This window comes from Salmo trutta, chromosome 33 (genome assembly GCF_901001165.1).
Source record: "Salmo trutta chromosome 33, fSalTru1.1, whole genome shotgun sequence".
NCBI classification, from domain to species: Eukaryota; Metazoa; Chordata; class Actinopteri; order Salmoniformes; family Salmonidae; genus Salmo; species Salmo trutta.
Window position 1 is genome coordinate 44,047,243 of NC_042989.1, and position 132,334 is coordinate 44,179,576.

General features: G+C 44.6%; 1 protein-coding gene and 1 long non-coding RNA gene across 2 annotated transcripts; both read left to right on the forward strand.

The window, feature by feature from the left end:
* Window positions 1–35,757: 35,757 nt before the first annotated feature.
* On the forward strand, window positions 35,758–50,885 carry LOC115173050 (uncharacterized). Its single transcript, XR_003871554.1, has 3 exons — window positions 35,758–35,839; window positions 50,014–50,070; window positions 50,457–50,885. It is a non-coding gene; the product is annotated as an uncharacterized LOC115173050 (long non-coding RNA).
* Window positions 50,886–58,614: 7,729 nt separating this feature from the next.
* LOC115172181 (GDNF family receptor alpha-4-like) lies at window positions 58,615–121,585 on the forward strand. Its single transcript, XM_029729337.1, has 3 exons — window positions 58,615–59,149; window positions 118,796–119,077; window positions 121,482–121,585. The coding sequence occupies exons 1-3, from the start codon at window positions 59,095–59,097 to the stop codon at window positions 121,583–121,585; spliced, it is 441 nt and encodes a 146-aa protein (XP_029585197.1). The 5' UTR covers window positions 58,615–59,094.
* The last annotated feature ends 10,749 nt before the right edge of the window (window positions 121,586–132,334 follow it).

Here is a 132,334-nt window from a genome sequence, read left to right on the forward strand (position 1 = left end):
AAAAAAAATGTAATGTAACATTTAAAGAGGAACTGGGTTGGAGAGGCCTATGCTTCCACCTACTGTAGTAGCAGCAGAGGTGTAGGCATCCTGATAAATAAGAATACACCATTTTCCCTTGAATCTCAGCACATGGACCAAAGAAGGCCATTTTCTAATGTTGAATTGTTGCTTACATGGTGAAAAAATATACAATGATTTCGCCAGGGGCTCGATCAAATCTAGACAGGAACTATTATTTTAGCAGGCAACCTAAATCATACATTCGATCAGATTAACAGACGTAGTAATACAAAGGCACATGTAGGGAGCCTCCAAAATGTAATCTCTACAAATAATTTACAGGATACCTGGAGATTACTATTCCCAACTACAAAAGACTATTCCTTTTTTTTCTCAAAATAAGAAAAGCTATTCAATAATTGACTACAGTTTTATTTCAAAGAATGCACTCAACCATTTACTGGATTCAAAAATTCATGATAGAGTGATATCGGATCATTCTCCGGTAATCATGCTTAATTACACCAATAGAAAATACACTCAGAATTTGGAGAAGGATGCAAAATTAAATATGTAGGGGCCTCCCGAGTGGCGCAGTGGTCTAAGGCACTGCATCGCAGTGCTAGCTGTGCCACCAGAGATTCTGGGTTTGAGTCCAGGCTCTGTCGCAGCCGGCCGCGACTGGGAAGGCCCATGGGGCGGCACACAATTGGCCCAGCGTCGTCCAGGTTAGGGAGGGTTTGGCCGGCAGGGATGTCCTTGTCTTATCGTGCACTAGTGACTCCTGTGGCGGGCCGGGCGCAGTGCACGCTGACACGGTCGCCAGGTGTACGGCGTTTCCTCTGAAACATTGGTGCGGCTGGCTTCCGGGTTAAGCGAGCAATGTGTCTAGAAGCAGTGCGGCTGGGTTGGGTTGTGTTTCAGAGGACGCATGGCTCTCGACCTTCGCCTCTCCAGAGTCCGTACAGGAGTCGCAGCGATGAGACAAGAATGTAACTACCAATTGGATACCACCAAATTGGGGAGAAAAAAGAGGTGAAAAATACATTTAAAAAAATGAAATATGTAAACAAAAAAATAAAAACCTTTACCATTGCAAATGTAGACATAAAGGAGAAAAGATGACCCCAATATAATCTGGGATGCTATTAGGCGAATCATAATCTCTTCATAGGCAACAGTTTTATCTGATTTACAAATTAAAAGAAAAGAAAAGAAATCACTATTTTAGAAAAAGTCCCTAAAAAAATCTAAGCTATATGAAATTGTTTTAGGTAGGTCATACCAAGGATTATTTAGCTGCTTGAATTGGAATTTTAAGACCCCTTGAAGTACCCCAAAAAACATTGAATTTGTCCTCACTGCTATTAGCACATAGAAACACATTGAATAACAGATTACTGCTATTAGCCCATAGAAACACATTGAATAACAGATTACTGCTATTAGCCCATAGAAACACATTGAATAACAGATAGTCCTTACTGCTATTAGCCCATAGAAACACACTGAATAACAGATAGTCCTTACTGCTATTAGCCCATACAAACACATTGAATAACAGATAGTCCTTGCTGCTATTAGCCCATAGAAACACACTGAATAACAGATTACTGCTATTAGCCCATAGAAACACATTGAATAACATATAGTCCTTACTGCTATTAGCCCAAACAAACACATTGAATAACAGATAGTCCTTACTGCTATTAGCCTATAGAAACACATTGAATAACAGATTACTGCTATTAGCCCATAGAAACACATTGAATAACAGATAGTCATTACTGCTATTAGCCATAGAAACACATTGAATAACAGATGTACTACATGGAACAACAGTCCCCCCAAAACATCTGAAGGAAGTTTATTCTGAAGTGTATATCGGAGAGATAAAAGAAATCTCAGGAACCTATTTATTTAACGGAGAACAACATCGTGGTCATGAAAGAGAGTCTCATGTTTCCACAGAGGGGCGTTCGGACGCTGCAGACGTTTTTGTGAGAATACCAATTTTTCAGGATGTCTCCTGGTTCGACAAACACCTTCACCACAGATGGGATGTCTCCTGGTCCAACAAACACCTTCACAGCAGATGGGATGTCTCCTGGTCTAACAAACACCTTCACCACAGATGGGATGTCTCCTGGTTCGACAAACACCTTCACCACAGATGGGATGTCTCCTGGTCCAACAAACACCTTCACCACAGATGGGATGTCTCCTGGTTCGACAAACACCTTCACCACAGATGGGATGTCTCCTGGTCCAACAAACACCTTCACCTCAGATGGGATGTCTCCTGGTTCGACAAACACCTTCACCACAGATGGGATGTCTCCTGGTCCAACAAACACCTTCACCACAGATGGGATGTCTCCTGGTCCAACAAACACCTTCACCACAGATGGGATGTCTCCTGGTCCAACAAACACCTTCACCACAGATGGGATGTCTCCTGGTCCAACAAACACCTTCACCACAGATGGGATGTCTCCTGGTCCGACAAACACCTTCACCACAGATGGGATGTCTCCTGGTTCGACAAACACCTTCACCACAGATGGGATGTCTCCTGGTTCGACAAACACCTTCACCACAGACGGGATGTCTCCTGGTTCGACAAACACCTTCACCACAGATGGGATGTCTCCTGGTTCGACAAACACCTTCACCACAGATGGGATGTCTCCTGGTTCGACAAACACCTTCACCACAGATGGGATGTCTCCTGGTTCGACAAACACCTTCACCACAGACGGGATGTCTCCTGGTTCGACAAACACCTTCACCACAGATGGGATGTCTCCTGGTTCGACAAACACCTTCACCACAGATGGGATGTCTCCTGGTTCGACAAACACCTTCACCACAGATGGGATGTCTCCTGGTTCGACAAACACCTTCACCACAGATGGGATGTCTCCTGGTCTAACAAACACCTTCACCACAGATGGGATGTCTCCTGGTTCGACAAACACCTTCACCACAGATGGGATGTCTCCTGGTTCGACAAACACCTTCACCACAGATGGGATGTCTCCTGGTTCGACAAACACCTTCACCACAGATGGGATGTCTCCTGGTTCGACAAACACCTTCACCACAGATGGGATGTCTCCTGGTTCGACAAACACCTTCACCACAGATGGGATGTCTCCTGGTCCAACAAACACCTTCACCACAGATGGGATGTCTCCTGGTCTGACAAACACCTTCACCACAGATGGGATGTCTCCTGGTTCGACAAACACCTTCACCACAGATGGGATGTCTCCTGGTCTGACAAACACCTTCACCACAGATGGGATGTCTCCTGGTCTGACAAACACCTTCACCACAGATGGGATGTCTCCTGGTCTGACAAACACCTTCACCACAGATGGGATGTCTCCTGGTCCGACAAACACCTTCACCACAGATGGGATGTCTCCTGGTCCGACAAACACCTTCACCACAGATGCGGAAGTGTGACATCAGAAGATGAGGTGGATTGAGATGCATCCAATGTAAAAAACTGATATCTATAGAAACAACAACATCATTAATGACAATTACAAAAATAAAAAAATATATATATTTGTCAGATGTGCCGAATACAACAGAGGAGCGGCCATCTCTCTGTCAATTGGAGACCAAACTACTGATTACAGTCTGATTCTAGAGGAGCGGCCGTCTCTCTGTCTACTGGAGACCAAACTACTGATTACAGTCTGATTCTAGAGGAGCGGCCGTCTCTCTGTCTACTGGAGACCAAACTACTGATTACAGTCTGATTCTAGAGGAGCGGCCGTCTCTCTGTCGACTGGAGAACAAACTACTGATTACAGTCTGATTCTAGAGGAGCGGCCGTCTCTCTGTCAACTGGAGACCAAACTACTGATTACAGTCTGATTCTAGAGGAGCGGCCGTCTCTCTGTCTACTGGAGACCAAACTACTGATTACAGTCTGATTCTAGAGGAGCGGCCGTCTCTCTGTCTACTGGAGACCAAACTACTGACTACAGTCTGATTCTAGAGGAGCGGCCGTCTCTCTGTCTACTGGAGACCAAACTACTGATTACAGTCTGATTCTAGAGGAGCGGCCGTCTCTCTGTCTACTGGAGACCAAACTACTGATTACAGTCTGATTCTAGAGGAGCGGCCGTCTCTCTGTCTACTGAGACCAAACTACTGATTACAGTCTGATTCTAGAGGAGCGGCCGTCTCTCTGTCAACTGGAGACCAAACTACTGATTACAGTCTGATTCTAGAGGAGCGGCCGTCTCTATGTCTACTGGAGACCAAACTACTGATAACAGTCTTATTCTAGAGGAGCGGCCGTCTCTCTGTCGACTGGAGACCAAACTACTGATTACAGTCTGATTCTAGAGGAGCGGCCGTCTCTCTGTCGACTGGAGACCAAACTACTGATTACAGTCTGATTCTAGAGGAGCGGCCGTCTCTCTGTCGACTGGAGACCAAACTACTGATTACAGTCTGATTCTAGAGGAGCGGCCGTCTCTCTGTCGACTGGAGACCAAACTACTGATTACAGTCTGATTCTAGAGGAGCGGCCGTCTCTCTGTCTACTGGAGACCAAACTACTGATTACAGTCTGATTCTAGAGGAGCGGCTGTCTCTCTCGGTACCCTGAGATATCACAGCAACCTTAAAGAATGAGAAAAGGTACCAGCTTGGTATATCGTCCCAGGCCCTTGCCGCTCCCCAAATAATATACATGTATATTAGCCAAAACTAGGACAGGGCTGAATCAGCATTTCAATAGAATGCATTTTTGTTTAGACACACAATACTGGCAGTAACCACGTCCAGAATATCAATCAGAGGATGAGGATGCTGATGTGGTGAAGGGAGAGGGAGAGAGAGAGAGAGAGAGAGAGAGAGAGAGAGAGAGAGAGAGAGAGAGAGAGAGAGAGATGGAGAGAGAGAGAGAGATGGAGAGAGAGAGGAGAGAGAGACTGGCGAGAGAGAGAGAGATGGAGAGAGAGAGAGAGAGAGAAGAGAGAGAGATGGGCGAGATAGAGAGAGAGAGAGGGAGAGAGAGAGAGAGATGGGAGGAGAGAGGAGAGAGAGATGGCGAGAGAGAGAGAGATGGAGAGAGAGAGAGAGAGAGGAGAGAGAGATGGCGAGAGAGAGAGAGAGAGAGAGAGAGAGAGAGAGAGAGAGAGATGGAGAGAGAGAGGAGAGGACAGAGAGAGATGAGAGAGAGACGAGAGAGGGACAGAGAGAGGGAGAGAGAGGAGAGCGAGACACAGACAGACAGACAGACAGACAGACAGACAGACAGACAGACAGACAGACAGACAGACAGACAGACAGACAGACAGACAGACAGACAGACAGACAGACAGACAGAGCGGATTCTTACTGCCAAGGTCTATCCAGCGAACTTTCTGACAAACCAGCAACCAGCAAAAGAAGCACAAGAGAAACCAAAAAATATCATCCATCCTGGAACTGAGTAAGTAATGTTCAGTCTGAAGCTACTTCTAAAGCCTAAAAAGGAAAATAACATTACAATAATCTCTAGATGTTTCACTTTATAAAGACTGAATGCTAAGTTAAAAGGCTACCGAGCTTGCAGACCTGGCTGCAACATTAATTAGCAATGAAGTGTTCCGGGTTGCCTCTGAGAATAACACTGAGGAATACACTGACATGGGGACTGAGTTCATCAGGAAGTGTATAGGGGATGTTGTTCCCACTGTCGTGTATTCGACATCATTAGAAGTAAAGACTGTTATTTTATCAAATCAATTCTCTGTAATTATTATTACGTGATTAAACTAATCATGTAAATGTTATTAACCAGGAAGTTGGGGCACCAAGTAAAATTTTCAGATTACAAAGTTATTCTTTTCCTAATATAACTCTTCAGATATTTTAATATCTAATCAATTAGTCTTCTATTAATGACTTATACATTACCTCACGTCAGTCTCATTCCAAACGTCGTAAATTGTTGGTTATCTACATGAACCCAGCCTTCACTATGAATCATCCATACACCAATTATCTTAATCATTTATTGACTAACTAACTAAATAATCACAGAAATACATAAACAAACAAACAGTAGATCTGGTTACAAGGAAATGATAGGGGAGGTTCCCTAGTGGGCAAAGCCGATATGACGGCTTGGTGGACAAAGGGAAGTGGGTGTGGACTGAGAGAGATCGGGTAAGACCAGAGGGATCACTACACACAGTACTACTATAATTATATTAATTGAAATGCTAATCCTTTGCACATGAACGCTCACTCATTCGGGAATAATTGCAATCAATATATATTTACGCCCAGTGTGTCGTTGTGGTCTTCTCTGTTGGAATCCGGTCTGTCTGCTGGAGAGTTCATCCGAGTATCTCTCTCTCTCTCTTTCTGCTTCCCTGAAGATCAAAGTCTATCGTGGTTAGATGGGTACTTCAGAGTACCATTCAGAAATGTTTTTGATAGAAGAGATGTTTCGGCAGTTGTCGGTCTTCGCATCTCAGGTTTACATCATTTCTAGCTGCAGACTAGTAATTAGTATCTAAGATTTGCTCGTATTCTGTCTCAGAGTTTAACCATTTCCACCCGTGTAGCCAATGTTCCACCTGGTATGGTTAGGAATTCAACAACCATTGTAACCTTAGCTGACACTGAGGTTTTTGTGGTCTGAAGAGGATTTCCTCAGGATGGGGTTTTATTCGTAACAGTAGAAAAGGGCTGTTCCATGACACCAGATCAAAATCAAATCAAATCAAATTTATTTATATAGCCCTTCGTACATCAGCTGAAATCTCAAAGTGCTGTACAGAAGCCTAGCCTAAAACCCCAAACAGCAAGCAATGCATGTGAAAGAAGCACGGTGGCTGGGAAAAACTCCCTAGGAAAAACTCCTGAGAAAGGCCAAAAACAGCTGCTCCAGTTGAAACTGGAGCAGCAGCATGGCCAGGTGGACTGGGGACAGCAAGGAGTCATCATGCCAGGTAGTCCTGAGGCATGGTCCTAGGGCTCAGGTCCTCCGAGAGAAAGAAAGAAAGAGAGAAAGAGAGAATTAGAGAGAGCATATTTACATTCACACAGGACACCGGATAAGACAAGAGAATACTCCAGATGTAACAGACTGACCCTAGCCCCCCGACACATAAACTACTGCAGCATAAATACTGGAGGCTGAGACAGGAGGGATCAGAAGACACTGTGGCCCCATCCGATGATACCCCCGGACAGGGCCAAACAGGCAGGATATAACCCAGATCATGTCTGTGGTCACTGGGAACGGGCCAATGACTTAGTTAAACTTTAAAGGGAATACAATTCCCTCACATTAAAGGTTTAACATCACATGACATCGTTGCACAAATAGTTTCATCTTTACTCATTCATTTTATACAAAAATTAGATTCAAACCTCATAATGGAGGCTCCTGTATGAACAGAGTTATGGTAATGTGGCTGTATTGTCTTCCATGAGGTCACAAACATGAAACAAAACGGACCGGGTCGTAGCTGGCTTCTCCACCGACTGTTTACACATTCTCCAAAACGTGGATATTGTTCAGTTCTCAAGTTCTGTGATGTAGAAGAAGTTCCTTTGTTCTACTGTGAAACTCTCTCTCCATACTGCACGGCCAGCGGGAGAGAGTCTCTGCCAGGAATTTACGACCTGAGATAACAGAACCTGGGTGTAGGAGAGAGAGAGGGGGAAGCCACAATCTATACCAAGAAAGAGCCACGTCATGACACCACTGTGACTATTAAAACCTACCCAAACCAAAAAACATTGATAGATGATATCATTTGCGCAAAACTGAAAGTGCAACCCTCCGCATTTACAGTGAGGGAAAAAAGTATTTGATCCCCTGCTGATTTTGTACGTTTGCCCACTGACAAAGAAATTATCAGTCTATAATTTTAATGGTAGGTTTATTTGAACAATGAGAGACAGAATAACAACAAAAAAATCCAGAAAAACGCATGTCAAAAAAGTAAGTCATCTCGCCAGAGAACGGGTTTATACTGCTGCAGAGTCCAGTGGCAGTGAGCTTTACACCCCTCCAGCCAACGCTTAGCATTGCGCATGGTGATCTTAGGCTTGTGTGCGGCTGCTCGGCCATGGAAACCCATTTCATGAAGCTCCCGATGAACAGTTCTTGTGCTGACGTTGCTTCCAGAGGCAGTTTGGAACTCGGTAGTGAGTGTTGCAACCGATGACAGACGATTTTTATGTGTTATGCGCTTCAGCACTCGGCAGTCCCGTTCTGTGAGCTTGTGTGGCCTACCACTTCACGGCTCAGCCATTGTTGCTCCTAGACATTTCCACGTCACAATAACAGCACTTACAGTTGACCGGGGCAGCTCTAGCAGGGCAGAAATTTGACGAACTGACTTGTTGGAAAGGTGGTATCCTATGACAGTGCCATGTTGAATGTCACTGAGCTCTTCAGTTATTGTTATTTATTATTGTCGACTGACAATGTTTATCTATGAAGATACACCTGTCAGCAATGGTGTATACAATTTAAAGGAGTGTCCACATACTTCTGTATATTGTCACGTCCTGACCAGTATAGGGGTTATTTGTTATTGTAGTTTGGTCAGGACTTGGCAGGGGGTATTTGTTTTATGTGGTTCGGGGTGGTGGTTTGTTTAGAAGGGTGTTTGATTTATTATTTCCGGGTTATGTTTTTTGTATTTCTATGTTCTCTCTAGTTTAGTATTTCTATGTTAGGTAATTGGGTGTTGGACTCTCAATTGGAGGCAGGTGTTTGTAGTTGCCTTTGATTGAGAGTCCTATATATAGGAATGTGTTTTGTTTGTGTTTTGTGGGAGATTGTTCTGTGTATAGCCTTGTGCCTTACCGGACTGTTATTCGTTGTTGTGTCTTTTGTGTACGTTTTTATTTTGGTTTCCCTTCTTTTCTTTAATAAAGAAGATGAGTGCACATTTCCCCGCTGCGTCTTGGTCTGCTTTATCCGACAACAACCGTTACATATATCGTGAATCTCCTGTAAATTTAAAAAAAAAAGAGAGATATGATTTTTTGGCCATATTGCCCAGCCCACATTAAACCCTTTCAAACTACCACAAACCTTGTTATTATTCATTCTGAATCTGATATCTAAAGAGTCAGAGACAACAACTTCATGGACAACATATCAATCAAATTTATTTATGTCGCCCTTCTTACATCAGCTGATGTCACAAAGTGCTATACAGAAACCCAGCCTAAAACCCCAAACAGCAAGCAATGCAGATGTAGAAGCACGGTGGCTAGGAAAAACTCCCTAGAAAGGCCAGAACCTAGGAAGAAACCTAGAGAGGAACCAGGCTATGAGGGGTGGCCAGTCCTCTTCTGGCTGTGCCGGGTGGAGATTATAACAGAACATGGCCAAGATGTGAAAATGTTCATAGATGACCAGCAGGGTCAAATAATAATAATCACAGTGGTTGTCGAGGGTGCAACAGGTCAGCACCTCAAGAGTAAATGTCAGTTGGCTTTTCATAGCCGATCATTCAGAGTATCTCTACCGCTCCTGCTGTCTCTAGAGAGTTGAAAACAGCAGGTCTGGGACAGGTAGCACGTCTAGTGAACAGGTCAGGGTTCCATAGCCGCAGGCAGAACAGTTAAAAATGGAGCAGCAGCATGGCCAGGTATTCCTGAGGCATGGTCCTAGGTCCACACACACACAGAGAGACAGAGACAGAGACACAGAGAGAGAGAGGAGAAAAATAATTAGAGAGAATATACTTACATTCACACAGGACACCGGATAAGACAGGAGAAATACTCCAGATATAACAGACTGACCCTAGCCCCCTGTGTCACGGTTGTCGTAAGGATTTGACCAAAATGCAGCAGGAATGTGTATACTATTTTGAAGAAGGAGAAACAAATGAATACGTATACAAAAAAAAGAACAAAACGAAACAGTCAGGTGCACAAACACTAAGCAAGGAACAACTACCCACAAATCCCATAGAAAAACACCCCTCTTAAAATAGGACCTTCAATTAGAAGCAACTAGGAGCAGCGGCTTACCATTGAAGGTCAACCCCATTAACTAAACATAGAACTAGATATACTAGATAAACATAGAAATATACTAACATAGAACATAGTCCAACAAACCCCGAAACACTCTAAACAAACACCCCTCTTAAAACAGAACATAGCCCAACAAACCCCGAAACACTCTAAACAAACACACCCCTGCCACGTCCTGACCAAACTACAATAACAAATAACCCCTTATACTGGTCAGGACGTGACACCCTGACACATAAACTACTGCAGCATAACTACTGGAGGCTGAGACAGGAGGGGTTGGGAGACACTGTGGCCCTGTCCGGACAGGGCCAAACAGGCAGGATATAACCCCACCCACTTTGCAAAAGCACAGCCCCCACACCACTAGAGGGATATCTTCAACCACCGAATTACCATCCTGAGACAAGGCCGAGTATAGCCCACAAAGATCTCCGCCACGGCACAACCCAAGGCGGGGCGCCAACCCGGACAGGAAGATCACGTCAGTGACTCAACACACTCAAGTGACGTACCCTTCCTAGGGACGGCATGGAAGAGCACCAGTAAGCCAGTGATTCAGCCCCTGTAATAGGGGTAGAGGCAGAGAATCCCAGTGGAGAGAGGGGAACCGGCTAGGCAGAGACAGCAAGGGCGGTTCTTTGCTCCAGTGCCTTTCCGTTCACCTTCACACTCCTGGGCCAGACTACACTTAATCATAGGACCTACTGAAGAGAGGAGTCTTCAATAAAGACTTAAAGGTCGAGACCGAGTCTGCGTCTCTCACATGGATAGACATACCATTCCATAAAAATTGAGCTCTATATGAGAAAGCCCTGCCTCCTGCTGATTGCTTAGAAATTCTAGGGACAGAAAGGAGGCCTGAATCTTGTGACCGTAGTGTACGTGTAGGTATGTACGACAGGACCAATACAGAAAGATAGGTAGGAGCAAGTCCATGTAATTCTTTGTAGGTTAGCAATAAAACCTTGAAATCAGCCCTTGCCTTAACAGGAAGCCAGTGTAGAGAGGTTAGCACTGGAGAAGTATGATCAAATGTTTTGGTTCTCGTCAAGATTCTAGCAGCCGTATTTAGCACTAACTGAAGTTTATTTAGTGCTTTATCTGGGTATCCGGAAAGTAGAGCACTGCAGTAGTCTAATGTAGAAGTGACAAAAGCATGGATTCATTTTTCTGCATAATCTTTGGACAGAAAGTTTTTGATTTTTTGCAATGTTACATAAATGGAAAAAAGCTGTCCTTGAAACAGTCTTGATATGTTCGTCAAAAGAGAGATCAGGGTCCAGAGTAACGCCGAGGTCCTTCAGTTTTATTTGAAACAACTGTACAACCATCAATATTAATTGTCAGATTCAACATAAGATCTCTTTGTTTCATCAAAATGTACAGCTGTGTGTCATCCGCATAGCAGTGAAAGTTAACATTATGTTTCTGAATTACATTACCAAGAGGTAAAATATATAGTGAAAACAATAGTGGTCCTAAAACGGAGCCTTTGAGGAACACCAAAATTTACAGTTGATTTGTCAGAGGACAAACCATTCACAGAGACAAACTGACATCTTTCCGACAGATAAGATCTAAACCAGGCCAGAACCTGTCCCTGTAGACCAATTTGGCTCCAAAAGAATGTGGTGATCGATGGTACCAAAAGCAGCACTAAGGTCTAGGAGCAGGAGAACAGATGCAGAGCCTCGGTCTGACGCCATTAAAAGGTAATTTACCACCTTCACAAGTGCAGTCTCAGTGCTATGATGGAGTCTAAAACCAGACGGAAGCGTTAAGTATGCATTGTTTGTCTTCAGGAAGGCAGTGAGTTGCTGCGCAACAGCTTTTTCTAAAATGTTTGAGAGGAATGGGTGATATGATATGGGCCAATAGTTTTTTATATTTTCTGGGTCAACTATACTCTGTAGTTTAGTACTACAGCAACCAGGGAGAAGCATTATGCAACTAATGGTTATGTCTCGTAAATATTAATTTCACTACTACAAACACAATGTGGACTTTAAAAGATAAAACCGGTTTCAATGTAAAATGTATTTTAATTTAGTCAAAAATTATTATTAGTTCATCTGATTACAGTGCTCTTCCACAAATATTTACATTATAATATATATATATATGTATATATGTATATTATATTTACAGGTTTTTTTTACCACTATAGACAGTAGACTGTAACAAGGCAGGGTTACATTTAACACTATAGACAGTAGACTGGAACAAGACAGGGTTACATTAGACACTATAGACAGTAGACTGGAACAAGACAGGGTTACATTAAACACTATAGACAGTAGACTGGAACAAGGCAGGGTTACATTAAACACTATAGACAGTAGACTGGAACAAGGCAGGGTTACATTAGACACTATAGACAGTAGACTGTAACAAGGCAGGGTTACATGTATCACTATACACGGTGGACATGGTTAAACCACTAACCTTGTCCTGGTCACCATCTGGCCCAGCAGAGGTTGTGCAAGGTTCCCAATCAAAAACACATATTTTCACCAATTGAGTAGAGTAATTATGTAGATAATCCTCCAAGAAAACCAATGGTCCAATCCTCATGTCTCTATCATAAGCCGTTAAGGTGACTAAGTCAGTAGATGCCAGAGAAGAAGTGGTTAAAAATCTGGAAAATTGAACAGCATGGTGTCACCTAGGCTGGACGCTGTACGGGAATGAAGACTACCTGACTCACTCATCTTTCTTATTCTTTGTTCTATGCGCTTTTCATGTAAATGCAAAATGTTTGTAAGTTTTTTCCGAAGATTTCTAACAAAAACAAGCTGTCTCTGTGTAATGTCGGCGGAGAGCTGATCGTATGCCAAGCTTTTCATTTTCAAAGCCTTTTACATTTAATTCAGCTCATGTCATGTTAATTTAGTTCTTTATGACCCGCGGAACCAACTCTGAAGACAACCGCCACAACGGGTCAAATCCTCCAAAATCGCTGCAAGAAAGCTGCATCGCTCGGTGCTTATTATCGGATATGTTAGGTTACCAAATCCGACTATTTAGATGTACTGTTAATCAGGGGCACAACGTTTGTTTTAGAAGTGGGGGGGACCTTTATTTAATTTTTTATACAGTCGGATAAACACTCCAAAAACCTCGGAGGCGTACGCATGGTCCTAAAGAATATCCGTTGCTTTGTTTTGGGCGGGTACAAAAATGCAATTTCAGAATGTGGGGGGGGGGACATGTCCCCCATCCCCAGCCAAAGTTGCGCCCCTGCTGTTAATGAAATGTTAGAGAAAGACCAATTCAGCACATGAATACTCATATTTGTCTTGGTAAAATTTATTTTATAACGTAAGGAACTGAATTTTCATCACCAAAGTGCATTTTCACCAACTCTGGGCAATTTTTTAAATTACTTTTGAAACAGTGAAATTTGCACCACAAACATTTGTGAATAATCAACAGCAGTGAAAATAAATGAATATGCCAGCGAACATTACTGGACGAACAAACTGACCAACCTTTTAAGGAGCTTCTGTATCCCTTCTGTAGCAGCAGCAGATCGTTTCATCATCTTTATCCTGTGCCAAACATATTAATTCAGTGAGTCTAAATTATTAACGTCAGCTGCTGACTGCATTTGAGTTTGAGTTTATTTTATTTTTACAGGGACAGTGCACATTAATCAACGTTTCAGTAAAAGTGCCGGTTTTAGCCAGCCGGCTAATTTTCAACCGCAGTCCCTGGGCAGGTTATTAAAAACAATTAGATTGCATCAACCAAACTAGCTAATGTTAGCTAGCTATCTAGCTAGGCTACTCTAAAGCTAATGTTCGTAGTTTTGTTAGCTAGCAATAGATTGGGTCATTCTATATAGTTTTAGGTGACAACTAAACTACATAACTTATTTTATTAATACATACCTTGTTTTCAATTAAAATGTGTGTTCTTTCTCTCATAAAGCAGGCTGCCAGGCAGGCAGGAGAGGAGCGTGAGCGAAGAAAGCAACTAAGTGCAGAGTGCAGAGTCAAACATCGAGGTGCTGGTGCAACCAAACATAGTTGTTGACAGGCATGGTTGATGAGACTCTGTAGGCTGTAGCTAGGAGACCACTGTGACTGACAAGTGAATCCACCTGTCATCTGTTACCGCGTGAAATCCCAGGAACAGGGTTGTATTCATTAGACAAAAAATAGGCAAACAGTCTGAAATTTTGGAAGGTACTATGTCAAATTGTCCAATAAGAAATGCCTGTTTTCTTTTCTGTTACAAAATGTTTTTCTATGACGTTAACTAATGAATATGTCTGGTAAACGCATTAGGTGCTGCTGCTTTAAAAGTGTTGTGGCAGCGCCACCAGATTGAAAAGTACTGGGGCAACTGCTGTCCGGCCACTCGTTTTCCAGCGGCTCTGTCACATCCACAAGCAGATATCACTTCTCTGATCAGAGCAGCGCTAGCTCCAATTAAACCTCTGATCAGAGCAGCGCTAGCTCCAATTAAACCTCTGATCAGAGCAGCGCTAGCTCCAATTAAACCTCTGATCAGAGCAGCACTAGCTCCATTTAAACCTCTGATCAGAGCAGCGCTAGCTCCAATTAAACCTCTGATCAGAGCAGCGCTAGCTCCAATTAAACCTCTGATCAGAGCAGAGCAGCGCTAGCTCCAATTAAACCTCTGATCAGAGCAGAGCAGCGCTAGCTCCAATTAAACCTCTGATCAGAGCAGCGCTAGCTCCAATTAAACCTCTGATCAGAGCAGCACTAGCTCCATTTAAACCTCTGATCAGAGCAGCGCTAGCTCCAATTAAACCTCTGATCAGAGCAGCGCTAGCTCCAATTAAACCTCTGATCAGAGCAGAGCAGCGCTAGCTCCAATTAAACCTCTGATCAGAGCAGAGCAGCGCTAGCTCCAATTAAACCTCTGATCAGAGCAGCGCAGCGCTAGCTCCAATTAAACCTCTGATCAGAGTAGAGCAGCGCTAGCTCCAATTAAACCTCTGATCAGAGCAGAGCAGCGCTAGCTCCAATTAAACCTCTGATCAGAGTAGAGCAGCGCTAGCTCCAATTAACCCTCTGATCAGAGCAGCGCTAGCTCCAATTAAACCTCTGATCAGAGCAGCGCTAGCTCCAATATTAGATACTAATTTCAGAAAAAGTTACCTTCTAAAATAGATATCATTAATATGGTTCATATGTCCACCAGTGGAGGCTCCTAAGAGGAGGAAAGAGAGGACCATCTTACTCAGTGAATTTCATAAAAATCTAAATAGTTAAACATTAAAAAAGTAATCCTTTTTTAGATAAAACCACACTAAATACACTGAGTGTACAAAACATCAGGGAAACCTGCTCTTTCCATGACATAGACTGAACAGGTGAATCCGGGTGAAAGCTTTGAGAAAACTACTATCCGTTATTGACGTCACCTGTTAAATCCACTTCAATCAGTGTAGTTGAAGAGGAGGAGACCCGGTTAAAGAAGGATTTTTAAGCGTTTAGACAGTTGAGACATGGATTGTGTAGATGTGCCATTCAGCGGGTGACTGGACAAGACAACAGTGCCTTTGAACAGGGTATGGTTGTAAATTTTGGGAAAGACAAAATATTTAACTGCCTTTGAACAAAATGTGCATATTGTCGATAGAGGTCTGTATTTTCACTGTCAGTATGGTCTGTATTTTCACTGTCAGTATGGTCTGCACTATCACTGTCAGTATGGTCTGCACTATCACTGTCAGTATGGTCTGTACTATCACTGTCAGTATGGTCTGTACTATCACTGTCAGTATGGTCTGTACTATCACTGTCAGTATGGTCTGTATATCACTGTCAGTATGGTCTGGACTATCACTGTCAGTATGGTCTGTATTTTCACTGTCAGTATGGTCTGCACTATCACTGTCAGTATGGTCTGCACTATCACTGTCAGTATGGTCTGTACTATCACTGTCAGTATGGTCTGGACTATTACTGTCAGTATGGTCTGCACTATCACTGTCAGTATGGTCTGTACTATCACTGTCAGTATGGTCTGCACTATCACTGTCAGTATGGTCTGCACTATCACTGTCAGTATGGTCTGTACTATCACTGTCAGTATGGTCTGGACTATTACTGTCAGTATGGTCTGCACTATCACTGTCAGTATGGTCTGGACTATTACTGTCAGTATGGTCTGACAGTGATAGTGCAGACCATACTGACAGTGATAGTACAGACCATACTGGTAAATCGGCAGACCTGCTTTCTACTGTAGCGTACTGCTCCACGTTCCTGCCTGATAGATATACCAATCCTATTGTTCCACCCGGACGGGTCCTCCACTCTTCAGAAACACTTTTAGCTGAGTCTGGCTGAGCCTCATTAGTGAGTTCAGAGGGGACGGCAGAGAGAGAGAGGGGCAGAATTGCAGAGGAGGGAAGGAGGAGAGGAGCGGTCGAGAGATGGGCTCCACAGAGCGTGAAGGCCAGAGACATATTAACACAGCTCCATGTGACAGACCCATGGCTGCGCTACCTACACAGTGCACTACTTTTGACCAGGGCCCATATGGTGGACTATAGGGCTCTGGTCAAAAGTCGTGCACTATATAAAGGGGTGAGGTGCCGTTTTGGACACACCCTACAGAAACACAGCTCCCTTTTGCAGAATCAAGGAGATGGTGTGTTCTCATGGAAACATCAAGGAAAAACCTTATCTACTCTGCTTCTCCTAATGGGTTGTTTCTGTTCTGACTGTGTTGTTGCTGTCCAGTGGGTTGTTTATAACACTGAGACTTTGTTCCAAATCACATCCTATTCTATATGTGATGCACTACTTTATTAACCAGGGCCCATAGGGTGTCCTTTAGGATGCACCGTAGACCGCTCAAAATGAGACCTCTTCTTCCCACAGGTTCTGACACCTTCCCAATAACAATCATTCATGTTTTAACAGTCACACGTTCTGCTTTAACACATGCACGCACACAGGCACACACACACAACATGTCCATGCTTTTTTAGTAAATAAATAACATTAGAGACTCTAATTTGCTCAGTAATTGTTTTGCTGAGCACAACGTGGAATGCTAACCATGCAATCAATAGTTATTAAAGTTAATAGAAATATTATAAATGTTACTCTTTCCCTACTTATGTATTTCTGTCAAACATTATAAAGTATTTTGTCTGCTTTTCACCTAGGACTGTAAGTCACCGTCCTTCTGTTGTTAATAGTTTGGCTCCAAGCAGAAGTGACACCACAGGGCCCATAGTGGTGTGGTCAAATGAGAACCAGGGCCTGTAGTTTTTCCTGTTCTGGTAACCAGGTAAAACTCTGGACCTTATACAATATGACGGGATTCATCTGTTGTAAAAAGGTTTAAAATGGGCTATGATTTAACCAGTTTTTCTAATCAGGTCACATGGTTTAAAAAAACTTCTGGGAAACTTCTGTCCTTGGGGAGGATGAAAAGCCTGTCAAACTGCAGCAACCTTGTACTTGTTCATATGAATTATATTTTAAAGAAGGACTACGAGGGTTTCCTACACACAGACAGAGAAAGCAACACGATTGGACAATAAAACTCACAGGGCTGAGCTTGCTTTTAGGTTTGCCTTCATGTAGTCCTGCCCTATGCAACTGTAGGCCTAATTACAAATGGACTCACAGTCTATGTCAGCTATTGTGCTTGTTGATTCATTATTAATTGTGGATTGAAAAAGTCTAGGTAGTCTAGTCCGCCCTAGTTTTCTCACAATCAAAATGGGCTATAAGTGTCACGGCTGTCTGAAGAATGGGACCAAGGCGCAGCGTGTGTACCGTTCCACATTTTATTATAAATGTGAAACTATGCAAGACATACAAATAAACTAATGAACAAAACAACAAACCGCGACGAAGAGGTGCAACATACACTTACTCAAAATACAATCTCCCACAAACCCAGGTGGGAAAAACAACTACTTAAGTATGATCTCCAATTAGAGACAACGATGACCAGCTGCCTCTAATTGGAGATCACCCCCCCCCCAAAAAAACAACATAGAAATACAGAAACAAGAACATGACAACATAGAAAATCTAAACTAGACACAACCCGTCACGCCCTGACCTACTCTACCATAGAAAATTAAAGCTTCTATGGTCAGGACGTGACAATAAGTACACAATGTTACCGCTTCGTTTACCCTGGCCAGAGGGACAGGGTGCATCGTAGGCTAGACAGCTGCTGTTGTTAGTAACCTGCAGTTGATCAGACTGAAAAATAGTCTAGTTTCCATGAATACACCATGTCAGATCGCTAATGTTTAGGGGTATAGGCTGCTACAAGAGTTTTTGCTTTAGTCTGTCGGGAGTGATGTGTTTCATGCTTGTGTCTGTCTGGAGTGATGTGTTTCAGGCTTGTGTCTGTCTGGAGTGATGTGTTTCAGGCTTGTGTCTGTCGGGTGCGATGTGTTTCAGGCTTGGTAAATAGATAGCAGAGGAAAGTAGAGGTGCTTTGAGCTTTGTGCCAGGCCCGCACGACCTGCAATTTCCATAAATCTGATTTTGAAGACATGCAAAGTAGCTGCAGCAGCACAAACTGTGTTGTTGCTGTCCAGACTGTGTTGTTGCTGTCTAGACTGTGTTGTTGCCGTCCAGACTGTGTTGTTGCCGTCCAGACTGTGTTGTTGCCGTCCAGACTGTGTTGTTGCCGTCCAGACTGTGTTGTTGCCGTCCAGACTGTGTTGTTTCTGTCCAGACTGTGTTGTTGCCGTCCAGACTGTGTTGTTGCCGTCCAGACTCTGTTGTTGCCGTCCAGACTGTGTTGTTTCCGTCCAGACTGTGTTGTTGCCGTCCAGACTGTGTTGTTGCCGTCCAGACTGTGTTGTTGCCGTCCAGACTGTGTTGTTGCCGTCCAGACTGTGTTGTTGCCATCCAGACTGTGTTGTTGCCGTCCAGACTGTTTTGTTGCCGTCCAGACTGTGTTGTTGCCGTCCAGACTGTGTTGTTGCCGTCCAGACTGTGTTGTTGCAGTCCAGACTCTGTTGTTGCCGTCCAGACTGTGTTGTTGCCGTCCTGACTGTGTTGTTGCCGTCCAGACTGTGTTGTTGCCGTCCAGACTGTGTTGTTGCCATCCAGACTCTGTTGTTGCTGTCCTGACTGTGTTGTTGCTGTCCTGACTGGGTTGTTGCTGTCCAGACTCTGTTGTTGCCGTCCAGACTGTGTTGTTGCCGTCCTGACTGTGTTGTTGCCGTCCAGACTGTGTTGTTGCCGTCCAGACTGTGTTGTTGCCGTCCAGACTGTGTTGTTGCCGTCCAGACTGTGTTGTTGCCGTCCAGACTGTGTTGTTGCCGTCCAGACTGTGTTGTTGCTGTCCAGACACTGTTGTTGCTGTCCAGACTGTGTTGTTGCTGTCCAGACTGTGTTGTTGCTGTCCAGACTGTGTTGTTGCTGTCCTGACTGTGTTGTTTCTGTCCTGACTGTGTTGTTGCCATCCAGACTCTGTTGTTGCTGTCCTGACTGTGTTGTTGCTGTCCTGACTGGGTTGTTTCTGTCCTGACTGTGTTGTTGCCGTCCAGACTCTGTTGTTGCTGTCCTGACTGTGTTGTTGCTGTCCTGACTGTGTTGTTGCTGTGACTGTGTTGTGCTGTCCAGACTGTGTTGTTGCTTTCCTGACTGTGTTGTGCTGTCCAGACTGTGTTGTTGCTGTCCAGTGGGTTGTTTCGGTCCAGACTGTGCTGTTGCTGTCCTGACTGTGTTGTTGCTGTCCAGACTGTGTTGTTGCTGTCCAGACTGTGTTGTTGCTATCCAGACTGTGTTGTTGCTGTCCAGACTGTGTTGTTGCTGTCCAGACTCTGTTGTTGCCGTCCAGACTGTGTTGTTGCCGTCCAGACTGTGTTGTTGCCGTCCAGACTGTGTTGTTGCCGTCCAGACTGTGTTGTTGCTGTCCTGACTGTGTTGTTGCTGTCCAGACTGTGTTGTTGCTGTCCTGACTGTGTTGTTGCTGTCCTCACTGTGTTGTGCTGTCCAGACTGTGTTGTTGCTGTCCAGTGGGTTGTTTCTGTCCAGACTGTGTTGTTTCTGTCCAGACTGTGTTGTTTCTGTCCTGACTGTGTTGTTTCTGTCCTGACTGTGTTGTTTCTGTCCAGACTGTGTTGTTGCTGTCCAGACTGTGTTGTTGCTGTCCAGACTGTGTTGTTGCTGTCCAGTGTGTTGTTTCTGTCCAGACTGTTGTTGCTGTCCTGACTGTGTTGTGCTGTCCAGACTGTGTTGTTGCTGTCTAGTGGGTTGTTTCTGTCCAGACTGTGTTGTTGCTGTCCAGTGGGTTGTTGCTGTCCTGACTGTGTTGTTGCTGTCCAGTGGGTTGTTTCTGTCCAGACTGTGTTGTTGCTGTCCAGACTGTGTTGTTGCTGTCCAGACTGTGTTGTTGCTGTCCAGACTGTGTTGTTGCTGTCCTGACTGTGTTGTGCTGTCCAGACTGTGTTGTTGCTGTCCTGATTGTGTTGTGCTGTCCTGACTGTTTTGTTGCCGTCCAGACTGTGTTGTTGCTGTCCAGACTGTGTTGTTGCTGTCCAGACTGTGTTGTTGCTGTCCAGACTGTGTTGTTGCTGTCCAGACTGTGTTGTTGCTGTCCAGACTGTGTTGTTGCTGTCCTGACTGTGTTGTTTCTGTCCTGACTGTGTTGTTGCCATCCAGACTCTGTTGTTGCTGTCCAGACTGTGTTGTTGCTGTCCAGACTGTGTTGTTGCTGTCCAGACTGTGTTGTTGCTGTCCAGACTGTGTTGTTGCTGTCCTGACTGTGTTGTTGCTGTCCTGACTGTGTTGTTGTTGTCCTGACTGTGTTGTGCTGTCCAGACTGTGTTGTGCTGTCCAGACTGTGTTGTTGCTGTTCAGTGGGTTGTTTCTGTCCAGACTGTGTTGTTGCTGTCCAGACTGTGTTGTTGCTGTCCTGACTGTGTTGTTGCTGTCCAGACTGTGTTGTTGCTGTCCAGACTGTGTTGTTGCTGTCCAGACTGTCTTGTTGCTGTCCAGACTGTGTTGTTGCTGTCCAGACTGTGTTGTTGCTGTCCAGACTGTGTTGTTGCTGTCCTGACTGTGTTGTTGCTGTCCTGACTGTGTTGTTTCTGTCCAGACTGTGGGGGATAGAGGGGTAGGTAGGGTGTGTTTAAGTGATCATGCAGCAGGGTTTCATGTCTCTCATACAATCTCTCTCTCTCTCTTGAAATGTAAATTTGAATCAGTTGAAAGCAGCTTTTTAATGACCAGTTTGTTTATTATCTGGTTTCAACAAGGACACTGAGTAGAATGACCTCGTAAAGAGACAGTATGATGGAAGCTAGTGTAGCGGCTGCAGTCAAGCGAACACACACCCACCCACCCACCCACCCACACACACAAACGCACGCACACACACACATACACACACACACAGCCTCATCAGCCAAGAGGACAATTAGTTATAACTCCTAGTTGGAGAACATAGAACATAGTTTCCTCATCTTTGGCCACATTTTGTACTCATTAGAGAGAAAGAAAGAAAGCGAGAGAGAGATAGAGAGAGCAAGAGAGAGAGCAAGCGAAAGAGAGAGTGTTATGACCAATGAAGGAGATGAGAAGCAGGTACAGGGAGTGAACCATTTAATATAGACGGACATGCAACGGGACAATTACTACGTCTGGACATCAACACGACAAGCAATGTTACTACAGGGAACAACACAGAGGGGCAGACATATATGACTTGGGCAATCAACAAATTGAGGGAGTCCAGGTGAGTCCAATGAGTGCAGCTGCGCATAATGATGGTAACAGCGCCAGGGAGGGGGAGTTGGAGCAGGCATGACATGGACGCTGGATGCTGGACAAACCGGCTAAGGCGTAGAAGCCTGACGACCTGGCTGAGGCGTGACTGCCTGACGATCCCGCTGCGGCGTAGAAGCCCCATGGGCCGGCTGAAGCATGACATAGGATGGGAACCTGCCGAGGCAAGGAAACCTCTCGATCCAGCTAGGCCGTGACAGCCCAACGAGCCAGCTTAGGCACCCCCGGTTCCATCGGCTGGCGGAATCCAACCCCGACGTCACCAACAAAACAAAAAAAACTCATGGGCCGGCTGAGGCATAGGAGCCCGGCGAGCCGGCTGAAGCATGACGTGGGATGGGGATGGGAACCTACCGAGCCATCCGGGGCAAGGAAACCTCTCGAGCCAGCTATGGCATGACAGCCCGACTAGCCAGCTTCGGCGGTGTCCCCCAGGTCTGACGTCACCAACAAAACTAAAAAACACCCCGATGCTTCTTGTAATGTTAGTAGCATTCTGTAAGACCCAACGCAGGAGATGAGAAGCAGGTAGTGAACCATATAATACAGACGACATGCAACGGAACAGGGACAGCGTCTGGACATCAACACTACAAACAGTGCTACTACAGAGAACAACCCAGAGGAGCAGACATACAGTGGGGGAAAAAAGTATCTGATCCCCTGCTGATTTTGTACGTTTGCCCACTGACAAAGAAATGATCAGTCCATAATTTTAATGGTAGGTTTATTTGAACAGTGAGAGACAGAATAACAACAAAAAAATCCAGAAAAACGCATGTCAAAAATGTTGTAAAATGATTTGCATTTTAATGAGGGAAATAAGTATTTGACCCCCTCTCAATCAGAAAGATTTCTGGCTCCCAGGTGTCTTTTGTACAGGTAACGAGCTGAGATGGATTCACTCCTGGACTCCCTCCCACCTCTCCGGGTTTCTCCTCCCTTCTGGTTCCCTCGATTCCCCACGTCTCCGGACATACTGGTCCACAGTTGGTGGAACATCAAGAAATCCCTTCCGATAAGGACCGGCACTGGCAGGTTCGGGATGACTCCCACTGGCCCTTTGTGTTGTCCCTTTGTGGTCTGTAGGTGGAGGAGTGTGGTAGGGTAGTCCTTGGTTTCACCGTGTATGCATGTGATGGCCACGGTGTCAGTCAGGTTTGGGGACTGGGCGAAGTCAGGTCGGATCAGGGTCACCATACTCCCGGAGTCCAAAAGTTCTGTGGTGTCCTTTTCGTTGGCTCTTACCAGGGTGACAGGGGAAGGACCACTCTCCTTAGCCCAGAATGTCATCAGCAAGCTGCAGGGACGCCCAGTTGCTACATCACTGGCTGAGGCCGAAGGCATCGGGATATCTCGGTTTGGACAGTTCCAGGCAATGTGTCCCGGCTCGCCACACTCGTAGTATTTCCTGCTGTCCATGTTCAGAATGGGGCGTCATCTCGGGGATCTGGCTGTTAGTGTCCCTCCATCCTTGGCCAGACGGGGTCCTCCGTCCTTTTTCGCTCCTTCGGGTGAGTGGAGGGTTCAGCCTTCCATGGTTGTCCACTGCACAGGACCTCCAAAGCCATATGTTGACCTTCCACCAGTTCCACCAGCTGATCCACACTCTGCAGGTTAGCTTGGCTTGCTAACATTTTAGCTTAGAACGGGAGAGAGCATAGATTGGGCGTGACCGTCAGTGGTTCAGCAGTTAGCCAACTCTTAGCCAGCCTAATCAGATCATGCATTTGCGATCGGGGTCGCTGTGGCATCATACACCCAATCATGGAATCTTTGCACCCTGCTAATCAGGGTGTAACCATACTGGCACAGGATTTCCTTTTTCAGCTGCCCGTAATGCATTGCCTGGTCACCCGTCAGATCCAGATAGGTCTTCTGTGCCACGCCTGACAGGAAGGGTGCTAGCAGGCTGGCCCATTGCTCATGGGGCCATTTCTCCCTAGCAGCCGTCCTCTCGAAGGCTTGAAGGTAAACCTCGATATTATCAGCCTCTATCAGTTTCAGTAAAAACATACTGGGCTTGGGACGAGAGACTGCTGCACCTGCAGCCACGTTTCCATGAAACAGAGTATGTTACAATCCCTGATGTCTCTCTGGAAGGAAATCCACGCCATGAGCTCATCACTTTATTATCCAGAGACTGAACAGTAGCGAGTAATGTAATCGGAAGCGATGGGTGATGTGTGTGCCTCCGGAGTGTAACTAAAAGTCCACCCCGAGTACCACTTTTATGCCGGCGGTGTTTTGGAACAGCCTCTGGAATCAGTTAAATTGCCCTGGGGGATACGAACAAAGCATCCGATTCAGGAACGCCATATTCCTGGTGGTAATGATGGTAATTATGGTGAGTTACCGCTGCTCTGATATCCAAAAGTTCTTCACGGCTGTCTGTAATAACACAACAACAAAAAATTCCTGGGCTAGTAATGTAAGAAATAACACATAAAAAAAACGAAATATCACAGATTAAAAAAAAAGCTGCAAACTGTCCAGTGACACGAGCTTACCAGATGAGATAAATGCCTTCAATGCTCGCTTCGCTTCGAGCAACACTGAACAATGCATGAGAGCACCAGCTGTTCCAGATGACTGTAATCACACTCTCCGTATCCGAAGTGAGTAAGACCTTTAAACAGGTTAACATTCACAAGGCCCAGGGCCAGAAGGATTACCAGGACGGGTACTCAAAGCATCCGCTGATCAGCTGGTAAATGTCTTCACTGTCTTCATTTTAAACCTCTCCCTGACCCAGTCTATAATACTTACATGTGTCAAGCCGACCACCATAGTCCCTGAGCACAAGAATGCCAAGGTAACCAGTCTAAATGACTATCACCCTTTAGCTCTCACATATGTAGCAATACATGCTTTGAAAGGCTGGTCATGGTTCATATGGTTCATATCAACACCATCATCCCAGACATCCTGAACCCACTCCAATTCGCATACCTCCCCAGCAGATCCCCAGATGGCTCAATCGCCATTGCACTCCACAATTCCTCCTCCTACCTGGACAGGAGGAACACCTATATAAAGCTGTTCATTGGCTACAGCTCAACACCCTAATGCCCTCTAAGCTCATCACTAAGCTAAGGACTCCCTCTGCAATTGGATCCTGGACCCTCAGGGATGCTTAGTCCCCTCCTGTACTCAATGTTCACTCACAACTGCGTGACGAAGCACAATTCCAACACCATCATTAAGGCTGACGATACGACGGGTGGTGGCCTGATCAATGACGACAATGAGACAGCCTATAGGTAGGTCAGTGAACTAGCAGTGTGGTGTCAGAGGAAGGCCCTAAAAATTGTTAAAGACTCCAGCCATCCTGAGGCCTCCTGAGAGGCGCAGCAGTCCAAGGCACTGCATCGCGTAGCTGTGTCTCTACAGATCCTGGTTCGATCCCAGGCTGTGTCGCAGCCGTCCATGACCAGGAGACCCATGAGGTCGGCGCACAATTGGCTCAGAGTTGTCAGTGGAGGGTTTGGCCAGAAGGGTTGTCCTTGTTCCATCGCACTCTTGCAACTCTTGTCACGTTGATATGGTCGCCAGATGTATGGTGTTTCCTCCGACACATTGGTGCAGCTGGGTTAAGCGAGCATTGTGTCAAGAAGCAGGGCAGGGTCGTGTTTCGGAGGATACATGCCTCTCAACCTTCTCCTCTCCCGAGTCTGTATGGGAGTTGCAGCGATGGGAACAGACTGTAACTACCAATTGGATAACACGAAAAAGGCGATGGAGAAAAAAAAAAAAATCACAAATAAAAATACGAAATAAATTACAAATGTTAACTTTTTTTTTTAAAGACTCCTGCCACCCAAGTCATAAACTGTGCAGTAGCAGAGATGTACCAAGTCTGGAACCAACAGGTTCTGTACAGGTTCTACCCCCAAGCCTTAAGACTGCTAAATCATTAGCAAAATATCTACCTGGATTATCTGCATTGACCCTTTTTGCACTAACTCTTTTGACTCATCACATACGCTGCTGCTACTGTTTATTATGTATCCTGTTACCTAGTAATTTTACCCCTACCTATACACTAAATGACCAAAAGTATGTGAACATCTCATTCCAAAAATCATGGGCATTAATATGGAGTTGTTCCTCCCTTTGCTGCTATAATAGCCTCCACTCTTCTGGGAAGGCTTTCCACTAGACGTTGGAACATTGCTGCATGGACTTGCTTCCATTCAGCCACAAGAGCATTAGTGAGGTCGGGCACTGATGTTGGGCGATTAGGCCTGGCTCACAGTCAGCATTCATATTCATCCCAAAGGTGTTCCATGGGGTTGAGGTCAGGTCTCTGTGCAGGTCAGTCAAGTTCTTCCACATCAATCTCAGACAAACCATTTCTGTAAGAACCCCGCTTTGTGCACTGGGGCATTGTCATGCTGGAACAGGAAAGGGTCTTCCCAAAACTGTTGCTACAAAGTTGGAAGCACAGAATCGTATAAAATGTCATTGTATGCTGAAGCATTAAGATTTCCCTTCACTGGAACTAAGGGGTCTGAACCATGAAAAACAGCCCCAGACCATTATTCCTCCTCCACCAAACATTACAGTTGGCACTATACATTCAGGCAGGTAGCGTTCTCCCGGCATCCCCCAAACCCAGATTCGTCCGTCAGACTGCCAGATGGTGAAGCATGATACATCACTCCAGAGAACGCGTTTCCACTGCCTCAGAGTCCAATGGCGGCGAGCTTTACACCACTCCAGCCAACGCTTGGCATTGCGCATGGTGATCTTAGGCTTGTGTGCGGCTGCCTGGCCATGGAAACCCATTTCATGAAGCTCCCGACGAACAGTTCTTGAGCTGACGTTGCTTCCAAAGGCAGTTTGGAACTTGGTAGTGAGTGTTGCAACCAAGGACTATTTTTACGTGCTATGCGCTTCAGCACTCGGCGGTCCATTTTGTGAGCTTGTGTGGCCTACCTCTTCGCAGCTGAGCAGCTGTTGCTCCTAGACATTTCTACTTCACAATAACAGCACTTACATTTGACTGGGGCAGATGTAGCAAGGCAGAAATTCGACAAACTGACTTGTTGGAAAGGTGGCATCCAATGACGGTGCAACGTTGAAAGTCACTGAGCTCTTCAGTAAGGCCATTCTACTGCCAATGTTTGTCTATGGAGATCGCATGGATGTGTGCTCAATTTTATACACCTGTCAGCAACGGTGTGGGTGAAATAGCCAAATCCCCTAATTTGAAGGGGTGTCCACATACTTTTATATGATGGGTGTCCACATACTTTTATATGTGACCGACCAGCTCGATTTGGTCTTGTGTAGCAAAATTTTACATTTTGTTTTTTAACATTGAATAAAAGTCGAGAGTCAGAGCTAGAAAATGGTATAACAGACATTACAGTTGAGGATCAATGGGAAAGTGATTCTGTTTTGAAAGTTGATAAACTTGCAACCCCACTTTTGAGAAAATGTCCCTTGAATGTTTTGGTACTACTAATGGGGTGCTCTTCTTTGTCTACACCCATTCAGCATTGTTCACACCCTCTTAAGCTCCACCCATCTATTTAAGGGTTCACATGTGAGGCCATGAGCTAAACAGAGTGAGTATGGTAGTGTACTAAACAACCAAAGATTTCAAGACTAAAGGCTGGTTTATATTACGTTGTCGCAATGACATCATTAACTTTCTATTGTCGTCCGTTAACAAACTTGTCGTTGTCATTCTGAAAAAGTATAAATACAAAAAACGACAGGCTGCTTGACATCAGCAGCCTGGTGGTCCAAAATAGCATAACTGGTGTATTTTAACACCAATAAACCCATCCACTTAAACATGTATTTAGTAGATGTCAATCTAGCAAACCAGGCAACTAAAAGCAACTTTGTAAACAATGTTTTGGTTAGTTTCTAGCTTCTTAGCTAGCTGGCTAACGTTAAGTTAGCTGGCTAGCCAGTTCCTATAATGACCATCTCATATAGGTGACAACGTCTTCACTTTAGCTCATTTGTATTCATTATTACAGGAAAACAAACTCACAACAAGATCCTTATTTACAAGTTAACCTCACTAGGGGGTGTGGGACGCTAGCGTCCCACCTGGCCGACATCCAGTGAAATTGCAGAGCGCCAAATTCAAAAACAGAAATACTCATTATAAAAATGAATGAAAACATACAAGTGTTATACATCGGTTTAAAGATGAACTTCTTGTTAATCCAACCGCGGTGTCAGATTTCAAAAAGGCTTTACGTCGAAAGCAAACCATGCGATTATCTGAGAACAGTTCCCAGCAGACAAATCATTACAAACAGTTACCAGCCAAGTAGAGGAGTTACACAAGTCAGAAATAGTGATAAAATTAATCACTTACCTTTGATTATCTTCATATGTTTGCACTCACAAGACTCCCATTTACTCAATAAATGTTCGTTTTGTTCGATAAAGTCCATGTTTATATCCAAAAACCTCTGTTTTGTTAGCGCGTTTTGTTCAATAATCCACTGTCTCAAACAACATCCGGTGAACTTGCAGAGCGTGAAACTCAACAAAATAGAAATTCTCATAATAAACATACATAAAAGATACAAATGTTATACATAGAACAGCGCCCAGCAGACAAATCATTACAAACAGTTAGCAGCCAAGAAGAGGAGTAACAAAAGTCAGAAATAGCGATAAAATGTATCACTTACCTTTGATGATCTTCATATGGTTGCACGCCGAAGACTCCATGTTACACAATAAATGTTTGTTTTGTTCGATAATGTCCCTCTTTATGTCCAAAAACCTTTTTTTGGTGCGTTTTGTTCAGCAATCCATTGGAACAAAGCGCGGTCACAACAGACAGACAAAAAAATCAAAAAAGTACAATAAAAGTTTGTAGAAACATGTCAAACGATGTTTAAAATCAATCCTCAGGTTGTTTTTGTCATAAATAATCAATAATATTTCAACCGGACAAAAGCTTCATCAATAGAAAAGGAGAAACAAGAAAGGCGCGCTCCCGATCGCGCGCTGGACTCATGTCTGAAAATTTCCACTGTCCACTCATTGAAAGTGCTGTATCTCCCTCATTTTTTAGATTAAAAGCCTGAAACAATGCATGTAGAAGAAGCCATAGAGATCATGAACTGGGTCCTAAGTCTTTGTATGGTGGATAGGCTTTCAATGGAAAAACAGCCATTTCAAAATAATAGTACTTCCTGGATGGATTTTCCTCAGGTTTTTGCCTGTTATACTCACAGACATTATGTTAACAGTTTTGGAAACTTTAGAATGTTTTCTATCCAAATCTACCAATCTATATGCATATCCTAGCTTCTGGGCATGAGTAGCAGGCAGTTTACTATGGGCACGCTTTTCATCCAAAATTCCAAATGCTGCCCTCTAACCTAGTGAAGTTCTAAAGGCAAGCAAATTACAGAAAATAGATTACGGTTGTGACGAAATAAAAGCAAGGCATTCTACCGGAGAATTTTAGGACATGGACACTGTCTCGTTAGCCTAACGTTATATCCTTATTTGACTTTGGTCATGTTGTTCTTCACATTACCGTCTCTGGTAAACACACACTATATCAAATAAAAACTATGTTTATTTATCACATACACAGGATACATAAGGTGTAAACGGTACAGTGAAATGGTTACTTTCATAGTGGAGTCTTTTGTATTTGTATTTATTATGGATTCCCATTTGCTGCTGCCAAGGCAGCTACTCTTCTTGGGGTCCAGCATAATTAAGGCATTTCCACATTTTAAAAACAGTACAAAACATTCATAACAGATTTCACAACATATTAACTGTGTACTCTCAGACCCCAACACTACTACCACATATCTATAACTCAAAATCCATGTGTACATGTGTGTATAGTGCGTATCTTATCGTGTGTGTGTATGCATGTGTCTATGCTTGTGTTGCTTCACAGTTCCTGCGGTTCAAAAATTTGTATTTTTATCTGTTTTTTTGCATCTAATTTTACTGCTGGCATGAGTTACTTGATGTGGAATAGAGTTTCATGTAGTCATGGCTCAATGTAGTACTGTGCGCCTCCCATAGTCTGTTCTGGACTTGGGAACTGTGAAGAGACCTCTAGTGGCGTGTCTTGTGGGGTATGGATGGGTGTCTGAGCTGTGTGCCAGTAGTTTAAACAGACAGCTCGGTGCATTCAACATGTCAATACTTCTCACAAATACAAGTAGTGATGAAGTCAATCTCTCCTTCACTTTGAGCCAGGAGAGATTGACATGCATATTATTAATGTTGGATGTACACATGTAGCTAGTTAGCTAGCTAAACAATGAAACATAATCCCAACTCATAACGTTACTACCCTGCATGAATCTGTAGCTAAAGCTCACCAGCTAGGTTCAATGTTAGCTAGCTAGCTAACATTGGGATATAACTACAATGCAAATGGCTCTGAGATACGAAAAATATTACTACACAGATCACACACGTAACGTTAGCTAGCGAGTCAGGCAGCAAATGTTAGCTAGCTTGTCAACTGTACCCTTTAACTTTCAATGAAAACAACATTCTGACAAAATTAGAAACATATAACATCTGGAAATGTAGCTAGCTAGACTCTCTTACCAGTATATATGGATGAACGCTTCAACCTCTCTGTCACAGATGCCATGGATGCCCTTAGTTTGAAGATGTAATCCGGAGACAGGTGTTTTATACAACAGCCTTCTGTGTGTTCTCTTTTCAACTCTCAACTGCATATTTGCAGTCAAATGGCAGAATTTTCTCCATCTCCTTAGCTATCATACTCTAATTCCACTGGGCATTCCACTGATGTCAAAACTCTGTCCTCCAGAAAAGGGAGAGCATTAGCAACACTTTTCGCAGTTCTTTGTGATATCTTTCAAAAAAGCAGTGTTAGAAAGCATTACCTAAACATACTGAGCAGCTCATGTTATAGACGGAAGCGTGCCACATTGCAGACCAATCCGAACTCATCTCTCGGCATGTCCAGCCCATACATTATCTCAGCCAATCATGGCTAGCGGGAAGGTCCATGCCTTTTTCCATGGCTAAACCAACTAGTAATTCAACAATTGTATTTGTATTTATGGATGTGTAACGGTTGTCGTCTGGAATGGAGGACCAAAACGCAGCAGGAATGTGGATGCTCATCTTGTATTTTATTTTAAATAATGGTGAACACCAAAATAACAAACAAGGAAAGAACGCACGAACAACAAAACAGTCTTGTCAAGCTCACACTCAGCAAAACAAGAAACAATCTCCCACAACACTACACCAAACAATTACCCATATATAGGACTCTCAATCAGAGGCAACGAGAAAGCACCTGCCTCCAATTGAGAGTCCAACCTCCCATTAACCTACACATAGAAATACACCAACCCAGAAAGAACATAGAAGTACAAAACATAAACCAAAACCCGGAAATAATAAATCAAACGCCCTACTAAATAAACCACCACCCCGAACCACATAAAACAAATACCCTCTGCCACGTCCTGACCAAACTACAATAACAAATAACCCTTATACTGGTCAGGACGTGACAGGATGCCATACAGGTTTGTTATTAAGGCACATGAAAATTCATATGTTCCAGAAGATATTTCTGCCAAAAAAAATGCATTTTGATAAAATATAAATGTTTACGTTAAAATGCCTCTCCTGTGAAGTAGCGATGCGCAACACATGCCTAGTTTCCAGAACCGAGTCACATATAGTGTCACGCCCTGACCATAGTAAGCTGTTATTTTCTATGGTAGAGTAGGTCAGGGCGTGACAGGGGGTGTTTTGTGTTTTTCTATGTTTTGTATATCTATGTTTAGGTTCTAGTTTTTCATTTCTATGTATTTTTTTGGTATGATCTCCAATTAGAGGCAGCTGGTCCTCATTGTCTCTAATTGGAGATCATACTTAAGTAGGGTTTTATCCACCTGTGTTTGTGGGTAGTTGTCTTCTGTTCAGTTGATGTACCTGACAGAACTGTGCGCTTTCGTTTTCTATTTGTTATTTTTCCTTTAGCGTTTTGAGTTCGAATAAATATTCATCATGAGCAATCAACACGCTGCGCTTTGGTCCCCTCTCTACGACAGTCGTCACAGAACTACCCACCACTACCCACCACAACTACCCACCGCATCGTGCCCGGGAGGAGATGGATACCTGGTCTCTGGAAGAGAGGCGAGAGAGGATAGACTGGACTTGGGGGCAAGTATTGGACAGATATAGAAGCCTGCCGGGGAAGCACGAGAGGCAGCCCCAAATAAATGTTTTGGGGGGGCACACGGGTAGATTGGAGGATTGGCGGAGTCAGGGGTGAGACCTGAGCCAACTCCCCGTGCTTATTGTGGTGAGCATGTGCCTGCTCCTCACAATCTCCCTCCAGTGCGCCTCCACAGCACAGTGGGGTTTTCTAGTTTACTTTTTTCTATGTTGGGTTGTTCTAGTTTTGTATTTCTATGTTGGGTTGTTCTATTTTTGTATTTCTATGTTGGGCTTTGTTTGAGATGATCTCCAATTAGAGGCAGCTGGTCATCGTTGTCTCTAATTGGAGGTCATATTTAAGTTGGTGTTTGTCCCACCTGGGTTTGTGGGAGATTCATTTTGAGTAGTGTATGTTTCACCTCTGCGTCACGGTTTGTTGTTTTTGTCATTCAGTTTATTTATGTATTGCCTAGTTTCACAGTGAAATAAAATGTGGAACGACACACACGCTGCACTTTGGTCCGCTCCTCCTTTCAATAACCGTGACATATAGTGTATATACATATCTACCGCAATTACCTCGTACCCCTGCACATCACCTCAGTACTGGTACTCCCTTTATATAGCCATGTTATTACCTCGTACCCCTGCACATCAACTAGGTATTGGTAATCCCATGTTATCGTTACTCATTGTGCATTTATTCCTCGTGTTACAATTTTTTTTCTAGGATTTTTGTATTCTTCTTCATTGGGAGGGCCTGTATGCATTTCATTGGGAGGGCCTGTATTCATTTCATTGGGAGGGCCTGTATTCATTTCATTGGGAGGGCCTGTATTCATTTCATTGGGAGGGCCTGTATTCATTTCATTGGGAGGGCCTGTATTCATTTCATTGGGAGGGCCTGTATTCATTTCATTGGGAGGGCCTGTATTCTTCATTGGGAGGGCCTGTATTCTTCTCATTGGGAGGGCCTGTATGCATTTCATTGGGAGGGCCTGTATGCATTTCATTGGGAGGGCCTGTATGCATTTCATTGGGAGGGCCTGTATGCATTTCATTGGGAGGGCCTGTATTAATTTCATTGGGAGGGCCTGTATGCATTTCATTGGGACAGCCTGTATGCATTTCATTGGGAGGGCCTGTATTAATTTCATTGGGAGGGCCTGTATTAATTTCATTGGGAGGGCCTGTATTAATTTCATTGGGAGGGCCTGTATTAATTTCATTGTTAGTCTACACCCGTTGCTTACAAGGCATAATTACATTTAAGATATCAGTTTATAACAGTAAAATGACCTCGACATTACCAGTTTATATGTAACATTACCTCCACATTACCAGTTTATAACAGTAACATACCTCAACATTACCTCTACATTACCAGTTTATAACAGTGACATTACCGCAACATTACCAGTTTATAACAGTGACATTACCTCAACATTACCAGTTTATAACAGTAACATTACCTCCACATTACCAGTTTATAGCAGTAACATTACCTCAACATTACCCGTTTATAACAGTAATATTACCTCGACATTACCTGTTTATATCAGTTACATTACCTCAACACATCAGTTTATATCAGTAACATTACCTGAACATAATATAATGTAAGTAGTAATTTACAGTGAAACATCAGTATTATACTACCTTATGAATCAAATCAAATGTATTTATATAACCCTTCTTACATTTTAGTCATTTAGCAGATGCTCTTATCCAGAGTGACTTACAGTAGTGAATGCATACATTTCATAGAAAAATGTTTTTGTACTGGTCCCCCGTGGGAATCAAAACCACAATCCTGGCCTTGCAAACACCATGCTCTACCAACTGAGCCACACGGGACCACATCAGCTGATATCTCAAAGTGCTGTACAGAAACTCCAAAACAGCAAGCAATGCAGGTGTAGAAGCACGGTGGCTAGGAAAAACTCCCTAGAAAGGCCAGAACCTAGGAAGAAACCTAGAGAGGAACCAGGCTATGAGGGGTGGCCAGTCCTCTTCTGGCTGTGCCGGGTGGAGATTATAACAGAACATGGCCTAGATGTTCAAATGTTCATAGATGACCAGCATGGTCAAATAATGAATACAATGTAAGTGGTAGTTTACAGTGAAACATCAGTATTATACTACAACAGAACAGACTTAACAGAACAGAACCGAAGAGACGTAACAGAACAGAACCGAAGAGACGTAACAGAACAGAACAGAACCGAAGAGACATAACAGAACAGAACAGAACCGAACAGAACCGAACCGAAGAGACGTAACAGAACAGAACAGAACAGAACCGAAGAGACGTAACAGAACAGAACAGAACCGAAGAGATAGAACAGAATAGACTTAACAGAACAGAACAGAACCGAAGAGACGTAACAGAACAGAACAGAACAGAACCGAAGAGACGTAACGTAACAAAACAGAACAGAAGAGACGTAACAGAACAGAACAGAACAGAACCGAAGAGACGTAACAGAACAGAACAGAACCGAAGAGACGTAACAGAACAGAACAGAACAGAACAGAAGAGACGTAACGTAACAGAACAGAAGAGACTTAACAGAACAGAACCGAAGAGACGAAAGAGAACAGAACAGAACAGAACCGAAGAGACGTAACAGAACAGAACCGAAGAGACGTAACAGAACAGAACAGAACAGAACAGAACCGAAGAGACGTAACAGAACAGAACCGAAGAGACGTAACAGAACAGAACAGTATTATGATGTAATTCTGTCTTCAGGCCACGAATACATTTCCAATCTGTAATAACAACAACACGCCATATACACATCAACACATTTAAATGGTGTTGCAATGCGGTGTTTTGGTGTGACGTTCTAATGTATTCAGTGTCACTGAACTAAACTAAGCATTCGCTTTTTCTCCCCTTTCTTCTTCTTTTTCACATTTTCTGCTGATCTGTGTTTTTTCTGTAGTGTTTCTTCTGTTATCTCAGAACGTGGATATTGATTTAGGGACAGTAGTTGTATGCTTGATAATAAGCTAAGCAGAAACATGTCTTGACACCCTGTGTTCTGCTGTTGTTAACCTTCTGTTATTAAAGTATCTGGCCCTTTCAACAGACCCACTAGGCTTTGCGTCCCAAATGCAACCCTGTTCCCTTTTATCTTCCATGCGTGTCCCAGTCTAAAGTAGTGCACTATAAAGGGAATAGGGTGCGATATGGTATACGCCTGGTTTTGCCCCCGTCGCTGCTGTCATATTAGCCTCTCAATCACACTACAGGATTAAAGGTGTCTGTCGCATCTGTGTCCCAAATGGCACCCTATTCCCTATACAGTGTACTACTGTTCACCAGAGCCCTCTGGGTCCTATTCCCTATACTGTTGACCAGAGCCCATAGGGAATAGAGTGTAATTTGGGACGCTCTGTCTGTCTGTCTGTCTGTCTGTCTGTCTGTCTGTCTGTCTGTCTGTCTGTCTGTCTGTCTGTCTGTCTGTCTGTCTGTCTGTCTGTCTGTCTGTCTGTCTGTCTGTCTGTCTGTCTGTCTGTCTGTCTGTCTGTCTGTCTGTCTCCCCTCCTCCGTCAGCCTGGCAACGGATTGATCCGCAGTGACACATGAACACACAGGCAACTGAGGAATTAGCATGAATTTGAATGCATTAACACCTTCCCCAGAGTTGATGTCCGCGCCCCGCGGAAATCTAGTTAGAATAAGGAAGAAAAAAAAAAATACCCATAAAAAGCTGTCAGTTTAAGATAGAGATATCTGTTTTGCATTTGATGGGTCTCAATCCACTGCATCCGCTGTTCTCTAGGACACCCACAGGGCTCACAAGATTCATCTGAAGGCCCCCAGGTACCAGTCTGAAAAAACTATGGAAGTATGTATGTTTAGTTTAGTGCCAAAAACATGGGGTTAAATACACATTCAAAAATAAAATGTTTCCTCATCTTTCTTCTTCTCTCAGATATAGGAGAGACAATTTAAACAAACTTCCCGAAGATATTTTTGGGGAGGGGCTGTCTGTTGTTCCATGTGTTTCTATGGGCTAATAGCAGTAATCTGTTATTCAATGTGTTTCTATGGGCTAATAGCAGTAATCTGTTGTTCCATGTGTTTCTATGGGCTAATAGCAGTAATCTGTTGTTCCATGTGTTTCTATGGGCTAATAGCAGTAATCTGTTATTCAATGTGTTTCTATGGGCTAATAGCAGTAATCTGTTATTCAATGTGTTTCTATGGGCTAATAGCAGTAATCTGTTATTCAATGTGTTTCTATGGGCTAATAGCAGTAAGGACTATCTGTTATTCAATATGTTTCTTTGGGCTAATAGCAGTAAGTCCCAAAATTATATTTCGTTATATTTTTATATATTTTTTTATATACTTCAAAATGATCCTTAGCAGACTCTCTGATCCAGAGCCACTACAGTAGTGAATAATTTAGCAGACTCTCTGATCCAGAGCCACTACAGTAGTGAGTCATTTAGTAGACTCTCTGATCCAGAGCCACTTACAGTAGTGAGTCATTTAGCAGACTCTCTGATCCAGAGACACTACAGTAGTGAGTCATTTAGCAGACTCTCTGATCCAGAACCACTACAGTAGTGAGTCATTTAGCAGACTCTCTGATCCAGAGTCACTACAGTAGTGAGTCATTTAGCAGACTCTCTGATCCAGAGCCACTACAGTAGTGAGTCATTTAGCAGACTCTCTGATCCAGAGCCACTACAGTAGTGAGTCATTTAGCAGACTCTCTGATCCAGAGACACTTGCAGTAGTGAATCATTTAGTAGACTCTCTGATCCAGAGCCACTACAGTAGTGAGTCATTTAGCAGACTCTCTGATCCAGAGCCACTACAGTAGTGAGTCATTTAGCAGACTCTCTGACCAGAGCCACTACAGTAGTGAGTCATTTAGCAGACTCTCTGATCCAGAGCCACTACAGTAGTGAGTCATTTAGTAGACTCTCTGATCCAGAGCCACTACAGTTAGTGCGATCATCTGAAAATACTGTAGGTAGGTGGGATACATCTCTCAGTCATATACAACCTCATTCATCTGTCTTCCCTGTGGCTCAGTTGGTAGAGCATGGTGTGTGCAACGCCAGGGTTGTGGGTTCAATTCCCACGGGGGGCCAGTATAAAATGTATGCATTCACTACTGTAAATCACTCTGGATAAGAGTGTCTGCTAAATGACTAAAATGTAAATCTGTAGCTAGGTGGGATACATCTCTCAGTCAGGAAAGTCAGTGCTACTAAAGAGGATAATATTAAAATGTGAGTGTTAGTTCACAAAAGCCTTGAATTTATTCATTACATTTTTTTCTCTCACAACTCTTATAAAGTAGACATAGTCCACACAACAGCTGCCAATATGCAGTATTGAAATACGTGCCATTATTTATTGAGTGCGTGATTCCTCTTTTCCAAGCCTCATTCTAATGCTCCCACCCTGGTGTGAATGGAAAGTCCAAGCCTCATTCTAACTCTCCCTCTCCGGGGTGAATGGAAAGTCCAAGCCTCATTCTAACTCTCCCTCTCCGGGGTGAATGGAAAGTCCAAGCCTCATTCTAATGCTCCCACCCTGGTGTGAATGGAAAGTCCAAGCCTCATTCTAACGCTCCCCACCCTGGTGTGAATGGACAGTCCAAGCCTCATTCTAATGCTCCCACCCTGGGGTGAATGGAAAGTCCAAGCCTCATTCTAATGCTCCCACCCTGGTGCAAATGGAAAGTCTTATATATTGCCTTCAGAAAGTATTCACGCCGCTTGACTTTTTACATTTTCTTGTGTTACAGCCTTAATTTAAAATAGATTGAATTTAGATTTCTTGCTACCGGCCTAAACACAATACCCCCATAATGTCAAAGTGTAATTTTTTACAAAATATAAAAAAGTTAAACGCTGCCATGGAGACAAGTGTTTTAATACTATATCTCTTGGCACATTCATGTATATAGTCATGGCCTCTAAACCGTCAAGCTGCATACTGGACCGTATTCCAACTAAACTACTGAAAGACCTACTTCCTGTGCTTGGTCCTCCTATATTGAACATAATAAATGGCTCTCCACATCCACCGGATGTGTACCAAACTCACTAAAAGTGGCAGTAATAAAGCCTCTCTTGGAAAAGCCAAACCTTGACCCAGAAAAAAAAGCTGATGTGCAGCAACTCACTGCCTTCCTGAAGACAAACAATGCATACTTAACGCTTCAGTCTGGTTTTAGACACCTGGCCGTGCTGCTGCTCCAGTTCCAACTGTTCTGCCTGCAGCTATGGAACCCTGACCTGTTCACCGGACGTGCTACCTGTCCCAGACCTGCTGTCCCAGACCTGCTGGAACCCTGACCTATACACCATACTTAACGCTTCAGTCTGGTTTTAGACTCCATCATAGCACTGAGACTGCACTCGTGAAAGTGGTAAATTATCTTTTAATTGCATCAGACCAAGGTCCTGCATCTGTCCTCGTGCTCCTAGACCTTAGTGCTGCTTTTGACACCATTGATCACCACTTTTTTGGGGGGGGAGAGATTGGAAACCCTAATTGGTCGCTGAATTGTAAGGAACACCCCTCACCTCATTGTCTAGGTCCTAATTGAACAAATATAAATATTCCAAAAATGCATCCTGTTTGCAACAAGGCACTAAAGTATTCATCATCTGAAGACACATGATAAACTATAGCTATATGAAAGGGTTGATGACGTGCTGACGTCATTTCCTGTCACAACTTGTTTACGTGCTGCTGTGCGTTTTGTTGCTAGCTTTATTTTACTACTTTACGTTTTTTATTTTTTCCCCTCGCTCAACTATTATCTTTTAACTTTTTCAACCCCGGGCGCTTTATCTGGATGTGGTTCGTCAGGACCTCCACCAGCCGAAGCTAATTAGTAACATTAACATGATGCCTTCTAATTGAAGTCGCTGTACTCGTAATATACAGGAGAACGAACGCCTTATGGTGAGGATAGCTGTGCTGCAAGCCCAGCTTCAGACGCAATCGTTAGGCAAGGGTAATTTCAGTGTAGGAAAGGATGAAACAGCGTCTGTGCCACCAGTTAAGTACAGATAGTAACGTTAGTATAAACCCCCTCGCACGGTCCCCGCAGCCGGACAACTTTTGTCATGGCTTCTGGAGGGAAACGCTGTAGGAATGCTCAACCGGTGTCGCTCATTTAGCCGAAATAAACGTTCAACCCGGTTCTTCCCATTAAGCAACGAGTCGGAGTCAGAGGCAGAGCCTTCTCTGGTCTCTCATCCTCCCGTTACAGAGTCAGAGGCAGAGCCTTCTCTGGTTTCTACTCCTCCCGTTACGGAGTCAGAGGCAGAGCCTTCTCTGGTCTCTACTCCTCCCGTTACGGAGTCAGAGGCAGAGCCTTCTCTGGACTCCTCTCCTCCCGTTACGGAGTCAGAGGCCGAGCCTTCTCTGGTCTCTACTCCTCCCGTTACGGAGTCAGAGGCAGAGCCTTCTCTGGTCTCTACTCCTCCCGTTACGGAGTCAGAGGCAGAGCCTTCTCTGGTCTCTTCTCCTCCCGTTACGGAGTCAGAGGCAGAGCCTTCTCTGGTCTCTACTCCTCCCGTTACGGAGTCAGAGGCAGAGCCTTCTCTGGTCTCTACTCCTCCCGTTACGGAGTCAGAGGCAGAGCCTTCTCTGGCTCTACTCCTCCCGTTACGGAGTCAGAGGCAGAGCCTTCTCTGGTCTCTTCTCCTCCCGTTACGGAGTCAGAGGCAGAGCCTTCTCTGGTCTCTACTCCTCCCGTTACGGAGTCAGAGGCAGAGCCTTCTCTGGTCTCTCATCCTCCCGTTACGGAGTCAGAGGCAGAGCCTTCTCTGGTCTCTACTCCTCCCGTTACGGAGTCAGAGGCAGAGCCTTCTCTGGCTCTACTCCTCCCGTTACGGAGTCAGAGGCAGAGCCTTCTCTGGTCTCTACTCCTCCTGTTACGGAGTCAGAGGCAGAGCCTTCTCTGGTCTCCTCTCCTCCCGTTACGGAGTCAGAGGCCGAGCCTTCTCTGGTCTCTACTCCTCCCGTTACGGAGTCAGAGGCAGAGCCTTCTCTGGTCTCTACTCCTCCCGTTACGGAGTCAGAGGCAGAGCCTTCTCTGGACTCTCCTCCTCCCGTTACGGGGTCAGAGGCAGAGCCTTCTCTGGTCTCTACTCCTCCCGTTACGGAGTCAGAGGCAGAGCCTTCTCTGGTCTCTACTCCTCCCGTTACGGAGTCAGAGGCAGAGCCTTCTCTGGTCTCTTCTCCACCAGCTCTGACAAATTGAAAACCCTAGTCATTGACGACGTCTTTACCCGCAGTATTAGACTTAAAACCAATCATGCAGCGATCATACACTGTTTACCATGGGGCAGGGCTACCGACGTTAAGGCTAATCTGAAGACGGTGCTGGCTAAAGCTAAAACTGGCGAGTGTATAGAGTATAGGGATATTGTTATCCACGTCAGCTCCAACAATGTTAGGATGAAACAGTCAGAGGTCACCAAGCGTAACATAGCTTCAGCGTGTAAATCAGCTAGAATGATGTGTCGGCATCGAGTAATTGTCTCTGGCCCCCTCCCAGTTAGGGGGAGTGATGAGCTCTACAGCAGAGTCTCACAACTCAATTGCTGGTTGAAAACTGTGTTCTGCCCCTCCCAAAAGATAGAATTTGTAGATAATTGGCCCTCTTTCTGGGGTTCACCCACAAACAGGACCAAGCCTGGCCTGTTGAGGAGTGACGGACTCCATCCTAGCTGGAGGGGTGCTCTCATCTTATCTACGAACATAGACAGGACTCTAACTCCCCTAGCTCCACAATGAAATAGGGTGCAGGCCAGGCAGCAGGCTGTTAGCCAGCCTGCCAGCTTAGTGGAGTCTGCCACTAGCACAGTCAGTGTTGTCAGCTCAGCTATCCCCATTGAGACCGTGTCTGTGCCTCGACCTAGGTTGGACAAAACTAAACATGGCGGTGTTCGCCTTAGCAATCTCACTGGATTCCTGCCATTATTGAAAGAGATTGTGATATCTCACATATCAAAATAGGGCTACTTAATGTTAGATCCCTCACTTCCAAGGCAGTTATAGTCAATTAACTAATCACTGATTATAATATTGATGTGACTGGCCTGACTGAAACCTGGCTTAAGCCTGATGAATTTACTTTGTTAAATCCTGCTGGTTACACTAGTGACCATATCCCCCGCGCATCTCGCAAAGGCAGAGGTGTTGCTAACATTTACGATAGCAAATTTTAATTTACAAAAAAAATGACTGCGTTTTCATCTTTTGAGCTTCTAGTCATGAAATCTATGCAGCCTACTCAATCACTTTTTATAGCAACTGTTTACAGGCCTCCTGGGCCCTATACAGCGTTCCTCACTGAGTTCCCTGAATTCCTATCGGACCTTGTAGTCACGGCAGATAATATTGACATTTTTGTTGACTTTAATATTCACATGGAAAAGTCCACAGACCCACTCCAAAAGGCTTTCGGAACCATCATCGACTCAGTGGGTTTTGTCCAACATGTCTCCGGACCTACTTACTGCCACAGTCAAACTCTGGACCTAGTTTTGTCCTGTGGAATAAATATTGTGGATCTTAATGTTTTTCCTCATAATCCTGGACTATCGGACCACCATTTTATTACATTTGCAACCGCAACATCTGCTCAGACCCCAGCCAAGGATCATCAAAAGCTGTGCTATAAATTCTCGGACAACCCAAAGATTCCAAGTGTTACGTCTGCATCCAGCCCACTTTCCAGCTCACACTCTCAAACACATAGATCCCCTGAACGCAGCTCACTCTCCAGATTCTGATCACCTGTTCACACACCTGTATGTCATTATCACACTCTATTTAGTTCAGTTCTTTGCACCCCATCACTGTGAGGTATTGTTTGTTTTGTGACACACTTCTATTCCGAGCTATGTTTGTTCTCGTAATTTAATCCTCCCGTGTATGATAGGTTTTGCCTGCCTCACTAACGACACCTTTTGCCTATTCCCTGCCTGTACCTTTGCCACGTCCTGACCCTAGTAAGATGTCATTTTCTATAGTAGAGTAGGTCAGGGCATGACAGGGGGTGTTTTGGGTATTCTATGTTTTCTATTTCTATGTTGGGGTTGTTTGTTTGGGTTGATCTCCAATTGGAGGCAGCTGATCCTCGTTGCCTCTGATTGGAGATGGTATTTATTAAGTAGGGGTTTTTCTTCCTGGGTTTTTGTGGGTAGTTGTTTTCTGTATGTCACCTGACGGAACTGTTGTCGGTCGTTTTGTTAAAGTGTATTCATTAAAAGGAAATATGAGCACTTCACACGTCGCGCCTTGGTCCCCTTTATACGACCTGCGTTACAACCTTAGCCTATCGGCTCTCCTGTTATCAACCTATTGCCTGATCTCCTGGACGACTTTACTAGCCTTTTCCTTGCCTGTACTGTTGCCTTTTTGGAGTCCCTGTGTATGACCTTCTGCCTGCCCCTCGACCCAGCTACCTGCCTCCTCCTGTGTATGACCTTCTGCCTGCCCCTGGACCCAGCTACCTGCCTCCTCCTGTGTATGACCTTCTGCCTGCCCCTGGACCCAGCTACCTGCCTCCTCCTGTGTATGACCTTCTGCCTGCCCCTGGACCCAGCTACCTGCCTCCTCCTGTGTATGACCTTCTGCCTGCCCCTGGACCCAGCTACCTGCCTCCTCCTGTGTATGACCTTCTGCCTGCCCCTGGACCCAGCTACCTGCCTCCTCCTGTGTATGACCTTCTGCCTGTCCCTGGACCCAGCTACCTGCCTCCTCCTGTGTATGACCTTCTGCCTGCCCCTGGACCCAGCTACCTGCCTCCTCCTGTGTATGACCTTCTGCCTGCCCCTGGACCCAGCTACCTGCCTCCTCCTGTGTATGACCTTCTGCCTGCCCCTGGACCCAGCTACCTGCCTCCTCCTGTGTATGACCTTCTGCCTGCCCCTGGACCCAGCTACCTGCCTCCTCCTGTGGTCCTTTACAATAAACACCTGCTGTGCTCTGCACTTGAAACCAGCTCTCTATCTCCCATCGTGTTCATTACACCTAGATGCCCCTCCAGACTGCCTTCATCTACCAAAGGACATCAGAGTACAACAATCGGTTAACCACCTAACTGAGAAACTTAATATAACCTTGAATAATAGCCTAGATGCAGTCCCACCCCTAAAAGTAAAAATATTTTTCAGAACAAACTTGCTCCCGGGTATACAGACAATACCCGAGCCCTGAAGCAAGCTTCCAGAAAATTGGAACGGAAATGGGACTACATCAAACTGGAAGCCTTCCAACTAGCTTGGAAAGACAGTACCGTGCAGTATCGAAGAGCCCTCACTGATGCTCGATCATCCTATTTTTGCAACTTAATTGAGGAGAATAAGAACAATCCAAAATGTATTTTTGATACTGTCGCAAAGTTAACTAAAAACCAAGAGAGGATGGCTTTCACTTCAGCAGTGATACATTCATGAACTTCTTTGACGAAAAGATTATGATCATTAGAAAGCAAACTACGGACTCCTCTTTAAATCTGCGTATTTCTCCAAAGCTCAGTTGTCCTGAGTCTGCACAACACTGCCAGGACCTAGGATCAAGGGAGACACAAGTTTTTTGATACTATATCTCTTGACACATTGGTGAAAATAGTCATGGCCTCTAAACCTTCAAGCTGCATACTGGACCCAAGCTGCATACCTTTTAATGGTGTCAGATCAAGGCTCTGCATCTGTCCTCGTGCTCCTAGACCTTAGTGCTGCTTTTGATACCATCAATCACCACATTCTTTTGGAGAGATTGGAAACCCAAATTGGTCTACATGGACAAGTTCTGGCCTGGTTTAGATCTTATCTGTCGGAAAGATATCAGTTTGTCTCTGTGGATGGTTTGTCCTCTGACAAATCAACTGTAAATTTCGGTGTTCCTCAAGGTTCTGTTTTCGGACCTCAATTGTTTTTGCTATGTATTTTACCTCTTGGTGATGCCATTCGGAAACATAATGTTAACTTTCACTGCTACGCAGACGATACACAGCTGTACATTTCGATGAAACATGGTGAATCCCCAAAATTGTCCTCCCTGGAAGCCTGTGTTTCAGACATGAGGAAGTGGATGGCGGCAAATGTTTCACTTTTAAACTCGGACAAAACAGAGATGCTAGTTCTAGGTCCCAAGAAACAGAGATCTTCTGTTGGATCTGACAATTCATCTTGAGGTCTTGTACAGTCGTCTCAAATAACTCTGTGAAGGACCTCGGCGTTACTCTGGACCCTGATCTCTCTTTTGACGAACATATCATACTGTTTCAAGGACAGCTTTTTTCCATTTATGTAACATTGCAAAAATCTGAAACTTTCTGTCCAAAAATGATGCAGAAAAATATATCCATGCTTTTGTCATTTCTAGACTACTGCAATGCTCTACCTTCCGGCTACCCGGATAAAGCACTAAATAAACTTCAGTTAGTGCAAAACACAGTGTTAGCCTCTTTACTCTGGCTTCCTGTAAAAGCTAGGGCTGATTTCAAGGTTTTACTGCTAACCTGCAAAGCATTACATGGGCTTGCTCCTACCTACCTCTCCGATTTGGTCCTGCCGTACATACCTACACGTACGCTATGGTCACAAGACGCAGGCCTCCTTACTGTCCCTAGAATTTCTAAGCAAACAGCTGGAGGAAGTGCTTTCTCCTATAGAGCTAAAATTTTATGGAGTGGTCTGCCTATCCATGTGAGAGACACAGACTTGGTCTCGACCTTTAAGTCTTTATTGAAGACTCATCTCTTCAGTAGGTCCTATGACCTACTGAAGGTGAACGGAAAGGCACTGGAGTTATGAACCGTGCTTTCTGTCTCTGCCCGCCGGTTCCCCTCTCTCCACTGGGATTCTCTGCCTCTAACCCTATTATGGGGGCTCACTGGCTTACTGGTGCTCTTCCATGCCGTCCCTAGGAGGGGCGTGTCACTTGAGTGGATTGAGTCTCTGTCGTGATCTTCCTGTCCGGGTTGGCGCCCCCCCTTGGGTTGTGCCGTGGGGGAGATCTTTGTGGGCTATACTCGGCCTTGTTTCAGGGTTGTAAGTTGGTGGTTGAAGATATCCCTCTAGTGGTGTGGGGCCTGTGCTTTGGCAAAGTGGGTGGGGTTATATCCTGCCTGTTTGGCCCTGTCCGGGGGTATCATTGGATGGGGCCACAGTGTCTCCCGACCCCTCCTGTCTCAGCCTCCAGTATTTATGCTGCAGTAGTTTATGTGCCGGGGGGCTAGGGTCAGTCTGTTATGTCTGGAGTATTTCTCCTGTCTTATCCGGTGTTCTGTGTGAATTTAAATATGCTCCCTCTAATTCTCTCGCTTACTCTCTCTCTCTTTCTGACATTTACTCCTGAGGTGCTGACCTGTTGCACCCTCTCCACTACTGTGATTATTATTATTTGACCCTGCTGGTCATCTATGAACATTTGAACATCTTGGCCATGTACTGTTATAATCTCCACCCGGCACAGCCAGAAGAGAACTGGCCAACCCTCAGAGCCTGGTTCCTCTCTAGATTTCTTCCTAGGTTCTGGCCTTTTTATGGAGTTTTTCCTAGCCACCGTGCTTCTACATCTGCATTGTAGAACTGTTTGGGGTTTTAGGCTGGGTTTCTGTACAGCACTTTGAGACATCGGCTGATGTAAAAAGGGCTTCATAAATACATTTGATTGATTCCATCTGAAGACACTGTATATAACATGATAAACTATATCTATATGAAAGGGACCTTTCTATGTGTATGAATCATGTTCTCATACTTATTTACCTCACTACACTCTACAATACTCTACTATACTCTGCTCTACTATACTCTGCTCTACTATACTCTACTATACTGTACTGCACTCTACTCTACTGTACTTCACTCTACAATACTCTACTGTACTTCACTCTACAATACTCTACTCCGCTCTACTAATCTCTACTCTACTACACCCTACTATACTACACTCTACGATACTCTACTATACTCTATTCTGCTACACTCTACTATACCACACTCTACTATGCTACACCCTACTCTACTATACTATACTCTACTATACCACACTCTAATATACTCCACTCTACTCTAAAATACTCTAATCCACTCTACTATACTATACCATGCTATACTATACTCTACTGTACTCTACTATACTTCACTATACCATACTCTGCTATACCATAGTATACTATAATATACTTCACTATACTATCCTCTGCTATACTCTGCTATACCACAGTATACTATACTTCACTATACTATCCTCTGCTATACTATAGTGTACTATACTCTACTATCCCATACTCTACTACACTATACTTTGCTATACTCCACTCTACCATACCACTCTCTGCTGTACTATTATATACTATACTCCACTATACTCTACTCTACTAGACTACACTCCGCTGTACTATTATATACTATACTCTACCCTACTAGACTACACTCTGTTGTACTATAATATACTATACTCCACTATACTCTACTAGACTATGCTCTACTATACTCTGCTATGCTATAGTATACTCTACTCTACTATATTCTACTCTGCTATACTATGCTCTGCTGCACTATAATATGCTATACTCCACTATATTCGACTCTACTATACTCTGCTATGCTATAGTATACTCCACTCTACTCTGCTATACTATAGTATACTCTACTCTACTATACTCTGCTATACTATAGTATGCTCTACTCTACTATACTATACTCTGCTATACTATAGTATACTATAGTCTACTCTTCTCTATTACACTATGCTTTGCTATACTCTGCTATACTACGCTCTGCTGTACTATAATATACTATACTCTGCTATATTCTACTATACTCTACTAGACTATACTCTGCTATGCTATAGCATACTCTACTCTACTACACTATACTTTGCTATACTCTACTCTGCCATACTACGCTCTGCTGTGCTATAATATGCTATACTCCACTATATTCTACTCTACTATACTCTGCTATACTATAGTCTACTCTGCTATACTATAGTCTACTCTACTCTACTCAAAAAATATACACTTCAAATAACACTATTTTCAGGAGCAAATAGGCTTTTAATTCAACATGTCAAATAACAACATTCTATTATATAATGTTGTTTGTGCTGAATTTGCAAGTTTAAGCCAAGTGCCACCACTACAATCAGTAACACTGTCAAAGCTGTAAAAATATATATATATATATATATATATAATTACGTCTGCAAACAAGCAACCGCAATGTGTTTACAATTCCGCATTGGTGAATAAGCCACTATTTGTTCAACCGAATGGGAAACGTCTGTGTGAGCATTTGAAATAAGAGCAGAATCAAACAAGCAAGATCCAAAATGTTAGCTAGGTTAATAATTATAATCATTGTTAATTTAGAGTGCTTTTCTCACACCCAAGGCACAATTATTTTTTATTTTTTTACCCAAAACACAGAAAACAAACAGACCTACTGTATATATCCTCATCTGTAGCTAGGTGGGGGACACCTCTCAAACAGACCTACTGTATATATCCTCATCTGTAGCTAGGTAAGGGACACCTCTCAAACAGACCTACTGTATATATCCTCATCTGTAGCTAGGTAAGGGACACCTCTCAAACAGACCTACTGTATATATCCTCATCTGTAGCTAGGTGGGGGACACCTCTCAAACAGACCTACTGTAAATATCCTCATCTGTAGCTAGGTAAGGGACACCTCTCAAACAGACCTACTGTATATATCCTCATTCATCTGAAGATACTGTAGCTAGGGGGACATCTCTCAGTGTTATCCTGTCTGGAGGACATGAGAACAGAATTAGTCCTTTTTTGAACAGTCTTGAGCTGTGCCTTAAAGGAGGACAGAGACTCTGCATCAATAACGGTGTCCGGAAGAGACTCTGCATCACTAACGGTGTCCGGAAGAGACTCTGCATCGCTAACGGTGTCCGGAAGAGACTCTGCATCGCTAACGGTGTCCGGAAGAGACTCTGCATCGCTAACGGTGTCCGGAAGAGACTCTGCATCGCTAACGGTGTCCGGAAGAGACTCTGCATCGCTAACGGTGTCCGGAAGAGACTCTGCATCGCTAACGGTGTCCGGAAGAGACTCTGCATCGCTAACGGTGTCCGGAAGAGACTCTGCATCGCTAACGGTGTCCGGAAGAGACTCTGCATCACTTACGGTGTCCGGAAGAGACTCTGTATTGCTAACGGTGTCTGGAAGAGACTCTGCATCACTAACGGTGTCTGGAAGAGACTCTGCATCACTAACGGTGTCTGGAAGAGACTCTGCATCACTAACGGTGTCTGGAAGAGACTCTGCAGCACCCGCGGAGCGGCGCATCTTAAAGCCCTGTCACCCATAGTTTTTAGACTGCTGAAGGGAGATGGACCTGGAGGAGAGAAGGGTGGTCTGATGTGGGCCTGCTGAAGGGAGATGGACCTGGAGGAGAGAAGGGTGGTCTGATGTGGGGCTGCTGAAGGGAGATGGACCTGGAGGAGAGAAGGGTGGTCTGCTGTGGGGCTGCTAAAGGGAGATGGACCTGGAGGAGAGACGGGTGCATGTGGGAGAGGAGAGTAGAATAAGGTCAGACAGGTACTTGGGTCCAGAGTTGTAGACTAGCTTAGCTGCACAGCCTACCCGCACTGTATCTGCTAGCTGTGTGCTAAACCACACTGTATCTGCTAGCTGTATGCTAAACCACACTGTATCTGCTAGCTGTGCGCTAAACCACACTGTATCTGCTAGCTGTGCGCTAAACCACACTGTATCTGCTAGCTGTGCGCTAAACCACACTGTATCTGCTAGCTGTGCGCTAAACCACACTGTATCTGCTAGCTGTATGCTAAACCACACTGTATCTGCTAGCTGTATGCTAAACCACACTGTATCTGCGAGCTGTACGCTAAACCACACTGTATCTGCTAGCTAGCTGTGTGCTAAACCACACTGTATCTGCTAGCTGTATGCTAAACCACACTGTATCTGCTAGCTGTGTGCTAAACCACACTGTATCTGCTAGCTGTGTGCTAAACCACACTGTATCTGCTAGCTGTGTGCTAAACCACACTGTATCTGCTAGCTAGCTGTGCGCTAAACCACACTGTATCTGCTAGCTGTGCGCTAAACCACACTGTATCTGCTAGCTGTATGCTAAACCACACTGTATCTGCTAGCTGTGTGCTAAACCACACTGTATCTGCTAGCTAGCTGTATGCTAAACCACACTGTATCTGCTAGCTAGCTGTGTGCTAAACCACACTGTATCTGCTAGCTGTGCGCTAAACCACACTGTATCTGCTAGCTAGCTGTGTGCTAAACCACACTGTATCTGCTAGCTAGCTGTGTGCTAAACCACACTGTATCTGCTAGCTGTGCGCTAAACCACACTGTATCTGCTAGCTAGCTGTGTGCTAAACAACACTGTATCTGCTAGCTAGCTGTGTGCTAAACCACACTGTATCTGCTAGCTGTACGCTAAACCACACTGTATCTGCAAGCTGTCTGCTAAACCACACTGTATCTGCTAGTTAGCTGTGCGCTAAACCACACGTGCCAAGATCAGAGTAAGCTATTTAACGTAACAGTTTTTGTGACAAAACTAGCAGTTGGAAATGCGATGGAAACACGTGGAATGTTCGATTTTTATTCGGTAATTAAAAATGTAAGCGAAGGTTACTAGGTCATCACGCACGGGTTTTTATCTGCAACAAGTCCATTTGGTGGAAACACCACTAGTGGGGAAATGCGTCCATTTTATTTATGCGGATTCTAGAATATTTGCATGAAAATCTCTCGCCACTTGGATGGAAACTTCGCTGCAGATATTATTAGCAACTTCTGGGGTCGCTAGCTAGCTTCATCTTGGCACATAGCACCAATGTAACCAGCCTGAAAACAATGATCAGAAACTGTAATAATTTATCATCGCAATGATTTAGGAATCCATGTGACTAGGCAGCCACTTGTTGTTCTCCTTGCTAGCCAGCTAATAACAAATGAGGCAAATGTGGTTTTTTTCTATTTGTTTTCAGGGACAGATGGCAACTGATTTGATAATTCCACTCCAGTTTTGCCCGACTGGTTCGGAGGTAAGACATTTTAACATCTGATTAAAAACTTAGGGAATGTAACTAGCTATGTGGGGTTCAGTCTTGCTAGCCAGCCAAGTTATTTGTGTATTCTTACGTGATCAGTCAATCCATGCATGCAGTGTCTGTTTACCTAACGTTAGCTAACTTTCTTCTTGTCACTTCCCCTCCCTTCGTGTTTCACCATTGCATATAAAGACAATTTTATCATATTTTTAATTAAAAGTAAACTGGTGACAACTTGATCAAGCCTATGAATATGCAAAACTGTTTACAAAACCATTGCACATTAACAAAGGTATTTGTGGTTCTCACCAACTTGAACCAGCACTGAAAGTGAGGTTTTCTCCCCCATTGGCCTTATGTTTCTGTTCTGTTCTCCCCAGGTTGGAGCACATCCCATCCCATCATTCATTAATTTATTAATCAACAAGTGTTGATGTCTCCACATGTTTCTGGTTTTGAGGTTTGGGCATCTGAAGCTGCAGTTCATCTGTCTAATCCCCTACAAGGAGAGAGACAGGCATCATCTAGGGACTGCAGTTCATCTGTCTAATCCCCTGCAAGGAGAGAGACAGGCATCATCTGGGGACTGCAGTTCATCTGTCTAATCCCCTGCAAGGAGAGAGACAGGCATCATCTGGGGACTGTAGTTAATCTGTCTAATCCCCTGCAAGGAGAGAGACAGGCATAATCTGTGGACTGTAGTTCATCTGTCTAATCCTCTGCAAGGAGAGATACAGGCATAATATTACAATGCTCTGTTCATTTCATTGAATATATATTCCTGTTTGATATTCATTTCATGCATATAATTAAATTGGACCTTTATAATATGCCGGTGTTTGTTTTGTATCCAATTAATTTAGGTTACATCAAGATGAAGGAGTCTAGGCTTTCTAATCTAGTTGTATCGCATCATATCGCCTAGCAATATTAGTTATCAATGCATAAAGTGAATATAAAACCAAGCTATCTTAAACATCTTTTAATAATATGTGTGTTTAAGACGAATGCATTTATCACAATGCAAGCCTGCTCATTGGAAACGAAACACCAGCAGTCCCAACGCAATACTAACTTCACAGTGAAACACCACTATTCTGGCTATTTATCATTCCTAAACACTAAGCAAAATAGCTTATTTCAGTACTTATTTATTTTTTGCTTCAGCCTCTTACCTGTCATACAGTTGAAGTCGGAAGTTTACATCCACTTAGGTTGGAGTCAATAAAACTCGTTTTTCAGCCACTCCACAAATTTCTTGTTAACAAACTATAGTTTTGGCAAATCGGTTAGGACATCTACTTTGTGCATTTTTCCAACAATTGTTTACAGACAGATTATTTCACTTATAATTCACTGTATCACAATTCCAGTGAGTCAGAAGTTTACATACACTAAGTTGACTGTGCCTTTAAACAGCTTGGAAAATTCCAGAAAATGATGTCATGGCTTTAGAAGCTTCTGATAGGCTAATTGACATAATTGGAGTCAATTGGAGATGTACCTGTGTATGTATTTTAAGGCCTACCTTCAAACTCAGTACCTCTTTGCTTGACATCATGGGAAAATCAAAAGAAATCAGCCAAGATCTTAGAAAAAAAATTGTAGACCTCCACAAGTCTGGTTCATCCTTGGGAGCAATTTCCAAATGCCTGAAGGTACCACGTTCATCTGTACAAACAATAGTACGCAAGTATAAACACCATGGGACCGCGCAGCCGTCATACCGCTCAGGAAGGAGACGTGTTTTGTACTTTTGTGTGAAAAGTGAAAATAAATTCCAGAACAACAGCAAAGGACCTTGTGAAGATGCTGGAGGAAACAGGTACAAAAGTATCTATATCCACAGTAATGCAAGTCATATTATCGACGTAACATGAAAGGCCGCTCAGCAAGGAAGAAGCCAGCGCTCCAAAACCGCCATAAAAAAGCCAGACTACAGTTTGCAAATGCACATGTGGACAAAGATCATACTTTTTGGAGAAATGTCGTCTGGTCTGATTAAACAAAAATAGAACTGTTTGGCCATAATGACCATCGTTATGTTTGGTTTGAAAAAGGGGGAGGTTTGCAAACCGAAGAACACCATCCCAACCGTGAAGCACGGGGGTGGTAGCATCGTGTTGTGGGGGTGCTTTGCTGCAGGAGGGACTGGTGCACTTCACAAAATAGATGGCATCATGAGGAGGGAAAATTATGTTGATATATTGAAGCAACATCTCAAGACATCAGTCAGGAAGTTAAAGCTTGGTCGCAAATGGGTCTTCCAAATTGACAATGACCCCAAGCATACTTCCAAAGTTGTGGCAAAATGGCTTAAGGACAACAAAGTCAAGGTTTTGGAGTGGCCATCACAAAGCCCAGACCTCAATCCTATAGAAAATATGTGGGCAGAATTAAACCCTGTGGCACCCCCATAGAGACTGCCAGAGGTCCGGACAACAGGCCCTCCGATTTGACACACTGAACTCTATCTGAGAAGTAGTTGGTGAACCAGGCGTGGCAGTCATTTGAGAAGCCAAGGCAATTGAGTCTGCCGATAAGAATGCAGTGATTGACAGAGTCGAAAGCCTTGGCCAGGTCGATGAAGACGGCTGTACAGTACTGTCTTTTGTCGATGGCGGTTATGATATCATTTAGGATCTTGAGCGTGGCTGAGGTGCACCCATGACCAGCTCGGAAACCAGATTGCATAGCGGAGAAGGTACGATGGGATTCGAAATGGTCGGTGATCTGTTTGATAACTTGGCTTTCAAAGATTTTAGAAAGGCATTGCTGGATGGATATAGGTCTATAACAGTTTGGGTCTAGAGTGTCTCCCCCTCTGAAGAGGGGGATGACCACGGTAGCTTTCCAATCTTTGGGGATCTCAGACGATATGAAAGAGAGGTTGAATAGGCTAGTAATAGGAGTTGCAACGATTTCGGCAGATAATTTTAGAAAGAGAGGGATCCAGATTTTGCAACTCTTTCAGAACATCAGCTGTTTGGATTTTGGTGAAGGAGACGCAGGGGGGGGCTTGGGCAAGTTGCTGCAGGGGGTGCTGAGATGTTGGCCGGGGTAGGGGTAGCCAGGTGGAAAGCATGGCCAGCCGTAGAAAAATGCTTATTGAAATTATCGATTATTGTAGCGGGCAGTGTCCCAAAACTTTTTGGAATTAGTGCTACAGGATGCAGATTTCTGTTTGAAGATGCTAGCCTTAGCTTTCCTAACTGATAGACTGTGTATATCTTCTTATGGGCAGGTGGGACGGTAACGTCCCACCTGGCCAACATCCGGTGAAATTTGCAGAGCGCCAAATAAAAAATACAAAAATAGTCAAATTAAACATTCATAAAACATACTATTGTTATACATCGACATAAAGATGAACTTCTTAGATAAAAATGTTATACACCAGCTTAAAGATAAACTTTTTGTTAATCCAACCACTGTGTCAGATTTCAAAAGGGCTTTACGGTGAAAGCATACCATGCGATTATCTGAGGACAGCGCCCAGCAGACTAAAGCATACAAACATTTTACAACCAAGAAAAGGAATTACAAAAGTCAGAAATAGCGATAAATTTAATCACTTGCCTTTGATGATATTCATATGGTTGCAGTCACAAGAGTCCCTGTTACACAATAAATGTTCATTTTGTTCGATAAAGTCCCTCTTTATGTCCCAAAAACTCTGTTTTGTTGGCGCGTTTTGTTCAGTAATCCACTGGCTCAAACAATGTTTATAATTAATCCTCAGGTTGTCTATTGTCTGAATAATCGATAATATTTCAACCGGACAATAGCGCCTTCAAAAGAAAGGAAAAACAATGAACGCGTGCAAACTAGCTCTGGTTCATTCTGGAGTCTCATTCTTCCTCATTTTTCAGAATACAAGCCTGAAACAATGTCTAAAGACTGTTGACATCTAGTGGAAGCCATAGGAACTGCAATCTGGGTCATAACCATTTAGATACTCTATAGGCATTCAATTGAAAAGTACACACATCAAAAATATCCCACTTCCTGGATGGATTTTCCTCAGGTTTTCACCTGCCATATCAGTTCTGTTATACTCAGACATTATTTTAACACTTTGGAAACTTTAGAGAGTTTTCTATCCAATACTACCATGCATATGCATATCCTAGCTTCTGGGCCTAAGTAACAGGCAGTTTACATTGGGCACCTCGTTCGACCGCGGACCCATTATGTACGTAGGCAATGAGGCAGTGATCGCTGAGATCCTTGTTGAAGACAGCAGAGGTTATTTAGAGGGCAAGTTGGTCAGGATAATATCTAAGAGGGTGCCCATGGTTACAGATTTAGGGTTTTACCTGGTAGGTTCCTTGATAATTTGTGTGGGATTGAGGGCATCTAGTTTAGATTGTTGGACAGCCGGGGTGTTAAGCATATCCCAGTTTAGGTCACCTAACTGTATGAACTCTGAAGATAGATGGGGGGCAATCAATTCACATATGGTGTCCAGGGCACAGCTGGGGGCTGAAGGTGGTCTATAACAAGTGGCAACGGTGAGAGACTTGTTTCTGGAAAGGTGGAGTTTTAAAAGTAGAAGCTCAAATTGTTTGTGCACAGACCTGGATAGTATGACAGATCTCTGCAGTAGATTGCAACTCCGCCCTCTTTGGCAGTTCTATCTTGTTGGAAAATGTTATAGTTAGGGATGGAAATTTCTGGATTTTTGGTTACCTTCCTAAGGATTCGGACACGGCGAGGACATCAGGGTTGGCAGAGTGTGCTAATGCAGTAAATAGAACAAACTTAGGGAGGAGGCTTCTGATGTTAACATGCATGAAACCAAGGTTTTTTACGGTTACAGAAGTCAACAAATGAGAGCACCTGGGGAATGGGAGTCATGCTGGGGGCTGCAGGGCCTGGGTTAACCTCTACATCACCAGAAGAACAGAGGAGGAGTAGGATAAGGGTACGCCTAAAGGCTATAAGAACTGATCGTCTAGTGCGTTCGGAACAGAGTAAAAGGAGCAGATTTCTGGGCACAGAAGAATAGATTCAAGGCATAATGTACAGACAAGGGTATGGTAGGAAAAACTAAAAGTTTTGCGGTTATGCTGCGGGATTTAGAGGTCTTTTGTGGTTTAGTACGGTACCCTGCATCACTACTTCATTGCTCCAGACCAGCACAAGGGAGAGTTAGAGCACTGATTATTTTTGGGGGTCAGTGTCTCTAAAAATACACTTGTTTTTTTTCTTTCTACTCGTTTTAGCATTACTTACTAAAACTGTTGTTATACTAAGGTTTTTATTCTAAGAGAAACTTAGACTACAATTACGGTGTGGAAATGTTAGGATTATTCTGCTCTTACTGTAGTATTGTAGCCTACTCCCGACCGGTTATGTCGTACAGCGCCCAAGTGGCACAGTAAGACTCTGCAGATGTAGGTTCAATACCCGTGCGGCTGTGACCGGGAGACCCCTGGTTTTAATGTCTATGGATTGGACCCCTGGTTTTAATGTCTGTGATTGGACCCCTGGTTTTAATGTCTGTGATTGGACCCCTGGTTTTAATGTCTGTGATTGGACCCCTGGTTTTAATGTCTGTGATTGGACCCCTGGTTTTAATGTCTGTGATTAGACCCCTGGTTTTAATGTCTATGGATTGGACCCCTGGTTTTAATGTGTATGGATTGGACCCTTGGTTTTAATGTGTATGGATTGGACCCTTGGTTTTAATGTCTGTGATTGGACCCCTGGTTTTAATGTCTATGGATTGGACCCCTGGTTTTAATGTCTGTGATTGGACCCCTGGTTTAATGTCTATGGATTGGACCCCTGGTTTAATGTCTATGGATTGGACCCCTGGTTTTAATGTCTGTGATTGGACCCCTGGTTTTCATGTCTGTGATTGGACCCCTGGTTTTAATGTCTGTGATTGGACCCCTGGTTTTAATGTTAGGCTTTTGGTTTTTGGTTTCTCTCCCTCTAAAAACAGAAATTAATAATTCTAAATAACAAACTGGCTTTATTTACAAATTAGTGAGAATGTCTCACCCTATGTTCAAGAATGGCCTTTTTTCTTGCTCACTAGGTTAAATGAAAACAAAATCATCTCCAAAATATCATTGTTTTTAATCAAAGCGATTATTATTAATTTTGAAATATATTAAAAAAAACTTAGATATTGCCACAGAGCCTAACGAAAAATGCCCCTTAAATATTAATTAGGATCCTCCAATCCTCGTATGCTCTTATCCTGTAGGCTACTCCTGACCGTCACGTTGTACAGCGCCATATTTTCCGTTCCATCCTAATGGAAACCCTGAGGGTTTAGTTTTTCTTGGAATAGAAACACCATAATATTAATCAAATTAATTAAGCTAAATTTCTTAATCAATCCCATATACTGTGAACTTACAAAAAAGGTTTTACATTTTCTAGTACAGCCAATATTGAAGACTATCAAATGCGTCTCAAAGATGCCCTCTGGTGGTCAAACTAGCACTAACTAGCATTATAGGTAAAAATGGCTGACAATTAAATAACGCTGCAGTTTGACGCAAACTTTGAAGGAGGAACCACTGTAAGGAAATCAGTCAATTTAAAAAAAAATGCATTAGGCCTTAATCTATGGATATGCATCTATTGGTCACAGACACCTTAAAAAAAGGTAAGGGCATGGATCAGAAAACCAGTCACTATCTGGAGTGACCACCATTTGCCTCATGCAGCACGACATCGCCTTCACATAGAGTTGATCAGGCTGCTGATTGTGGCCAGTGGAAGGTTGTCCCACTCCTTTTCAATGGCTGTGAGAAGTTGCTGGATATTGGCAGGAACTGGGACATGCTGCCGTACACGTCCTGGACATGCTCAATGGGTGACATGTAAAAGGAAAGCCAATTATTTTTAAGAAAATCCAAAGGGTGTGCGATGTATGTCCCTACCCCATGAACATTTCAATGTTGGTTTGAGGTGGCTAGGTCACATGGTCAAGGAGCTATGGAATTTTAAGTGATTTTTCACAAATAAACTTGGCAAAAAAAGAAATGGCCCTTTTTCAGGAACCTGTCTTTCAAAGATAATTCGTAAAAATCCAAATCACTTCACAGATCTTCATTGTAAAGGGTTTAAACACTGTTTCCCATGCTTGTGCAATGAACCATAAACAATTAATGAACATGCACCTGTGGAACGGTCGTTAAGACACTAACAGCTTACAGACGGTGGGCAATTAAGGTCACAGTTATGAAAACCTAGGACACTAAAGAGGCCTTTCTACTGACCCTGAAAACACCAAAAGAAAGATGCCCTGGGTCCCTGCTCATCTGTGTGAATGTGCCTTAAGTATGTTGCAAGGAGGCATGAGGACTGCAGATGTGGCCAGGGCAATAAATTGCAATGTCCGCACTGTGAGACGCCTAAGACAGCGCTACAGGGAGACAGGACGGACAGCTGATCATCCTCGCAGTGGCAGACCACGTGTAACAACACCTGCACAGGATCGGTACATCCGAACGTCACACCTGCGGGACAGGTACAGGATGGAAACAACAACTGCTCGAGTCACACCAGGAACGCACAATCCCTCCATCAGTGCTCAGACTGTCCGCAATAGGCTGAGAGAGGCTGGACTGAGGGCATGTAGGCCTGTTGTAAGGCAGGTCCTCACCAGACATCACCGGCAACAATGTCGTCTATGGGCACAATGTATATGAGATTGCTAAGTCACGTGGTTGAAGAGCTATTGACATTTTGTAAATTTGATTTGATTTGAATAGTGTGACCATGCAATTTGTTGACATTCCCTAACTCGTTGCAACGACGGTGCGCCAGGGAAACTCAGGTTGGAATCAGGAAACTCAGTTGGAATCAGGAAAATATGACCTGTGGAATGTTGTACACCTGTTTTCCTTCAACAGGTATGATGCTCAAATCGTGCGCGAGCTATTTATATTGGCAGGTACGAATGTCTGGCGAATATCGAAAGTTAAACCAACTTCACCACGTTAACGGCTGCAGCTGAGAGCGCGCATAGCGTAGTGTGTCTGTGATTGGACCCCTGGTTTTAATGTCTATGTATTGGAGCCCTGGTTTTAATGTCTGTGATTGGACCCCTGGTTTTAATGTCTGTGATTGGACCCCTGGTTTGAATGTCTGTGATTGGACCCCTGGTTTTCATGTCTGTGATTGGACACATGGTTTTAATGTCTGTGATTGGACACATGGTTTTAATGTCTGTGATTGGACCCCTGGTTTTCATGTCTGTGATTGGACACATGGTTTTAATGTCTGTGATTGGACCCCTGGTTTTAATGTCTGTGATTGGACCCCTGGTTTTAATGTCTGTGATTGGACCCCTGGTTTGAATGTCTGTGATTGGATCCCTGGTTTTAATGTCTGTGATTGGACACCTGGTTTTAATGTCTGTGATTGGACCCCTGGTTTTAATGTCTGTGATTGGACCCCTGGTTTTAATGTCTGTGATTGGACCCCTGGTTTTAATGTCTGTGATTGGACCCCTGGTTTAAATGTCTATGGATTGGACTCATCCGCAATTTCTCACACTCCGGGCGCAGGTGAACGAACGGCGACCGGACTAGCGAGCGAGCATGGGGAGAGAACCCAACCGTTACAGGACAGGAAGAGCAACTCAAATAGAAATAGAGGGCATTTTCAAGCTGTGTTAAGCCGCAAGGTTTGACACCAAAATAACATTTTTTTGTTGTTGTTGTTGTATTTGCTATATAATTAGCCTAATCTAATTTCAATTTCTGTGTATAGCGTTACATGTATTAATGAACGCTCTAGATTTTGTATGTTAAGCTACTGTTTGTAGCTTGTATCTTTTTATATCTGGCAAAAGTTTGACTATTTCGAAGGATGTTTTTCATTTTTTTCCAAACCATGCTTTAAGAATCTTGCGTCTACGGTAACCGGGGTGAAAATCACCGCAGACGTGGTTTTTAAAATCTTCCTCCGGTGACAATTTCAACATCGAGAAGGCATTCATCTCATCGTTCATCAAACCCACACTCAGGATTCCGACAGTTCAAATTAATGTCGCCTTCCAGAATGGACTTCTGCCTTTACTTTCTCCAGGTGGCCATTATTGGTGAGTTGAACACGTCTGACTTTATTGGAATTAAATGACTGTAAAGTCCTTGCGCTGGTCAGGCTAAACGGGGGGATGAGGGGTGCAAAGTGTATTTGGTTGGGGTAATTTAAATCAGTAGGTACAATATTCTCATCCATCTAGATTATTCTGATGAAACAGACATACTACAGTTCAGACTGTTATTTCTATGGAATGACTGTAAAGTATTGATTATTGTTTTGTGGATGAGGGATTATTGCAAATTGATGTAGACGCGTAATAGTCTGCATGTTACCAAAGCCATGTTTTACAGGGTTGCAGGCTAAACAGAGTGTGAAGCAAGAATTCTGGAATTACCTTTACGTCGTTGAACTTCATAGACGCTCGTTAATGTTATTTGATTTTGGCTTAATTTCGGCAGCCTATGAAGATGTTTCTGTCTTGCATATTTGGCTGTAGTGGGGTGAATGAATCAATATGTGCGTGAACCATAGACATGACAAATAGTGGTGCTGAGGATGCAGTAAAACCTCCTGAAAAAAATCACACAAAAAAAAATATATATATTTTAGGGGGAAAAAAACATTTTTTTTTTTTTTTACTAAAGTAGTGCAGTGGTTTTTTATTAGTATTAGCAGACTGGTGTTATATCAATAGTAAACATCTGTATTGCAGGCAACAACAACATTCAGCATCTTGGCTTTGACAGATAAAGGTAATTGTATAATTCAGAGCAGTATCTTGCAGGATTCAATAGAAGGACTTGTAAGAGTTGTTTCCCTGTTTCTTTCTCTGTGTTGCCATTCTAATGGATTAAAGAAAGATCAATAGGGCTCAGTTGGTAGAGCACAGCACTTGCAATGATGTGGATTTGATTCTCACAGGGGACCAGTATGAAAAAGTCTGAAAATGAATTTGCTCACAACTGTAGGTTGCTCTGGGTAATGAATAGACCATTTCAATTATCACATCGAAATAAATTGTATTTGTAAAGTACTGGAAAACAAATATCAAGCAAGTATTTTTATATTCCACAAGTAGTATCCTTTACTAGTCCTGTATAACAGTAGTGTACTGGGTCTTTACTAGTCCTGTATTACAGTAGTGTACTGGGTCTTTACTAGTCCTGTATTACAGTAGTGTACTGGGTCTTTACTAGTCCTGTATTACAGTAGTGTACTGGGTCTTTACTAGTCCTGTATTACAGTAGTGTACTGGGTCTTTACTAGTCCTGTATTACAGTAGTGTACTGGGCCTTTACTAGTCCTTTATTACAGTAGTGTACTGGGTCTTTACTAGTCCTGTATTACAGTAGTGTACTGGGTCTTTACTAGTCCTGTATTACAGTAGTGTACTGGGCCTTTACTAGTCCTGTATTACAGTAGTGTACTGGGTCTTTACTAGTCCTGTATTACAGTAGTGTACTAGTCCTGTATTACAGTAGTGTACTGGGTCTTTACTAGTCCTGTATTACAGTAGTGTACTGGGTCTTTACTAGTCCTGTATTACAGTAGTGTACTGGGTCTTTACTAGTCCTGTATTACAGTAGTGTACTGGGCCTTTACTAGTCCTGTATTACAGTAGTGTACTGGGGCCTTTACTAGTCCTGTATTACAGTAGTGTACTGGGTCTTTACTAGTCCTGTATTACAGTAGTGTACTGGGTCTTTACTAGTCCTGTATTACAGTAGTGTACTGGGCCTTTACTAGTCCTGTATTACAGTAGTGTACTGGGTCTTTACTAGTCCTCTATTACAGTAGTGTACTGGGTCTTTACTAGTCCTGTATTACAGTAGTGTACTGGGTCTTTACTAGTCCTGTATTACAGTAGTGACTGGGTCTTTACTAGTCCTGTATTACAGTAGTGTACTGGGCCTTTACTAGTCCTGTATTACAGTAGTGTACTGGGTCTTTACTAGTCCTGTATTACAGTAGTGTACTAGTCCTGTATTACAGTAGTGTACTGGGCCTTTACTAGTCCTGTATTACAGTAGTGTACTAGTCCTGTATTACAGTAGTGTACTGGGCCTTTACTAGTCCTGTATTACAGTAGTGTACTGGGTCTTTACTGGTCCTGTATTACAGTAGTGACTGGGTCTTTACTAGTCCTGTATTACAGTAGTGTACTGGGCCTTTACTAGTCCTGTATTACAGTAGTGTACTGGGTCTTTACTAGTCCTGTATTACAGTAGTGTACTGGTCTTTACTAGTCCTGTATTACAGTAGTGCACTGGGCCTTTACTAGTCCTGTATTACAGTAGTGTACTGGGTCTTTACTAGTCCTGTATTACAGTAGTGTACTGGGTCTTTACTAGTCCTGTATTACAGTAGTGCACTGGGCCTTTACTAGTCCTGTATTACAGTAGTGTACTGGGTCTTTACTAGTCCTGTATTACAGTAGTGTACTGGGTCTTTACTAGTCCTTTATTACAGTAGTGTACTGGGTCTTTACTAGTCCTGTATTACAGTAGTGTACTGGGTCTTTACTAGTCCTGTATTACAGTAGTGTACTGGGTATTTACTAGTCCTGTATTACAGTAGTGTACTGGGCCTTTACTAGTCCTGTATTACAGTAGTGTACTGGGCCTTTACTAGTCCTGTATTACAGTAGTGTACTGGGTCTTTACTAGTCCTGTAGTGCACTGGGTCTTTACTTGTCCTGTATTACAGTAGTGACTGGGGCCTTTACTAGTCCTGTATTACAGTAGTGTACTGGGTCTTTACTAGTCCTGTATTACAGTAGTGTACTGGGCCTTTACTAGTCCTGTATTACAGTAGTGTACTGGGTCTTTACTAGTCCTGTATTACAGTAGTGACTGGGGCCTTTACTAGTCCTGTATTACAGTAGTGTACTGGGCCTTTACTAGTCCTGTATTACAGTAGTGTACTGGGTCTTTACTAGTCCTGTATTACAGTAATGCACTGGGCCTTTACTAGTCCTGTATTACAGTAGTGCACTGGGCCTTTACTAGTCCTGTATTACAGTAGTGTACTGGGTCTTTACTAGTCCTGTATTACAGTAGTGTACTGGGTCTTTACTAGTCCTGTATTACAGTAGTGTACTGGGTCTTTACTAGTCCTGTATTACAGTAGTGTACTAGTCCTGTATTACAGTAGTGTACTGGGCCTTTACTAGTCCTGTATTACAGTAGTGTACTAGTCCTGTATTACAGTAGTGTACTGGGCCTTTACTAGTCCTGTATTACAGTAGTGTACTGGGTCTTTACTGGTCCTGTATTACAGTAGTGACTGGGTCTTTACTAGTCCTGTATTACAGTAGTGTACTGGGCCTTTACTAGTCCTGTATTACAGTAGTGTACTGGGTCTTTACTAGTCCTGTATTACAGTAGTGTACTGGTCTTTACTAGTCCTGTATTACAGTAGTGCACTGGGCCTTTACTAGTCCTGTATTACAGTAGTGTACTGGGTCTTTACTAGTCCTGTATTACAGTAGTGTACTGGGTCTTTACTAGTCCTGTATTACAGTAGTGCACTGGGCCTTTACTAGTCCTGTATTACAGTAGTGTACTGGGTCTTTACTAGTCCTGTATTACAGTAGTGTACTGGGTCTTTACTAGTCCTTTATTACAGTAGTGTACTGGGTCTTTACTAGTCCTGTATTACAGTAGTGTACTGGGTCTTTACTAGTCCTGTATTACAGTAGTGTACTGGGTATTTACTAGTCCTGTATTACAGTAGTGTACTGGGCCTTTACTAGTCCTGTATTACAGTAGTGTACTGGGCCTTTACTAGTCCTGTATTACAGTAGTGTACTGGGTCTTTACTAGTCCTGTAGTGCACTGGGTCTTTACTTGTCCTGTATTACAGTAGTGACTGGGGCCTTTACTAGTCCTGTATTACAGTAGTGTACTGGGTCTTTACTAGTCCTGTATTACAGTAGTGTACTGGGCCTTTACTAGTCCTGTATTACAGTAGTGTACTGGGTCTTTACTAGTCCTGTATTACAGTAGTGACTGGGGCCTTTACTAGTCCTGTATTACAGTAGTGTACTGGGCCTTTACTAGTCCTGTATTACAGTAGTGTACTGGGTCTTTACTAGTCCTGTATTACAGTAATGCACTGGGCCTTTACTAGTCCTGTATTACAGTAGTGCACTGGGCCTTTACTAGTCCTGTATTACAGTAGTGTACTGGGTCTTTACTAGTCCTGTATTACAGTAGTGTACTGGGTCTTTACTAGTCCTGTATTACAGTAGTGTACTGGGTCTTTACTAGTCCTGTATTACAGTAGTGTACTGGGTCTTTACTAGTCCTGTATTACAGTAGTGTACTGGGTCTTTACTAGTACTGTATTACAGTAGTGTACTGGGTCTTTACTAGTCCTGTAGTGCACTGGGTCTTTACTAGTCCTGTATTACAGTAGTGTACTGGGCCTTTACTAGTCCTGTATTACAGTAGTGTACTAGTCCTGTATTACAGTAGTGTACTGGGTCTTTACTAGTCCTGTATTACAGTAGTGTACTGGGTCTTTACTAGTCCTGTATTACAGTAGTGTACTGGGTCTTTACTAGTCCTGTATTACAGTAGTGTACTGGGTCTTTACTAGTCCTGTATTACAGTAGTGCACTGGGTCTTTACTAGTCCTGTATTACAGTAGTGTACTAGTCCTGTATTACAGTAGTGTACTGGGCCTTTACTAGTCCTGTATTACAGTAGTGTACTAGTCCTGTATTACAGTAGTGTACTGGGCCTTTACTAGTCCTGTATTACAGTAGTGTACTGGGTCTTTACTAGTCCTGTATTACAGTAGTGACTGGGTCTTTACTAGTCCTGTATTACAGTAGTGTACTAGTCCTGTATTACAGTAGTGTACTGGGTCTTTACTAGTCCTGTAGTGCACTGGGTCTTTACTAGTCCTGTATTACAGTAGTGACTGGGGCCTTTACTAGTCCTGTATTACAGTAGTGTACTGGGCCTTTACTAGTCCTGTATTACAGTAGTGTACTGGGTCTTTACTAGTCCTGTATTACAGTAGTGTACTGGGCCTTTACTAGTCCTGTATTACAGTAGTGTCCTAGTCCTGTATCACAGTAGTGTACTGCGCCTTTACTAGTCCTGTATTACAGTAGTGTACTGGGTCTTTACTAGTCGTGTATTACAGTAGTGTACTGGGTCTTTACTAGTCCTGTATTACAGTAGTGCACTGGGTCTACTAGTCCTGTATTACAGTAGTGTACTGGGTCTTTACTAGTCCTGTATTACAGTAGTGTACTGGGTCTTTACTAGTCCTGTATTACAGTAGTGTACTGGGTCTTTACTAGTCCTGTATTACAGTAGTGTACTGGGTCTTTACTAGTCCTGTATTACAGTAGTGTACTGGGTCTTTACTAGTCCTGTATTACAGTAGTGCACTGGGTCTTTACTAGTCCTGTATTACAGTAGTGTACTGGGTCTTTACTAGTCCTGTATTACAGTAGTGCACTGGGCCTTTACTAGTCCTGTATTACAGTAGTGTACTGGGTCTTTACTAGTCCTGTAGTGCACTGGGTCTTTACTAGTCCTGTATTACAGTAGTGTACTGGGCCTTTACTAGTCCTGTATTACAGTAGTGTACTGGGTCTTTACTAGTCCTGTAGTGCACTGGGTCTTTACTTGTCCTGTATTACAGTAGTGACTGGGGCCTTTACTAGTCCTGTATTACAGTAGTGTACTGGGCCTTTACTAGTCCTGTATTACAGTAATGCACTGGGCCTTTACTAGTCCTGTATTACAGTAGTGACTGGGCCTTTACTAGTCCTGTATTACAGTAGTGTACTGGGTCTTTACTAGTCCTGTATTACAGTAATGCACTGGGCCTTTACTAGTCCTGTATTACATTAGTGTACTGGGTCTTTACTAGTCCTGTATTACAGTAGTGTACTGGGCCTTTACTAGTCCTGTATTACAGTAGTGTACTGGGCCTTTACTAGTCCTGTATTACAGTAGTGTACTGGGTCTTTACTAGTCCTGTAGTGCACTGGGTCTTTACTTGTCCTGTATTACAGTAGTGACTGGGGCCTTTACTAGTCCTGTATTACAGTAGTGTACTGGGCCTTTACTAGTCCTGTATTACAGTAATGCACTGGGCCTTTACTAGTCCTGTATTACAGTAATGCACTGGGCCTTTACTAGTCCTGTATTACAGTAGTGTACTGGGTCTTTTCTAGTCCTGTATTACAGTAATGCACTGGGTCTTTTCTAGTCCTGTATTACAGTAGTGTACTGGGTCTTTACTAGTCCTGTATTACAGTAGTGTACTGGGCCTTTACTAGTCCTGTATTACAGTAGTGTACTGGGCCTTTACTAGTCCTGTATTACAGTAGTGTACTGGGTCTTTACTAGTCCTGTATTACAGTAGTGTACTGGGTCTTTACTAGTCCTGTATTACAGTAGTGTACTGGGTCTTTACTAGTCCTGTATTACAGTAGTGTACTAGTCCTGTATTACAGTAGTGTACTGGGTCTTTACTAGTCCTGTAGTGCACTGGGTCTTTACTAGTCCTGTATTACAGTAGTGTACTGGGTCTTTACTAGTCCTGTATTACAGTAGTGACTGGGGCCTTTACTAGTCCTGTATTACAGTAGTGTACTGGGCCTTTACTAGTCCTGTATTACAGTAGTGTACTGGGTCTTTACTAGTCCTGTATTACAGTAGTGTACTGGGCCTTTACTAGTCCTGTATTACAGTAGTGTACTAGTCCTGTATTACAGTAGTGTACTGCGCCTTTACTAGTCCTGTATTACAGTAGTGTACTGGGTCTTTACTAGTCCTGTATTACAGTAGTGTACTGGGTCTTTACGAGTCCTGTATTACAGTAGTGCACTGGGTCTACTAGTCCTGTATTACAGTAGTGTACTGGGTCTTTACTAGTCCTGTATTACAGTAGTGTACTGGGTCTTTACTAGTCCTGTATTACAGTAGTGTACTGGGTCTTTACTAGTCCTGTATTACAGTAGTGTACTGGGTCTTTACTAGTCCTGTATTACAGTAGTGTACTGGGTCTTTACTAGTCCTGTATTACAGTAGTTTATTGGGCCTTCTGCATCGTCACCCCCCCATCCACCAAACTACTTCTCTCTTCGGCTATAGTGTGAACGATATTCTCATCTCACCATGTTCTCAAACATACCCATTTCCAACGGGTAACAGTGTATTACCTAAACTTGCGTTATGCTCTCAATTCTGACTTTGGATGTGAGCTGAACGTAGTTCTCACTGTACCACGAAGCTTCCGTCTGGCCACTCTACCATAAAGGTCTGATTGGTGGCGTGCTGCAGAGAAGGTTGTCCTTCTGGAAGGTTCTCCTATCTCCACAGAGGAAGTCTAGAGCTCTGTCAGAGTGACCATCGGGTTCTTGATCACCTCCCTGACCAAGGCCCTTCTCCCCCGATGGCTCAGTTTGGCCGGGCGGCCAGCTCTAGGAAGAGTCTTGGTGGTTCCAAACGTCTTCCATTTAAGAATGATGGAGGCCACTGTGTTCTTGGGGAACTTCAATGCTGCAGAAATGTTTTGGTACCCTTCCCCAGATCTGTCTCTCGACATAATCCTGTCTCGGAGCTCTACGGACAATTCCTTCAACCTCATGGCTTGGTTTTTGCTCTGACATGCACTGTCAACTGTGGGACCTTATATAGACAGGTGTGTGCCTTTCCAAATCATGCCCAATCAGTTTAATTTACCACAGGTGGACTCCAATCAATTTTTCGAAACATCTCAAGGATGATCAATGGGAACAGGATGAGCTCAATTTCGAGTCTCATAGCAAAGGGTCTGAATACTTATGTAAATAAGGTCTTTCAGTTTTACATTTTTTATACATTTGCAAACATTTCTAAAAACCAGTTTTCACTTTATCATTATGGGGTATTGTGTGTAGATTGATGAGGAATTTTGTATTTATTTAATCCGTTTTAGAATAAGGCCCGTAACCTAACAAAACCGAATCATCAATGACAGTATTTAGGCCTATATAGCATTTGCAAAGTCATCAACAGTTATTGTTTCAAGTCAGGTAGGTAGCCTAGTGGTTAAGAGCGTTGGGCCAGCGACCTAATGGTCACTGATTAGATTCGCTGAGCCGACGAGGTCAAAAATCTGTCAATGTGTTCTAGAACACTTAACCCGAGCTGCTTCCTGTATGTCACTCTGGATAACAACGTCTGCTAAATATATAAAATATAAACCAGGAATTCCCCTAAAAATAGAAAATACAATAGGCCTAAGGTTTCAGGCTCTGGTTCATCTCAAATATAGTGATATTAAAATTGGGTTTGGTTGTCAACGCAACCAAATATCAACATTTAAAGGAGATGTATCTTCTTCTTGGATAGTTCCTGTCTGTGCCTCTGACTTTAATTCCAGTTTTGTCTACAAATTAATAATTGATATGTTGTATTCACATCTCCATCTCAACCGAAAATCTAATTTAACTCTTTTCACTCGTGGGAATTGGCCTCTACGAATAGAGCTAAATTGGCCTATACGAATAGGGCTAAATTGGCCTCTACGAATAGGGCTAAATTGTCCTCTACGAATAGGGATAAATTGGCCTCTACGAATAGGGCTAAATTGGCCTATACGAGTAGGGCTAAATTGGCCTATACGAACAGGGCTAAATTGGCTTCTACGAATAGAGCTAAATTGGCCTATACGAATAGGGCTAAATTGGCCTCTACGAATAGGGCTAAATTGGCCTCTACGAATAGGGCTAAATTGGCCTATACGAATAGGGCTAATTGGCCTATATGAGTAGTGCTAAATTGGCCTATACGAATAGGGCTAAATTGGCCTATACGAATAGGACTAAATTGGTCTCTACGAATAGGGCTAATTGGCCTATATGAGTAGGGCTAAATTGGCCTCTACGAATAGGGCTAATTGGCCTATACGAATAGGGCTAAATTGGTATGTTTCTTACAGAAGAAATATGAACAGCGTAACCATGGTAGCAATTGAAAGGGAACCGTTTGGAGATTATGGGGAAGTTAATAGACCCAAAGATGAGGACACCTGTTCACCTGAGACAAGACTGAATCCAAACATTACGCTGTTGATTTTATGTGTATTTTACATTTTACTGTACATTTACTGTACTTTTCACAGCATTTGTTGATAATGAAATCTGAAAACACTCTAGATACATTCAGTAACATGATAAGAATATTCCTGGAAAATGTGGGGTAGCTACGACTTAAGACAAAGAAATGACAATGGTTTGAGTGAGAGGACTAACTGGTGTCTCCAAGTGGACACGCATAGTTCTTAAGTAATTTCAATGCACTTTTAATTAATAATAAGGTGCATTGTTGAGCTCTCCTATCTGTACCATTGAGGAACTACTGCAAGCACACTTGTAGTTGTTTAGTTTGGAACATAACCCTGCATGCCCACCATCACACAATAACTGTTGTTGTTTACGCAATCCAAAAACGGACCAATAGAAATCGCGGTAACACTTTATTTGAGGGTCATAACCATGTCGTAATATGTCATAACAGCTGACATAACTTGTCATAACCTGTCATAATGTGGTCATAACACTGTCATGACCCATATATTAACACGTTGTGACATATAATGTGTTATTTTATGGCTGGTTATGACATCTACATAAGAGTGTCAAAACCCACATTTATTAAAATATTTTTTTTTCCTGCCAAGAAGTTTTCCTTTTATATGAAAGTTTATTTCTTAAATCCTTTGTTGTTGAAGTTGTAATGAATTCTTTACGGTCTTGATTTTTTTTCATCATATTTTACATTGCTTGTAGAAAATACACTTTATGACACTGTCAAGAAGCATTATGACCATCCTGTGTCACTTTACTTGGATTAAGAAAATACACTTTATCACACTGTCATGAAGCATTATAACCATCATAATCATATCAGCCCGATAGACCTATCACGTACAGTACATGCCCTTATATCAGTCATCAGTCAAAAAGAGGGTGTCTTGTCCTGCTCCTGAAATCTGCTCCTGCATTCATCACAGTCATCAGAAACAGAGCACTGGGGTAGGTGCATGTCTGACATCAATGTGGTGAACAATTACAATGATCATTTAATATGGTCAATTTTCAGAAAATGGTATATAACATAAACATACTGTTGACGAGTAGGCCGTGGTGTAACGGAATGGTTTGCCTTGTGTGGTAGGTTTTGTGGGTTTTGACACTCTTTACTTAGGTGTCATAACCAGCCATAAAATAACGCTACATATGTCACAACATGTCTTAATATATGGGTCATGACAGTGTTATGAACACGTTATGACAGGTTATATGACAAGTTATATCAGCTGTTATGGGAAATTATGACATGGTTCTGATCGTGTCGTAATGTGTTAAGACACTAGGTTTCAAGTAAAGTGAAATTCGCAATCTAGATCAGTTGGGCACCATTTGAAAGCCTCTTATATAAAATACAATATTACAGTGTTAGACTTTCACAGTGCAATTCAGAGAAACAGGTCATTTTGGTATTGGTACAATGGAGTCATGAGTGCATTCAGGTGTGTGTTGCCACGGTGAATTTCCTTCACAATAGACAACATAGGCTCATTCTGTTCAGAACAGCCCAGGGTCTGATGCCATGTCATCTGGTAACTGTACGTCAAACATTGTGATCATAAAGGTTGACATTGTAAACTCGGCAAAATAATATACGTCCTCTCACTGTCAACTGCATATATTTTCAAACTTAACATGTGTAAATATTTGAATGAACTTAACAAGATTCAACAACTGAGACATAAACTGAACAAGTTTCAAAGATATGTGATGAACAGAAATTGAATAATGTGTCCCTCAAAAGTAACAGTCAGTATCTGGTGTGGCCACCAGCTGCATTAAGTACTGCAGTGCATCTCCTCCTCATGGACTGCACCAGATTTGCCAGTTCTTGCTGTGAGATGTTACCCCACTCTTTCACCAAGGCACCTGCAAGTTCCCAGACATTTCTGGGGGGAATGGCCCTAGCCCTCACCCTCCGATCCAACAGGTCCCAGACGTGCTCAATGGGATGGAGATCCGGGCTCTTCGCTGGCCATGGCAGAACACTGACATTCCTGTCTTGCAGGAAATCACGCACAGAATGAGCAGTATGGCTGGTAGCATTGTCATGCTGGAGGGTCATGTCAGGATGAGCCTGCAGGAAGGGTACCACATGAGGGAGGAGGATGTCTTCCCTGTAATGCACAGTGTTGAGATAGCCTGCAATGACAACAAGCTCAGTCCGATGATGCTGTGACACACCGCCCCAGACCATGACGGACCCTCCACCTCCAAATCGATCCCGCTCCAGAGTACAGGCCTCGGTGTAACGCTCATTCCTTTGACAATAAACACAATCCGACCATCACCCCTGGTGAGACAAAACCGCGACTCATCATTGAAGAGCACTTTTTGCCGGTCCTGTCTGGTCCAGCGACGGTGGGTTTGTGCCCATAGGCGATGTCTGGTGAGAACCTGCCTTACAACAGGCCTACAAGCCCTCAGTCCAGCCTCTCTCAGCCTATTGCGGACAGTCTGAGCACTGATGGAGGGATTGTGCGTTCCTGGTGTGACTCGAGCAGTTGTTGTTTCCATTCTGTACCTGTCCCGCAGGTGTGATGTTCGGATGTACCGATCCTGTGCAGGTGTTGTTACACGTGGTCTGCCACTGCGAGGACGATCAGCTGTCCTTCCTGTCTCCCTGTAGCGCTGTCTTAGGCGTCTCACAGTGCGGACATTGCAATTTATTGCCCTGGCCACATCTGCAGTCCTCATGCCTCCTTGCAGCATGCCTAAGGCATGTTCACACAGGTGAGCAGGGACCCTGGGCATTTTTCTTTTGGTGTTTTTCAGTCAGTAGAAAGGCCTCTTTAGTGTCCTAAGTTTTCATAACTGTGACCTTAATTGTCTACCGTCTGTAAGCTGTTAGTGTCTTAACGAGCATTCCACAGGTGCATGTTCATTAATTGTTTATGGTTCATTGAACAAGCATGGGAAACAGTGTTTAAACCCTTTACAATGAAGATTTGTGAAGTTATTTGGATTTTTACGAATTATCTTTGAAAGACAGGGTCTTGAAAAAGGGACGTTTCTTTTCTTGCTGAGTTTATATGACATGAGTTTATATGACATGAGTTTATATGACATGAGTTTATATGACATGAGTTTATATGACATGAGTTTATATGACATGAGTTTATATGACATGAGTTTTATGGTTTTGAAATGGGAAGTGCACATTTGGACTCACAGGTGTTTGGGTTGTTTGGGGTGTTTGGGTTGTTTGGGTTGTTTGGGGTGTTTGGGTTGTTTGGGTTGTTTGGGTTGTTTGGGGTGTTTGGGTTGTTTGGGTTGTTTGGGGTGTTTGGGTTGTTTGGTTGTTTGGGTTGTTTGGGTTGTTTGGGTTGTTTGGTTTGTTTGGGTTGTTTGGGTTGTTTGGGTTGTTTGGGTTGTTTGGGTTGTTTGGGTTGTTTGGTTTGCTTGTCTAACATCAAAGTGGTATTTATTATAATCCTCAACGGCTCATCTTTTCAGAATACATCAAGTCCTCTTAATTTACAGCTTTTCTCTCACTCAGACATCAACACATTTTGCTAAAGTTTCCCAATTAGCAGAAGGGATGGGGGCAACTTCCTGTCACGTGGTGCTCAAGTTCAGAACAGCTGTCAGTCAAAACCCCCATACAGAGCTGAGAAGCACAGAACGAGAGCCTGATGTATAATGTTAGTGGACAGCCTGACCTGATGTATAGCGTGTTAGTGGACAGCCTGACCTGATGTATAGCGTGTTACTGGACAGCCTGACCTGATGTATAGCGTGTTACTGGACAGCCTGACCTGATGTATAGCGTGTTACTGGACAGCCTGACCTGATGTATAACGTGTTACTGGACAGCCTGACCTGATGTATAGCGTGTTACTGGACAGCCTGACCTGATGTATAGCGTGTTACTGGACAGCCTGACCTGATGTATAGCGTGTTACTGGACAGCCTGACCTGATGTATAGCGTGTTACTGGACAGCCTGACCTGATGTATAGCGTGTTACTGGACAGCCTGACCTGATGTATATGGAGAAACATGGAGAAACATCTGCTTCAAACATTGATATTTGGTTGCTATTGATATTTTGAAATAAAATTAACTTGTCAACAAGTTAACGCAGTCATGGGTGAACAAGGAGTACAGGAGGGGGCTGAGCATGCAGTGTTGAGGATCAGCGAATTGGAGATGTTGTTTTCCTACCTTCACCACCTGGGGACGGCCCGTCAGGAAGTCCAGGACCCAATTGCACAGGGCGGGGGTTGAGACACTGGGCCTCAAGCTTAGTGATGAGCTTGGAGGGTACTATGGTGTTGAATGCTGAGCTGTAGTCAATGAACGGCATTCTTACATAGGTATTCCTCTTGTCCAGATGGGTTAGGGCAGTGTGCAGAGTGATGGCGATTGCATCGTCTGTGGACCTATTGGGTCGGTAAGCAATTTGAAGTGGGTCTAGGGTGTCAGGTAGGGTGGAGGTGATATGGTCCTTGACTAGCCTCTCAAAGCACTTCATAATGACAGAAGTGAGTGCTACGGGGCGATAGTCGTTTAGTTCACTTACCTTTGTATTCTAGGGTACAGGAACAATGGTGGCCATATTGAAGCATGTCAGGACAGCAGACTGGGATAGGGAGAGATTGAATATGTCTGTAAACACTCTAGCCAGCTGGTCTGTGCATGCTCTGAGGACGCGGCTGGGGATGCCGTCTGGGCCGGCAGCCTTGCGTGGGTTAACACATTTAAATGTCTTACCTCGGCCACAGAGCAAGAGAGCCCACAGTCTTTGGTAGCGGGCCGCGTTGATGGCACTGTGTTATCCTCAAAGCGGGCAAAGAAGGTGTTTAGTTTGTCTGGAAGCAAGACGTCGGTGTCCGTGACGTGGCTGGTTTTCTTTTTGTAGTCTGTAATTGCCTGTAGACCCTGCCACATACGTCTCGTGTCTTGAGTCGTTGAATTGCAACTCCGCTTTGTCTCTATACCGAAAGGAGGGCGAGGGAGGGAATTGTAAGCTTTTCAGAAGTTAATGTAGCAATGGTCCAGTGTTTTTCCAGTGCGAGTGCTACAGTCGATATGCTGATAGAATTTTGATAGCATTGTTGTCAAATTTGCTTTGTTAAAATCCCCAGCTACTATAAATGCAGCCTCAGGATATGTGGTTTCCAGTTTACATAAAGTCCAGTGTAGTTCCTTGAGGGCCGTCGTGGTATCGGCTTGAGGGGGATATACACGGCTGGGATAATAACCGAAGAGAATTCTCTTGGGAGATAATACGGCCGGCATTTGATTGTAAGGAATTCTAGGTCAGGTTAACAAAATGACTTGATTTCCTGTATGTTGTTACAATTACACCATGCGTCGTTAATCATGAAACATACACCCCCGCCCTTCTTTTTCCCGGAGAGATATTTATTCCTGTCGGCGCGATGCCCTGAAAGAGCCAGGTGGCTGTACCGACTCCGACAGCATATCCCGAGAGAGCCATGTTTCCGTGAAACAGGGTATGTTACAATCCCTGATATCTCTCTGCCTCTCTGGAAAGAGAGATATCAGGGCCTGATTTCTTGCCCTGATTTCGTCGACCTTATTATCTAGGGACATTAGCGAGTAATATACTCGGGAGCGGTGGGTGGTGTGCACGCCTCCGAAGTCTGACCAGGAACCTGCTCCGTCTTCCTCTTTTCCGGCGGCGTTGTTTTGGGTCGGCCTCTGGAATCAGTTCTGGGTGGTACGGACAAATGATCCGCTTCAGGAAAGTCGTATTCCTGGTCGTAGTGCTGGTTGTGCTGGTAAGTTGACGTCGCTCTGATATCCAATAGTTCTTCCCGGCTGTATGTAATAACAAGAATTTCTGGGCTAACAATGTAAGAAATAATACATAAAAAAAACTAAATTCTACAAAGTTTCCTCAGGACTAGAAGCGAGGCAGCACTCTCTGTCGGCGCCATCTTGATCACTTGTACCGTTTGCTTTAAATGGAATCTCATCTACAGTCCAGGTCATTTGGTTCTGCTATTAGATGAAGGACAGTGCTATCACAGTGATGCCACTTCATTAAAGCCGTTAGATGCAGTTTATCATAGCACAATTAATGTATTCATCACTGCGTTTTCTACCAGACAGTTGGTTGGCCCTCTTCGATGTCGCGTAGGTTAATACATTGCTATGTTTTCATTTATAAAGACCTTTTACAAAAAGTCCCACTGTACATAACATCTTTACTAAGCTTTAAACATGTGAGTTACCACACCCGGCCTCAGGGATGGTTAACTCAGGGAATTATTTTGGTCTCTGCTGAGTGAGGTAAATCAGCCTTTAGTGTTCTTGCTCCTTATTTGTGGAACCATCTTCAAAATGTTGTTAAATGTGATCTTGTGGCGCCTCTATGGTAATTCAGAAAGCTGATTGAGGATCTTATTGCTGATAAATGTGATCTTGTGGTGCCTCGAGGTCAATTCAGGAAGCTGATTGAGGACCTTATTAGTGATGAATGTTTGTTTTTTTATTAACGTGTTTTTCTGCTTGCATTTTGGATCTATATTTTGATGTGTGAATTTTCTGTAATTCAGAGCTCATCTGTAAAGAGAACTTGGTCTCAATATGACTAACTGATAAATAAAGGTTAAATAAATCACATTAATCTGTTGTATAAATAAACAAAATAGCTGACATTGTAATCCCATTTGACATTTGCTGTGCTTTTAAATGGTTGAAAGCACAGTGATAGACATTTGCATTACAACTAAACCAAAACTCATACATTGTTTTTCAATTGGGAATTCAACTAACTTCTGGCTGTCTTTTTGACTGGGTGAATAAAGGTTGGAATCTCATTGAGCAACGCCTCAACCAAATATGACTTAATTATCCACGTTGACGTAGTGTGGAAGTCATAAACAAGCATTGAGCTGGCAAATGCAGGAAAGTGCTGTTTGAATGAATGCTTATGAGCCTGCTGCTGCCTACCGCCGCTCAGTCAGACTGCTCTATCAAATATCAAATCATAGACTTAATTATAACATAATAACACACAGAAATACGAGCCTTAGGTCATTAATATGGTCAAATCCGGAAACTATAATTTCGAAAACAAAACGTTTATTCTTTCAGTGAAATACGGAACCGTTCCGTATTTTATCTAACGGGTAGCATCCCTAACTCTAAATATTCCTGTTACATTGCACAACCTTCAATGTTATGTCATAATTATGTACAATTCTGGCAACTTAATTACGCTCTTTGTCAGGAAGAAATGGTCTTCACACAGTTTGCAATGAGCCAGGCTGCCCAAACTGCTGCATATACCCTGACTCTGCTTGCACAGAAAGCAAGAGAAGTGACACAATTTCCCTAGTTAAAAGACATTCATGTTACCAGGCAAAATTAACAAAATATGCAGGTTTAAAAATGTATACTTGTGTATTGATTTTAAAGAAAGGCACTGATGTTTATGGTTAGGTACAGATTGGTGCAACGACAGTGCTTTTTTCGCTAATGCGCTTGTTAAATCATCACCCGTTTGGCGAAGTAGGCTGTGATTCGATGAGAAATTAACAGGCACCGCATCGATTATATGCAACGCAGGACAAGCTAGATAAACTAGTAATATCATCAACCATGTGTAGTTAACTAGTGATTATGTTAAGATTGATTGTTTCTTATAAGATAAGTTTAATGCTAGCTAGCAACTTACCTTGGCTTCTTGCTGCACTCGCATAACAGGTAGTCAGCCTGCCACGCAGTCTCCTCGTGGAGTGCAATGTAATCGGCCACAATCGGTGTCCAAAAATGCCGATTACCGATTGTTATGAAAACTTGAAATCGGCCATTCCGATTAATCGGTCGACCTTTAGTTAGTACCATATTAACAATGTGCAGGGATACTGGAGTGATAGAGGTAGATATGTATAGGGGTAAGGTGACTAGACAGCTGGATATAAGATAAACAGAGTAGCAGCAGCTTGTATGTGAGTGGGTGTGTAGTCAGTATAAAGTGCATGTTATGTGTGTGTGTGAGAGTGTGTAGAGTCAGTATAAAGTGCAAGTTATGTGTGTGTGTGAGAGTGTGTAGAGTCAGTATAAAGTGCATGTTATGTGTGTGTGAGTGGGTGTGTGAGTGGGTGGGTGTGTGTGTAGGGCTCTGAGACAGTGTAAAAATAAAAGGTCAATAAAGATACAACTCAGATAGTCCGTGTAGCTATTTTGTTAGCTATTCATCAGTCTTATTGCTTGTGGATAGAAACTTTTCAAAGCCTGTTGGTGCCTGACTTGATGCACTGGTACCGCCTACCGTGCGGAAGCAGAGAGAATAGTCTATGTTGGGTGGTTGGAGTCTTTAACGATGTTCTGGGCCTTTCCTACCACACCGCCTGATATAAATGTCCTAGATGGCAGGGAGCTCGGCCCCAGTGATGTACTGGGCTGTCCGCACCACCCTCTGTAGGCAGTGATGCAGCCAGTCAATATGCTCTCAATGGTACAGCTGTAGAACTTTTAGAGCATTTGAGGGCCCGTGCCAAACTATTACAACCTCCTGCGAGGGAAGAGGTGCTGTCACGCCTTATTCACGACTGTGTTCATGTGTTTAGACCATTTTAAGTCTTTAGTGATGTGGATACCGAGAAACTCTCAACCTACTGCACTGCAGCCCCGTCGATGTGGACGGTGGCGTGCTCGGCCCTCCTGTTTCCTGTAGTCCACGATCAGCTCCTTGGTCTTACTGACGTTGAGGTAGAGGTTGTTGTTCTGGCACCACACTGCCAGGTCTCTGACCACCTGCCTGTAGGCTGTCTCATCGTCGCCGGTGATCAGGCCCACCACCATTGTGTCGTCAGCAAACTTGATGATGATGTTTGGAGTCATCCGTGGCCACTCAGTTGTGGGTGAACAGGGAGTGCAGGAGGGGCCTAAGCACACACTCCTGTGGGGTCCCAGTGTCAGAGGTAATGTTGCCTACCTTCACCTTACGGGTCGGCCCGTAAGGAAGTCCAGTATCCGGTTGCAGAGGGAGGTGTTCAGTCCCAGGGTCCTTAGCTTGGTGATGAGCTTGGGGGGGGACTATGGTGTTGAACACCGAGCTGTAGTCAATGAACAAGTATTCCTCTTTTCGAGGTTGGTGAGGGTAGTGTGGAGTGCAATTGAGATTGTATCGTCTGTGGATCTGTTGGGGCGGTATTGGAGTGGGTCCAGGGTGTCTGGGTTGATGGAGATGATGTGTTGTACCTTAACTAGCCTCTCAAGGCACATCATGATGACAGATGTGAGTGCTACAGGACAGGTAGCCTTAGAGCTCTTAAGATCAGGAATGATGGTGGTCAGCTTGAGACGTGGGGATTACAGACTGGGACAAGGAGAGGTTGGACATTACAGACTGGGACAAGGAGAGAAACATTACAGACTGGGATAAGGAAAGGTTGAAAATGACCGTGAATATGCCTGCCAGCTGGTCTGCGCGTACTCTGTGAACGCGCCCGGGAATACCGTCCAGCCCTTACGAGTGCTGAACTGATTAAAATCCTTACTCACGTCGCCTTCGGAGAGGGAGATTACCCTGTCCCCTGGGTCAGCGTGGTGCCTTGAGCACAGATCGGTGTTGGTTTTTGTCGAAGCATGCATAAAATGCATTGAGTTAATCTTTTAGAGAGTTATCGTTTGGCAGATCATAGCTGGGTCTTTCTTTGTAAGCATGCGTCAGGAGTCGGAGCCTGTGGATTCCACCATGTTCCTATATTGTCCTTTTGCTTGTAGAAGGACTTCATATACTTGTTTGTGTCTTCAGCCGTAGCCCTGGGGTTGGCTGCGATAGCCCTTTGTGCAGTAGCCCTGTCCTTTAGATTAGCACCAACATCTGCGTTATTCCGGGGCTTTTTGATTAGGGAAGCAGTGAATCTTCACTGTGGGGACAACGTCGGGATTAATGAAGCTGGTGACAGAGGGTAGTTAGCAAGTCGATGCTATCGTCGGAGTCCCAGAACATTATACAGTCAGCGCTAGCAAAGCAGTCTGGTAGCATAGCCTCGAAACGGAGGACTGTTTTTCAAAGGATCGCGTCATGGGTACTTCCTGTTTTTGAGTTTCTGCTTGTAAACAGGAAGCAGGAGTATAGAGTCATAATCTAATTAACCTAATTGGGGATGAGGGAGGGCCTTGAATGCTTGCTTGTGGGTAGAGTAACAGTGGTTTAGAACTTTATTGGCCCTAGTGGAGAAGGAGACGTGTTGATGGAAGTTGGGCAGCCTCCGGGTTTATGCTTTCCTGCTTGTTTATAGCCTTGTACAGTTTGTTAAGTGCCAGCTTGTTGTTTTTATTGTCCTGAGGTGGAATATATACAGCAGTCATGATAACAGATGAAAACTCTCTCGGGAGGGTAGAAGGGTGAACAATAGGTGGAAACTTGCGCTGCGCTAGAGTCAGCACACTATTAGCCTTTTGATGAAGAGGCATACCCCCCCCCCCCCCTGCATTTATCTGAATCCAATGTGTCATGAATGCTCCCGCTCTCCCTCGCCAGACTTTCCTATCATTACGCACACCTGTCCCCTGCGCTACGCACACCTGTCCCCTTCGTTAAGCTCACCTGTCCCCTTCGTTACGCTCACCTGTCCCCTTCGTTACGCTCACCTGTCCCCTTCGTTACGCTCACCTGTCCCCTTCGTTACGCACACCTGTCCCCTTCGTTACGCTCACCTGTCCCCTTCGTTACGCACACCTGTCCCCTTCGTTACGCTCACCTGTCCCCTTCGTTACGCTCACCTGTCCCCTTCGTTACGCACACCTGTCCCCTTCGTTACGCTCACCTGTCCCCTTCGTTACGCTCACCAGTGCCTCATTGGACACACCTGAACTCCATCAATTATTTGATTGCTTCCCCTTTATCTGTCTGTTCCTCACATTATTCCCTGTGTCTGCATTGATGTCGTTACTTTGTCCCCCTGTCCAGATGCTGTTCCTGTCCTGTTTCATGTCCGTTATTTATTACATGTTCTATCTGTACCAGCTTCCTGTCTCCACCGTCGATCCTCACAATCTGCTTGGTGAATGGAGAATCGATCGAGTTGGATAGCCATGGGGTTATCTTGTCTGAAAGCCGTGTTTCAGAAAAGCAGAGAATATTGCCAGAGCAGTCCACTGTGTTGTGAAATCTCAACCAATCACAGCAGGCGTTGCTAGCTGAGCTTCATTCCAGGGGTTTCTTGCAGTGCCTACTCCACTGCCCCGTAGCCAGTGATGGAAACTCATATCAGACGTAACAGTCTGCAATTTCTAAGTTCTTAGAACATCAAAAGGTTTAGGGCTGGACCAAAAACCTTCAGGACTGAAGCCCCGGAAGGCCAAACCTAATGAAGCCTGTAATGAAAACCAAGCATAATCACGCAGACACACATATACACACATACACACACATATACACACACATACACACACATATACACACACACACACACACATACACACACACATATACACACATACACACACATATACACACACACACACACACACACACACATATACACACATACACACACATATACACACACACACACACACACACACACACATATATATACACACACACACACACATATACACACACACACGTACACCCACACACACGTATAATAACTGTTGTGATTCATGCATATTTAGTCCTTCAGCTGCCTTTCAGCCTGCTTTCTCTCCCATTAATATTGTTGACAAACATGACAACATATTATTTGCATATCATAACATTAACACAACATTTGCATAATATTAATAAACACAATTAATAATTCACGTAGGGATACGAAAAGGCATCTTCTAAATATTCATGTGAACTCGATCACAATCTTACAAGCTTCCTGATATCACATACAATCAGGCCGTATTAACGTTCGTCTTAGTGCTGAAGTTAGCAGCTGCTTTAGGTTAGCTGCAGCACACGGTAGTATTCATTAAGAGTTGACTATGACAGTATGAGTACAGTTTATTCAAGATGAGTCTATTCTAAAATCAACCAAATTTGAGAATTTGTTGCGATTCTGATGCATCGGGATCAGGCGAAATTTTCCAGAGGTTTCTGAGGTGTCTGAAACACACACACACACACACACACACGCAATAGGTCGAATCGTCTCTCCTGCAATTATCCCCATACCACCCTCATAATCAACACCGTTAAACCCTTCGTTATCATCGCAGTAACGCCATCATTACCGGCCCCCAGTGCACCATGGGTAAAAGACTCCGTAGATTTATCCCTTGGTACACTCTGTCTGTTTGGTGGCAGGAAACCTGGCTCTGATGTCCCACTCCTCTCTCTGTCCCACTCCTCTCGCTGTCCCACTCCTCTCTCTGTCCCACTCCTCTCTCTGTCCCACTCCTCTCTCTGTCCCACTCCTCTCTCTGTCCCACTCCTCTCGCTGTCCCACTCCTCTCGCTGTCCCACTCCTCTCGCTGTCCCACTCCTCTCGCTGTCCCACTCCTCTCGCTGTCCCACTCCTCTCTCTGTCCCACTCCTCTCTCTGTCCCACTCCTCTCTCTGTCCCACTCCTCTCGCTGTCCCACTCCTCTCTCTGTCCCACTCCTCTCGCTGTCCCACTCCACTCGCTGTCCCACTCCTCTCGCTGTCCCACTCCTCTCTCTGTCCCACTCCTCTCGCTGTCCCACTCCTCTCGCTGTCCCACTCCTCTCGCTGTCCCACTCCTCTCGCTGTCCCACTCCTCTCGCTGTCCCACTCCTCTCGCTGTCCCACTCCTCTCTCTGTCCCACTCCTCTCGCTGTCCCACTCCTCTCGCTGTCCCACTCCTCTCTCTGTCCCACTCCTCTCTCTGTCCCACTCCTCTCTCCTGCTTCCTCCACAGTAAAACAACAACATACCTCATCTACGAGTGGAGCAGAAGGAAGAGAAGCCTGATATACACAACATAGCTACTCTGGTTGTGTAAGTGTGTCGTTCCAGTATGTTCCAGTGTTTCTAAAGGGCCTGGACTGAGCAGCTTGTTGACTGGGTGACGTGGACTAAGTCTCTCTGTAGTTGACCGGCTATAGCAGATCAAGGTGAAGGCCTGTTGGTTACCACCGTACAGCTTCAGTACATCTGTGACTATAGATTGAGCTGTTGTTGATGACTCCACAGCTGACAGACACTAGATAGTTAACAATAGATACAGCTCATCTCCTCTCCCGTTGAGACTGTAAAGCCAGCAGAATTTCAGAGCCACATGTCATTTATAGAATCTAACAGACCATAGGACAGAGAATGTGTCTCCCAAATGGCACCCTATTCCCTACATATTGCACTAGTTTGGACCAGGGGCCATAGGGAATAGGATGTAGGGAATAGACTACACAACAACTCTTCTCTGATGAAAGCTTTACACAGGACCAGGCTGTAGAAACAAGATGTCACCATGAATAAAAATATAAAAATGTTAATGTCCCTCCTTCTTTGTAAAGGGGCTCGGAACTAGAGATAGCTTATTTGTTGTTTTTAAATTATTAAAGACAGATTCTTGTTCGAAAATCCTTTTGTTGTTTTGTAACTGACTCCCAGGCAATCTGAGCCACTCAACCTCCCTCCCTCCTTCCCTCCCCCCTCCCTCCCTCCCTCCCTCCCTCCCTCCCTCCCTCCCTCCCTCCCTCCCTCCCTCCCTCCCTCCCTCCCCCCCTCTCTACCAGGCAATCTGAGCCACTCAACCTCCCTCCCTCCCTCCCTCCTTCCCTCCCTCCCTCCCTCCCTCCCCCCTCTCTACCAGGCAATCTGAGCCACTCAACCTCCCTCCCTCCCTCCCTCCTTCCTTCCCTCCCTCCCTCCCTCCCTCCCTCCCTCCCTCCCTCCCTCCCTCCCTCCCCCCTCTCTACCAGGCAATCTGAGCCACTCAACCTCCCTCCCTCCCAGGCAATCTGAGCCACTCAACCTCCCTGCCTCCATCCCTCCCTCCCAGGCAATCTGAGCCATTCAACCTCTCTCCCTCTCAATTTCAATTAAATTTGATTTATTGGCATGGGAAACATATGTTAACATTGCCAAAACACGTTTTTTTTTTGCTTTGTTTGTAACTTATTTTTTTTACTCATTTTGTACATAATGTTGCTGCTACCGTCTCTTATGACCGAAAATAACTTCTGGACATCAGAACAGCGATTACTCACCACGGACTGGCAGAAGCTTTTTTTCCTTTAATGAGTCCGACGTGAAGCCATGCTGTTTTCCCGGGAACAGGCCCAGATCCCCGTCATTTGTGTGAAGAGATGACGGAGAAAAAGAAAAGAGAGGTCGGGCGACCTTCTGAGAATTTGTAGGTATATATATATATATATATATATATGTAGGTAATAAACCCTCCCTGCCTTCCGTTCTTCTAGCTAACGCGCAATCATTGGAAAATAAAATCTACGAGGAAGATTTAACTACCAACGGGACATTAAAAACTGTAATATCTTATGCTTCACGGAGTCGTGGCTGAACGACGACATTATCAATATACAGCTGGATGGTTATACGCTCTATCGGCAGGATGGAACAGCGGCGTCTGGTAAGACAAGGGGTGGTGGACTATGCATTTATGTAACCAACAGCTGGTGCACGATATCTAAGGAAGTCTTGAAGTTTTGCTCGCCTGAGGTAGAGTATCTCATGATAAGCTGTAGACCACACTACCTACCAAGAGCGTTTTCATCTGTATTTTTAGTAGCTGTCTACATACCACCACAGACCGATGCTGGCACTAAGACCGCACTCAATGAGCTGTATACGGCCATCAGCAAACAGGAAAAACGCTCATCCAGAGGCAGCGCTCCTAGTGGCCGGGGACTTTAATGCAGGGCAACTTAAATCTGTTTTATCAAATTTCTACCAGCATGTTAAATGTGCAACCAGAGGGAAAACAACTCTAGACCACCTTTACTCCACACACAGAGACATGTACAAAGCTCTCCCTCGCCCTCCATTTGGCAAATCGGGACCATAATTCTATCCTCCTGATTCCTGCTTACAAGCAAAAATTAAAGCAGGAAGTACCAGTGACTTGGTCAATAAAAAAGTGGTCAGATGAAGCAGATGCTAAGCTACAGGACTGTTTTGCTGCACAGACTGGAATATGTTTCGGGATTCTTTTTACGGCATTGAGGAGTACACCACATCAGTCATTGGCTTCACCAATGATGTCATCCCCACAGTGACCGTACGTACATACCCCAACCAGAAGCCATGGATTACAGGCAAAATCCGCACTGAGCTAATGGCTAGAGCTGCCGCTTTCAAGGAGCAGGACTCTAACCCGGAAGCTTATAAGAAATCCCCCTATGCCCTCCGACGAAACCATCAAACAGGCAGAGCGTCAATACAGGACTATGATCGAATCGTACTACACCGGCTCCGACACTCGTCGGATGTGGCAGGGCGCATATGTGATCTCGCTCTCAGCAGCCGATGTGAGTAAGACCTTTAGACAGATCAACATTCACAAGGCTGCAGGGCCAGATGAATTACCAGGACGTGTACTGCGACCATGCGCTGACCAACTGGCAAGTGTCTTCACTGACATTTTCAACCTCTCCCTGTCTCTGGTCTGTAATACCATGTTTTAAGCGGACACATCCGCCTCGCTGATCCTCAACATGGGGCCCCTCAGGGGTGCGTGCTTAGTCCCCTCCTGTACACCCTGTTCACTCATGACTGCACGGCCAGGCACGACTCCAACACCATCATTGCGTTTGCCGATGACACAACAATAGTAGGACTGATCACCGACAACTACGAGACAGCCTATAGGTAGGATGTCAGAGACCTGGCCGGGTGGTGCCAGAACAACAACCTCTCCCTCAACGTGATCAAGACAAAGGAGATGATTGTGGACTACAGGAAAAGGAAGACCGAGCACGCCCCCATTCTCATCAACGGGGCTGTAGTGGAGCAGGTTGAGAGCTTCAAGTTCCTTGGTGTCCACATCACCAACAAACTAACATGGTCCAAACAACAAAACCTATTCCCCCTCAGGAGACTGAAAAGATTTGGCATGGGTCCTCAGATCCTCAAAAGGTTCTACAGCTGCACCATCGAGAGCATCCTGACTGGTTTCATCACTGCCTGGTATGGCAACTGCTCAGCCTCCGACCGTAAGGCACTGCAGAGGGTAGTGCGTATTAGAGGTCGGCATGGCCGATTTAATTAGGGCCGATTTCAAGTTTGCATAACAATCGGTAATCGGCCTTTTTGGATGCCAATTATGGCTGATTACATTGCACTCCACGTGGAGACTGCATGGCAGGCTGACCACCTTTTACTCAAGTGCAACATCAAAAGAACCTTGTGGCTGCAAGGAGCCAAGGTAAGTTGCTAGCTAGTATTAAACATATCTTATAAAAAACAATCAATCTTCACATAATCACTAGCTAACTACACATGGTTGATATTACTAGGTTAACTAGCTTGTTCTGCATTGCATATAATCAATGCGGTGCCTGTTAATTTATCATCGAATTACAGCCTACTTCAACTTCGCAAAACGGATGATGATTTCACAAAAGCGCACTCGCGAAAAAAGCACAATCGTTGCACAAATGTACCTAACCATAAACATCAATGCCTTTCATAAAATCAATACACAAGTATATATTTTTAAACCTGCATATTTAGTTAATATTGCCTGCTAACATGAATTTCTTTTAACTAGGGAAATTGAGTCACTTCTCTTGCTTTTGGTGCAAGCAGAGTCAGGGTATATGCAGCAGTTTGGGCTGCCTGGCTCGTTGCAAACTGTGTGAAGACCATTTCTTCCTGACAAAGAACGTAATTAATTTACCAGAATTTTACATAATTATGACATAACATTGAAGGTTGTGCAAAGTAACAGGAATATTTAGACTTAGGGATGCCACCCGTTAGATAAAATACGGAACGGTTCCGTATTTCACTGAAAGAATAAAACGTTTGTTTTCGAAATGATAGTTTCCGGATTCGAACATATTAATGACCTAAGGCTCGTATTTCTATGTGTTATTATGTTATAATTAAGTCTATGATTTGATATTTGATAGAGCAGTCTGACTGAGCGGTGGTAGGCAGCAGCAGGCTCGTAAGCATTCATTCAAACAGCACTTTACTGCGTTTGCCAGCAGCTCTTAGCAATGCTTGAAGCACAGTGCTGTTTATGACTTCAAGCCTAACAACTCCCGAGATTAGGCTGGCAATACTAAAGTGCCTATTAGAACGTCCAATAGTCAAAGGTATATGAAATACAAATGGTATAGAGAGAAATATTCCTATAATTCCTATAATAACTACAACCTAAAACTTCTTACCTGGGAATATTGAAGGCTCATGTTAAAAGGAACCACCAGCTTTCATATGTTCTCATGTTCTGAGCAAGGAACTTAAACGTTAGCTTTTTTACATGGCACATATTGCACTTTTACTTTCTTCTCCAACACTTTGTTTTTTGCATTATTTAAACCAAATTGAACATGTTTCGTTATTTATTTGAGACTAAATTGATTTCATTTCTGTATTATATTATGTTCAAATAAAAGTGTTCATTGTTCATTCAGTATTGTTGTAATTGTCATTATTATAAATATGAATATTATAAAAAAAGAAACGTCCTCACTGTCAACTGCGTTTATTTTCAGTAAACTTAACATGTGTAAATGTTTGTATGAACATGCAATTACAACAAGCTCAGTCCGATGATGCTGTGACACACTGCCCCAGACCATGACGGACCCTCCACCTCCAAATCGATCCCGCTCCAGAGTACAGGCCTCGGTGTAACGCTCATTCCTTCGGCGAAAAACGCAAATCCAACCATCAATTTATTGCCCTGGCCACATCTGCAGCCCCCATGCCTCCTTGCACATGCCTAAGGCATGTTCACGCAGATGAGCACATACCCTGGGCATCTTTCTTTTGGTGTTTTTCAGAGTCAGTAGGAAGGCCTCTTTAGTGTCCTAATTTTTCATAACTGTAACCTTAATTGCCTACCGTCTGAAAGCTGTTAGTGTCTTAACGACCATTCCACAGGTGCATGTTCATGGTTCATTGAACAAGCATGGAAAACATTGTTTAAATCCTTTACAATGAAGATCTGTGAAGTTATTTGGATTTTTGCGGATTACCTTTTAAAGACAGGGTCCTGAAAAAGAGATGTTTCTTTTTTTGCTGAGTTTATATCTAAAAAAAATGGCCGTTTAATCGGTATCGGCTTTTTTTGGTCCTCCAATAATCGATATCGGCATTGAAAAATCATAATCGGTCGACCTCTAGTGTGTACGGCCAAGTACATCACTGGGGCCAAGCTTCCTGCCATCCAGGACCTCTATACCAGGCGGTGTCAGAGGAAGGCCCTAAAAACTGTCAAAGACTCTAGCCACCCTAGTCATAGACTGTTCTCTCTGCTACCGCATGGCAAGCGGTACCGGAGTGCCAAGTCTAGGACCAAGAGGCTTCTAAACAGCTTCTACCCCCAAGACATAAGACTCCTGAACATCTAATCAAATGGCTACCCAGACTATTTGCATTGCCCCCCATATTTTATGCCGCTTCTACTCTCTGTTATTATCTATGCATAGTCACTTTAATAACTCTACCTACATGTACAGATTACCTCAATTAACCTCGACTAACTGGTGCCCCCACATATAGACTCTGTACCAGTACCTCCTGTATATAGTCTCCACATTGACTCTGTACCAGTACCTCCTGTATATAGTCTCCACATTGACTCTGTACCAGTACCTCCTGTATATAGTCTCCACATTGACTCTGTACCGGTACCCCCTGTATATAGTCTCCATATTGACTCTGTACCAGTACCTCCTGTATATAGTCTCCACATTGACTCTGTACCAGTACCTCCTGTATATAGCCTCCACATTGACTCTGTACCGGTACCCCCTGTATATAGTCTCCACATTGACTCTGTACCGGGACCCCCTGTATATAGCCTCCACATTGACTCTGTACCGGTACCCCCTGTATATAGCCTCCACATTGACTCTGTACCGGTACCCCCTGTATATAGTCTCCATATTGACTCTGTACCAGTACCTCCTGTATATAGTCTCCACATTGACTCTGTACCAGTACCTCCTGTATATAGTCTCCACATTGACTCTGTACCGGTACCCCCTGTATATAGCCTCCACATTGACTCTGTACCGGTACCCCCTGTCTACTACACCTGTTGTATTCAGCATTTCACTGTGAGGTCTACTACACCTGTTGTATTCAGCATGTCACTGTGAGGTCTACTACACCTGTTGTATTCAGCATGTCACTGTGAGGTCTACACCTGTTGTATTCAGCATTTCACTGTGAGGTCTACTACACCTGTTGTATTCAGCATTTCAATGTGAGGTCTACACCGGTTGTATTCAGCATTTCACTGTGAGGTCTACTACACCTGTTGTAGTCAGCATGTCACTGTGAGGTCTACTACACCTGTTGTATTCAGCATTTCACTGTGAGGTCTGCTACACCTGTTGTATTCAGCATTTCACTGTGAGGTCTACTACACCTGTTGTATTCAGCATGTCACTGTGAGGTCTACTACACCTGTTGTATTCAGCATTTCACTGTGAGGTCTACTACACCTGTTGTATTCAGCATTTCACTGTGAGGTCTACTTCACCTGTTGTATTCAGCATTTCACTGTGAGGTCTACTTCACCTGTTGTATTCAGCATTTCACTGTGAGGTCTACTACACCTGTTGTATTCAGCATGTCACTGTGAGGTCTACTACACCTGTTGTATTCAGCATTTCACTGTGAGGTCTACACCTGTTGTATTCAGCATTTCACTGTGAGGTCTACTACACCTGTTGTATTCAGCATTTCACTGTGAGGTCTACTACACCTGTTGTATTCAGCATTTCACTGTGAGGTCTACACCTGTTGTATTCAGCATGTCACTGTGAGGTCTACTACACCTGTTGTATTCAGCATTTCACTGTAAGGTCTACTACACCTGTTGTATTCAGCATTTCACTGTGAGGTCTACACCTGTTGTATTCAGCATTTCACTGTGAGGTCTACTACACCTGTTGTATTCAGCATTTCACTGTGAGGTCTACTACACCTGTTGTATTCAGCATTTCACTGTGAGGTCTACTACACCTGTTGTATTCAGCATTTCACTGTGAGGTCTACTACACCTGTTGTATTCAGCATGTCACTGTGAGGTCTACTACACCTGTTGTAGTCAGCATTTCACTGTAAGGTCTACTACACCTGTTGTATTCAGCATTTCACTGTGAGGTCTACTACACCTGTTGTATTCAGCATTTCACTGTAAGGTCTACTACACCTGTTGTATTCAGCATTTCACTGTAAGGTCTACTACACCTGTTGTATTCAGCATTTCACTGTGAGGTCTACTACACCTGTTGTATTCAGCATTTCACTGTAAGGTCTACTACACCTGTTGTATTCAGCATTTCACTGTGAGGTCTACTACACCTGTTGTATTCAGCATTTCATTGTGAGGTCTACACCTGTTGTATTCAGCATTTCACTGTGAGGTCTACTACACCTGTTGTATTCAGCATTTCACTGTGAGGTCTACACCTGTTGTATTCAGCATTTCACTGTGAGGTCTACTACACCTGTTGTATTCAGCATTTCACTGTGAGGTCTACTACACCTGTTGTATTCAGCATTTCACTGTGAGGTCTACACCTGTTGTATTCAGCATTTTACTGTGAGGTCTACTACACCTGTTGTATTCAGCATTTCACTGTGAGGTCTACTACACCTGTTGTATTCAGCATTTCACTGTAAGGTCTACTACACCTGTTGTATTCAGCATGTCACTGTGAGGTCTACTACACCTGTTGTATTCAGCATTTCACTGTAAGGTCTACTACACCTGTTGTATTCAGCATTTCACTGTAAGGTCTACTACACCTGTTGTATTCAGCATTTCACTGTAAGGTTTACTACACCTGTTGTTTGCTGTATTTCACTGTAAGGTTTACTACACCTGTTGTATTCAGCATTTCACTGTGAGGTCTACTACACCTGTTGTATTCAGCATTTCACTGTGAGGTCTACTACACCTGTTGTATTCAGCATGTCACTGTGAGGTCTACTATACCTGTTGTATTCAGCATTTCACTGTGAGGTCTACTACACCTGTTGTATTCAGCATGTCACTGTGAGGTCTACTACACCTGTTGTATTCAGCATTTCACTGTGAGGTATACTACACCTGTTGTATTCAGCATTTCACTGTGAGGTCTACTACACCTGTTGTATTCAGCATTTCACTGTGAGGTCTACTACACCTGTTGTATTCAGCATGTCACTGTGAGGTCTACTACACCTGTTGTATTCAGCATTTCACTGTGAGGTCTACTACACCTGTTGTATTCAGCATGTCACTGTGAGGTCTACTACACCTGTTGTATTCAGCATTTCACTGTGAGGTATACTACACTTGTTGTATTCAGCATTTCACTGTGAGGTCTACTACACCTGTTGTATTCAGCATTTCACTGTGAGGTCTACTACACCTGTTGTATTCAGCATTTCACTGTGAGGTCTACTACACCTGTTGTATTCAGCATTTCACTGTGAGGTCTACTACACCTGTTGTATTCAGCATTTCACTGTAAGGTCTACTACACCTGTTGTATTCAGCATTTCACTGTGAGGTCTACTACACCTGTTGTATTCAGCATTTCACTGTGAGGTCTACTACACCTGTTGTATTCAGCATTTTACTGTGAGGTCTACTACACCTGTTGTATTCAGCATTTTACTGTAAGGTCTACTACACCTGTTGTATTCAGCATGTCACTGTGAGGTCTACTACACCTGTTGTATTCAGCATGTCACTGTAAGGTCTACTACACCTGTTGTATTCAGCATTTCACTGTAAGGTCTACTACACCTGTTGTATTCAGCATTTCACTGTAAGGTCTACTATACCTGTTGTATTCAGCATTTCACTGTAAGGTCTACTACACCTGTTGTATTCGGTGCATGTTACTTTTAACATTTGATTTTATTTGAAGTGGATAATAAACAAAAGTGAAATAAACAATAAAAATGAACAGTAAACATTACACTCACAGAAGTTCCAAAATAATAAAGACATTTCAAATTTCATATTATATATATATATATATATATATATATATATATATATATATATATATATATATATATATATATATATATATATATATATATATATATATATACAGTGTTGTAACGATGTGCAAATAGAGAAAGTACAAAAGGGAAAATAAATAAACATAAATATGGGTTGTATTTACAATGGTGTTTGTTCTTCACTGGTTGACCTTTTCTTGTGGCAACAGGTCACACATCTGGCTGCTGTGATGGAACACTGTGGTATTTCACCCAGTAGATATGGGAGTTTATCAAAATTGGGTTTGTTTTCAATTTTTTGCGGGGGGGATCTGTGTAATCTGAGGAAAATATGTGTCTCTAATATTGTCATACATTTGGCAGGAGGTTAGGAAGTGCAGCTCAGTTTCTACCTCATTTTATGTGCAGTGTGCATATAGGCTGTCTTCTCATGAGAGCCATGTCTGTTTTCGTCAGTCTTTCTCTGTAGCAAGGCTATGCTTACTGAGTCTATAAATAGTCAAAGCTTTCCTTAAGTTTGGGTCAGTCACAGTGGTCAGATATTCTGCCACTGTGTACTCTCTGTTTAGGGCCAAATAGCTTTCTAGTTTACTTAGTTTTTTTGTTAATTCTTTCCAATGTGTCAAGTAATTATCTTTTTGTTTTCTAATGATTTGGTTGGATCTAATTGTGTTGCTGCCCTGGGGCTCTGTGGGGTATGTTTGTGTTTGTGAACAGAGCCCCAGGACCAGCTTGCTTAGGGGACTCTTCTCCAGGTTCATCTCTCTGTAGGTGATGGCTTTGTTATAGAAGGTTTGGGAATCGCTTCCTTTTAGGTGGTTGTAGAATTTAACGTCTTTTTTCTGGATGTTGATAATTAGCGGGTATCGGCCTAATTCGGCTCTGCATGCATTATTTGGTGTTTTACGTTGTACACGGAGGATATTTTAGCAGAATTCTGCATCCAGAGTCTGAAATTGGTGTTTGTCCCATTTTGTGAATTCTTGGTTGGTGAGTGGACCCCAGACCTCACAACCATAAAGGGCAATGGGTTCTATAACTGATTCAAGTATTTTTTAGCCAGATCCTAATTGGTATGTCGAATTTTATGTTCCTTTTGATTGCATAGAAAGCCCTTCTTGCCTTGTCTCTCAGCTCATTCACAGCTTTGTGGAAGTTACCTGTGGCGCTGATGTTTAAGCCGAGGAATATATCGTTTTTTGTTTGCTCTAGGGCAAACTGGGGTACGCACAATGCCGTCGGCGGTACGCCAAATAAAAAAGTGCGATTCACATTTTCAAACAGTCCATTTAGATTTTCCAGCGGGGCTATACATTTGGGTGATGTTTTTTTTCTCGCCTCGTTTCCAAAAATACAATTAAACCATCTAGTCGAATACAGGTAGCCTAGTCACAAAATTCACATCCAATCAAATTAACCAGGAATTCCACTAACAGTCCGTATGTAGCCAAACGTAGCTGCTGCTCATTCTGTTTGCCCGAAAATGGATGAATGGGGAAAAAATGTAAGGCCGGCGTCCATAGAGACACATACCAGCTCTACTGGTAGTACTACTACTACCAGCAGTACTACACCTGCTACTACCAGCAGTACTACACCTGCTACTACCAGCAGTACTACACCTGCTACTACCAGCAGTACTACACCTGCTACTACCAGCAGTACTACACCTGCTACTACCAGCAGTACTGCACCTACTACTACCAGCACTACTACACCTGCTACTACCAGCAGTACTACACCTGCTACTACCAGCAGTACTACACCTGCTACCACCAGCAGTACTACACCTGCTACTACCAGCAGTACTACACCTGCACCTGTCGACGACACAAGTTGTTCTGCTTCCACGAGCACATCCAATGATATGGCCAGCGCCCATGTAACGCTTTTACAATATAAACAAGTGCGCTGGTTATCAAAAGGTAATGTATTGACACGTTTTTTTGAATTGAGAGACAAGCTTAAGTTTTCTTTACTGACCATCATTTTCACTTGTCTGACCTCTTGCATGATGATGAGTTTCTCACACGACTGGCCAATCTGGGTGATGTTTTTTATCGCCTGAATGATCTGAATCTAGGATTACAGGGACTCTCCTCAACTATATTCAATGTGCGGGACAAAATTGAGGCTATGGTTAACAAGTTGGAACTCTTCTCTGTCTGCATTAACAAGGACAACACACAGGTCTTTCCATCATTGTATGATTTTTTGTGTTCAAATGAACTCAAGCTTACGGACAATGTCAAATGTGATATAGCGAAGCACCTGAGTGAGATGGGTGCGCATTTACGCAAGTACTTTCCCGAAACGGATGACACAAACAACTGGATTCATTATCCCTTTCATGCCCTGCCTCCAGTCCACATACCGATATCTGAACAAGAGAGACTCATCAAGATTGCAACAAGCGGTTCTGTGAAAATTGAATTTAATCAGAAGCCACTGCCAGATTTCTGGATTGGGCTGCGCTCAGAGTATCCTGTCTTGGCAAATCACTCTGTTAAGACACTGATGCCCTTTGCAACCACGTACCTATGTGAGAGTGGATTCTCAGCCCTCACTAGCATGAAAACTAAATACAGGCACAGACTGTGTGTGGAAAATGATTTAAGACTGAGACTCTCTCCAATACAACCCAACACTGCAGAGTTATGTGCATCCTTTCAAGCACATCCTTCTCATTAACCAGTGGTGAGTTATTCACAATTTTAGATGAACAAATAAGGTTTTATATGTAAGATGGTTAAATAAAGAGCAAAATGATTGATTATTATTATATTATTATTTGTGCCCTGGTCCTATAAGAGCTCTTTGTCACTTCCCATGAGCCGGGTTTTGACAAAAACTGAAACACATTCTTATGTTTAATAAATGTATTGTATAGTGTGTGTGTGTGTGGCAGGCTTACAATGATGGCAAAAAACAACATTTGAGAGTGCGCTGACCCTGGTGCTAGAGGGGGTACAGCTGGAGGTTGAATGTTTGAAGGGGTACGGGACTATAGAACGTTTGGGAACCACTGCTCTTGGGCAACGGTGTCTAAATGGAATTTGTATTTGTGGTCCAGGCGACTGGACCTTTTTTGGAACACCATTATTTTTGACTTACTGAGATTTACTGTCAGGGCCCAGGTCTGACAGAATCTGTGCAGAAGATCTAGGTGCTGCTGTAGGCCCTCCTTGGTTGGGGACAGAAGAACCAGATCATCAGCAAACAGTAGACATTTGACTTCTGATTCTAGTAGGGTGAGGCCTGGTGCTGCAGACTGTTCTAGTGCCCTCGCCATTTCGTTGATATATATGTTGTAGAGGGTGGGGCTTAAGCTGCATCCCTGTCTCACCCCACGGCCCAGTGGAAAGAAATGTGTGTGTTTTTTGCCAATTTTTGTGTACATGGATTTTATAATGTCTTATGTTTTCCCCCATCACCACTTTCCATCAACTTATATAGCAGACCCTCATGCCAAAGGCTTTTTTGAAATCAACAAAGCATGAGAAGACTTTGCCTTTGTTTGTTTGTTTGTCAATTAGGGTGTGCAGGTTGAATACATGGTCTGTCGTACGGTAATTTGGTAAAAAGGCAATTTGACATTTGCTCAGTACATTGTTTTAACAAAGAAAATGTGCGAGTCTGCTGTTAATGATAATGCAGAGAATTTTCCCAGGGTTTCTGTTGACGCATATCCCACAGTAGTTATTGGGGTCAAATTTGTCTCCACTGTTGTTGATTGGGGTGATCAGTCCTTGGTTCCAAATATTGTGGAAGATGCCAGATCTAAGGATGATGATAAAGAGTTTAATTATAGCCAATTGGAATTTGTTGTCTGTATATTTTATCATTTCATTGAAGATACCATCAACACCACAGGCCTTTTTGGGTTGGAGGGTTTGTATTTTGTCCTGTAGTTCATTCAAGGTAATTACCAGAACCCACTGGATTCTCTAGTCTTTAATAGTTGATTCTAAGATCTGTATTTGATCGTGTTTTTGCTGTTTGCTCTTTGTTATAGGGCCAAAAAGATTGGAGAAGTGGTTTGTGAGGCCGGGTCCACACATCTCCATTTTGGATAGATAACTCTTCAGTGTTGTTTGTTTAGTGTTTTCCCAGAAGTTTTTAGAGTCTATTGATTCTTCAATGACATTGAGCTGATTTATGACGTGCTGTTCCTTCTTTTTCCGTAGTGTATTTCTGTATTGTTTTAGTGATTCACCATAGTGAAGGCGACGACTCAGGTTTTCTGGGTCTCTATGTTTTTGGTTGGATAGGTTTCTCAATTTCTTTCTTATGTTTTTGCATTCTTCATCAAACCATTTGTCATTGTTGTTAATTTTCTTCGGTTTTCTGTTTAGATTTGATAGGGAAGCTGAGAGGTCAAATATACTGTTTCGATTTTCTACTGCCAAGTTTACACCTTCACTACTACACCTTCTCCCTCCACGGCAATCTGAGCTACTCAAACGCCCTCCTTCCTAGTTATCCCTGTCGCTATTTCTTTCTTTCTTTCTGTCTCTCTCTTTCTTTCTTTTATTCTCTCTCTACTCTCTCGCTGTCTCGTTCTCCCTCACCCTCTGTCTCTCTCAATCACTTTATCTGACTCAAGCTCGCTCTCTCTCCATCAAGCCCTTTTTCTCTGTCCTCTCACTCTACCTCTTTCTTTTCTCGGTCCCTCTGCCTCTCCCTCCCTCTCTCTCCCTCCGTCTCTCTCTCTCTCTGTCTCTCTCTCTCCCTCAGCTCTCTCTCTCTCTCTGTCTCTCTCGATCTCTGTCTATCTCTCTTCCCTCCCTCTCTCTCTCCCTCCCTCTCTCTCGATCTCTGTCTATCTCTCTCCCTCATCTCTCTCAGCCCCTCTCTCTCTCCACCTCTCCCTCCCTCTCTCTCGATCTCTGTCTATCTCTCTCAGCCCCTCTCTCTCTCCACCTCTCCCTCCCTCTCTCTCGATCTCTGTCTATCTCTCTCCCTCATCTCTCTCAGCCCCTCTCTCTCTCCACCTCTCCCTCCCTCTCTCTCGATCTCTGTCTCTCTCTCCCTCATCTCTCTCAGCCCCTCTCTCTCTCCACCTCTCCCTCCCTCTCTCTCGATCTCTGTCTGTCTATCTCTCTCCCTCATCTCTCTCAGCCCCTCTCTCTCTCCACCTCTCCCTCCCTCTCTCTCGATCTCTGTCTATCTCTCTCCCTCATCTCTCTCAGCCCCTCTCTCTCTCCACCTCTCCCTCCATCTCGATCTCTGTCTATCTCTCTCCCTCATCTCTCTCAGCCCCTCTCTCTCTCCACCTCTCCCTCCCTCTCTGTCTATCTCTCTCCCTCATCTCTCTCAGCCCCTCTCTCTCTCCACCTCTCCCTCCCTCTCTCTCGATCTCTGTCTATCTCTCTCCCTCATCTCTCTCAGCCCCTCTCTCTCTCCACCTCTCCCGCCCCTCTCTCTCTCGATCTCTGTCTATCTCTCTCCCTCATCTCTCTCAGCCCCTCTCTCTCTCCACCTCTCCCGCCCCTCTCTCTCTCCCGCCCCTCTCTCTCTCCACCTCTCCCGCCCTCCCGCCCCTCTCTCTCTCCCGCCCTCCCTCTCTCTACATTTTCTTCATGCATATTAAGATTCCCAGTACTTTTTAGGGCAATAACACTTACCTAGAATATGAATAGCTGTTGTCCGTTATATATATCTAGCCTATCAGGCTCTGAGTGTTTAAATGACATCAGGAAGCATGTAGTTACTTTGGCACCTGAACGGTTCCAGCTTTGTTTTTTTTACCAAATCAACTCTTCTCTTCTCAGCTCAGCTGATTCAGATCTTGGTACATTTCCTCCTTTAGCACATCAAGGATATCATCTATCTCAGGACAGACAGGTTAGTGCTGCGATTAAACCTTGAATAGAAGGCAGTATCAAAACCTTCCAGTCTGGCAGCGTGAATAGAAGGCAGTATGAAAACCTTCCAGTCTGGCAGCGTGAATAGAAGGCAGTATGAAAACCTTCCAGTCTGGCAGCGTGAATAGAAGGCAGTATGAAAACCTTCAGGTCTGGCAGCGTGAATAGAAGGCAGTATCAAAACCTTCCAGTCTGGCAGCGTGAATAGAAGGCAGTATCAAAACCTTCCAGTCTGGCAGCGTGAATAGAAGGCAGTATGAAAACCTTCCAGTCTGGCAGCGTGAATAGAAGGCAGTATCAAAACCTGCAGGTCTGGCAGCGTGAGTAGAAGGCAGTATCCGTAGATTTCCTTCAGCTCTGTGAATAGGGTTATGTCCCAAATCGCACCCTGTTCCCTATATGGTGCACTACTCTATAGTGCACTGCTGGTCAAATGTAGTGCTCTGTGTAGGGAATAGGATGCCATTTGGAAGTGAGCATCAGTGTGAATCCTTGGGCTCTGTGACACATTGCAGCAGAGTGGATCAGCTAGATGAATGACAGGCTTTACTGAGAGAGAGCGAGAGAGAGAGAGAGAGCCAGAGAGAGAGAGAGAGAGGGGACCTACTGAAAGGGAGAGGACTGAAGGTCATTCACCTACTGAGAGAGAGAGGACTGAAGGTCATTCACCTACTGAGAGGGAGAGGACTGAAGGTCATTCACCTACTGAGAGAGAGAGGACTGAAATTCATTCACCTACTGAGAGAGAGAGGACTGAAGGTCATTTACCTACTGAGGGAGAGAGGACTGAAGGTCATTCACCTACTGAGGGAGAGAGAGAGAGGACTGAAGGTCATTCACCTACTGAGAGAGAGAGAGGACTGAAGTTCATTCACCTACTGAGGGAGAGAGGACTGAAGGTCATTCACCTACTGAGGGAGAGAGAGAGAGGACTGAAGGTCATTTACCTACTGAGGGAGAGAGGACTGAAGGTCATTTACCTACTGAGGGAGAGAGGACTGAAGGTCATTCACCTACTGAGAGAGAGAGGACTGAAGGTCATTCACCTACTGAGAGAGAGAGGACTGAAGGTCCTTCACCTACTGAGAGAGAGAGGACTGAAGGTCATTCACCTACTCAGAGAGAGAGAGGACTGAAGGTCATTACACCTACTCAGAGAGAGAGGACTGAAGGTCATTCACCTACTGAGAGAGAGGACTGAAGGTCCTTCACCTACTGAGGGAAAGGACTGAAGGTCCTTCACCTACTGAGGGAAAGGACTGAAGGTCATTCACCTACTGAGAGAGAGAGAGGACTGAAGGTCATTTACCTACTGAGAGAGAGAGAGAGAGAGAGAGAGAGAGAGAGAGAGAGAGAGAGAGAGAGAGAGGACTGAAGGTCATTCACCTACTGAGAGAGAGAGGACTGAAGGTCATTTACCTACTGAGAGAGAGAGGACTGAAGGTAATTTACCTACTGTGAGAGAGGGGACTGAAGATCATTCATCTACTGAGAGAGAGGACTGAAGATCATTCACCTACTGAGGGAGAGAGGACTGAAGATCATTCACACACAGTCAGGAGGATAAAGTTTAATCAGTTTAATCAGAAAGTATTCATACCCCTTGACTTATTCCACATTTTGTGTTACAGCCTTGTTATAATTCAAAATAGATTTTTTTTCCTCACCCATTTCTAAAAACATGTTTTTAGAAATGTTTGCTAATGTATTGAAAAATTAAATACAGAAATATCGAATTCACACCCCTGAGTAAATACTTGTCAGTATCACCTTTGGCGGCGATTACAGAAATGACAAACTGTAACTAGGCCACTCAGGAATATTCCATGTCTTCTTGGTTAGCAACTCCAGTGTTGGTTTGGCCTTGTGTTTTAGGTTATTGTCCTGCTGAAAAGGGGAATTCATCTCCCAGTGTCTGGTGGAAAGCAGACTGAACCAGGTTTTCCTCTAGGATTTACCCTGTGCTTAACTCTATTCCATTTTTATTTGTATAGTAAAAAAACTCCCTAGTCCTTATCGATTACAAGCATACCCATAACATGATGCAGCCACCACCATGCTTGAAAATGGTATTCAGTGATGTGTTGTATTGGATTTGCCACAAACATAAGACTTTGTATTCAGGACAGAAAGTGAATTTATTTTCCACATGTTTTGCAGTTTTACTTTAGTGCCTTGTTGCAAACAGGATGCATGTTGTGGAATATTTTTTATTCTGTAAAGGCTTCCTTCTTTTCATTCTGTCAATTAGATTAGTATTGTGGAGTAACTACAATGTTGTTGATCCATCCTCAGTTCTCTCCTATCACAGCCATTAATAATCCTTAATAAGCTATTGATGCACCTCTGCGTCAATCTAAGTAACATAATAAAAAAAAACTCCTTTAAAATCCGTCAGGATAAACTAGACAAATCTCAATCCATCCGCTTATGTCGTCCTTCCGCATCTGCAGTGGAAGGTGGCCGAGCTACAGCGGTGTTGGTCAGACCAGGAGACATCCCATCTGCAGTGGAAGGTGGCCGAGCTACAGCGGTGTTGGTCAGACCAGGAGACATCCCATCTGCAGTGGAAGGTGGCCGAGCTACAGCGGTGTTTGTCAGACCAGGAGACATCCCATCGGCAGTGGAAGGTGGCCGAGCTACAGCGGTGTTTGTCAGACCAGGAGACATCCCATCTGCAGTGGAAGGTGGCCGAGCTACAGCGGTGTTTGTCAGACCAGGAGACATCCCATCTGCAGTGGAAGGTGGCCGAGCTACAGCGGTGTTTGTCAGACCAGGAGACATCCCATCTGCAGTGGAAGGTGGCCGAGCTACAGCGGTGTTGGTCAGACCAGGAGACATCCCATCTGCAGTGGAAGGTGGCCGAGCTACAGCGGTGTTTGTCAGACCAGGAGACATCCCATCTGCAGTGGAAGGTGGCCGAGCTACAGCGGTGTTGGTCAGACCAGGAGACATCCCATCTGCAGTGGAAGGTGGCCGAGCTACAGCGGTGTTGGTCAGACCAGGAGACATCCCATCTGCAGTGGAAGGTGGCCGAGCTACAGCGGTGTTTGTCAGACCAGGAGACATCCCATCTGCAGTGGAAGGTGGCCGAGCTACAGCGGTGTTGGTCAGACCAGGAGACATCCCATCTGCAGTGGAAGGTGGCCGAGCTACAGCGGTGTTTGTCAGACCAGGAGACATCCCATCTGCAGTGGAAGGTGGCCGAGCTACAGCGGTGTTGGTCAGACCAGGAGACATCCCATCTGCAGTGGAAGGTGGCCGAGCTACAGCGGTGTTGGTCAGACCAGGAGACATCCCATCTGCAGTGGAAGGTGGCCGAGCTACAGCGGTGTTGGTCAGACGTCACGGAAACGTCTCTCGCGTACGAACGGGTTTCGGTCTACACCCTTTTGCTCTATGACACCCACAAGTGTCACGGGACTCGTCTGAAGGTAACCCATACAAATGAATGGTAGTATGGAGGTAGTTTTGTGCCCCAAAAAATAAAGGGATAAATATGATTGTTTGACTGTCTTTTTTTTTGCCATTTATGAATGTGTTATTCAATGTGTTTCTATGGGCTGTAGTTGTAAAGGCCAAATTCAATATTTTATTAAATAATTATATATATATATATATATATATATATATATATATATATATATATATATATATATATATATATATATATATATACACAGTACCAGTCAAAAGTTTGAACACACCTACTCGTTCAATAGTTTTTCTTTATTTGTACTATTTTCTACATTGTAGAATAATAGTGAAGACATCAAAACTATGAAATAACACGTATGGAATAATATATTAACCAAAAAAGTGTTCAACAAATCAAAAAATATTTTATATTTGAGATTCTCCAAAGTAGCCACCCGTTGCCTTGATGACAGCTTTGCACACTCTTGGCATTCTCTCAACCAGCTTCACCTGGAATGCCTTTCCAACAGTTTTGAAGGAGTTCCTACATATTTGTTTTTCAACAGGACAATGCCCCAACATACCTGCAGGCTGTGTAAGGGCTATTTGACCAAGAAGGAGAGTGATGGAGTGCTGCATCACATGACCAGGCCCCCACAATCACCCGACCTCAGTTGAACCACAGAGTGAAGGAAAAGCAGCTAACAAGTGCTCAGCATATGTGGGAAATCCTTCAAGACTGTTGGAAAAGCATTCCAGGTGAAGCTGGTTGAGAGAATATCAAGAGTGTGCAAAGTTGTCATCAGTTCCATTTTTGCTTGGCCAGCACCCAGGCAGTAGGCACCCCAATGGATGCCTTTCAGAACCCATTTTAAAACCTGTTTCGTTCTTGTTGTCATTTGTTCATTTGTTAGCAGTAGCGGTGTGTGGGTAAAATCACCAGGTAAGCCCCTACCCTCTATGTGTTGTAATAATTGCATTGTTTGCTCTAATACCTATTAGTTCATATGCCTTGCAACTGTGATATATAGGCCTAAAGGCAGAGACAATAAGAAGACACAGAGTAAATTCAACCACACCTCTGTTTCAGTGAAGTCCACAAAGCGTATTGCATGTAGAGTAACATGCAGCATGGTTGGGGGGTTTCCATCATTTTCGGACCACTAAACAACTATTGATTTAGAACTACAGAGAGTTACCGCAAGTAGCAAGGTAAACAGGAGCTGTCCCCACTATTCCAGCACCATGTCAACAACAGGAGCTGTCCCCACTATTCCAGCACCATGTCAACAACAGGAGCTGTCCCCACTATTCCAGCACCATGTCAACACCAGGAGCTGTCCCCACTATTCCAGCACCATGTCAACAACAGGAGCTGCCTCCACTATTCCAGCACCATGTCAACAACAGGAGCTGTCCCCACTATTCCAGCACCATGTCAACACCAGGAGCTGTCCCCACTATTCCAGCACCATGTCAACAACAGGAGCTGTCCCAACTATTCCAGCACCATGTCAACACCAGGAGCTGTCCCCACTATTCCAGCACCATTTCAACAACAGGAGCTGTCTCCACTATTCCAGCACCATGTCAACAACAGGAGCTGTCCCCACTATTCCAGCACCATGTCAACAACAGGAGCTGTCCCCACTATTCCAGCACCATGTCAACACCAGGAGCTGTCCCCACTATTCCAGCACCACTTCAACACCAGGAGCTGCCTCCACTATTCCAGCACCACTTCAACACCAGGAGCTGCCTCCACTATTCCAGCACCATTTCAACACCAGGAGCTGCCTCCACTAGTCCAGCACCACTTCAACACCAGGAGCTGCCTCCACTATTCCAGCACCATTTCAACACCAGGAGCTGCCTCCACTATTCCAGCACCATGTCAACACCAGGAGCTGTCCCCACTATTCCAGCACCATGTCAACACCAGGAGCTGTCCCCACTATTCCAGCACCATTTCAACACCAGGAGCTGCCTCCACTATTCCAGCACCATGTCAACACTAGGAGCTGCCTCCACTATTCCAGCACCATGTCAACACTAGGAGCTGTCCCCACTATTCCAGCACCATTTCAACATCATCAAATCACCTCTCCATAGTCTAATACAGTGACAACTAAAATATACCAAAAACAATGATTTAGTCCAGTCAACATAAGCTGAATCTGATGTGGCTGTCTATGGTTCTGATTTCTGTGTGTGTGTGTGTGTGTGTGTGTGTGTGTGTGTGTGTGTGTGTGTGTGTGTGTGTGTGCATGTTTGTTCAAGTAGAAAAACATGTTGACTCCCTACTTGTAGAGAAGGGCCAATGCCATCCTCCTCTCTTTCATGTTGACGAAACGAAAAGGCAGAGTTGCAAAGAAAAAGCCATATCTCAGACTGACCAATAAAAAGAAAATATTAAGATGGGCAAAATAACAGAACTCTGCCTAGAAGGCCAGCATCCCGGAGTCGCCTCTTCACTGTTGACGTTGAGACTGGTGTTTTGCGTGTACTATTTAATGAAGTTGCCAGTTGAGGACTAACAGAATTGCAAAAGGGTTTTCTAATGATCAATTAGCCTTTTAAAATGATAAACTTGGATTAGCTAACACAACGTGGCATTGGAACACAGGAGTGATGGTTGCTGATAATGGGCCTCTGTACGCCTATGTAGATATTCCATTAAAAATCCACCGTTTCCAGCTACAATAGTCATTTACAACATTAACAATGTCTACACTGTATTTCTGATCAATTTCATGTTATTTTAATGGATTTTTTAAAACTTTAATTTAAAAAACTAGGACATTTCTAAGTGACCCCAAACTTTTGAACGGTAGTGTATGTCTGCACCATGGTAGATGTCTGTTATCCATGTAGCTGTACCATGGTAGATGTCTGTATGTTATCCATGTAGCTGTACCATGATAGATGTCTGTTATCCATGTAGCTGTACCATGGTAGATATCTGTTATCCATGTAGCTGCACCATGGTAGATATCTGTTATCCATGTAGCTGTACCATGGTAGATATCTGTTATCCATGTAGCTGTACCATGGTAGATATCTGTTATCCATGTAGCTGTACCATGGTAGATGTCTGTTATCCATGTAGCTGCACCATGGTAGATATCTGTTATCCATGTAGCTGTACCATGGTAGATGTCTGTTATCGATGTAGCTGCACCATGGTAGATATCTGTTATCCATGTAGCTGTACCATGGTAGATATCTGTTATCCATGTAGCTGCACCATGGTAGATATCTGCTATCCATGTAGCTGTACCATGGTAGATGTCTGTATGTTATCTATGTAGATGTACCATGGTAGATATCTGTTATCCATGTAGCTGTACCATGGTAGATATCTGTTATCCATGTAGCTGTACCATGGTAGATATCTGTTATCCATGTAGCTGTACCATGATAGATATCTGTTATCCATGTAGCTGTACCATGGTAGATATCTGTTATCCATGTAGCTGTACCATGGTAGATATCTGTTATCCATGTATCTGCACCATGGTAGATATCTGTTATCCATGTAGCTGTACCATGGTAGATGTCTGTATGTTATCTATGTAGCTGTACCATGGTAGATATCTGTTATCCATGTAGCTGTACCATGGTAGATATCTGTTATCCATGTAGCTGTACCATGGTAGATATCTGTTATCCATGTAGCTGTACCATGATAGATATCTGTTATCCATGTAGCTGTACCATGGTAGATATCTGTTATCCATGTAGTTGTACCATGGTAGATATCTGTTATCCATGTAGCTGCACCATGCTAGATATCTGTTATCCATGTAGCTGTACCATGGTAGATGTCTGTTATCCATGTAGCTGCACCATGGTAGATGTCTGTTATCCATGTAGCTGTACCATGGTAGATATCTGTTATCCATGTAGCTGCACCATGGTAGATGTCTGTTATCCATGTAGCTGCACCATGGTAGATGTCTGTTATCCATGTAGCTGTACCATGGTAGATATCTGTTATCCATGTAGCTGCACCATGGTAGAGGTCTGTTATCCATGTAGCTGTACCATGGTAGATGTCTGTTATCCATGTAGCTGCACCATGGTAGAGGTCTGTTATCCATGTAGCTGTACCATGGTAGATGTCTGTTATCCATGTAGCTGTACCATGATAGATGTCTGTTATCCATGTAGCTGTACCGTGATAGATATCTGTTATCCATGTAGCTGTACCGTGATAGATGTCTGTTATCCATGTAGCTGTACCATGGTAGATATCTGTTATCCATGTAGCTGTACCATGGTAGATGTCTGTCTGTTATCTAAGTAGACCTCCAGTTGTCCTCCTGTTACTCTATTAGGCTCTAAGTAGACCTCCAGTAGGCTTCCAAATACCCCCCTGCAACAACCTCCCCCTCCAATCCCATCAGGTTGTGGTCCCTGTGACTGACAGACTTCCCCCCCGTACACATGGATCCTAGGGGCCCGTAGGAGTTCAGGTTGTGGTCCCTGTGACTAACAGACTTCCCCCCCGTACACATGGATCCTAGGGGCCCGTAAGAGTTCAGGTTGTGGTCCCTGTGACTAACAGACTTCCCCCCCGTACACATGGATCCTAGGGGCCCGTAAGAGTTCAGGTTGTGGTCCCTGTGACTGACAGACTTCCCCCCCGTACACATGGATCCTAGGGGCCCGTAAGAGTTCAGGTTGTGGTCCCTGTGACTGACAGACTTCCCCCCCGTACACATGGATCCTAGGGGCCAGTAAGAGTTCAGGTTGTGGTCCCTGTGACTGACAGACTTCCCCCCCGTACACATGGATCCTAGGGGCCCGTAAGAGTTCAGGTTGGGGTCCCTGTGACTGACAGACTTCCCCCCCGTACACATGGATCCTAGGGGCCCGTAAGAGTTCAGGTTGTGGTCCCTGTGACTGACAGACTTCCCCCCCGTACACATGGATCCTAGGGGCCGTAAGAGTTTGGACCCATCCCTTGAAAAGAGCACAACGTGTCACTTACAGAACAAATCCATGTTAGCAGCCATTAGAATTTCTAACCCTTTGTCTTCGATTGTACTGTATATATAGTAATTCATTTTTTATCCGCTATCCCCTACAGTTGACAAATGATATGCCTAATAATGTAGGCACTTCCTATAGCAAGGACCGGCAGTAGAAAATCAGCGTTTAGCAAGCAGGAATTAATTATTTTATATTGCCGTTTAGGATTGTATTCTATATGGTCCCTATCATCATTACCCCATAGCAACAGCTGGGGGATGAATACACACACACACACACACACCACACACACACCTACACACACTGCACACAGACACACACACGGTGGTGGAAAAAGTACCCAATTGTCATACTGTAGTAAAAGTATAGATGCCTTAATAGAAAATGACTCAAGTAAAAGTGAAAGTCACCCAGTAAAATATTACTTGAGTAAAAGTTTCGAAGTATTTGGTTTTAAATATACTTACACACATATAATCATTATGCTAGGACTGTCTGGGAGTGGTCTGAGTGGGGAGGGGAAAACAACAGAAAAACTAGCTGTTATTGGCAGAGAGGTTTGAAACTCTGTTTCTTATTGGTCTATTAAATTATTTACCACCTGGTGATGTCACAAAGCAGGCAAAACTCCATCCCACCAAAACAGGCTGAAATTTCAGGCAGCATTTTCAAACAGCTCTTACACTCTTACACAGTATCATCATTATTATTTTTTTAATTCACAGTATTATTCCAACCTCATAGTGTGGAAAAATATATGAAACACAGGAAAATGACGTGTTTGACTGCACTGGGCCTCATAATTAGACTTTGCACACCCATAGTGGATGAATAAAACCATAATTAGACTTTGCCCCCCCATTGTGGATGAATAAAGTTATAATTAGACCCCATAGTGGAGCTGATGCTTTCAAGGAGCGGGACACTAATCCGGACGCTGATAAGAAATCCCTCTATGCCCTCAGACGAACCATCAAACAGGTAAAGCGTCAATACAAGGACTAAGGCTGAATCTTACTACACCGGCTCTGATGCTCATCGGATGTGGCAGGGCTTGAAAACTATTACGGACTACGAACGGAAATCCAGACGTGAGCTGCCCAGTGACGAGATCCTACCAGATGATTCAATTGCCTTTTATACTTCTGCTTCGAGGCAGAGCACCAGCTGTCCCGGACGACTGTGTGATCACGCTCTCCGTAGCCAATGTGGGAAAGTCCTTTAAACAGGTCAACATTCACAAAGCCACATGGCCAGATGGATTACAAGGACGTGTACTCAAAGCATGCGCAAAGCAACTGGCAAGTTTCTTCACTGACATTTGTAATACCTACATGTAATACCTGTAATACCTACATGTTTCAAGCAGACCACCATAGTCCCTGTGCCCAAGATAGCGATGGTAACCTGCCTAAATTATTACCGCTCCGTAGCACTGACGTCTGTAGCCATGAAGGGCTTTGAAATGCTGGTAATGGCTCACAACACCATCATGCCAGAAACTCTACACCCACTCCAATTCGCGTACCGCCCCAACAGATCCACAGATGATGCAATCTCAATCACACTCCACACTGCCCTTTCCCACCTGGACAAAAGGAACACCTATGTGAGAATGCTATTCATTGACTACAGCTCAGCGTTCAACACCATAGTGCCCTCAAAGATCATCAATAAGTTAAGGACCCTGGGACTAAACACCTCCCTCTGCAACTGGATCCTGGACTTCCTGACGGGCCGCCCCCTGGTGGTAAGGGTAGGCAACAACACATCTGCCACACTGATCCTCAACACTGGGACCCCTCAGAGGTGCATACTTTGTCCCCCCCTGTACTCCCTGTTTACCCACGACTGCGTGGCCAAACACAACTCCAACACCATCATTAAGTTTGCTGACGACACAACAGTGGTAGGCCTGATCACCGACAACGATGAGACAGCCTATAGGGAAGAGGTCAGAGACCTGGCAGTGTGGTGCCAGGACAACAACCTCTCCCTCAATGTGAGAAAGACAAAGGAGCTGATCGTGGACTACAGGAAAATGCGTACCCAACAGGCCCCCAATAACATTGACGGGGCTGTAGTGGAGCGGGTCGAGTGCTTCAAGTTCCTTGGTGTCCACATCACCTACGATCTATCATGGTCCAAACATACCAAGACAGTCGTGAAGAGGGCAACATTTTTTCCCCCTTGGCAGACTGAAAAGATTTGTCATGGGTCCCCAGATCCTCAAAAAGTTCTACAGCTGCACCAGATCGAGAGCATCCTGACCGGTTGCATCACCGCCTGGTATGGCAACTGCTTGGCTTCTGACCGTAAAGCGCTACAGAGGGCAGTGCTTACGCCCCAGTACATCACTGGGGCCAAGCTTCCTGCCATCCAGGACCTATATACTAGGCGGTGTCAGATGAAAGCCCAAAAAAGACTCCAGCCACCCAAGTCATAGACTGTTCTCTCTGCTACCGCACGGTACATGGTACCGGAGCGCCAAGTCTAGCACCAAAAGGTTCCTTAACAGCTTCTACCCCCAAGCCATAAGACAGCTGAAAAAATATCAAATGGACACCCGGACTATTTACATTGACATCCCCTTGCCACCCTCCATTTTGTTTTTACACTGCTGCTACTGTTTATTATCTATACGTAGTTACTTCACCCCTACCTACATGTACATATTACCTCAACTACCAACACTGCTGCTACTCTCTGTTTATTATCTATGCATAGTCACTTTACCCCTACCTACATGTACATATTACCTCAACTACCAACACTGCTGCTACTCTCTGTTTATTATCTATGCATAGTCACTTTACCCCTACCTACATGTACAAATTACCTCAACTAACCTGTACCACCGCACATTGACTCGGTACCGGTACCACCTGTATATAGCCTCGTTATTGTTATTTTATTGCTTTACTTATTATAATTTTTAACTTTTCTTTATTTGGTAAATATTTTCTTAACTCTTTCTTGAACTGCACTGTTGGTTAAGGGCTTGTAAGTAAGCATTTCACTGTCAGGTCTACACCTGTTGTATTCAGCATTTCACTGTGAGGTCTACTACACCTGTTGTATTCAGCATTACACTGTGAGGTCTACTACACCTGTTGTATTCAGCATTTCACTGTGAGGTCTACTACACCTGTTGTATTCAGCCTTTCACTGTGAGGTCTACTACACCTGTTGTATTCAGCCTTTCACTGTAAGGTCTACACCTGTTGTATTCAGCCTTTCACTGTGAGGTCTACTACACCTGTTGTATTCAGCCTTTCACTGTGAGGTCTACTACACCTGTTGTATTCAGCATTTCACTGTAAGGTCTACTATACCTGTTGTATTCAGCCTTTCACTGTGAGGTCTACTACACCTGTTGTATTCAGCATTTCACTGTGAGGTCTACTACACCTGTTGTATTCAGCATTTCACTGTGAGGTCTACTACACCTGTTGTATTCAGCATTTCACTGTAAGGTCTACTACACCTGTTGTATTCAGCATTTCACTGTAAGCTCTACTACACCTGTTGTATTCAGCATTTCACTGTAAGGTCTACTACACCTGTTGTATTCAGCATTTCACTGTGAGGTCTACTACACCTGTTGTATTCAGCATTTCACTGTGAGGTCTACTACACCTGTTGTATTCAGCATTTCACTGTGAGGTCTACTACACCTGTTGTATTCAGCATTTCACTGTGAGGTCTACTACACCTGTTGTATTCAGCATTTCACTGTGAGGTCTACTACACCTGTTGTATTCAGCATTTCACTGTAAGGTCTACTACACCTGTTGTATTCAGCCTTTCACTGTGAGGTCTACTACACCTGTTGTATTCAGCATTTCACAGTAAAGTCTACACCTGTTGTATTCAGCATTTCACTGTGAGGTCTACTACACCTGTTGTATTCAGCATTTCACAGTAAAGTCTACACCTGTTGTATTCAGCATTTCACTGTAAGGTCTACTACACCTGTTCTATTTGGTGCATGTGACAAATTCAATTTGATTTGATTTGAACAAACTATCATGGCCCAAACACACCAAGACGGTTGTGAATCAGGACTATAATCCGGACTATTTACATTGATCCCCCTTTGTTTTTAAACTCCTGCTACTGGTAATGGGTGGCTACTTTGAAGTATCTCAAATATAAATATATGTTCAAATCAAACTTTATTTGTCACATGCGCCGAACACAACAGGTGCAGACCTTACCGTGAAATTCTTACTTACAAGCCCTTAACAAACAGTGCAGTTCAAGAAGAGTTAAGAAAATATTTACCAAATAAACTAAAGTAAAAAAATAATATGCGAATTGGAGTGGGTCTGGTGTTTCCAGGAGGGGCGGTGAATTGGAGTGGGTCTGGTGTTTCCAGGAGGGGCGGTGAATTGGAGTGGGTCTGGTGTTTCCAGGAGGGGCGGTGAATTGGAGTGGGTCTGGTGTTTCCAGGAGGGGCGGTGAATTGGAGTGGGTCTGGTGTTTCCAGGAGGGGCGGTGAATTGGAGTGGGTCTGGTGTTTCCAGGAGGGGCGGTGAATTGGAGTGGGTCTGGTGTTTCCAGGAGGATGCTGTTGATGTGAGCCTGACCAGCCTTTCAAAGCACTTCATGGCTACCGATGGGAGTGCTTTTGGGCGGTAATTATTTAGACAGGTTACCTTCACTTCCTTGGGCACAGGGATTATGGTGGTCTACTTGAAACATGTAGATATTACAGATTCGGTCAGGGAGACGTTGAAAACGTCAGTGAAGACACTTGCCAGTTGGTCTGCGCATGCTTTGAGTACACGTCCTGGTAATCCGTCTGGCCCTGCGGCTTTGTGAATGTTGACCTGTTTAAAGGTCTTGCTCACATTGGCTACCGAGAGCGTTATCACACAGTCGTCCAGAACAGCTGGCGCTCTCGTGCATGCTTCAGTGTTGCTTGCCTCGAAGCGAGCATAAAAGGCATTTAGCTCATCTGGTAGGCTCTCGTCACTGGGCAGCTTGCGTCTGGGTTTCCCTTTGTAGTCCGTAATAGTTTTCAAGCCCTGTCACATCCGACGAGCGTCAGAGCATAAGAGTCACAGTTAAGTGTTTTGTATGATCTTTTGTACACTATTTTAGGCCCAGCTGTTGGAACTTTGTCTTTCCTGGATATAACCACTATATAGTGATCACTGCATCCAATGGGTACAGACACAGCTTTAGAACAAAGTTCTACAGTATTAGTACAAATGTGATCAATACATGTGGATGATCTTGTTCCTGTAGTGTTTGTAAACACCCTGGTAGGTTGATTAATAACCTGAACCAGATTACAGGCACTGGTTACAGTCAGAAGCTTCCTCTTGAGCAGACAGCTTGATGAAAACCAGTCAATATTCAGGTCCCCAAGAAAGTAGACCTCTCTGTTTACATCACATACACTATCAAGCATTTCACACATATTATTTAGATACTGACTGTTAGCACTTGGTGGCCTATAGCAACACCCCAATAGAAAAGGTTTTAGATGTGCCAAGTGAACCTGCAACCACAACACTTCAATAACACTTGACATAAATCAAAATCAAATCAAATGTATTTATATAGCCCTTCGTACATCAGCTGAAATCTCAAAGTGCTGTACAGAAACTCAGCCTAAAACCCCAAACAGCAAGCAATGCATGTGAAAGAAGCACGGTGGCTAGGAAAAACTCCCTAGGAAAAACTCCCTAGAAAGGCAAAAAACCTAGGAAGAAACCTAGAGAGGAACCAGGCTATGAGCGGTGGCCAGTCCTCTTCTGGCTGTGCCGGGTGGATATTATAACAGAACATGGTCAAGATGTTAAAATGTTCATAAATGACCAGCATGGTCAAATAATAATAATCATAGTAGTTGTCGAGGGTGCAACAAGCACGTCCGGTGAACAGGTCAGGGTTCAATAGCCGCAGGCAGAACAGTTGAAACTGGAGCAGCAGCATGGCCAGGTGGACTGGGGACAGCAAGGAGTCATCATGCCAGGTAGTCCTGAGGCATGGTCCTAGGGCTCAGGTCCTCCGAGAGAAAGAAAGAAAGAGAGAAAGAGAGAGAGAATTAGAGAGAGCATATATAAATTCACACAGGACACCGGATAAGACAAGACAAGAGAAATACTCCAGATGTAACAGACTGACCCTAGCCCCCCGACACATAAACTACTGCAGCATAAATACTGGAGGCTGAGACAGGAGGGATCAGAAGACACTGTGGCCCCATCCGATGATACCCCGGACAGGGCCAAACAGGCAGGATATAACCCCACCCACTTTGCCAAAGCACAGCCCCCACACCACTAGAGGGATGTCTACAACCACCAACTTACCGTCCTAAGACAAGGCCGAGTATAGCCCACAAAGATCTCCGCCATGGCACAACCCAAGGGGGGCGCCAACCCAGACAGGAAGACCACGTCAGTGACTCAACCCACTCAAGTGACGCACCCCTCCCATGGACGGCATGGAAGAACACCGGTAAGTCAGTGACTCAGCCCCTGTAATAGGGTTAGAGGCAGAGAATCCCAGTGGAAAAAGGGGAACCGGCAAGGCAGAGACAGCAAGGGCGGTTCGTTGCTCCAGCCTTTCCGTTCACCTTCACACTCCTGGGCCAGACTATACTTAATCATAGGACCTACTGAAGAGATAAGTCTTCAGTAAAGACTTAAAGGTTGAGACTGAGTCTGCGTCTCTCACATGGGTAGGCAGACCATTCCATAAAAATGGAGCTCTATAGGAGAAAGCCCTACCTCCAGCCGTTTGCTTAGAAATTCTAGGGACAATTAGGAGGCCTGCGTCTTGTGACCGTAGCGTACGTGTAGGTATGTACGGCAGGACCAAATCGGAAAGATGGGTAGACCAAGCCCATGTAATGCTTTGTAGGTTAGCAGTAAAACCTTGAAATCAGCCCTTGCCTTAACAGGAAGCCAGTGTAGGGAGGCTAGCACTGGAGTAATGTGATCAAACCTTTTGGTTCTAGTCAGGATTCTAGCAGCCGTATTTAGCACTAACTGAAGTTTGTTTAGTGCTTTATCCGAGTAGCCGGAAAGTAGAGCACTGCAGTAGTCCAGCCTAGAAGTAACAAAAGCATGGATTATTTTTTCTGCGTCATTTTTGGACAGAAAGTTTCTGATTTTTGCAATGTTACGTAGATGGAAAAAAGCTGTCCTTGAAACAGTCTTGATATGTTCTTCAAAAGAGAGATCAGGGTCCAGAGTAACGCCGAGGTCCATAAGATCTTCTCTTAGCATTACAGGGATATGGCTCTGAAAATACACAGAAACACCTTCCCCATTAGCATTTCTGTCTCTTCTATAGATGTTATATCCTTGTATTGCTACTGATGTATCATCAAATTAATGATCTAAGTTAGTCTCAGAAATGGCTAATATATGAATGTTATCTGATATTAGCAAGTTATTGATTTCATGAACCTTATTTCTAAGGCTACATATATTAATATGGGTTATTTTCAGCCCTTTCTTGGGTAGTTTGTAATAAATAGACATAATATGGAAAAGAGAAAACAAAGCAAGAGAAACAAAATATTTATTCAGCAGGCCATTCATCAATTGGTGTGTGTGTGTGTGCTGCAGGGTTGAAGCTACGAACCCATAGGCTTGGCTCTCTCATCCCCTCCAGGCTCCTGGGGAGGTTTGACAATAAGCCTGTCATAGTGGATGTAAGCAATGTCCCCACGCGCTTTGGCAGCTTTCATGGGATCAGTTCTTTCCTCTTCTGGGGCACAGCTTCTGTGTAGTGTCTCTGTTTCAAATCAAATCACATTGTATTTGTCACATGCGCCGAATACAACAGTGAAATGCTTACGTACCAGCCCTTAAACAACAATGCAGTTAAAAAAAAATACCCCCCAAAAATTAAGAGATAAGAATAACAAATTATTAAAGAGCAGCAGTATATAACAACAGCGGGGCTATATACAGGGGGGTACCGGTACAGAGTCAATGTGGAGGCTATATACAGGGGGAACCGGTACAGAGTCAATGTGGAGGCTATATACAGGGGGTACCGGTACAGAGTCATTGTGGAGGCTATAAACAGGGGGTACCGGTACAGAGTCAATGTGGAGGCTATATACAGGGTGTTACGGTACAGAGTCAGTGTGGAGGCTATATACAGGGGGGTACCGGTACAGAGTCAATGTGGAGGCTATATACAGGGGGTACCGGTACAGAGTCATTGTGGAAGCTATAAACAGGGGGTACCGGTACAGAGTCAATGTGGAGGCTATATACAGGGGGTACCGGTACAGAGTCATTGTGGAGGCTATAAACAGGGGGTACCGGTACAGAGTCAATGTGCTGGGGCACCGGTGTCGAGGTAATTGAGGTAATATGTACATGTAGGTAGAGTTATTAAAGTGTCTATGCATAGATAATAACAGAGTAGCAGAGTGGGGGTAGGGATGGGTATCGTTAAGATTTTAACGTATTACTACTCTAACCGATACTGCTTATTGATCCGGTACTTTAACGCTATTCTTATCGGTTCTTATCAGTTATTTTTTACGGAAAAAAACCCCGAAACAAATTAAGAACAGAATTAAGATTGCTTTATTTTCTGAAATGTAAAATAAATAAAAAAACTTTTTTTTTTACAGAAACAGCAATGTTTTGAACAAATCACTAATGTTGTGATGATGGAACAAATAGAACAAATAGACTCTGATGTTGTGATGCTGGAACAAATAGAACAAATAGATTCTAATGTTGTGATGATGGAAATGTAAAACAAATGAAATAGACCATATTTTCCTGCAGAAGATAAGACCGTGGTATAGAGCAACATGGGTGGGGAATGCAGGTAGGCTGCAGAAGATAAGACAGTGGTATAAAGCAACAAAGGTAGCTTGTTGCAATGTTTGTGAGGAGGGGCAGAGTAGCTCTCCCACCACCACATCACAGGATCTTCAGCCATGGGGGTGGGAGGCAGGCCTTTGTAGAGCTCAACGTCTAGGTCAACAAGCTCGCTGAGGGTGAGGGACGAGGTGTCCTGTTGGATCGTCAACCTCAACTCCCTGTCCTCCTCTGAGAACAGCTTCTCCAAGGCAATCCTTGTTTTGTATCGTGGAGGGACTCTCTTCCATACCCCCCCTTCTCCTTCAAACGACTCCTCCTGTTACTGGTGCTCTGTGACCGTCTGCTCCGGCTCCTCTGACAGCCCTGGTGTTGCTCCTGTCACATTGACCTCAACAGTTGCCTTCCTCAGCCCAGGTGGCATCACTCACCAGCCTCCCTTTACATCTGGAGTCCATTGCTGTGGCCTCGTTTTTTAATTTTACTTAACGAGGCAAGTCAGTTAAGAACAAATTCTTATTTTCAATGACAGGAACAGTGGGTTAACTGCCTTGTTCAGGGGCAGAATGACAGATTTTTTACATTGTCAGCTCGGGGATTCGATCTTACTACCTTCCGGTTACTAGTCCAACGCTCTAACCACTAGGCTACGCTGCCGCTCACGCAGGAAGACTTGAATATCCTCATCCTGATAGCGCTCGGAGAGGTTCTCCCACACCTTCTCTTTGATAGTTGCCACAAACGTTGTATCTTCATGCTTCACAGTGAAGTGCTCTTTCAGTTTTTGGAGGATGGGTATGATCTGTCCACAGATGGCATTCTTTTCACATGACAGTGTGGATGTATAGAGGATTCTGATGAGCTGGACAAACTCCTCAGCCTTATGTAAGTTCTCGTCCTTCAGACGATCCAGGTTGTCCTTGGTCGTTGCTTTTCGCAGTCGTGGGTCCAACGCTGCTGCTTGGATCGCTGGATACTCCTCCATGAATCTCTCTGTCGTTAGATAGAGCGAGTTCCATCTGGTCTTGACATCAAGGATGAGGGAGTGTTGCAGAAGGCCTGAAACAACATATATTTCATTACCGTATTCACACTTGAATATTGAATGATACTGTTAAATGTGGGACTTTCTAAATAATACTTTAATAGATTGAACTGGCTTCTTACCAAGGAGCTGCTGCTTTTCCTTCAAGATTGTTTTGGACATCGAGGATCTCTTTAACCATACAACCACTGCTCTGATTCAGGCTGGACATCGAGGATCTCTTTAACCATACGACCACTGCTCTGATTCGGGCTGCCCATTTATCAAAGATTTTCTGCACTGCCAGATTCAGTGTGTGTGCAAAGCATCCTATTTTTAGGATGTGTAGCCTCTTCATGGCAACATCCATACAGCCAGCATTAATCAACAGGCACAGCTACAATCTTGTTTGACTCGATCTCAAACTCTTCCAGAATGTCTGAGATCTCCTCCGCTTCACCAGTTTGTGATTTGTACACTGTCCTGGTGTGGAGGACCTTCTGTTTTACACTGTCCTGGTGTAGAGGACCTTCTGTTTTACACTGTCCTGGTGTGGAAGACCTTCTGTTTTACACTGCCCTGGTGTAGAGGACCTTCTGTTTTACACTGTCCTGGTGTGGAGGACCTTCTGTTTTACACTGCCCTGGTGTGGACAACCTTCTGTTTTACACTGCCCTGGTGTAGAGGACCTTCTGTTTTACACTGCCCTGGTGTAGAGGACCTTCTGTTTTACACTGCCCTGGTGTAGAGGACCTTCTGTTTTACACTGCCCTGGTGTAGAGGATCTTCTGTTTTACACTGCCCTGGTGTGGAGGACCTTCTGTTTTACACTGCCCTGGTGTGGAGGACCTTCTGTTTTACACTGCCCTGGTGTGGAGGACCTTCTGTTTTACACTGCCCTGGTGTAGAGGACCTTCTGTTTTACACTGCCCTGGTGTAGAGGACCTTCTGTTTTACACTGCCCTGGTGTGGAGGACCTTCTGTTTTACACTGCCCTGGTGTGGAGGACCTTCTGTTTTACACTGCCCTGGTGTGGAGGAACTTCTGTTTTACACTGTCCTGGTGTGGAGGACCTTCTGTTTTACACTGTCCTGGCTTGTGTAGTGCACTGTCACAGTGAGATAGTATCAAATCAAATCAAATGTATTTATATAGCCCTTCTTACATCAGCTGATATCTCAAAGTGCTGTACAGAAACCCAGCCTAAAACCCCAAACAGCAAGCAATGCAGGTGTAGAAGCACGGTGGGTAGGAAAAACTCCCTAGAAAGGCCAAAACCTAGGAAGAAACCTAGAGAGGAACCAGGCTATGAGGGGTGGCCAGTCCTCTTCTGGCTGTGCCGGGTGGAGATTATAACAGCACATGGCCAAGATGTTCAAATGTTCATAAATTACCAGCATGGTCAAATAATAATAATCATAGTAGTTGTCGAGGGTGCAACAAGTCAGCAACACAAGAGTAAGTGTCAGTTGGCTTTCTCATAGCCGATCTTTGAGAGTATCTCTACCGCTCCTGCTGTCTCTAGAGAGTTGAAAACAGCAGGTCTGGGACAGGTAGCACGTCCGGTGAACAGGTCAGGGTTCCAGCAGGTCTGGGACAGCAGGTCTGGGACAGGTAGCACGTCCGGTGAACAGGTCAGGGTTCCATAGCCGCAGGCAGAACAGTTGGAACTGGAGCAGCAGCACGGCCAGGTGGATTGGGGACAGCATGGAGTCATCAAGCCAGGTAGTCCTGAGGCATGGTCCTAGGGCTCAGGTCCTCCGAGAGAAGAAAGAAAGAAAGAGAGAAAGAGAGAATTAGAGAGAGCATATTTAAATTCACACAGGACACCGGAAAAGACAAGAGAAATACTCCAGATGTGACAGACTGACCCTAGCCCCCCGACACATAAAATACTGGAGGCTGAGACAGGAGGGGTCAGGAGACACTGTGGCCCCATCCGATGATAGTAGTCCTGATAGAGGCTGGTCCACCCGTCTGATGTGATGGCCAGCTTTAGCACGTCCTTCAGTTCAGTGATCACATTGGCCTTTTCGACACCACACCAGGTAGGAATGAATGTGTGACTGAGGTAACTCCTGGAAGGAGCGGTATATTAGGATTTGAGTGCCTTGCTCATCTCCCTACAGTAAAAAAATGAAAAAACGTAGTTTTCATGTTTTGAATTATCATTATTGAATGTTTGTGTTGTTGTGTTGTTGTATTGTGGAGTGATGAGACTAACATACAACCCATTTGTACTACTATATCGTGAAAATGAATACAACTCAATATATACTGACAGACTGTTACCTTTCACTATGATCTTGGTTAAGGCTAGTAGGCACTCATTCACCCTCTCCTCAGTCATCCTCCCACTAGCTGCCAGAGTGAAGGGGCTTTGGGCTTGTCTTTGGTCTTTGGCTTGTACCAGCGGTATTACAGGGAGGAGTGGGTTGGTTCATTGTAGCTGCAACTTTAACAAAAAAGTTGCAAAATCTTTAAATGGGTGACTGAATTTATGAACTCACCCATAGCTAAACAATCAGCTGGCTAATGGGTCCTTCTGATCATGAACCCATATTCGCGTAATCTAGTTAGCTCTGTGTGTGAGCTCTAGGCTGCTAGCATACATACCTAACGTAGATCGGGCAAACGAGAGATGAACTCTAAGCTAGACAGTCGAAAACTGTGCATTTCTCTGCCTGTACATGATGCACTTTCCATAGATGTTTGGACAAATTGCTTGTGTTTCCGCCCTTATAATCAAAGTCTTGTTGCGCAGCATTTTCAGCATCGACTCTGGTGAAGTGTAAGAATGCAAATTGTTTGGGTAGCCATTTGATTACCTGTTCAGGAGTCTTATGTCTTGGGGGTAGAAGCTGTTTAGAAGCCTCTTGGACCTAGACTTGGCGATCTGGTACCGCTTGCCATGCGATAGTAGAGAGAACAGTCTATGACTAGGGTGGCTGGAGTCTTTGACGATTTTTATGGCCTTCCTCTGACACCGCCTGGTATAGAGGTCCTGGATGGCAGGCAGCTTAGCACCAGTGATGTACTGGGCCGTATGCACTACCCTCTGTAGTGTCTTGCGGTCGGAGGCCGAGCAGTTGCCATAACAGGTAGTGATGCAACCAGTCAGGATGCTCTCGATGTTACAGCGGTAGAACCTTTTGAGGATCTGAGGACCCATGCCAAATCTTTTCAGTCTCCTGAGGGGGAATAGGTTTTGTCGTGCCCTCTTGATGACTGTCTTGGTGTGTTTGGACCATGTTAGTTTATTGGTGATGTGGACATCAAGGAACTTGAAGCTCTCAACCTGCTTCACTACAGCCCCGTCGATGAGAATGGGGACGGGCTCGGTCCTTCTTTTCCTGTAGTCCACACTCATCTCCATTGTCTTGATCATGTTAGCTCATCTGGTAGGCTCGTGTCACTGGACAGCTCTCGGCTGTGCTTCCCTTTGTAGTCTGTAAAAGTTTGCAAGCCCTGCGACATCCGCCGAGCGTTGGATGTTTCAGGGCTGTTTTACTCTGCTCTGCTCTGTGTAGTGTCTCTGTTTCAGGGCTGTTTTGCTCTGCTCTGTGTAGTGTCTCTGTTTCAGGACTGTTGTACTCTGCTCTATTATACTGACCTGTTCCTGACCCCTGCTGGTATACTGACCTGTTCCTGACCCCTGCTGGTATACTGACCTGTTCCTGACCCCTGCTGGTATACTGTGTTGTTCCTGACCCCTGCTGGTATACTGACCTGTTCCTGACCCCTGCTGGTATACTGACCTGTTCCTGACCCCTGCTATTATACTGACCTGTTCCTGACCCCTGCTGGTATACTGACCTGTTCCTGACCCCTGCTGGTATACTGACCTGTTCCTGACCCCTGCTGGTATACTGACCTGTTCCTGACCCCTGCTGGTATACTGACCTGTTCCTGACCCCTGCTGGTATACTGACCTGTTCCTGACCCCTGCTGGTATACTGACCTGTTCCTGACCCCTGCTGGTATACTGACCTGTTCCTGACCCCTGCTGTTATACTGCAATCTAAAAGATTACATATCATAAACTAGTCCTAACCCTAACCCCTAACATCTAACCCTAACTCCTAAACTCTAACCTCCAGCCATAACCCCTGATCTCTGACCTCTAGCCATAACCCCTGATCTCTGACCTCTAGCCATAACCCCTGATCTCTTACCTCTAGCCATAACCACTGAACTCTAACCTCTAGCCATAACCCCTGATCTCTGACCTCTAGCCATAACCCCTGAACTCTAACCTCTAGCCATAAACCCTGATCTCTGACCTCTAGCCATAACCCCTGAACTCTAACCTCTAGCCATAACCCCTGATCTCTGACCTCTAGCCATAACCCTGATCTCTGACCTCTAGCCATAACCCCTGACCTCTAACCACTGCTGTTTCTATTTTCCCCAGGGCTCCCCCTCTTTGTGTCTGCGGGGCGGGCCAGAGACTGTCTACAGGCTGGTGACACCTGCTCCAGTGATGATGGGTGCAGCCCTCGTTTGCGGACGCTGAGACAGTGTGTGGCGGGGGACGGCAGTGTGAAGCTGGGCCCCGGGGCCAGGAACCAGTGTGAGAACGCGGTCACGGCCCTGCTGTCCTCACCGCTCCACGGCTGCCAGTGTAAACGAGGCATGAAGAGAGAGAAGAACTGCCTCAGTATCTATTGGAGCTTGCACCAGTCTGTCCTACATGGTGAGATTATAACACCTAGCCCTAATCTATAGCACCAGTCTATATAACACCTAGCCCTAATCTATAGTACCAGTCTGTCCTACATGGTGAGATTATAACACCTAGCCCTAATCTATAGCACCAGTCTGTATAACACCTAGCCCTAATCTATAGCACCAGTCTATATAACACCTAGCCCTAATCTATAGCACCAGTCTATATAACACCTAGCCCTAATCTATAGTACCAGTCTGTCCTAACTGGTGAGATTATAACACCTAGCCCTAATCTATAGCACCAGTCTGTATAACACCTAGCCCTAATCTATAGTACCAGTCTGTATAACACCTAGCCCTAATCTATAGTACCAGTCTATATAACACCTAGCCCTAATCTATAGTACCAGTCTGTCCTACATGGTGAGATTATAACACCTAGCCCTAATCTATAGCACCAGTCTGTATAACACCTAGCCCTAATCTATAGCACCAGTCTGTATAACACCTAGCCCTAATCTATAGTACCAGTCTGTATAACACCTAGCCCTAATCTATAGCACCAGTCTGTATAACACCTAGTCCTAATCTATAGTACCAGTCTATATAACACCTAGCCCTAATCTATAGCACCAGTCTGTATAACACCTAGCCCTAATCTATAGTACCAGTCTATATAACACCTAGCCCTAATCTATAGCACCAGTCTGTATAACACCTAGCCCTAATCTATAGCACCAGTCTGTATAACACCTAGCCCTAATCTATAGCACCAGTCTGTATAACACCTAGCCCTAATCTATAGCACCAGTCTGTATAACACCTAGCCCTAATCTATAGTACCAGTCTATATAACACCTAGCCCTAATCTATAGTACCAGTCTATATAACACCTAGCCCTAATCTATAGCACCAGTCTGTATAACACCTAGCCCTAATCTATAGCACCAGTCTGTATAACACCTAGCCCTAACCTATAGCACCAGTCTGTATAACACCTAGCCCTAATCTATAGCACCAGTCTGTATAACACCTAGCCCTAATCTATAGCACCAGTCTGTATAACACCTAGCCCTAATCTATAGCACCAGTCTGTATAACACCTAGCCCTAATCTATAGTACCAGTCTATATAACACCTAGCCCTAATCTATAGTACCAGTCTGTATAACACCTAGCCCTAATCTATAGTACCAGTCTGTATAACACCTAGTCCTAATCTATAGCACCAGTCTATATAACACCTAGCCCTAATCTATAGTACCAGTCTGTATAACACCTAGCCCTAATCTATAGTACCAGTCTGTCCTACATGGTGAGATTATAACACCTAGCCCTAATCTATAGCACCAGTCTATATAACACCTAGCCCTAATCTATAGCACCAGTCTGTATAACACCTAGCCCTAATCTATAGCACCAGTCTGTATAACACCTAGCCCTAATCTATAGCACCAGTCTGTATAACACCTAGCCCTAATCTATAGCACCAGTCTGTCCTACATGGTTAGGCTATAGCACCTAGGGACAGGGGGATAGAGGGACAGTGAGAGAGAGAGGGACAGTGAGAGAGAGAGGGACAGGGAGAGAGAGAGAGGGACAGGGAGAGAGAGAGAGGGACAGGGAGATTGAGAGTGGATAGGGAGAGAGAGAGGACAGAGAGAGAATGGTACAAGGGGAGAGAGAGTGACAGGGAGAGAGGGCGAGGGAGAGAGGGAGAGGACAGGGAGAGAGGACAGAGAGAGAATGGTACAGGGGGAGAGGGAGTGACCGGGAGAGAGGGAGAGGGACAGGGAGAGAGGGAGAGGACAGGGAGAGAATGGTACAGGGGGAGAGAGAGTGACCGGGAGAGAGGGAGAGGGACAGGGAGATTGAGAGTGGATAGGGAGAGAGAGCGAGAGGACAGAGAGAGAATGGGACAGGGGGAGAGAGAGGGACAGGGAGAGAGGGAGAGGGACAGGGAAAGAGCGAGAGGGACAGGGAGAGAGGGAGAGGACAGGGAGAGAGATGACAGGGAGAGAGGGAGAGGGACAGGGAGAGAGGGAGAGGACAGGGAGAGAATGGTACAGGGGGAGCGAGAGTGACCGAGAGAGAGGGAGAGGGACAGGGAGAGAGAGAGAGGACCGGGAGAGAGGGAGAGGACAGAGAGAGGACAGGGAGAGAGAGAGAGAGAGAGGACAGGGAGAGAGGGAGAGGGACAGGGAGAGAGAGAGAGGACAGGGAGAGAAGAACTGTCTCAGTATCTATTGGAGCAGACATGGTGAGACCACAGGAAAGACCAGGGGAGAGGTCAGGGGTTAAAGATCAGACACGGGGTCAGGGAACCCTAGTCTGTAACTACTTTGTCAGAGCGACTGTATGTCTACCTACTTCAATTACTAAACCTTTATTGGGTGATTCCTGAAAACGTTGACGTGTGTCTATCTGCAGGACTAAGTCTGGTGGAGAGTTACCCGTACGAACGAGAGGAGAGGGGCTTCGACTACGTACGCCTGGCCTACATGGCTGCAGGTGAGTGTTTACCCTGGGGGTAGATAGAGGGGGGCAGCTATAGGCCTGGCCTACATGGCTGCAGGTGAGTCTTTACCCTGGGGGTGGATAGAGGGGGGCAGCTATAGGCCTGGCCTACATGGCTGCAGGTGAGTGTTTACCCTGGGGGTAGATAGAGGGGGGCAGCTATAGTCCTGGCCTACATGGCTGCAGGTGAGTGTTTACCCTGGGGGTAAATAGAGGGGGGCAGCTATAGGCCTGGCCTACATGGCTGCAGGTGAGTGTTTACCCTGGGGGTAGATAGAGGGGGGCAGCTATAGGCCTGGCCTACATGGCTGCAGGTGAGTGTTTACCCTGGGGGTAGATAGAGGGGGGCAGCTATAGGCCTGGCCTACATGGCTGCAGGTGAGTGTTTACCCTGGGGGTAGATAGAGGGGGGCAGCTATAGGCCTGGCCTACATGGCTGCAGGTGAGTGTTTACCCTGGGGGTAAATAGAGGGGGGCAGCTATAGGCCTGGCCTACATGGCTGCAGGTGAGTGTTTACCCTGGGGGTAGATAGAGGGGGGCAGCTATAGGCCTGGCCTACATGGCTGCAGGTGAGTGTTTACCCTGGGGGTAGATAGAGGGGGGCAGCTATAGGCCTGGCCTACATGGCTGCAGGTGAGTGTTTACCCTGGGGGTAGATAGAGGGGGGCAGCTATAGGCCTGGCCTACATGGCTGCAGGTGAGTGTTTACCCTGGGGGTAGATAGAGGGGGGCAGCTATAGGCCTGGCCTACATGGCTGCAGGTGAGTGTTTACCCTGGGGGTAGATAGAGGGGGGCAGCTATAGGCCTGGCCTACATGGCTGCAGGTGAGTGTTTACCCTGGGGGTAGATAGAGGGGGGCAGCTATAGGCCTGGCCTACATGGCTGCAGGTGAGTGTTTACCCTGGGGGTAGATAGAGGGGGGCAGCTATAGGCCTGGCCTACATGGCTATAGGTGAGTGTTTACCCTGGGGGTAGATAGAGGGGGACAACTATAGTCCTGTGCCTCTATCACTGCAGGTGAGTGTTTACCCTGGGGGTAGGAAGAGGGGGGCAGCTATAGTCCTGTGCCTCTATCACTGCAGGTGAGTGTTTACCCTGGGGGTAGATAGATGGGGGCAGCTATAGTCCTGTGCCTCTATCACTGCAGGTGAGTGTTTAACCTGTCTGTGTGTCTGTCCTGGGACCAACTAGACTAACCTGTCTGTGTGTCTGTCCTGGTACCAGCTAGACTAACCTGTCTGTGTGTCTGTCCTGGGACCAACTAGACTAACCTGTCTGTCCTGGGACCAACTAGACTAAGCTGTCTGTGTGTCCTGGGACTAACTAGACTAACCTGTCTGTCCTGGGACCAACTAGACTAACCTGTCTGTGTGTCTGTCCTGGGACCAACTAGACTAACCTGTCTGTCCTGGGACCAACTAGACTAACCTGTCTGTCCTGGGACCAACTAGACTAAGCTGTCTGTCCTGTGACCAACTAGACTAACCTGTCTGTCCTGGGACCAACTAGACTAACCTGTCTGTGTGTCCTGGGACCAACTAGACTAACCTGTCTGTGTGTCCTGGGACCAACTAGACTAACCTGTCTGTCCTGGGATCAACTAGACTAACCTGTCTGTGTGTCCTGGGACCAACTAGACTAACCTGTCTGTCCTGGGACCAACTAGACTAAGCTGTCTGTGTGTCCTGGGACTAACTAGACTAACCTGTCTGTCCTGGGACCAACTAGACTAACCTGTCTGTGTGTCTGTCCTGGGACCAACTAGACTAACCTGTCTGTCCTGGGACCAACTAGACTAACCTGTCTGTCCTGGTACCAACTAGACTAACCTGTCTGTGTGTCTGTCCTGGGACCAACTAGACTAACCTGTCTGTCCTGGGACCAACTAGACTAAGCTGTCTGTGTGTCCTTGGGCCAACTAGACTAACCTGTCTGTCCTGGGACCAACTAGAGTTTTCCTTCTTGGTTCCAATAGTTCAGTTTATTCTATTTTGGATTGGCTCTCTGGTTTTGTGTATCTCTGGTTTTGTGTATCTTCCCTATCATATGAACACCCTTTTCTGACTCAACTAGGATCCCCTCCAGGATGCTCTGCTGTCCAAAAGATTTCAAATCGAAATTTCATGATATGTAACTTTTAAATTGCATGTATTTTGGTCAGTTCAAAATAACTTTTTAATTCTGCCATTCAAATAAATATATTTCCTTTTACCATTTGCAGTTTCTATGCCTTTAGTTTTCCCATGTGAACCAATTTATCTGTGAATTGTGAAAAAGCGAATTCATTTTCCTTGCTTTATCCTTTGAAAATCGAGATGTGAAAAGATTCTGGGGATGAGCATGTACATCTTCAATATGTACCCATTGTTCCTCTTTAGCGGTTGGAGGGGTTCACCGACCACCACAGACAAACTCTCTCTCTCTTCTTCCCGTTTCATTACACTATGATCATTTTCAACATTTTGATGCCATATTTATAATTATATAAAATACATGCAATACATTTTTCAGCAACAGGTTTCTGTGCCAATGCACCACACAACCAATAAACAAATCATATCGACTTCGGCCACTTCAATGACCACTATCATGGTTTGTATTTTCAACACCACAATAAATCGACTTTGTCAATCTGGACAAACATAAAATACATCCCTCCTTACCTTGTAGGCTTATCCAGTACGGAGTCAGGCAGAGTAAAAATCCTGAGCAGTCAGAATGACTGATTTATCTGTTCTAGTATCAAATAGTTAACCAAAGAGCTACCCAGACTATCTGCATTGGCTCATCACACACACTGCTGCCACTCTTTAATCTGTCACTGTATTCCTAGTTATGTGTACATATCTAAATCAATGACCTCGTACCCCTGCACATCGACTCAGTACTGGTACCTCGTACCCCTGCATATCGACTCAGTACTGGTACCTCGTACCCCTGCACATCGACTCAGTACTGGTACCTCGTACCCCTGCATATCGACTCAGTACTGGTACCTCGTACCCCTGCACATCGACTCAGTACTGGTACCTCGTACCCCTGCACATCGACTCAGTACTGGTACCTCGTACCCCTGCACATCGACTCAGTACTGGTACCTCGTACCCCTGCACATCGACTCAGTACTGGTCCCTCGTACCCCTACACATTGACTCAGTACTGGTACCTCGTACCCCTGCACATCGACTCAGTACTGGTCCCTCGTACCCCTGCACATCGACTCAGTACTGGTACCTCGTACCCCTGCACATCGACTCAGTACTGGTACCTCGTACCCCTGCACATCGACTCAGTACTGGTCCCTCGTACCCCTGCACATCGACTCAGTACTGGTACCTCGTACCCCTGCACATCAACTCAGTACTGGTACCTCGTACCCCTGCACATCGACTCAGTACTGGTTCCTCGTACCCCTGCACATCTACTCAGTACTGGTACCCCGTGTATATAGTCATGTTATTACCTCGTACCCCTGCACATCGACTCAGTACTGGTACTCCCTTTATATAGCCATGTTATTACCTCGTACCCCTGCACATTCACTCTGTACTGGTACCCTGTGTATATAGTCATGTTATTACTTCGTACCCCTGCACATTCACTCAGTACCAGTATTTAGTAAATGTGCAGGGGTACGAGGTAATAGTCAGGAATCACATCGATGGGTTAGTCAGGAATCACATCGATGGGTTAGTCAGGAATCACATCGATGGGTTAGTTAAGGAATCACATCGATGGGTTAGTCAGGAATCACATCGATGGGTTAGTCAGGAATCACATCGATGGGTTAGTCAAGAATCACATCGATGGGTTAGTCAGGAATCACATCGATGGGTTAGTCAGGAATCACATCGATGGGTTAGTCAGGAATCACATCGATGGGTTAGTCAGGAATCACATCGATGGGTTAGTCAGGAATCACATCGATGGGTTAGTCAGGAATCACATCGATGGGTTAGTCAGGAATCACATCGATGGGTTAGTCAGGAATCACATCGATGGGTTAGTCAGGAATCACATTGATGGGTTAGTCAAGGAATCACATCGATGGGTTAGTCAGGGAATCACATCGATGGGTTAGTCAAGAATCACACCGATGGGTTAGTTAGGAATCACATCGATGGGTTAGTTAGGAATCACATCGATGGGTTAGTTAGGAATCACATCGATGGGTTAGTCAAGGAATCACATCGATGGGTTAGTTAGGAATCACATCGATGGGTTAGTTAAGGAATCACATTGATGGGTTAGTCAGGAATCACATCGATGGGTTAGTTAAGGAATCACATCGATGGGTTAGTCAGGAATCACATCGATGGGTTAGTTAAGGAATCACATCGATGGGTTAGTCAAGAATCACATCGATGGGTTAGTCAGGAATCACATCGATGGGTTAGTCAGGAATCACATCGATGGGTTAGTTAAGGAATCACATCGATGGGTTAGTCAGGAATCACATCGATGGGTTAGTCAAGAATCACATCGATGGGTTAGTCAGGAATCACATCGATGGGTTAGTCAAGGAATCACATCGATGGGTTAGTCAGGAATCACATCGATGGGTTAGTTAGGAATCACACCGATGGGTTAGTCAAGAATCACATCGATGGGTTAGTCAGAAGGCTAAGGCTTCATTTGTAATTAAGGCTGGTGTTGTGAAGGGATAGAAATGGAGGAGCTGGCTCTCTGCTCTTCATTCACCCTCAACACACGCACACACACACACACACACACACACACACACACACACACACACACACACACACACACACACACACACACACACACACACACACACACACACACACAGCTCTGCATTAACCCCCCAAAATATGATATTAAATGATGAGGGCTAATTAAACCCAGACAGTGTCCAGACACATCCAACACTTCATTCATGTTATATTCAGTACCTACTGCAGATAAGACTTATTTCAGATTACTTTTTAATTTACATAGAATGAATCCTTTTCATTTAATTTGCAGATGCCGGAGGCTTGTCACTAAAAACTCCAATTAGTTGTATTAATTATTGGGTGAAATTGAATATGCCTCAAATTAATGAGAGGCTAAAGCACAGAGGCTGCGTTCTAAAAGACATCCTGTATGGGTCCTGGTCAAAAGACACCCTGTATGGGTCCTGGTCAAAAGACATCCTGTATGGGTCCTGGTCAAAATACACTCTGGTCCTGGTCAAAAGACACCCTGTATGGGTCCTGGTCAGAAGACACCCTGTATGGGTCCTGGTCAAAAGACATCCTGTATGGGTCCTGGTCAAAAGACATCCTGTATGGGTCCTGGTCAAAAGACATCCTGTATGGGTCCTGGTCAGAAGACACTCTGTATGGGTCCTGGTCAGAAGACATCCTGTATGGGTCCTGGTCAGAAGACACTCTGTATGGGTCCTGGTCAGAAGACACTCTGTATGGGTCCTGGTCAAAAGACATCCTGTATGGGTCCTGGTCAAAAGACATCCTGTATGGGTCCTGGTCAAAAGACATCCTGTATGGGTCCTGGTCAAAAGACATCCTGTATGGGTCCTGGTCAAAAGACACTCTGTATGGGTCCTGGTCAAAAGACATCCTGTATGGGTCCTGGTCAAAATACACTCTGGTCCTGGTCAAAAGACATCCTGTATGGGTCCTGGTCAAAAGACACCCTGTATGGGTCCTGGTCAGAAGACACTCTGTATGGGTCCTGGTCAAAAGACATCCTGTATGGGTCCTGGTCAAAAGACATCCTGTATGGGTCCTGGTCAAAAGACACCCTGTATGGGTCCTGGTCAGAAGACACTCTGTATGGGTCCTGGTCAGAAGACATACTGTATGGGTCCTGGTCAAAAGACATCCTGTATGGGTCCTGGTCAACAGACACTCTGTATGGGTCCTGGTAAAAATACATAATGTATGGGTCCTGGTCAGAAGACACTCTGTATGGGTCCTGGTCAGAAGACATCCTGTATGGGTCCTGGTCAGAAGACATCCTGTATGGGTCCTGGTCAAAAGACATCCTGTATGGGTCCTGGTCAGAAGACACTCTGTATGGGTCCTGGTCAAAAGACACCCTGTATGGGTCCTGGTCAGAAGACATCCTGTATGGGTCCTGGTCAACAGACACTCTGTATGGGTCCTGGTAAAAATACATCATGTATGGGTCCTGGTCAAAAGACAACCTGTATGGGTCCTGGTCAAAAGACACCCTGTATAGGTCCTGGTGAAAATACACTCTGGTCCTGGTCAAAAGACACTCTGTATGGGTCCTGGTCAAAAGACACTCTGGTCCTGGTCAAAAGACATCCTGTATGGGTCCTGGTCAGAAGACATCCTGTATGGGTCCTGGTCAGAAGACACCCTGTATGGGTCCTGGTCAAAAGACATCCTGTATGGGTCCTGGTCAAAAGACACCCTGTATGGGTCCTGGTCAGAAGACACCCTGTATGGGTCCTGGTCAGAAGACACCCTGTATGGGTCCTGGTCAAAAGACATCCTGTATGGGTCCTGGTCAAAAGACATCCTGTATGGGTCCTGGTCAAAAGACACCCTGTATGGGTCCTGGTCAGAAGACACTCTGTATGGGTCCTGGTCAGAAGACATACTGTATGGGTCCTGGTCAAAAGACATCCTGTATGGGTCCTGGTCAACAGACACTCTGTATGGGTCCTGGTAAAAATACATAATGTATGGGTCCTGGTCAGAAGACACTCTGTATGGGTCCTGGTCAGAAGACATCCTGTATGGGTCCTGGTCAGAAGACATCCTGTATGGGTCCTGGTCAAAAGACATCCTGTATGGGTCCTGGTCAGAAGACACTCTGTATGGGTCCTGGTCAAAAGACACCCTGTATGGGTCCTGGTCAGAAGACATCCTGTATGGGTCCTGGTCAACAGACACTCTGTATGGGTCCTGGTAAAAATACATCATGTATGGGTCCTGGTCAAAAGACAACCTGTATGGGTCCTGGTCAAAAGACACCCTGTATAGGTCCTGGTGAAAATACACTCTGGTCCTGGTCAAAAGACATCCTGTATGGGTCCTGGTCAAAAGACACTCTGTATGGGTCCTGGTCAAAAGACACTCTGGTCCTGGTCAAAAGACAACCTGTATGGGTCCTGGTCAGAAGACATCCTGTATGGGTCCTGGTCAGAAGACACCCTGTATGGGTCCTGGTCAAAAGACATCCTGTATGGGTCCTGGTCAAAAGACACCCTGTATGGGTCCTGGTCAGAAGACACCCTGTATGGGTCCTGGTCAGAAGACACCCTGTATGGGTCCTGGTCAAAAGACACCCTGTATGGGTCCTGGTCAAAAGCACTACACATGGGTTAGGGTTAGGGACCACTACATAGAGGGGACAGGGTTAGGGACCACTACATAGGGGACAGGGTTAGGGACCACTACACAGAGGGGACAGGGTTAGGGACCACTACATAGGAACAGGGTTAGGGACCACTACATAGGGGACAGGGTTAGGGACCACTACATAGGGGACAGGGTTTGGGACCACTACATAGAGGGGACAGGGTTAGGGACCACAACATAGGAGACAGGGTTAGGGACCACTACATAGGACACAGGGTTAGGGACCACTACATAGGACACAGGGTTAGTGACCAATACATAGGACACAGGGTTAGGGACCACTACATAGGGGACAGGGTTAGGGACCACTACATAGGGGACAGGGTTAGGGACCACTACATAGGGAACAGGGTTAGGGACAAATACATAGGGAACAGGGTTAGGGACCACTACATAGGGGACATGGTTAGGGACCACTACATAGGAAACAGGGTTAGGGACCACTACATAGGGGACAGGGTGAGGGACCACTACATAGAGGACAGGGACCACTACATAGGGGACAGGTTTAGGGACCACTACATAGGGGACAGGGTTAGGGACCACTACATAGGGGACATGGTTAGGGACCACTACATAGGAAACAGGGTTAGGGACCACTACATAGGGGACAGGGTTAGGGACCACAACATAGAGGACAGGGACCACTACATAGGGGACAGGGTTAGGGACCACTACATAGGGGACAGGGTTAGGGACCACTACATAGGGGACAGGGTTAGGGACCACTACATAGGAACAGGGTTAGGGACCACTACATAGGGGACAGGGTTAGGGACCACTACATAGGGGACAGGGTTAGGGACCACTACATAGGGAACAGGGTTAGGGACCACTACATAGGGGACAGGGTTAGGGACCACTACATAGGGGACAGGGTTAGGGACCACTACATAGGGGACATGGTTAGGGACCACTACATAGGAAACAGGGTTAGGGACCACTACATAGGGGACAGGGTTAGGGACCACTACATAGGGGACAGGGTTAGGGACCACTACATAGGGGACATGGTTAGGGACCACTACATAGGAAACAGGGTTAGGGACCACTACATAGGGGACAGGGTTAGGGACCACAACATAGAGGACAGGGACCACTACATAGGGGACAGGGTTAGGGACCACTACATAGGGAACAGGGCCAGGGACCACTACATAGGGGACAGGGTTAGGGACCACTACATAGGAAACAGGGTTAGGGACCACTACATAGGGAACAGGGTTAGGGACCACTAAATAGGAGACAGGGTTAGGGACCACTACATAGGGGACAGGGTTAGGGACCACTACATAGAGGACAGGGACCACTACATAGGGGACAGGGTTAGGGACCACTACATAGGGGACATGGTTAGGGACCACTACATAGGAAACAGGGTTAGGGACCACTACATAGGGGACAGGGTTAGGGACCACAACATAGAGGACAGGGACCACTACATAGGGGACAGGGTTAGGGACCACTACATAGGGGACAGGGTTAGGGACCACTACATAGGAACAGGGTTAGGGACCACTACATAGGGGACAGGGTTAGGGACCACTACATAGGAAACAGGGTTAGGGACCACTACATAGGGAACAGGGTTAGGGACCACTAAATAGGAGACAGGGTTAGGGACCACTACATAGGGGACAGAGTTAGGGACCACTACATAGGAACAGGGTTAGGGACCACTACATAGGGGACAGGGTTAGGGACCACTACATAGGGGACAGGGTTAGGGACCACTACATAGGGAACAGGGTTAGGGACCACTACATAGGGGACAGGGTTAGGGACCACTACATAGGGAACAGGGTTAGGGACCACTACATAGGGAACAGGGCTAGGGACCACTACATAGGGGACAGGGTTAGGGACCACTACATAGGAAACAGGGTTAGGGACCACTACATAGGGAACAGGGTTAGGGACCACTAAATAGGAGACAGGGTTAGGGACCACTACATAGGGGACAGGGTTAGGGACCACTACATAGGGGACAGGGTTAGGGACCACTACATAGGGGACAGGGTTAGGGACCACTACATAGGGGACAGGGTTAGGGGCCACTACATAGGGAACAGGGTTAGGGACCACTACATAGGGGACAGGGTTAAGGACCACTACATAGGGAACAGGGTTAGGGACCACTACATAGGGAACAGGGCTAGGGACCACTACATAGGGAACAGGGTTAGGGACAACTAAATAGGAGACAGGGTTAGGGACCACCACTACATAGGGGACAGGGTTAGGGACCACTACATAGGGGACAGGGTTAGGGACCACTACATAGGGGACAGGGTTAGGGACCACTACATAGGGGACAGGGTTAGGGACCACCACTACATAGGGAACAGGGTTAGGGACCACTACATAGGGAACATGGTTAGGGACCACTACATAGGGAACAGGGTTAGGGACCACTACATAGGGAACAGGGTTAGGGACCACTACATAGGGAACAGGGTTAGGGACCACTACATAGGGGACAGGGCTAGGAACCACTACATAGGGAACAGGGTTAGGGACCACTACATAGGGAACAGGTTTAGGGACCACTACATAGGGAACAGGGTTAGGGACCACTACATAGGTGACAGGGTTAGGGACCACTACATAGGGGACAGGGTTAGGGACCACTACATAGGGAACAGGGTTAGGGACCACTACATAGGGGACAGGGTTAGGGACCACTACATAGGGACAGGGTTAGGGACCACTACATAGAGGACAGGGACCACTACATAGGGAACAGGGTTAGGGACCACTACATAGAGGACAGGGACCACTACATAGGGAACAGGGTTAGGGACCACCACTACATAGGGAACAGGGTTAGGGACCACTACATAGGGAACATGGTTAGGGACCACTACATAGGGAACAGGGTTAGGGACCACTACATAGGGAACAGGGTTAGGGACCACTACATAGGGAACAGGGTTAGGGACCACTACATAGGGGACAGGGCTAGGAACCACTACATAGGGAACAGGGTTAGGGACCACTACATAGGGAACAGGTTTAGGGACCACTACATAGGGAACAGGGTTAGGGACCACTACATAGGTGACAGGGTTAGGGACCACTACATAGGGGACAGGGTTAGGGACCACTACATAGGGAACAGGGTTAGGGACCACTACATAGGGGACAGGGTTAGGGACCACTACATAGGGACAGGGTTAGGGACCACTACATAGAGGACAGGGACCACTACATAGGGAACAGGGTTAGGGACCACTACATAGAGGACAGGGACCACTACATAGGGAACAGGGTTAGGGACCAGACTTAAAGTCAACATTTACTCAATCAAATCAATCAAATGTATTTTTCAACATATTTATAATTATTATTTAATAATAAAGCTGTTTGTACATCATCAGATGTCACAAAGTGCTATTGCCTGTTT

Coding starts and splice junctions, on each gene's coding strand:
- LOC115172181 (XM_029729337.1), top strand. CDS start 59,095: ATGTCGCCTTCCAGAATGGACTTCTGCCTTTACTTTCTCCAGGTGGCC. Junction 59,150..118,795: donor TCTCCAGGTGGCCATTATTG/GTGAGTTGAACA, acceptor TATTTTCCCCAG/GGCTCCCCCTCTTTGTGTCT. Junction 119,078..121,481: donor GCACCAGTCTGTCCTACATG/GTGAGATTATAA, acceptor GTCTATCTGCAG/GACTAAGTCTGGTGGAGAGT.